The sequence below is a fragment of the Callospermophilus lateralis genome, chromosome 13, assembly GCF_048772815.1.
Source record: "Callospermophilus lateralis isolate mCalLat2 chromosome 13, mCalLat2.hap1, whole genome shotgun sequence".
NCBI lineage: Eukaryota > Metazoa > Chordata > Mammalia > Rodentia > Sciuridae > Callospermophilus > Callospermophilus lateralis.
In genome coordinates this window covers 21,726,354-21,870,532 of record NC_135317.1, presented here as the reverse complement: position 1 = coordinate 21,870,532, position 144,179 = coordinate 21,726,354, and positions in this window count along the sequence as shown.

Below are 144,179 nucleotides of genomic sequence, written 5' to 3'. Positions count from 1 at the left end.
AGCACCATTTGTTGAAAAGGCTATCTTTTCTCCAATGTATGTTTTGGCACCTTTGTCTACTATAATTGTAATTTTGTGGGTTAGTTTTTGTGTCCTCTATTCTGTACCATTGGTATATCAGTCTGTTCTTATGCCAATACCATGCTATTTTTAATACTATTGCTCCATAGTATAGTTTAAGTTCTGATATAGTGATGCTACCTGCTTCACTCTTCCTACTAAGGATTGCTTATGTATTCAGGGTTTCTGATTTTTCCTGATTTATTTCATGATTGTTTTTTCCTATTTCTATGAGGAATGCCATTGGGATTTTGATCAGAATTGCATTAAATCTGTATAGTGCTTTTGGAAGTATGGTCATTTTGATAATATTAATTCTGCCTATCCAAGAGCAAGGTAGATCTTTCCATCTTCTAAGGTCTTCTTTGATTTCTTTCTTTAGGGTTCTGTAGTTTTCATTGTATAAATATTTTACCTCTTTATTAAGTTGATTCCCATTTTTTATGGCTATTGTAAATGGTGTACTTTTCTTTGTATCCATTTTAGAGGATTTGTTACTGATATATAGAAATGCATTTGATTTATGGATGTTGACTTTATATCCTGCTATTTTGCTGAATACATTTACTAGTTCTAGAAATTTCCTGGTGAAATATTTTGGGTCCTCTAGGTATGGAATCATATAATCAGCAAATGGTACTAATTTAAGTTCTTTTTCTATGCCCATCCCTTTAATTTCTTTCGTCTAATTGCTCTGGCCAATGTTTCAAGAACTATGTTAAATAGAAGTGGTGAAAGAGGACATCCCTCTCTTGTTTCAGTTTTTAGAGGGAATGCCTTCAATTTTTCTCTATTTATAATGATGTTGGCCTGAGGCTTAGTGTAAATATTTTTTATGATGTTTAGATATGTTCCTGTTATCCCTAATTTTTCTAGTGTTTTGAACATACTCTATTTTGTCAAGTGCTTTTTCTGTATCTATTGAAATGATCATATGATTCTTATATTTAAGTTTATTGAGGGGATGAATTACATTTATTGATTTCCTTATGTTGAACCAACCTTGCATACCTGGGATGAATCCCACTTGATCATGATACATGATCTTTTTGATATGTTTTTGTATTCGATTTGCCAGAATTTTATTGAGAATTTTTGTGTCTATGTTCATTAGAGATATTGGTCTGAAGTTTTCTTTCTTTGATATCTTTGCCTGGTTTTGGAATCAGGGAGATGTTGGCCTCATAGAATGAGTTTCGAAGTGCTGCCTCTTTTCCTATTTCCTTAAATAAATTGGAGTATTGGTATTAGTTCTTCTTTAAATTCTGGTAGAATTGGGCTGCGTTTCCATCCAGTTCTGGGCTTTTCTTGATTGGTAGATTTCTAATGGAGTCTTATATTTCATCCTTGATATTGATTGGTATGTTTAAATTGTGTATATCATCTTGATTCAATTTGGGCAAATCAAATGGCTTAAAAAATTTGTTGATGCCTTTAATATCTTCTATTTTATTGAAGTACAAGTTTTCAAAATAATTTCTAATTATCCTCTGTATTTCTGTAATGTCTATTGTGATATTACCTTTTTCATCACATACGTTAGTAATTTGAGTTTTTCTCTCTCCTTCTCTTCGTTAGCATTTAATATTCTCTCCTTATTCTGTATCTCAATAATTCTTAAATTTGGTCTTTTTGTGCTGTCCTATATTTCTTGAATGTTCTACTCATGGTTTCTTACCATTTGCACTGTGTGGTCTACATTCTTTTCAAGATTACATATTTTGTCTTTGTTGTCTGATGTTCTATCTTCCAAATGGTGATGCTTTCAATTGAACTTTTAATTTGGTTTATTATTTCTTTCATTTCAAGTTTTTCTGTTTTTTTTTAAGAAACTCTATCCCTGTTGAAGTAATCTTTTGCTTCCTGTATTTATTTATGTATCTCCTTGTCAAAATGATCTGTTGCTGCCTGTATTTGCTCTCTTATATCATGCTTCAATTCACAGACCATTTTAATCATGTACATCCTGAAATCCTACTCTATAATTTCTTCTGCTGTGCTTGCCATGTTCTAATAATGTGGTATCTTGATTTGTTTGGGGCACTTTCTTCCCTTGCTTTTCATGTTGCTTGTGTGTCTTCCCTTCTAGCGCTGTGGGTCCAGGGTATTATTGTTTTTATCCTATAGCCTTATAGTGCTCCTATATGGTTTCAATACCTCTCCTTTGTGGCTAAGGACAATGTTATCAGGTCCCAATATCAATAATATACTACATGTGAACAATTTATTGCTATTAAGATTTTTACAATTTGGTCACAATGTACAGAAATGTTGAATTCAGGTTATTATCTATAATATAATGAGTAGGTTTGTAAAAGGTTTTACAGTTTCTGATGGTGGAAAATGAACTGGAGATGAGACATAGGTTGGTATGCCAAGGAGGTAGGTAGGATGTGAGCATATAGAGTTAACATATCTTAGGAAGTGTGAAAGAGAAATCTAGTGAAGAGGGTTAGTAGCAAGAGAATAGATAGGAAGTAATTTTGGGTAGACAATTACATGGAAAGACAGTAGAGTACATAAAACAAGCACACATATGTATTCAGAAAAATAAAGGATGTTAAAATAGTAAAAATTGGATAGGAAAATGAAAGAAGAAAAAAGGCATATACAACACACCTATAATGTATTGTTCAAATGCCCCAGTCCTCAAAATCCTAATTCATGCAAAGTTCTTGGTTTTACATATGTTGGGGATGTGAGGGCAGGAGGATAGAAGGAGAGAAGAAAAAGGGAAAAATAAAAACGTCTTGAAGGAAAAAAACCAGGATTGTTGCTAGTTTTAGAGATCTGTCTCTTTCCTGCTTCCCTTCTCATCCAATAGGTGGGGTTGTCTGTTTTTATCTGGTATCTCCACCCTCAGGATGGTGGAGGTAACTAGGGTGAGAAAGATGGTCCTGGTGCAGGGTGCCTGGAAGCGAAGAGTGCCACCCGCCAGTCCCTGCAGGCAGGCTGCACCTCAAAGTTCTCTTTTTTGGGTCTGCTCATGTGTGACTTGAGCCCCTGGTCCTCTCTCGCTATCTTGCCTGAAGATTTTCCAGTTCCTAGTCTCTCTGTTAGTCTCTAAACTTTTGCACCATCTCTCTTTCCCTTTGCAATTCCCAATTGAGGGACCTCTCTCACCAGGGCTCCTGTAAGGGGCGCTCTGGTCGCACTGCACACCCATTACTGGTGATTATTTTGTGTTGGGCAGCTACTGTATGGGGTTACCATCACTGGGGAAGGGGGGTTGGAAACTGGGTACCTGGCCAGCTGGAGTTCCAATCTGGGAGCTGCTCCCACCAAATATGGTAAGGAAAGTGAGCCAAGATGGAGGCAGTCTGCTTCCAGTGCTGGGGTGTCAAGTGGGGTGGGGGGATCCAAGACATGGCATTGTGCAACATGTTCAGAGATGAGCTCTGTGACATTCAGTATTGCGGTTTTGGCTATCTTCAGAGCTGTGAGATGCCCCCGGGTGCAGGTAGATTTCAGCGTCGGGGACTATGGCTGAAGCTGCCAAGTGGAGTAGCAAGAGAGAGGCCACCAGGGGAGCCCCTCGTTGGTACATGGGGGTCCACAGGAGAGTGGTGGCCAGAGTTCCTGTGGTAGGTAGCAGCTGAGTGTCCTGTATGTGAGTGGAGCAGAGTCTGGAGGTTCTGCAGAGGTGCTAATAGGTGATCCTGCTAAGGTGCTCCTGAGCCCTGCGTGGGCTAGAACTTTGGGTGTTGGGTGTCAAGAGTCAGGAGTCCTGTTAGAATGTTATACTTCAAGGTTCTTAAGAATTATGTCTGACATTAAGTAAAATCCAATAAATCTCATTTATAATTGCTGACTTCTTAAATATAACATTTACTATCCCTTGAATTCATACTCCTTTAAGGAATGTATCATGTGAAAAACTACCAAAAGAGAAAAAAAAATGTGCATGGTCTTAGTTTAGATTTCCTAATAAGCAGTCCTGAGAGGGAGGTTGGCATATAACCCAAGAGATGGGCTGTTCTTCATTTATTTGGTTCACTCCTTGCTTTGAAAGTAAAGTTAATAAACCACTTAATTTTTTATTGTTTTCCATTCTAGATCATGGTAAAGTTGGAAAAGGGATTTAATAATAAACAAGGACAGTACGATTATCTGTAAATCACTTCATTAGACAGAGAAAGTGAGTGTGTTGTTGAAAGGTTTAAACTGCAATTTGTCTGGACCGTGTAAAACTCATATAACAGAAACCTAAATGTAATTCTTAAAACAGTAATAGATCCCATAAAAGTAATCATAGATTAAATGTGTAATTCTATCATGTGCCAGGTACACAGTGTGAACACATTGAATCCTCATTCAGCTTTGTCAGGGAGGTACCGGAATCCTTGAGTTCACACATGGGGAAACTTAAACTGAGAGATCTCTGCATTCTGCACAAGATCATTCCCTGTCAATGTCGGAATCAGAATGGGGAGGTACGCTTCTGACATCACATTCTACACATTCAGCCACAATTTCACACTGTCCCCCACTTCTCTTTTGGAGCAGTTCCTGGTGATTGGTTTTATTCCTTCCTGTCCTCTAAACAATGGCTCAGAGATAGAGGAGCCTTGACCCTCTGACTCACCCCTGCATGGCAGGTCTCACACAAGGCTGCATACAAGTGAGACAGACAGACACACGTTGACTGATCTGTCCTGTCACAGAGCTTTCATTCCCCTGTGTTTATAGTAAAAGGAAGAAAAGCAGGGGCTGTGAGTGAGTGATAGAGAACTAGGATCGCATGTGCGAGGGAGGCCCTGGCTTTAATGCCCAGCTGCAAAAAGAAAAGAGAGAGAGAGAGAGAGAGAGAGAGAGAACCAGAGGAAGGAAGAAAGAGTTCATGTTGGATCACTTTTACTGGCCATTAAATGTTGAATCTTCCTTGCAAAACTGACTCAGCCCCTAGGCAGACTGAATTATGTAATGCCATGTTTTTTTCAATGCAAGCTGGGTTTACACGTTAAATTATAACCCATTCTAATCACAAGAAATATATTTCCAGTTCTAAGTCAATAATTAGTTTTTTTATTTGAGATTTACATTCCAATTTGAAGCACATTTTCTTATCCCAAGGAGCTTGGTATTTGAGCTGATACAGTTTTCCTTTGTTTAGAGTAAAAGGCACTTTAAATAATTTTTGAACACCTATAAAAACTAATGATTTCATAGGAAGTTGAAGGTAATTTTAAGTGAAGTAAATGTGAGGTACAGATTTATGCTGTCCACAGTCTGATAATCCTGCCTCGATCAGCTATGGTGTTTGTGTTATTTTCCATCTTTTTCACTGAAACGGATCAGAGGCCAGGACCCAGCAATGGGTATGTCATGTTGTCCAGGTGACAAAGTGTTTTCCAGACTGTTGGTCCTGAAGATGCTAGGTTTGAAAGCAAATGTCCTTTGAATAAATTATGTGTAACTTTGAGAACAATAAATAAATAAATAAATAAATAAATAAATAAATAAATAAAATTCCTAAGAACAAAAAAGGAGAAGGAAAGAAAAGAAAAAGGAGAGAGATGGGGGTGCCAATGGGATATATAGAAGTTTATTTATAATATATAGTAAGTAACAGAAGTATATCAGCTTGACAGGATTTTTTTTATTTTATTTTCTTTGATATCTCTGACTAGGTTTGGTGATTAAGAGTCACTACACAGATAATAAAAGAAATGAGATTTTAAAGTAAGGATTAATATTGAAAAAAATTGGGAAGGGGATTATGAAGAATTTGCTTGTATATAACAACAAAGGAAATGGGATCCCTTTATAGACTTTAAAGCAGAGTGCTTTCTATTAATACCTTCAGAGAAATCTGCAGCCATTACTTAACAGATTAACTATTATTTTTTTTCCAACTGTAGTTCGTAAGTTTGGTCATGTATTTAATGTCTTCTGGAGGAGTGTGATACAAATCCAAACCATCATAATGGTCGATGGGATGTTTAACAAATACAGTGTGATGCTGGTGATGTCCTATCTCACCAAACACTAGAAAACATCTTTTCATGTTTCTCTACCAGTTGGCTTTCATTTAGAAAAAGAATCAACTATTTCCCATATCCTCCCACCTCTATCTAACAACATCAGCCAGGCTAGGGCTGCTAGTTGAAGTCGTTTCCTTTCTTTGCAGTGTTAGAAGGTGACATTGTGAAGTCCTTTTGCAGATAAGACAGGAGAGGAGACAGGAGAGCCACCTGCGCGGTGGTGGCACTGAGGAAGACTGGCCAATGCTGAAGTCTCTGCTGGGCCTCGTCATCTAAGATATGAACCTCACAGCAGCCAGGATGCTCCCAGTGAGAAAGGAATTTGATCATAATGTATAAAAGGGTTTTATCTTTCTCTTCCAGATACTTTTCTCCTCCTGGTGGGAGCAAAGATGAGAAAAATAAGGAAAAGGGTAGCAGGAAGGAAAAGGGAGCTGAAAACTTTTTCTTAAAGGTAAGGGGTGCAGGCAGGTACCCAGAACACAGAGACAATCTGGGCTATTACAAAGGACGGGGATGATTCTCTGTTGGATTCTATTCTTCCCTCTGTTTTTTTCCCTCTTCTCTTTTCTCCCTCTTCTCATGGCCTCTCTCTTTTTGAGCACCATTTAGGGCCTGGAATAAAACAGGCAGGTACCACCATCAGCACTGTTGGGGAGGATCCCATTCTGTGGGCAATAGGAGAGAATGCATTTGGTAGGAACTCAGGGCATTTTATAATTGTCCAGCTGTCAGACATTTGTCAACAGCTTAGAGACTCAGAATCTCCCCTCTGCAAAAGGGTGTTCCAATAGAGAGAGAGGACCAAGACTTCTCTGAAGTTGACTCACCTACATCTTAATTTGTTCTCTAGAAAATTTCCTTTAATTTCATTTTCTCTTTCTGGTACTGGCGATTGAACCCAGGGCTACATTACTGAGCTGCATCCCCAGCCCCTTTTTTAAATTTTCATTTTGAGCCAGGGTCTTGCTGAGTTTCTCAGACTAGCCTTGACCTTGCCATCTTTCTGCCTCAGCTTCCTGGGTTGCTGGGATTGCGGTCCTGCACCACCACCCCTGACTAGAAAAATGGCTCCATGTTTAGTGAATATCTGTGACAGGAAGAGTCTTGGGAGTATTTCCCATCAGTAGTCAGATGGGGCAGGGAACAGGATCTCTGTTGTGAGCTCTGATCCCACCCTGTTGGCCTGAACCCTATATAGCTGCACTGTCTACCAAGATTTATATAAAGATAAGTCCAGGTCCTCCCCAGATGGCTACTGGGAATGCTACCATCATTTTGGATGTGCCTATGTACCTCTTTTCTCTTGCTCTTATCTCTGGGTCTCAGTAGACACTCACTAAATACAGGGATCCTGTCTGCCTTGTCCGGTTCTCTAAATCTAGGATCTGCACAGTGCCTGGAACAGAGCATGTGCTTAGTGAATACTCTCTGCATGTATAGATCCATGACTACAAGAATTAAAAATGACCCATTCAGTCTTACAGAATTGGTATCTATGGTAGGCAGAATAATGAGCCTTCATCCACAGATGTTGTAGGGGAGGAAAGTATTTATTTGTCCTCCACTGATCTTAGTTTTGTTGGTTGGAACGCTATAAATTAGAGTGACAAAAGGTAGATAACACATTAACAAAAGAAGACAGAGAGAGAGAGAGAGAGAGAGAGAGAGAGAAGAAGAAGAAGAAGAAGAAGAAGAAGAAGAAGAAGAAGAAGGAGGAGGAGGAGGAAGGAAGGAAGGAAGAAGAAAGGAAGGAAGGAAGGAAGGAAGGGAGGGAGGGAGGGAGGGAGAGAAGGAAGGAAGAAATTTGTTAACCTGTCCATTGCACATACACATGGGAGAACTGAGAGGTGAGTAACTATAAAGGACTGTTAAAAGTAAGGCTTATACAGCATCTTAGCAAAGAACAACAGAGTCTAAGTGAAGTGGCAAGATAAAGGACATGCACTTTGAGGTTCTGGAGGAGGCAAATTGTGGAAAGGTAAATATATGGGGAAAACTAATAGTGGGATAAGGACTAGTTAACAAGGTGTGTTATGTAGAATCTGTCTCTGATGCTGTCTCCAGGTGATAAGGGTCTACAGTTGATTAACTTCTGGCTAGATGTGTGTGTGTGTGTGTGTGTGTGTGTGTGTGTGTGTGTGTGTTTCAGGGGAGAGAGGGTTTATAAATTTACGCCTGGCATATGTAAGAGGACAGAGAGGTGCATCTGCTTCTTCTCAATTGTCTTTAGTTCAAAACAGTACCCATGCCACAGTAGAATATTTGGGGTGGCATATTCTGCAGCCCTTCAGTGTCCAAATCCTGGTTCTAATCAGAGTCCATGAAAGATTAGGTTCCATGAAAAAGAGTGTTAAACTTGTAGATGAAATTAATCTTTCCAGTCAGTTGACCCTGAGATGAAAAATGATCGTGGATTACTCAGGTGAATCTAGTGTAATCAGGGAAGCTCTGAGAGTGACAGCCAGGGAAGCAAAAAGTTCCGAGTGATGGGGAGATTTGAAGATATTAAGCTGCTGGCTTTGAGGATAGAGGAAGTGACCATGAGCCAAGGATGTAGGCAGATTCCAGGAGCTGGGAAAGATGCAGAGGAAGAAAAAGTAATTTTCTGCTTCATCTTTTATAAATTCTTAGCTGGGATTATATGTAAGAAAAGATTAAGAAGAAAAAAACTAAGAGAAGTTTACTAACATGCACACATTCTGTGTGCATGGGAACAACTCAGAGACTTGAGTAGATGTTCTAGAGAAGATCTCAAGAATTGTCTTCAAGATGTCAAGAATTGTCTTTGAAGTTGGTTGAAACCATTGTTTGTTAAAACAAAGAAGGAAGGTTTTGGAAAGAGTATGGAAAAAGCCCAGGGAAGAATACCTGAAACAAAGGTAGACTTTGCTCTGCAAATTTAAGTTGACACCTTCTCCATTGATAGGAACCTCTAGAAATTTGGTTGTTGTCCTCCACTTCCTGGTACAAAGACAATCACCCTCAAAAGAAGATTTCCTTTATAGATATTAATGTCTCTTACAAAAAGGGTAACTTTTCAAAGCTTCTCCTGGGACGGCAGTTTCTCTAAATAACCCTCTTAAAATAAAGCTCATGCCAAAAAGTCTATTTTGGGGTGAGATAGTCTGGTCTCCTACAGTTTGAAGTGGCATGTCGCCAACTCCACCAGAAACAAGAAAACTGTTGCAAAAAAAAAAAAAAATCAAACATGGGTTAAAGTTGGTAAAACAGACTTTGTTCATGGTGACCTTGAAAATGGACTCTTGCAATGAGCAGAGAGGGAATGGAGTGGAGTTTGAATTCAACAAGGACAAGCAGGGATTTATAAGCATGGAGCAGAGTGAATGCAAATTAGTAAGAGGAACCATCCAGGAGGGGGCATTCTGGCTAACCCGATGGGAAAAGATTATTGCTTAAGGCACACCAGAGCGATAAGATAACCACAGTGGTCAGAATCCAAGGTGGGGGTTGGGGGGATTTTTGTTATACTGATGTAGCAGAATTATTGCTGGAACTGGACTCAATGAGGACACAAAGGGAAACCAATGTTTCTGCCCAGTCATAAAGGACTCAGAGGGGCCTTAACCAAACTTTTGGGGAAAGGAGTGAATCTTTGTCAAAGTGTATGCTCCCTTGGAGACTCCAGGAGGAACACAGCTCTGCTGAACCTAGATTTCAGCTAAATGAAACTCATTTTGGACTTCTCACCTTCAGAACTCCAAGATAAACCTGTGTTATTTAAAGGTGTACTATGTTATGGTCATTTTTTTTTCAGGAGCAATAGGAAACTCATGCAGTATCCTTATGTCCCAAATTGACCTCATGAGAAATTGAACAGCTAAAGCATACTTTGAAATACCTTCCATTTCCCTTCTCATTGTTCCTTTTCTTCTTCCTAAGACACTGTTCTTTTCCACTGGTAATTTATTTATACTGTTCAAGAAGTAACTTATAAAATCTATTTTCCATAAGAGGAAATTGTTCAATTTTAATATAAAATTATAGCATTTCAAAACCTTTAATAATCAAATAAATTAATTCTCTGCCCCCCTGCCCAGGGTCCTTCCTATTACATACTGCCATTGAGGCCAATGGATGGGTTTCCTGAAAGACTGACTCAATGAAATATTGACTAAATTGCATTATTCAATTTCTTTTGGTTCGATAATTCAGTTATCCAAGTAATGACCCAAGTAGCTTGGTGAGTATTTTTTCTTAAAGGAAACTTTATTTCAGATGAGTAATATCAGTCCAGGAATTTAGAACTATGAAGGCAAATGTGCTCAACAAACAAGTTCAGTTGACGTTAACTCAGTTGGTTTGATGATCATTGGTACCATGGGGAAAAGTCCTCACAACTCGTTTATCACAAAGCACTTGTTCTGCGGATATGGAAAACATGGCCCAGCATGGAGCCCTGGTCTGAAGGCAGAGGCAGAGTTGGAAACAGCAAAGTGAATTCTAGATCTCAAGTTAAGGAATCAACAGGTGGCTGTCCCCTGGTCCACGTTGTATACTTCAATCTTGCAATTAGATCTTAGTCCCCTCCAGAGACTTGGACATCTAAACAATTTCTTCTTTAACCCAAGAAAGTAAACACTTTAGAAATATCACCCAGGAGGAGGTATCCACTCTCCACTTTGATTCACCTAGATTTCTCTGCTCTTCTGTGAACTCATTTGTACAGCAAACACTTAGAGAAACTTAGTCTTCAAATATTCAAGGGCTCATGAAAATCTCATTTCCCACTGAGACATTATAAAACTTTCATTGGCTGAAGCAGAAAGTAGCGATTTAGTAGGAAAGATATGAAGAAATGGGAACATAATACTGTGGGTCAGTCTACACCAACCTATGCAGAGGAGAAAACCCTTTAGCTTTTGCCTTTTTTCTCCTTTTCATGATTTGTGATCACACCCTGTGGTAGAGAACCTGAAGATGCACTTACTCATCAGAGCGCCAGTGTCAAAATGCCTGTGTTCCGTATGCCCTTTCTACTTTGAAATTCCATATATCCTGCCAGCAAGAAACATGAGCAGGTTCAGAGAGTCAGACAGCCAGCGTGGTGTGACGTCGACTCAGGGACTCTCAATCTCAGCTTTTCGGCAAAGAGAGGACCACATGTTCTTGACTCCATTCTCGTTCTTCTGTCTGGCCAGGCATCGCCACAGAAATGGGAGGTATAAATCAACACCCCTGTCTCTAAGACATAGGCCCATCTGAATAATGAACTGAGGAAATACGTGCATTTAAAATTAGTAGAACAAATTGGCATACAAATGTATGTTTGAAGATAATATACATTGTGTTTCAATGACAAGCCCAGGATATTGCATGAGATTCAAATAGAGATTTATTTCAGGTTTGACCTGAAACAAGGCTTAACAAGGTTTCACTCCAATGAGGCTAAAACTGCAAAACAAGTTGGGCAGCATTGTCTGAATCTCACATAGATTTCTATGCTTGTTGGCTACTAACTAATTTGAAGACATATAAATTTATTTATTTATTGCAGTGCTGGGAATCATACCTAGGACCTTAAGCATGCTAGGCAAATGCTCTCCCACTGAGCCACACACCAGCCTCTGCAGTCATTTTTATATGTATCAAGCCTTATCCATGCATGCCTTTGGAAAGAGAATGTAATGGCAAGGGTAAAGCTAGCTGTCACTTGCGTAAGCAAATATATAACCATAAGAAAGCTCAGAAGCAATTGAGATGTATTTCTTGCTCCAAAGCAACAAAGGACTCTTTTGCAAGAAAAAAATAGATGTATCTAGATTCTCTTCCAGAAGTGACTCAGAGACCCAGCATCCTACATCTTTGGCTCCACAAACTTCAATACTTCCCAGGCTACCATGATTATCTGCATTGAAGTGATGAAGAAGATTGTATTGGGTATTTTGCATTAAAGATTTCCATACCTACAAGTGGTCTGCATCGCTTCAGGTCACATTCTATTGGCTGTGTATTTGTCACATGCCCACTTGACTGCAAGAAAGCCATAGAAACTAGGATTCCAACTTTTTTCTAGAAAGAGAAGAAAAGATATGACTAGCTATCAAGTGTTGAGCACCAGAAACATTGACTTGGTCAATCAAAGAAATATTCTGTCACATCTCCCCAGAGCTCGTGGTTTTACCACATCTCACAACTGACCTTAGTGTTGGGCAGTTGAGAATCATGGATATCCACAGCAAAAAATAATCATCAGAATTTGCCTTGTCCAAACTTTACGTTGCAAATAAAAGCAAAGTCTGGGAAAGCTGAATTAGTTCAGACAAGTTAGCTAGTGACAAAGCCAAAACAGTTTTCAGTTTATTGATTATAACTTTCTTTTGCCCATAATTCAAATTCATATTCCAGTATTTGATTTTTATTGCAAGTTCTCTCTTGGAATTATTAAAATGAGCAATCATGAATCACCAGAAGTTTGGGAAAAATAATAAAAACTTAGGAAAGGTGTCTATTAAGAATGCATTGCTGGGCACCATGGTGCATGCCTGGAATCACAGTGATTTGGGAGGCTCAGACAGGAAGATTGAAAGTTCAAAGCAAGTTTCAGCAATATATAGAGGTCCTAAACAATTTAGCAAGACCCTGTCTCAAAATAAAAAATAAAAAGGGCCAGTAGTTAAAATAAAAATGTGGCTCAGTAGTTAAGAGTACCTGGGTTCAATTCTTGGTACCCCCCCACCCAAAAAAAAAAAACAACAAAGAATACATTGCTGGAAATCATTGAGATCAGTGAGTGGTTAATACTGTTATTCAAGTTTCTGGAAGGAGTCTACAGGTAAGTACAGCAATATTCTTGGAGCAGTCACATTTTCAATACTACATTTACCTGGCAGAAGTGCCATTTATAAATGTATGAGAAGCTAAGTACCTTCCTTTATGCAGATAATGTGATTATTTGATTCCATAGAAAGGAGTGACTTTGAGAAGTAAATGAAGTCAATGACCACTTACTGTCAGCAGGAGGTGTTCAATACCAATCACGTTAAAATAACATTGTCATTTTGGGGGAAGACACATTTTTTTAATATGGAAACAAAAAACATTGAGTTATATTCACCAGGTTAAGTCATTTAGTTAGCTTAATTAAATTTTACAGCTACCATCCTATTAGATTCATCAGAATTTACTACTATTTGTTTATTGGTTAAAACTAGTTACTGAGACCCAATAGAATGTCCGGGAACACTTAGACACAACATTTATATCTAATAGACTTGTGCTGCTTCAGAAAAGGTCTTTTCTATCTATTTACTTTCATGTTGCATATTACAGGTGAAGAATTGATAATTCTTTTTTTTTCTAATTAATTCAGAGCCAACCAAGATTTCAATATTTAATGATCCATATTAATGACACTCTCGTGGCTTATGTTGGGATATTTAAATGAACAAGGAGCATTTCCTTGAAAACAGAGGTCTTGTCTGGTGGCTGGAGGACTGGCAGCCCACTGGATACAAAGCAGTGGTGCCTCTCCATGGAAACAAATACACAAATACAGAGATGTTCCTGTTTACCACAAATCCTCATGCTACCACGATTTTGCAAGAATTGCCTAATCATGCTTCATTTTGGCCTGACCATAGATACCATCAAGAGAAACTGCTATTCTTGCTTTTCACCCTGACTGAAACATAAAAACCAGGTCAATGTCTCAATCTAGGAATCCTATATAGTGTTTTTATTCTCTCTTTTTTAGCAAGCAGTACTTTCTAGTGGTTTGAATTTAGGATAAAATTTGAGATCTGGTTTTCTTTCTCAACTGAGCTGGGTCAGCTCTGCTTTACTTAAAGGCAAATATCAACTTTCCAATTTACTCTCTAAAAATGTTTGTTGTAGCTCCCTACTGGACTGGAAAGGCACCATCTGCTTTCCTAATAGTGGTGGTGAAGGGGAAAGGTTGGGACACACACACAGGGAGGGTTCTGAGCCCTCATGGCTCTGCTGGGAAAAGAATCTCCTCTCAAGTTCCCGAATGAGGGCTGAACCCAGGCCAAGGCAGGTACAGGACTAGTCCACACGGACTCACATGCCCTGGCAAGCAGACCTAGAGAGCATGTAATTCAGGCATTCAACAATGAGAAGTCATTCAAATATTAGGCAGGGCCTGGGAATGAAGGCTTGATGGCGAGAAGCAGCAATGGGAAAGAAAGGGTGTTCCAGTCCTCGGAAATTGGTTTTCTTTCTGTCTCTGTCTCTGTCTCCATCTACTTATCCCTCCCCCTCTATCCTTCCCTGGCATGTCTCTTTTCCTTCCTTTTTTTAACATTAACTTGTTTGTTTTATTTGGCTTTGGATCATTACCGGAAGATGAGAAATTCTTACCACCTAGGCCAAACCATACTAGACCATTACTCTCTGGGCATTTGATGTCAGATTTATTTATTTTTCCTGCCACTGAAACAGATTCTATTTCTCAGGTTTGAAAACTCTGCACACTGTTCACTTACTTACTGGCTGGTGGTAGAATTATTAGTGCTTAACTAGAACTAATACTTAGTTTGCTACACACAAATGCACAAAAATACACATGTACACAAATGAAAGCATACACACAAATATACATAAGATTAAAAACACATACACATATACACACAGACACATATACAAAAATATACATATATGCACACAAATAAACACATGCATTGCACATACATACACACAGCACATTCATACACATATGCACATACATGTGAACACACATTCAGACAAACACACATAAACACATTTGGGAGATTCTAGGATGAAAGTGCCCCATGTTGCTTTCCCAGGCAGCATCTGCTGCTCCCATCTGCCCCTTTCTCCAAGGTCTGAAAGGTGAGATGCAAGTCTTTGAATACTCTCCCTCGTCTTCCTTGTTAAAGAGACATTTTAACTTATTTGACTCTGTTTCTAATACCAGTGCTGATATTTTAAAAGGACCCTAAAATAGGTCCAGGAGTGACTATGCAAATTGTAACCACACATTGCAACATGAGCTTTGAACCAGCAGGTGCTCCCCTATAAAGATAAATATGACGCTGGCTGTTACTGGCTTTGATTTCTTAAACATCTTATCAAATGCTCTGTTGTAGCAACAGCTTTTTCTGTTTTCTTCTTCTGCTTAACTAGAAGATGACTCAATCCACAGACCAAGATACCGTGGTACAATTACAACATTCAAAACAGCTTGTGTGTAACGGCTCAGAGCTCCTCTTGAATTGGATCTTGCATTTCTAAGCTAAATGTGAGTTAACAGATTCCTAAAAATACCCCTGGACGTGAGTCATGCTCTTCCAAAGAGCTCTGGAGAATGTTTTCCACAGAAGTGGCAAGGCACAGCCCCAGGGGGTGCCGAGCTTTCTTCTGAGAGAGTAACTTGCGTCAGCTGCACACTATGTTATAGTCTCCATATTCCCTGGCACTGAGCTTGGATAGCTCAAATGATTTGTTGAAATCCGAACCTCTGCGGCAGTATCAACTATGCTCCTATGCCAATTCCTGAAACAAGATGAACCCATGCCCAAGGAGCGGTGCCTTAGGGTGCATAGAGTACAGATCACTCAAGATGTGCACTCTCCAAAATGAGAGAGAAAGAAAATCCAGAGCTAAACACACCATAGCTCTGGGCTTTAAACAAGAACACTGCCCTTCTTAAAACTGTCCTTTTTTTTTTCAAACGATAGCATTAATAGTGAAGTAACAGACATGCCTTGCGGAGGGGAAGGGAGTGAGCTAGGAAACAGGCATGTTCAAGCACTTCAGATTGGCTATTGGATTAATGAGTGGAGAGGTGCTGAGGTTGTCACATCCACATCCATCCTGTTATGCGTTCAACCCTTAAAAGTGAGCAGGGTCAGCCTGGCACCTAGGCTGCAGAGCTCTGATCTCACCTGGACTTTTCTAGCTCATTTTTGTGGGGCTTCAGGCTCTGCCATCTCCAGCAAGAGCTGCACTTCATTAGTGGATTGTAGAAGATTGTGAGAAATCAAATGAATTTTCTAATGGTGAGATATCAGGTATGCCAGTATATCCTGGGTGTGGACACCCCAACAACCCCAAATTGCACAGCATGGAAGGTGGCTGCTCTGTGGGCTCAAAAAGATGCCTCTGCTCTTTTCAAAATGCTCAGAATGTAAATTTACACATGAAAAACATGTGAATGCTGCTCCTGATCAGGAGCTTGAACAGTCTTTGCTTTCAATTTGGAAATATAATATTCAGAGGTACATGGCCTCACTGATTCTCTAATATCAGGGCCTTTAGCCTCTGGTTCTTACAACAACATTAAGAACAAAAAGCAAAAAAAAAAAAAAAATAAACAACAACAACAACAAAAAACCCCTAGAATCTTGCTTTTCTGATTTAATAGCCAATATTCCTTGTTTCCAAATAAGAGCTTGCCAACTAAATAATATTTTTGAAAAGCAATTTAGAAATCGTGTAGGTGATTTATAAATTTGTCAGATCAACATCTCTTACTCCAATAGAGACAGTTTACAAATCTGTATTCATTTTTTAAGCCAGACTAAAAAGCATGTCCTTTATTAGGTAATCTCAAAACATTAATGCTCAAAATAACTTTAAAAAATCAACAAAGTGGTTTTTTTTTAGAACATTCACATAGCAATTCACTATTCGAACTATTTAAAGTGAACCATCCAGTAGCATTTGTTACATTCACAGTACTGCTCAACCACCCCCACCCTTTAGTTCCAGAGCATCTTCCTCACTCCAGAAGGATGCCTGGTACCCAGTTGGAGTACCCCCGTGTCCCTCCCCATAGACCCTGACAGCTGGGACTGGCTTTGTGTCTCTGTAGGTTTGCCCATTCTGAAACTTCCATTTCAAGAGAATCATGTGTGGCTCAAATTGTCCTGGATTCTTTCATTTCGCATGGTGCTTTCAGTGTTTATCCATGCTGTAGCAAGGACAAAGTGCTTTATCCCATTATATGGCTGAGCAATATATCATTGCAAGGATATAATGCATTTTATTTTTCCACTCATCTGCTAATGGGTATTTGGGTGGAGTCACTATCACACATCTCATCAGCAGTGTGTGAGAGTTTCACTCTCTCCTCATTTTCTACAATACTTACCATGTTTGATTCTTTTTAAAGTTATTATAGCCTTCCTAGTGGTGTGCGGTGGTTTCTCCTGTGATGACATGTTATTAAGATGCAATTTGAAACAGCACCAAAAATTACTGTGCAGTGAGCAAGGCAGGCAGGCATCCAGCCCATTATCTTTTTGAATTTTATCATCAGAATATTTAGGATTATCTTAACAAAATGGGCCAACTCCTGGCTCTCTGCAGACGTGAGTAGCATTGTTTGCAGAACTTCTTTAGCCATGCCACTTTAACTAAACAAACCATCCCCCACTCCAACCTGCGGCACAGCTCTTTGAAAAAATATTAATATGCATTCTTATCCTTTGGAGACCTTTCCCCCTCCTATCGATAAACTAACTCCAATCTTCTTTTTTTCTAGGCCAAGGAAGCTTCTTGCTAATGCTCTCAGTACTCTCTTGCTTTCCAAATCTTGTATTTTGAGGCCTTGGATTCTCACTGGGGTAGACTCAGTCTACTCACCTACTTCTTATAACATGCACCTAGCGTCCATTCTGTGTCACTCTCCAGATTCTGATTCTGTTTTTTTTTTTTTCATCCTCTGATTCCTGGGGGGCCACCTTGACCATGTGCCAGTTGTCTCTGAGCCCAATTTAAGTTTTATTTTTTTTCTCCATTTCTATGTATAGGGGAGTTCTTCTCCTTTAAATAATCTTTCCTTAAATAATCTTGCACAATTCCTTACTTGTTGCTTTGATCAGATGAGTGTATACAAGTACAGATGTGGGGGTGATGTGTGTTTATTTGAGTACGTGACAAAAGGTCCATTTCCTCTCAATATTGGAAACTAGTGACATTTCATCCCCCAAATCTAATCAGCTGCCAGATTTTGTCAGTTGTATTGTAGAAACAGCTCTCAAATCCTGGGAATAGAGGGACTATCAATCAAGTGATGGGAGAAAGAATAAGGACACACTGAAAAAGATTGTAGGAAATAACATTTAAATTCCATGACCCTTACTGTAGCCAGTAATCAGTATTTCTATTCAGTCTCAGTGAGTATTGATACAAATGGTGGAAAATACATCTAGAATTTTAAAAAGCAAGGCTCTTCATACAGTATTCACAGTAAACATTGTTCTATCTTATAAAATAGCTCACTCACCCCAGAAATTATTGATTCTGAAGTTGATTTGTGACTTGGGTTTGTCTAAATAGAAGGAACATGGATTTGAAATCACTAGATCATCAGATCCAGAGTAAGTTCTGGAAAATGGATAGTTTCCTAAACTTCTATACCCGCCTCATATTTTATAAAATGAGAGATAACTGGATAGAAGTTCTCTAAGATGTCCAAAAAAAGTATATTGGTCAGATTCTTGGATGCAAGCACAACAGGAATTAATTAATTTTTTTCACTTTGGTTGGGTGATATCCGATAGTTTACAGAAAGTATAGGGAGTCTGAAGAATGGGCTAGGAAAGGAGTGAAGAAAGAGAGGTCCAGGCCTTTGGGGAATGAGGGAGGTATAGGCCACCAAGTGCCAGTCTATTCAGCCTTGAGCTAACCCTGCAGCCCTGCAGCACCACCCATCTCAGCCCACCTCTGCCTACTGCTATTGGACTCTGAGTCTCAATCACCCTTAGGAATGAGCCTCCCCTTTCCCCAGGTCTTTGTTACTTCTTCAAAAATCTATTGTTTAAAAGACTTTACTTTCAAGCACCCAACTGACATTTATAGGTCATATGCTCCTACCCTAGTGAATATGGGGGAGAGGGAAATATTTGACCTTTTGCCTTTCAAGCAGTGGATTGAGTGGCTCTGAAGCCCACAAAGATCCCTTCACATCCTGAGAGTTTCCATGAAGCTGGGAAAATAAGGATGGATATTCTCTGCATCCTGAATATGATGTTTGTGGAAAGGAGGGTTTCCTCTTGGATTGCTGTAGGTTGGGCTGAAGTCTCCTTGTCAACATTGTCAAAAAGGTGGAAGACAGGAAAAGGGTGAGGTCAGGAACGTGCACAGGGGAAGCAGAAAGAGAGAGAATACAGTAGTACCCAGTGCAGAGCCTCCAGACAATCATTAACCTGCCTCAACTGGGCGCTGAGTCAGGCTAGACAGAGAAGAAAACGTCCAAAAACGTTTTTAAAATCATGAATACAAAAGTTAAAATTTCTTTAGAGAAAATGGAGATACCCTAACATTACTGTAGCTTTGGAGATTCAGGACTCTTTTTGAGGTCTAAGTAATTTGCTAGAAAATCTAACATGAAAAGTCTCCCTTATTTTCATCTTTCGTTCCACCAACAGCACCCCAGCGCTGCCAGCAATACCTCGTCTCACAGGTCCTTGAAGCTTCACTAAAATGCTCAGGGAATGAGTTTTGACCAAAGGCTCCAGCTGGTCCTGTGTTTGTCCCGCATTCATTCACAACAGGGATCACTGGGCTCCGGCATGTGTCGGACCCTGTGCTGGGGATAGGTTCACAAATGAGGGAGACAGGGCCACCTCCCTTATGGTAACTGACACACCAGCAAAGAGACATAAGAGGCCTGAAGTCATAAGCATTCCTCCATCCCTGCAGAAAACAAACATGTCTTTACAGGCTTCCCTAGAAAAGGGCGTGGAACTATATAGGAGCCATGTATGCTATGCAGGTGTGAACTGTTTGCACATAATACTTATTCTATTTCATAAACAAAGAAAATTTATAAGTCATCAACTAAATTATTGGATTCCTGGTGTGTGTGTGTAAACAGAGGAAGGGAGTGGAAGGAAGAAAAGGGTGTGAGTGGGTAAGGGGCAGCTGCCTGAGAATGGTGTCAAAGGTCAGAGTGCTGTCACAGAGAGAGTGGTGTGCCAGGGACAGCTGGGAATCCTGAGATGCCAGAGTCCCAGATCCACTGGATCAGCTGGAAAATCCCTAAGAGGGACATTGCGTTCCAGTACAGCACAGCCAAAGAGCTCTCTTCAGTTAACATCTGAGATAGGACATGTGGCTTAGAAATCAATTCAGAAATCAAAGTCATGAACCTACAGCAAAGGGCATCCATGGGCACGTGCCACGGGACTTGAGTGGCTTCTCCCCAGACAACATAATCTCTTCTTTTCTCCCATAGATAGAACATCTCTCAAAAAATACAAGAATATGAGTTTCTTTTGTGGAATTTTTTTGAGGGGTGGTGGGACATCCACCCACATACCCATACACAAATCTGTATGTGTGAATTATGAACAAATAACTAATCATTAAAACAAAACATGTTAATTCTAATTTCTAATGTCATTTTTTAACTCAACTTCCGTATCAAGTGTTGTTTTGTGTAGCATCTCAAATAATCTCATGTTCTCCAATCTTCTGAAATGAGAAGCTTCTTACCATTTGTTTATTGAGCATCACAGATAACTGCTTCCAAATGGATCATGAGCATCACTGCCCACTTAGCTGAGAAACTCAGAAGAAAGAGGAAATTGTGTAGCACCATCCTTCCTGCGTATTTTTAAAACTTGAGCATGGTGGCAATCACAGTAACTTAAAATTAGTCTATTATGCAAGTTTAAATCAGCTAATTAAAAAAGGACAGAATAAAAATTGCTTAACCAAACGGGAACTGGATCAGACTTCTAAAAAGTAAATCTGCACAGAACCTACCCTGCCCAAGTTCACACAGAAATATGCAAATTCATATGTGTACACACATGCACAAAATACTTCTATACTAAACACTCATTCTGTTTTTTTTTTTAATTTGATCCTTATGGATATACATAGTAGTTGGGTTCATCCCGACAAACTCAGACATGGTGGAAATCAATTTCAGTTCATGATCATCCTGTTTCCCTCCCAACACTCATTCTTAATAAGCTTAGTACATCCTTGCTAAGGCTGGCATCTTCGACAACTCTTTTGGTCTGTTATGCTGCCAAGAGCATTTCAACCCTCCTCAAATGTCCCTAAAGCCAATATGTAATTCTAGGAATGCAAAATGATCAGTGGTTTCTGCAGCAGTCTGTTGGCAAAGCTTTCATTGCAGGCATTGCCACAGCGGGGCCAGAGTCTTCAGAGCATCCGGAGAAATAGCTTGCATCTGCATTTCAGATCTTGGCAAAAAAAAAAAAAAAAAAAATGTGTTTAAAGCTTTTCCATCTTTTGACCTTGTATGTCCATTTTGACCATTCTGGACCTGGTTCCAGTTCATGCTTCATCTACCTGAGCCAGTTCTTCATGGTGTCTGGCTATTTTCCCCGTGCTTCTTCAAATCTCTAGCTACATCATCACCTTATCCAGGTGATCAATGTGTACAGTGTATTCATGCTGCCCTGTCCTGGCCACTGACCATTTCAAGAGTGGAAAATGTCTCAAGATGATTCCACTATTTCAAACATCATCTGCCTGTGAAGGTTATCTTTAAGATGCAGCAGTAGTCAGGTGTGGTGGCCCATATCTATATTTCCAGTGGATACAAAGGCTGTGACAGGAGGATCATGGGTTCAGAGCCAGCCTCAGCAACAGCAAGGTGCTAAGCAACTCAGTGAGAACTTGTCTCTAAATAAAATACAAAATAGGAGTGGGGATGTGGCTCAGTGGCTGAGTGCCCCTGAGTTCAATCCCTGGTACCCAAAAGGCATTAAAAAAAAAAAAAAAAAGATGTGGCAGTTTTAGTTTTGCCATCAACAGAAAAGGAGCAACCAGAAGTATTTGTGGACAGCATTTGGTACATATGGTGCTTCTGAACCTGACATGGTAAATTTACAGCACGCTGCTTGGTAATATGATATTCCTGCCGGTGTTGGGGGTCTTAAATGAGGAGAGAGGGAAATGCTCTATTTTTAGTGGTCCAGCTACACAAACACTGCAAGGAAACAAGTTACATACAAGGAATCCAGACATTGCCAGGCCTGGCTGTCCCTGTCCTTTTTCATCTCCAGTCACCACTGTCTGGCCATATTGCCAGCAGGTCTTAAAAGGCAAATCAATTTATTTAATTACAATTAAGATGAATGGAAAGCAATATTTTCACTTCATTCAAAAAGTCAACATGTCACAAAATACATTACTCTGCATAAAGTCATGTCATATTTATGATTTGTTGGAGAATGAGCTATGTAATTCACTTCCTGGAATCTTCTAGAGAAATGAAACTCTCCATTAATATACTAAAACTTCTTTTTTAAAGACAACTTTTATTTTCCTGGTAGCCTTTTAAGAATTATGTTAAACCTCCTTGTCTTCTCTCTTAATCACATCATTATTGCTTAGGTTCTACCATGATCACTGTCCCTACATTTAACAGTGAAAAGTCAATAGACTAAAGAGTCATAAAAATTAAAAATCAATCTATATTTTATACAAAATGATAAAGTCAAATAATGTTTATGCCAGTAAAATCTAATTTTTAGAAAATGAATGTGGATATATATATATATATATATATATATATATATATATATATATATATACCATTCCACCCATACTCCATACTTCAGTCTCTTACAGGAATCTTTGAACCTGCCCTGTTTCTGTTTCAACATACTACTTCATTCTATGTCATTTGACATCTGAGTGCTCAACCCAGGTACTATAAGACTTCTGTATACTCTTTGCTATCCTGGTTTGCTCTTCCCTTTAGTGTGAGATCAAAGATTCTGAGAACTTCCTTACCACTGTCCTTGCCAAATCCAAGCTGCAAAACTATCTCAAATGGTTAGAATTGTAATGCAAGCTTCAGTGCTTCCTCCCCGCACTTCCTTCCTTCATTCTAGTGAAGGAAATGGAGAATACTTAAATTTTCAAAAACTGGGAGAAGAGTCGTGGTGCTGAGTACCAAGACTCTATTTACAGATTTTATGATTTATTCATAATTGGATATGTTGCTATGTACATTAATTATGTGCTCTTGGAGGTGCTGGCATATAAGGGGGGGTGGTTTTATTCTCCCATGGATGGCAGAGAATTTTATAGTCTGGCAACTCCCATCTAATGGCAGTGCCTGCCTGGAGTCCTGTGTTGAGAAGGATTCTGGCTGTGTCTAGGTTCATAAAGACTGCAACTGGGGTGCACAGAATGGGATGTGTAGTGGATGTGGCATGAACGAACTATTCTTGTTTAAATACAAAAGCTTCGACACTCTGATTGTTGAACTTCCCTCTCCTCTGTGCTTGTCACTTCAGTGACATGTCTATCTTCCTATCCAAGGTTTCAAGGTAGAATCTTCAGGGTTCCTTTCTGTACTTTTTCCTTCTCTGAATACATTGCTTCCTAACTTCTGTGGGTGGTGGAAAACTAGATGATTCAATGCATTAGAAGTATATTTGTAGTGGATGGAATTGTGGATACAGGAATGAATAAAGTAGATATAGAAAAAAATAGTTAAAAAATGCTAATGTCTCATCACCTCCCCATAGCACCGGGTTGGAGAATGAGCCTTTGTACACATGGACCTTCCAGGACCATCCCATGTCAGAATTACAGCAGCTGCATAATAATTTTCTTTCCTTTTTTTTTTTTTTTTGAGGGGGTACTGAGGATTGAACTCAGGGGCATTTGACCACTGAGCCACATCCCCAGCCCTATTTTGTATTTTATTTAGAGACAAGGTCTCATTTAGTTGCTTGGTGCCTCGCTTTTGCTGAGGCTGACTTTGAACTCATGATCCTCTTGCCTCAGCCTCCCGAGCCACTGGGATAACACCATACTATTTTTCAAAGGCCCTTTAAAATGTTTAACTATGAGCCACTTAACTGTGTATTCATATGACTGTTGTCACATTAAGAAAACAAAAATGTGAACATGAGCAAAGGTGAGAGCTTATAAATCAAGAGAGTGCCTTAAATTGCTCTGACGAAAGTACATTCACTACATTTTTAAGCAATGCTCTTATGCACTTAATCTGGTAATTGTACCATAAACCCATTTTTCTCCCTAAATTTTGTTGAAAAAAAATTTTCTCACATAAAATTCTTCAAAGTATTCGGTAGTGAACAAGTGCATGCTCACCACCCTGATTTCACAATTAACATTGATTATGTCTGTTTTGTCCCACCAATCTCCTTGCCATTGACCCTATCTAGACAGCCGTGGTGGGTTCGACCACAATATATTACTGTAAAAAGCAAACTAACCTAATTAATTTTGTATAAACCTAGGAGAAATTGCAAAATCGATGGAAGGCAGCTGGCAGATATTTGAAGGGCTAGCCTATCTCTAATGGTTGAATCATATTTTAAAAATGAGCACACTGTAACAAAGCTAGGGTTATAATAGGTTCAGAAAAGCTCATGAAAGACATAGCAAATACATAATCAGGAAAAAAAAGATATGGGTGTGTTTTTTTCCTCTCTTTGAAGGATTGTATATGTTTATCTAACTTTTCTTTATGTGTGTATTTTTTGGAAGTGAAGGAAATAATATCACTGAATTTAAATGATTCATACTTTATAAAAATATTCATCTTTTGTTGAAATGGAAGAAGCAATGCAAGTCATTTGCTGCCTTAATTTTGGGCTCTGGAAGCTTCTCGCTTGTGTCAAAGAAGGAAAACAAAGAGAACATCTACATCAGCATGAGAGAGTGGATTAAAAATTGGCCACTGATAGAAAAGGCAAGGAGAGTTTGGCATGAGCTATCACAACAGCTTACACCCAACAATGCCCAGAGTCTTGGCAACATTGACAGTGTGAAAAAAAATGCCAGAATTATAGGCCTTGACTTCTTAAAATAACAGAATTCTATTTAGTAGATTGTTCTGCACAGTTCGGCAGACAATGGCCACAGGCTGTCTTCAGTGGTTAGTGTTTAGACCACAGAATAAATTGAGGATGCGACTAACATTAGTAAGAACCCAGATGAGAGATTCACTGAAAAGAAAACAAACACCCGTGGACAGTAAAGGGCTTGAAGAGACTCCCAGGCCCTGGCTCCCAGCTTACAGCATAAAGGCGAATTACTCAAAGCGTGCTGTTGGCTTCTATGGTTCCTGAACTACGGTAATGAAGATCTAGTTTCTTGAGATCCAAAGATAAATCACTGCAAAGTGTCTCTATTCTGCACTGCAGAAAGCACTGTGCCCATGAAAACAATAAGGGTCAGTCACTTGGCCGTAGGAGGTCAAAGAGCAGATGTTTGCCTGCTCATTTGGAATCTGTCACCCAAACTTCAACTCTAGTCATGTAAAACTGACAAAATTTGTGACTTTACACATGACCCCCAAAGGCAGCTGCTCTCTGAGAACAGGGGTAGAGATGAGGACAAGACCAACCATTCTGTTTTTATCTGACAATAATAGGAGAACAGGCACTCAGTTATTAAGCCAGAGAGTGCAACCATTACAAGGACCGAGCCCTTGGGTGTGCCTGGGACAATTTCCTGGGGACAGATTATCCTGTAGAGAAGGGTGGTAATGAGCACCTCACTTGGCATTGGCAGAAGGGTTAATGAAGAGGGACTATGAAGTGCACTGATGGTGTCTGATCCACCAGGAGGGTTCTGCAAGTTTCCATGGTTTCTCTCACTGGGTTCCACGACCTATGAAATGTCCTTTACATCATCTCTAGACTTTGAAATCCCAAGGACAGTTATTATAATCACCCCCTTTACAGATAAGATAACTAAGGCTCTGAAGAGTTGACCTGCCAAAGGCCTCCAGGCTAGTAAAATGTGGAGCTAGTATTTGAACCAAGCATGACTGCCAGCTGGGGTAACCAGGTGTCCTGGTGTCATCAACATCTGTGTTTCAGGGAATTTTTTAGTCTCAAGTAGACGAGGTGGTTGCCCATTGTGTTCTGGATCCAAATCTTTTTGCTTTCAAATATACTTTGAATATTTTTTCCCCATTTCTATTTTGGTTTATGTATAGGACCCATGATAGAAAATGCTTTGGGGTAAAGCTATATTAAAACTTATGCATTTATGCTTTTGATAGACTGACTCCAATATGTAGATTTAGTAAAGATAATCTAAGGCAGGAAGAATGACTATGTACTCTTGTTTGGGTCTCTGTTTTTTTAAAGATGAAGTTGTTTTTACTTACATAATGGGAAAATGGATACCTACTGGTATACAGATTTATAATGAACAGTTCTAAGTAGTAAAAAAAAAAATGTTTTTAAAAGGTTATGTTACTAAAAGTTGAATTTGTGTGTAATTCAAAAGCTGCCACCAGGGTGATGAATCATTAGAAGACACAAAGTATATCTAAACCACCTGTGATTATTTAAAAGAGACCATTGCTTTGTCCCCACCCTCAGGGTACAGGAAATAGAGGCTACGCATTCAGTTTGTCCTAAAAGTCCCATCAGGAGATCAGCAGGGCCATTCAACACAGACTCGTTCCAAATATTTACAGGTGGGAAAAAATTACTTAATATAAAAATTTTAGCAGCTGAAAATTTCAGTAGCCATAATATATTCTCCCTGGTTTCTATTTTCAACCTGAACCTACACAGAGCTCCAAAATATGGTTTGGAGAGTTCATATTCAGGCAAAAGGAGAATAACATCTGTGAAAACACAAGAGCCTGATGACATTGTGCTTCCATTCCATGGGGGGAAAATAAATGTGGCATTGGTTCATTCTCAAGCTGGAATATATTTCCACATTAAAATAAAATTTGCCTTCAGTTTTAGAGGAAGCTTTGATTATGAGAAAAACAAATCCAAAAGGAAAAAATAAAATTTGTTCACTAAGCATATGAAATGTCATCAAACAGCATAAGAGATACTGGGCAAAATGCCATAACATCTCATGAAAATAGCTCTCTTAGAAATAAAGTGACTGAGGCCAGGGAAACCAAAGGACAACCTCTGCCTGTCAATGATTTAGTATATTAATGAGCGAACAGAGAATCTGGCTAATGCTTGGGAAATGTAATGTGTTTCCTGTCCATTATTATAGGAAAAATAAAGACATATATGAGTAAATAATGTGATATTATTTCCAACATCCTTTCTTGATAGTAAATCAGGTTTTTTTTTTCCAAAGCAAAAGAAGGATTTTAGAGTAGATTAATGCCTCCTTGTTTTCAAAGTCTAAGATTTCACATCCTATCTCACTGATTCTCAAAACAATATTTGAGTTGTGAGCAATACTGTTATATGCAGGTGAAAAACTCAGGATTAGAACATCCAATCAGTCTATGCAGTATGTCCCAAGTTAGCCCTCTACCCCAGGGAGGTAGGTCAGTTAGACTGTCAACTTTTATGAAGTGATACTTGCTACTCAAATTGTGGTCTCTGGACAAGTGGCATTAACAGCCCCTGGGCTTGTTAAAGGCTCCATTAAGGGCTCCATTTTGACCTGTATTTAACAGGATCCCAGATAATGCACACGGGAAAGCTGGACGCTCTCTGCCCTTTGCCACATAGCTGTGGGAATCCACCTCTCATACATGTTTTCTCTGATATTCAAGAGACCCTGTATCCAATCTTCTAGAATTTGTCAGAGTCCTTGTAAACCAGCAGGTATATGAGAACTTTCATTTTAAGGCAATGAGTAATTCACTATTCTGCTTCTGCATCTAATCAAATATATAGATCAGCCAAAGTCTCAGCTAAATTCAAAGGTTGGTTAAAGTCACTACAAATCCAGTTCTTTTTCACATTTTTTTAAAATGTCATTTGTGTATTATAGTTGTACATAATAGTGGGGTTTTGACACATTTATACATGTTTGGGACATAATTTACTCTATTGCAATCTCGGTATTCCCTCTTTCTCTCCTCTTGATCTCTCTACTGGTCTTCCTTTTATTTATTTATTTCATGTGGCTGTATAACTAAAGTATATTTCAAATGATATAAATAAATGCCAAGAAGTTGGATATCTAGGTCATGTGGTGGCTCCATTCCTTGTCATTTGAGGACTCTCCATAACTGCTTTCCAAAGTGGTTGTTCTAGAATTTGCAGTCCCATTAAAAAATGTGTGTGTGCACCTTTTTTTCCCACATTCTAACCACTGTTTATTGTTATCTGTATTGTTTTATTATTTTCATTTGTTCTTTTTAGATATACATGACAGAAGAGCATGTTTTGACGTATTATTCATATACAGAGTATAACTTATTCTATTATTTGCATTCTTAACAATTGCCATTCTGAGTGAAGTGAAAAAAAATATCAACATAGTTTTGATTTGTATTTCTCTGATCATTGGGGATTTTTTTTCCCATTACTTGTTGGCCATTTTTATTTCTTCTATTCAGAAAAGTCTCTTTAATTCTTTTGCCCATTTACTGATTGGGGTATTATTTGAGGTGATAAGTTTTTCTTAGTTCTTTATATATTCTGGATATTAACCCTCTGTCAGAGGATTAGATGGCAAAGATTCTCTCCCTTTCAGTGGGTTCTCTCCACATTCTAAATTGTTTCTCTTCCTGTGCAAAAGCTTTTTAATTCCTGCACTTTTTAATTCCTTTATATCTGATCATGTTGCTTATCACCACTCCCCAAATGATATCTGACACCCTGGTCTGTCTTCAGCAAGAATTCTTTTATATCAGTTTGGACACAGGTCCCATTACCCCAAATGTTTCATCTTAATAAGTTTTCATCCACTGACTCCCACTCTATGCTTTGACTATAATCCCCACATGCTGATGGTGAATTCAAAGCTCACTCCAATCTCCCTACTCTACTTTAAGACCCCATGCTCAAATTTTTATCTGAACTATCCTCAGTAAATTCTCCCTTACTGTATTTTCCACAAGTATATTGGTTAACGTGTTTCTTTTTTGTATTTTTGTTTAACCCAAGAGCTTTTGACATATGGAGAGTCTACTAGCCCTTTCATCTTGCTACACTAAAAAGAAAAAATATATAAAAATTAACATCTTTCCTAGATTATATCATTATAGGAAGTATGAATTATATAAATTTCTGACAAAGTTACTTTCTGCATATTTATTTGATTTGCAGGGATGACCTCTCCCTTTTTGACCTGAGAAATAATTATCCTTCAGATTAGAGTTTGTTTTTTAATAAAGAGCTGTTGAGCACAAATGAAGGCTTAAAGATCCAGAAATAACTAAGTCCATCTATGAGTATTTATACTGTTACTTTAATCTCAAAAAATTGTTTTAATACCATATAACTTATCTACAATGCATATTCACAGAATAAATTTTCATTATCAAAACTGGCATGGGTGGAGTTTGCTCTTTATCGATTCTTTACTTTCTAAACTGTCTATAATTTTATTTCTAGTCAAAATAACCAAGTAAAAAAACTCCAAAAACTCTGAGGATTATTTCTATCCTTTTATCAATTATTATAATGATAGCTAAATTATGCTGAGGAATGGCCCCTGGCAATCTAAATCCATAGGACATAAAAGGATAAGCAATCATCAAATCTGTATATATATGATATGTTATTGTCATATAATATATGACAATAACATATAAGCTTTTTAATATTTTTCTAGGAATGCAATATTATCCATTTCTCTCTCTATAGAAGATCTGACATATTAATGTTTAGAATCCACTAGATCATGGTATGAAAATGCCAAACTGTGCTGTCGTCTACTCCCTGAAAGATTCACAAGAAACGAACGGAGCACTTGTGGTCAATTACCACACTTAATCCTGGAGCTGCAGGACGTCTATTCCCTTTCTTTCTGCTGGACATACATTGCTACATTGGGAAACATCTGGAGATGTGACAACAGAATCTGTAATTTTCTTTCCTTCTTCTTCTTTTTTTTTTTTTTTTTTTTGTTAAAAGATATTTGAGCTAAAACATGTTCAAAAGAGACAACATGTGTCTGAGAGGTCCAGCTGGTATGGGAGAAATCTAATGGACAGTGACTTCAGATTTCCTTATTTTCTATGTTATCAAACAACATTTATTTCACATGACTTCAGAGAACTTTTAACAACATGCCAATTAATAGCTGAAAAATCTACTATCATTCTTAACTTTTGTGGAGACACTAGGTATTCAGTTATCATAAAGAACAAAATTTAATGGATCCAAGAGCAAAGTCCAAGTGGGAGTGTTACTTATCTTCCCACCCTAGAGTCTCTATGAGAGTAGACGGAAAGAAAATCATTTTGGCAAACTGTGGCCTTGCTTTCCCTAACTGACCATTGCTTCCCAGGCGTGGGAATTCACCGTGGACTTCAAAGCCCTGCAGGTCCTCAGAGAAGGACGGTCACAGCCCCAGGAGCTCAGGATGTCTTTGAGGCCACAGCATAGTCACAAGTGCTTTGAAGTAGGAGAGGGAATGAATTAGAAAGGGTCCCTTTGTCTTCCTGGCTTGGTCATCTTCTGGGGGTCATCCCCTGGCGGCTCCTCAGTGACTCTCACCCTGGCTGCGCTTCCTAATTGCCTGGGCAGATTTTAAAGCACACTGGCCTCCACTGATTCTGATGTAACTGGGTTTAGGGTGTGACAATTTAGGAAAAGCCCTCAGCTGATGCTGAGGAGCAGTGAAGGTTTAGAATTGTGGGGCTGGAGCTTCCCCTTTGGAGTCACAAGCATCTTCAAGAGAATGATACACAATCCTTCCCATGTTGAGGAGAAATGAAGGGAAGAATTTACTCCTGTCTTTGATGTGACACAAAACAAAACTTCAAAATCAGAGGTGGGGAAACTTATCAAGGCCCTGTTCCCTCCATCTTGGGCTTCAGGGAATCATCTTAGCTATGAACAGGAGGAGTGGATGCCAAGGAGAGAGTTCAGTGTATTATCCCAACAATGGCATTTACTTCTTAGCCTCACTGTTTTCCTGATTTCCTATTTTTCCCTTCGGTCTTCCATATTAAAATCTTTTGATGCTGTAGGATATCTTGGGGGTGCTTGTTAATCAGGACCATTGATGAAAGCTTCCCTGTATGCAGTTATAATTCTAACTAGTTCAGTAAAATGTTTTGGGTCAGAGTCAAAATAAATATCATTTGATCTTGAATTTTTGTGCAGGGCCAAATTCCTCACAAACTCGAAATATACAGATGACAAATGCGCATAGGTGCCAATCTACTTCTAAATATGGAGGCAATGTACCTTAGTCTTTGGCAGAAAGTTCTCCTGTTCTTGTTTGTTTTCAGATTTTGTCTGCGGCTTATGTCCCTGGCTCAATGTCTTATCACTTTTTCACTAGCCAGAGTGCTGGCTTATGGGAAGTCCTATCTGCCGGAAACCTTTCACTAACTTGGACATTCCAACTGAGGCCTTCTTCAGTGTTCTCCTCGACTCATTTTCTTCCATAATCATATATAATTTGCATTACAAAATACAAAATTATTCAAACAAATCTCAGGGGTATATTTTGTAATTTGCTAGGTGACAACATTCTATCATACTTCATCTAACACAGCATGGGACACATACAAATCACTTAATAAACATATGTTAAATAAATTCAGACTTGCAATTAACATTTGTGTGTGTGTGACATTGCAAAATAAAAACAAATCTAAACTTCAGCAAAGAGCTATTTATTTGACAAGGGTATTGCAATAGGGAGATCTCTCCCACCTCAACATCTGTCAGCATTTCCAAATCAAACAGGAAAAGCATTTCTATTTTAGGGAAGGATAAGTAGGGCTGTTGGGATTTTATGGGGCAGTTTGATAAGATTCCATGGAAACAACCACTTCATTTTAAAATGAAATGGTTAAGTGTCTGGATGAACAGATAGCATATGCTTATAAATATATACCCACTCATTACTAAGCCAAAGCCTATCACAAGTTTATTTTAAAATCCTTAATAAGAGCATGTGGATGATTTTCAATATGCTTTGTGTATACTTAAATTATTATAAATATTTGTGATGATCTATTTTATATATGTATAAAATATAGTCTATTTTAGTAGTTAGTTATACTTAATATTTCTGAATCATTAGTAAATGTTTTCAATGTTAAATTATGGCTAAGTAGCTCTTCTAACAAAGTAATCCTATCTCTATAAAAGATCATTTGAGTCATTATTAAGTTCCAATGCAACAAAATTAGTGCCAATGAAGACTCATGCTGATGTCATTTGTGTTCCCAGCAACCCGCTACCTTCCTGTGAGAAGCAGCTGAACTTATGTCTGAAGAACAGATTTTTTCCGTTAATGTTACTCAATGTTTTGAAATACAATTTTGCCTGTTTATGCAGACGTTATAATATGTTAAACTACGCATTAATGCATTTATACATTTGCCTCAAGAAAAAGAATATTATAAAGCCTGCGATGGCAATTATCTTAAAAAGTATTACAATGTGCTCAGCAAACATTATATTTTCTGTATTTTCAAATATGAATTATCTTTACTATATAGTCAGAATGTAGTTGATGGGAATGTTCCGTAAACTGTTTTCTGTTAACTAAATGTTTAAAGTAATTTAAATGAGGTAATCGTGGGTGTGTGTGTGTGTGTGTGTGTGTTGCTTTCTAATTTCAAAAATTAGAAAGTCTGTGGTCAAATATGTTGTGGGTTCTAAACTTCTATGATTTTCAGGGGCTCATTTGTGCTGAGGCACACAGAGAAGTTCTAGTGTGAAAATAGAATATACAGGTGTTTGTGAAAGAATGTAAATAGGACAACGTATGTTTTATAAGACGTCTAAAGTCTTATATTTATAATTTTTAAGAATCCAAAGCTCTACTAAAAGTAAATTTAGAAGACTATTTTAAAACATTTTATCTGTAGATAAGCAAAAGTTTAGGTTAAGTTTGAAATACTCCTTCAGGAAATACTCCTTTATCAATAATGTTCATATTAGAGTAAGGACATTGTTGTATGGTTTGATTATGGAAAAAATCACCCAAAAGTCTGAGGGTTAGAGGCTTGGTCCCCAGCAGGTGGGTGGGGGAGGTGCTGTGCTCTTGCAAAAAGAGGTGGAACCTTTGAGAGATGGGGGTCTAGTGAGAGATCTTTCCATTATCAGGGATGCACCCTGTTAAAGGGATTGTGGGACCCTAGTGGCTTAGTCTCCCTCTGCTTCCTGAGTCATGTTGGGAGAATTTGCTTCTACACCTGCTCCTGCCATAAGGCACCATCTTTATCAGAGGCCCAAATTAAAGGGACAGCCGGATCTTGGACTTAAAGCTCTCAAAACATGAGCTAAATAAACTCCTCAGTTTGTACATTAACTGGCTGGAGTATTTCACTCTAGTAATAACAAGAGTAACAAATACCGCTACAAGACAGGAACAAAGAATTTTTGTAGAATGGAAATTATTCAAGTAAGGGAACCTAGCTAGCTGCCCCCACAATCCTAAGGGGAAAAACTCTGCATTTTTCTTTCTGTGTTTCTGGATGCTACTCAGTTCCATGTAGTTTCCAAGTTGGTACTCTCAGGACTTCCACTTTGTCCCCCAAACAGAAGTCAATTTGAAAGACAAAGATTCATGATAATTCAATCTGTTAACTCTTTTTCAATTCCCTCAATCATAGAACTTTGTTTTAATAAGAGAAGCTAGTGATTTGTTGAAAACACAAAACTGTGCAGTGTGTTCCTAACCTAAATCCGAGAAAGCCCTTTAGGATATTTTGCAAACACCCTTTGTGACATGGTCCTGAGTGGAACTTCAAGTACAGGGACTTTCGTTTGTCCTCCTTTAAACCTCTTCAAAGTTTCAACATTAGTGTTGGGCCACACACACACCAAACGGGGGGATGGTAGAGCTGTGGTTTGGAAAAAGCAGTGCAGTTCGTGGGCACAATTGTGTCCCCCAAAATTCATATTGAAATCCTGGCTCCCTGGACTTCAGAACTTGACTGTATATGGAGATAAGATCTTTATAGAGATAAGCAAGTTAAAATGAGATCATCCAATCAGGCTCAGATGCACTTGGCAGGTATCCTTAGAAAAAGAGGAGATTAGGATAAAGATGGAGATGATGTGAGGCATCAGGAGAAGAAGTCCACCTACAAGCCCCCCCGGAGAGAGGCCTCCTGACCTTGGACTTCCACCCTCCAGAGCTGTGAGGATAGATTTCTGTTGTTAAAAAACGACACAGGCTGTACTTGGTGTGACAGTTCTATCCTACTGCGATCACTTGGATCTGGAATGTTCTCCAAGGCCCATGTGTCCCCGAGTCCACGGTGTTATTGGGAGGTGGTGGGAATTTTAAGAGGTAAAGCCTTCTGGGAGAAAGTCAGGTGTCTGGGGTTGTGCTCTTGAAGGGAACTTTGGGACTTTGGCCCCTTCCTGCTTCTCTCAATGGTTCCTGGCTGCCCAGAGGTGAGAAGTTTCCTCGACCACATCCTCTCAAGATGTTGCCACAGACCCACAGCCAAGCAACGCAGACAGAAACCTCTGAAGTGCCAGCCAAAGTCAGCCTCTACCCGCTTAAATTGCTGATTTTCAATGTCTTGTCAGTGACGGAAGCTGACTGACAAGAGACAGATACACCCGGCCCTGTTCTCCTTGGTGTCAAGGCGACTGCAGGGTGGAGCAGCAGAGCAGCAAGCCCTCCTTCCCTGTGCTATGGGAAGGTGGTGGATGGCAACGAGAGGAATGCGAAAACAATTTATGATGGGATCTTGGGAATGAATCCATCTTAAAATGACAAGAAAACTGCTAATGTATGATGAAAAGGATTAGCAAAATATAGTGGGAAACCATCACCAGAAAATCATGTCCATATCTTCTCTGATCTGACACTGCAAAATAAACCATTGTAATAGGCTGTTTTAACACATCACAGGCCAGCTGGTGTTCTGAGAGGAGGATCAAGGTGTGTAAGTAAACACAACCCTAATCCTAATCCTGGGACCTATCAAGAGGATCCCACTGGATTTCTTGGTTTTGTTCTGTTTCGTGATTTAGTGCGTGTTGAGATTTGGTTTGCTTTGTTTTTGTTTTTAATGTGCACAGAGTGTGGCTGACTTTTTCCTTCAGTCTGTCCTCAGAATCCTACTATGCTCAGCAGTTCTGAAAGGAAAATACGGCAGCTTGTGTTGGGGGGCATGGATGTCTGTATTGGGGCTGAAACTTGCTTTATTCTGCCCTCCTCCCTTCTCTTCCCTGGCTCTCCTATGCCCCTTCCTTCTCATAGGCCACTTGCTCTCTGCTGTGTGTATACACGTTGGTTGTCCTGTCTTTGGGATTGCATTCAACCACAAAGCCTCTGCTCAGCAAAGGATGCCATTAACAGAGGGAAAAGAACCATGGATTGGAAGAAAACATTTGCAAATATTTTATATGATCAGGTACTAATATCCACATATATAAGGAACTCGAGCTGTTCAACAGCCAGAAAACAACACACTTTAAACTATGGACAAAGGACTTGAACAGAAATTTCTCAAAAGAGGACATATCAATGGTCAACAGATATAGGAGAAAATACTCCAGGTTTCTAATCAGTACAGAAATAACAGAGTAAAATATCAATGACGTATCATTCCTCAGCTTCTAGGATGGTGTTATCAAAAAATGAATAACGACATGTTGAAACTAATGTGGAGAAAAGACAACTTGCTTCATTGTTGGTGGGAATTCAAATCCATAAAACCATTGTGGAAAACAATGGAAGTTCCTCAAAAAATTAAAAAACAGAATTATCATTTGATACAGCCATCCCACTTTGCACTATATGTTCAAAGGAACTGGAACTGATATGTTTAATAGTTACACACACTCCTATGTTCATTTCAGCAGTATTCACAATAACCCAGATGGATGAATAAATTGATAGTGGAATATTACACAACCTTTAAAAAGAAAGAAATACTATCATTGCAGCAACATGGATGGAGCTGGAGGACACTATGCTCAGTGAGCTCAAGTCAGGAACAAAAAGACAAACATTGCATGATTTCACTTGCCTGGGAAAATGGAAAAAAAATGTCAAACTTTTCAAAATAGCAGAAAAGTGGTTACCGGATCCTAAAGGGGGCAAAGGGAAGGATGGAGAAAGAAACATATTAATCAAAAGATTCTGAATCTAAATTTGATTAGAGGAATAAGGTGAAGTGATCAATTGCCCTGAATGGTTTTTATATTGCTGAAAAGAATAAATTTTCAAAACTTTTATCCCAAAATAGGATAAGTTGTTGAGGTGTGAAAGAGGGTAATTAGTGTGATTTAATTTTTCTACAATATAGATTTGGCCAAAACTTCACACTGTACACTAATACTACACACACTTATTGTTTATCACTTAAATAAATAAAGCTTGAAAAGTTTATTTCAGAGCTACTTTGTATAATGAATTGACCTTGGATTCACTTGTTTCTGCTTTCTGTTTGTTTGTTTCATCTTCTCTATACAATTCCAGTCAACAGCCTTTTTCTATCTCATTATTAGTGTTTGGAACTTAAAATTGAGTTCTTATCAGTTCAGTCTGGGGTTTTGTTCTCCACATTCTATGTGTTGCCATGTTCCTTGGAATGTACGGTGATGGCTGCTAGGTGACCCACAGACATTGCTAATACCTAGCCAGGAGACTTAGAGTGTACCATGATGGCTGCTTGGTCATCAACAGACATCACTAATATCTACCAAGAAGACCCTGTCCTCCACTGACTACTCTCCCCGGGAGAGCTGACGGGACAATGCATATTCTTTCAAGGAGAAATACCCATATCCCTTTTTTGTTTGTGTTTCTGAGAAAAGATCTCTGACCTAACAGTTTCATGAAATTTATGCCAAATTCCACTTGCTAGAGACAGTCATTTGCTATTTTCAAAAAAAAAAAAAATGTTAGCAAATTGTGGGTTAAAATACACTTTCATGACATTTTCCAAGAACATGTTTATAACATGTTTTTGTCTTCATCTCCACCCAGGAAAGGCCTCCAGGGAAATGCTACAGTTTATATCTGGAACCAATTTAGGATTAAACGTGGGACTGGAACTCATATCTCTTAGTTTAGCCAATTAGTTGTTCTTTCTAATCACATAAATCCATTTTTATCCTAATTTAAGAGCAAAATGAATTCTCCAGTGGTATCTCATGACTTCTAGTCTCCTAAACACATAATTATATTTTAGCCAAATTTTAGGCTCAATAAATTAGTTAGCTGTTATAAAATGAAAAGCTGCAAAGCAGGGGAAGTCTGAAATGGGATTGGGTTCAATGATTTTTTTTTTTTAAACTGGTTCATGTTTCTAGAGAAAAGTTACATTGTACCAGGGAAATGTATCAAGTTCAGGGCAATCGTTCAATTTTGTTGATAATAGAGAAAGAAAAATACTTTCTGTGAACAAATGCATTTTAAAAGAATCTGATATTCGAAGTCTTTTACTTAGTGTTTCTTATAGAAAAGAGATTTAGGATACAAATGGCAAGAAGCAAATATTTTACATTGTTTTCTTTCTGTATTCTGATGAATTTCCTCAGATATACAGTCAGATAAGTGCTCTTTCTTCTGCCTTCCCATTTTATATTTTTATCTGGCTTTTGATTCTCCCACTGCACAACTTTATTATGTGTCATAGAATAAAATACTGTTATTTCACCATGGTCTTCCCACCACAGTATCAAACTTAGCTCATGTCCTTTTATAAACATAAACGTGGAATCTTGAGAACACTGATTTGGAAGGGAAAATACAATGAAAGTAACTATGTTATTATTATTCAAACACAATATAAATTATCAAATTTGTACATGCATATCTAATACTTTCCTTCTCAGAGACCAACTTCTCTTATTCAATTATGTGTTCACAATTACTTGAATATGAAAACAGAATTATAAGTTACACTTGAGTCCAACACTCTGAATTGTTCCCAGATTGCATCTTGCTGGATCTATCAAGGTTGAGATACTTGATGGGGTCATCCAAAGGCTTCACATTTGGGGCTGGCCTGAGAGAGAAAGACTTTCTCTAAGTTTCTGATCATAGTGAATGACTGAAGGTGATCGTACAGTGAGCCAGAATTTGTTGAAAAAATTTGCTGTCATATTATATTTATTACTTTAAAATGAAATAATTGTATTTAGTTTATGATATTTCTTGAAGTAATCACACTAAATTATTATTATTATTTTAGAAAATCACTAGTAAGAGCAAATGCTAGTAATAGTGGACTAGGTAATTTACTGCCACACACCTGTAAACCCAGCGGCTCAGGAAGCTGAGGCAGGAGGATCATGAGTTGAAAGCCAGCCTCAGCTAAAGTGAGGCGCTAAGAAACTTAGTGAGACCCTGTCTCTAAATAAAATACAAAACAGTGCTGGGGTGTTACTCAGAGGTTAAGTGTCCCTGAGTTCAATCCCCTGGTACACCTCCGGAAAAATATTTACTATCAGGGATTTATTTTAGACAAGATATTAGGAGGTAAGTTACTATTGACTCAAGAATGGCCAAAAAAGAAAAGGTAGCTAATACTAAATGTTGGCAAAGATGTGGATTTCCTTGTACTTTATGGAAGGAAGGCCTGTAGAAAACTATTTAGTGGTATCTGTCAATGTTGAATTAGCATCATCTTTCATACCTGCATTTACTCATCAGAAGACATATAAAAGAATGTTCTCATCAGTACTATTAATAATAACCTAAAACAGGAAACAGTCTGCATGTATTTTATTCACAGGATAGAACACTATAATTATGAGAACAAATAATTCACATTGCAAACAAATCCTACAAACATCCTGTTAAGAAAAGGAAGGCAGACTGCAAAGAGGGAACAGATAGAATCCATTTTTTCTGGGGGGATACCTGGGATTGAACTCAGGGGCACTGGACCACTGAGCCACATCCCAGTCCTATTTTGTATTTTATTTAGAGATAGGGTCTCACTGAGTTGCTTAGTACCTCACTTTTGCTGAGACGAGCTTTGAACTTGCAATCCTCCTGCCTCAGCCTCCCAATCATAGAACTTTGTTTTAATAAGAGAAGCTAGTACATTCGCTCCCAGCCAGAATTCATTCTCATTAAGTTCAGAAAGTAACCAGTACCAACTCACAGTAACTAAGAAAGGAAAAGGCTTATAGTTAATGACCCAAAAGGGAGGAAGGGGCTTCCAGAAGAGTGCTAACGTTCTGTATGCTGGTGTGTGTGCTGTGTGTTTACTTCATGTAGATGTGTCCTATGTAGTGATCTTTTTAAAATGGTTCTTATGATCTCAATGAAAAAAAAATTGAAATTAAAAAATTTGAGTAGGGGGAATATGTATTAATGGAGTTTGTATCGTTTAGAAGAATGACTATGAAGGCCTTGAAGATTTGATATATAAACCAGGAAAGCTTTGAAATATGGGAAGAATAGGCCAAGTGTAGACCATGGAAATATTCTCCAAAGTAAAGTGAGGACTGAGATGTACCCTCAGTTGCCCTCCTGGACTTCGCTGGGTGTCTGAAGGGAGGAGACTGTTCAGGGGGTGAAGGGAAAGCAGCCAAGAGAAATGGAATTCCCATTCGGAAGCTCCTTCTCCAGGCACCTGCAGTTTTCCCAGTTAGACTCTGTGCTGCCTTACACTGTGCACAGCAAAAGGGTGACACTCTCCATTTCCATTCACTCTCTAGGCTAACGTCAACAGCCAAGAAAAACAAAGGGAAGCTTTCTTAGAGTCATTTACAAAAAAAACCATAGTGCACTCCAAATTGCTGCCCAACTCCTGCTTATTGTCTTGATGCCATTCTTTTGAAGTCTCGGGAAAAAAAAAAAAAAAAAAAAAAAAAAAAACACCTGTTTTGAGGCTCCCATTGGAAATTACGTGAATCCTTTGGCTGCCCCTTCCTGAACCCCTTCCTTTCCTTCAGGTCTGCTGAGGGTGATGTCAGGAGGACATGTGGACACTTACGATTTCAATAAGACGCTGAAGTGCCCTTTGTGCAGACACTCATGCCCTGACTCTGGAGTCGAGGGTGTCAGGTGGCAATGGCTTCTCATTCTGTCCTTGAACCTCTTGCCCCTCATTGAATGTGGTCGAAAAAAAGCATCCCCAGGTCGCTGCTCTACAGGAACCTGTAGAGCACTTCATCACTAACTTTTGTTTAATTCTGTTTCTAGAAAGATCATACAAACCAAAGTTATGACAAGTATCGTTTATTTTTTTCTCCATTGCCCACTCACCCTCCCCACCTTGCCACATACTGGTCACAAGGCTGAACATTCTAGTCCTCCAAGAACCAAGAGAGTCTGGGCACAGGGGTTGCAGAAATCCCTCCCCCCACAAGCAGCCTTCAGGTGCCTGAAGTTCCTGTCCTCTCCCAGATCTATCCAGCTGCTTGCAAAATTTTGGAAGACTCTCTGTCTCTCAGAATTCTTCTTGGTTTGAGGAAGATAATTTTTTAAAAGTCACCTTTTTATTAGAACCATAGGAAAGATAGGAATCAATAAATTTCAAGTATGATAATTGCAAATGGAAAATATTTTGTATTTCCATTGAAATAACGGTAGACCCTGGAAACCAGGTGCTACTATCCCTCAATAAGGTACAAGCAAATGAGGTGGCCCACAGAGATTACAGTTTACCCCCCAGGTAATGTGTCTCTTAAAACACCAAAATGATAACATGATGAGGAAAAGAATCTTCCGATGTAATATGGGATTTTCATTGTTTCTCATTATTATTGTTTTTGTTTTTTATTTTTTCAACCGGAAAGTTATTCTCATGAAAATTTTCAACCATTGCACATAAAAAGAGATGTTTAGCAAGGAGTGTTCAGTGGTTGGAAGCTGTGAACATCTATTTATGCTCTCAAAACATCTGTAACCCCCAGTGGAGTTTTGGCTCTCCTTTCTATATTTGCCTTCCAGTAAAAACACAGGAGAGCAGCAATTTCCCATCGACGCTGCAGTGCAAAGCTATAATCTTGGGAAGAAATGAGTAAACACATTACTGAACAGCAGCATGCAAGACAAGGCACAATTGTCTGGTTGTTTCAGTAAAAGGCGCAGGGAATTAGTTGACCGTGCATGCGTGTGTAGATTTGGATTAACACATCCTTTACTGGCTCTTGCTATTTAGCCCCAAGCTAAAGATAGACTCAAACTACGTGATCAATAGACACAAACAGACCCAACAAAAACATACTTCAAACTTCATAATAATCATGGTCAGTGCATCCATTATAAAGTTCTTATGGCTTTGTTAGGACTATTGGAGCTAAACAGAAAGAAATAAAGTAATATGTATTGAGCCTGTGATATACAAAGCGCAGAGTCTGTCTTTTTAAATCTTTTAGTCTGCACATGTGTACACACACACATACGCAAATATATTCAAAAATAACACACGCATTTCCATTTTATGAAGGATAATATTAAGTGTAAAAAAGTGAATATCTTTTACAAAGTGACATATATATATTTCTATATGTATATATATATGCACATATACATATATTAGATGCAGATATATGCATATTAATGAAAATATTATTTTATGCTGACAGTTTAATATAGTCCATATTGATGGGCTAAAAGCACAAAAAGTTTCTATTTTTTTTCTTTTATGTTTTGTTGTTGTTGTTTGGTACAGAAAATTAAACCCTGAGGTGATTTATCATTGAGCCACATCCCCAAACCTTTTAATTTTTTGTTTAGAGACAGGGTCTTGCTAAGTTGCTGAAGCTGGCGGCAACTTTTTTAGCCTCCTGCCTCAGCCTAGTTAGTTGCTGGGTTATAGATGTGCACCACCATGCCCAACCAGAGATTTAGTTCCTACTTTTAAATTTGTTTTACATGCTGCAGCCCTGAAGATATTTTTCTCTAATATGGTGACTGGCTAACCCTCCAGTCTTTCTATTTTACCAAACAGTACACTAGACAATTTAAAAGGATTTATGTAACCAAACATTTAATTAAAAAAGTTAAATTTCTAAAGCCTAAGTCATATTTAGAATGCTGCACAACCTAGATGTTTTATTATAACCATGTATTTGTTATATAATTTTAACATAACTTGAAACGTCACATTGTTAGGCAATGGGTATTAATTTTATGCCAATAAATTTATACTTTTCACTTAAAGAGGGTGCTTTTGCAGTTAGCTCATTTTATGAATCTCAAAGTTTGGAAAATATGATTTTTATCATGTGTCTGAGACATTTCTGTCCTTCTTTTAAAAACAAAATCAAAACCACTTCCATTGAGGCAATTTATGATGAACAAATAATTCTGGAAGTTGGAAGTTCAAGTCCTAAGTGCTGGAGGTGACCAGGGCCTTCTTGCAGTTTTATCCTATGGTAGAAAGTGGAAGGTCAAGAGTATATAAGAGAAAGTGCGTGGGCTGTGGTGGTGGTAGGGGTTTGAATTCCCTTTTATGACAAAATTACTTTCACAATATGCACTCTAATCCATTCATGAGGAAAGGTTAAGAAAGGGTGGTTAGTGAGTACTGTGCTGTGGTTGGAAAGAAGCAGTCTATAACCAGCTAAGGGTCTATAACCAGCTCTCGAGTAACTATAGTTGACACCAATTGATTGTATAATTCAGAATAGCTACTAGACAGGAACAGGGATGTTCCCAACACAAAGAAATTGTGTTTGAGTTGATGGTTATGCCAATTTCTCTGATCTGATTATTATACTTTGTAGACATGTATTGAAATATCACATTGAGTCTCATAAACATGAATGATGATGATATCTGAATACAAATTTTTTAAATATATTTTTAAAAAGTCACACCTCCAGATATTGTGCTGGGGATGAAACTTGTAACATATGAACTTTGGAAGACACATTTATATCATGGCACCATCTAATGAAGTTGAAGCTAATATGTCACTATCCTTGTGCAAAAATGACTAACACAATGGTTACATATTCCCAGTGGAGGTGGAGATCACATGTGTTTGATTACCCTTTCAATAATCCAACTAAACAAAGATTTAATATCGGCTTCATCCAACAGTTTTATATGCTTTACCAAAGTCATTTAACACTTCAGAATGTCAACAAACAATAAAATTGTTGGCTGAACAACATTCAGAGAAAGAACTGTCAATGTCTCAGATACTAGTATGTTAACAGATTCAATGATTAAAAAGGAAATTGCATAAAGGACAATTGTATTATGTATTAGGTTAAATTGGAAATCCATTGAAAAATATTTCATAAAATGATATATCGAATTGCAAAAAACTAAATGGTTAATAAAGAGAAGGAAGAAAGAGCTGGGGTATACTTTGTGGAAAAAAAAAAAAACTGTCCCCTAGTCTAGGATTGCCTAAAAGTTGGAAATGATGTTGGTATAAAAGACATTGTTCTTACTCCGTAGCTTCTCTGTCAACTGTCTTTCTCATTGTCCTTCTTTGGGGTCATCATTCTGCAACCTAATAGTTCTCATTCATCTCCTAGTGTCACAGGAGATGATGCACCCATTAATTGAGGGTATCTTCATGGCAGAGTTTTATAAATAGTTTCCCATTTGAGATGCTCTAATGGTCTCCCCATTTACAAAGGAAGCAGCTAAGGCAGATGCCCTCTAAGAGAAGTCCTTGAATTATCATCATGAAAGCTCTAGAAAAAGTATGGAACAGGTTCTATTTATTTCTTCAATATTTAATGCTCTTTCTACCTTAGTGCCCAATTCAGCATTATGAATTTAATACATAATTGTCTAGTGTGTCACCTGGAGAGAGCAATAGTTAGCCAGATGAAAAGCACTTTTCTAAAGGAAATTTTAGTCTTTATGAAAATCAGTTGGTTTAAGAACTCCTTAGACAGTCAGATTTCAAAACAGTTCTCATGTAAACTATATGGGCATCATCTTTTTGGTATACTTCAACAGTCCTCAAAATATGTGAACTTGAAATTTCTTTATGCTCTTTAAATTTGTCGAGAATCCCAAAGTATTTTTATTAATATGAGTTATGACTATCAGAATGTACTCTATTAAAATTAAAACAGACAATTTAAAAGGATTTCTGTAACCAAACATTTAAAAATAGCATTAATAAAACAATTGCAGGTTTTTTAATAAAATTATAATTTTCTAAAATACCTACATAAATTATTAAAAAGAACAACATTTTCTAATGCTTGCATATCTCTTGATTAGTATGAGGAAACTGAAATTTCATGTCTGTTTAGGCAATGCTGTTTTTGTTGAAGTACCAAATTTTAACAGCTAACTCATTTAATTGAGGGTACTCCCTGATACTACTCCAAAAGTCAACAATTGATCATTTCTTAAGACGAGTTGTAATGTGGACCCTCAAATCTTATCAGTGGATCAATAAACTCTTTATATTTTCTTACATGAAAATTCATGAAATGTTGATTGTGAGATATCATTCTTGGGTCCTCTGTGAAATATGTCCGTATCTGACATAACAAATCCCAAGTGATGGAATGTTTAATACTGCAGTTTCAAAAAGATAATATTCATTAATACAAATATGGATCTCATCAGAAACTCTTTTGTTAAGTATTAGGACACTCTAGAGCTCATAGCAGCAGGCACAAGTTTTCCAACTTTTTAACTTTCATTTAAACACTATAATTTTCACTTGAAAGCACCGATATTATCATCATCAATGTTGTTTTTCTGGAAATGACAGGCTCACATCCTGTAAAGAAATGCATTCCAAACAGCCCAGTCTTAGCACCCGTGCGTTGGTCCAGGGAAAGGGGCTGGAGGAGCCTAACTCTGCCACAGAGAGCTTTCCCCACAATTGCTGTCATTTTCTGGAAAAACTGAAGTGCTTTGTGTGTACTTTCTGTTTTGTATCCCCAAATAATGAAATGACAGACATATACTCAAGGGTCCAGATCTAATAAAATTAATCTATTTTTACTGCTTTGTCAAGAACTTTCTGAAATGTAAGTGACATTTTTTTTTTTTTTTTGGTCTCTCTGCAAGGGCACACCCAGGGAAATACAGTGACCAACAATCTACCAAAACAGCTTGGTTGCCACTCTCTTGATCTACATTAAGATGCCAGCAGGTTCACCCACCATTGTTTTTGAATTTTGATCAAAATCACAAAAAACACTGTGCCAGGTGCTTGACAGCTCTGATTTTCTTTTGCTGAATATGTGAAGGGATCGATATGATATACTAATACATGCGCCTCTTCCAATTGTGTCACAAATTTTCTATATGAAATTGGGTAAAAAAAAACACCCATGATTTATAAATAACAAAAAAATGCAAAAATGTAAAATGCTTGAAGGTATCTAGTCCCTTCACTTTTCTTTCAGTGTTATTCAGGAAACACCTTAAACCAAAAGTCGTATGTGCAATGCCTTCCAAGTGTTTTCAATTCTCTTCCTGACCTCTTCTGCTTGCCCTTGAAAATTAAGGAGCTGGGGAGAAGGACTTAGAAAAGACAAGGCATTTGAACCCTTGGAAAAGACAAGGCATTTGAACCCAGACTCACAAAGGCCAAGAGGCTGATTAGGTGGCCCGCACAGCAGCACACAGAGGTAACACAAATGGACACCTAGGTGGCCTTACTCATCAGTCCTGGGACGATCTAAGCTGAGGCATCACCAGTAGATTTTATTTGACATTTGATGTGGAACAGTCACAGAGGAGTGACAAAATGATCCAGCCTCTCTTTCCTGATACTCTGGGAACAGTGTGGATGACAGATCTGAGGCATTTGACAAGATGCAATTAGAGAAAATATATTCCTTATGTGAGAGGGTAAGGACCTGTGTAAATGAAAGATACTTTAACTTCAGTAGGAGAACAATTATTGTGAAACACTGGAAGAAGAAATGTTACTATAATATTCTTGGTGACAGATATAACTAGTACCTTTAGGGTATTGGACCTATGCTTTTGAACACAGCCATGGTGGCTTCCTTTAAGGGAGGGAAACACAACACACAGAAGCAAAGTTGGACACATTCTCCCAGAAGTCAACCGGTCTGGAAATCCTAAGTCTCTTTCAGCAGACACCTCGATATTATTCACCAATAATAAGTGAGAAGGGCTTTCTGTCCCTGTCCTAAACTCCCTCAAATAACAGCAATAATTTCAAAATGGGAAGTTTGGTACTGCGGGAGCTTAATTCATGCTTGTTGTTAGCCTAATGTGATACTTCCCTGGATTGAGAGTTCTCCTGATTAGCATAACCCTTCACAGCTTGTCTTCAGAGTACTGTCAGCCTCAGAATAATTGTGGCAGCTATTTTTAAAGAGCTGTAATTAAAAATAGTCCTGCAACAGGACTGCTGATTGTCCTAATGCATTTGCTTTTAGTCATACATCAACACTGCTCTTTAGATCAGTCGTACAGGGCATTTCTGATTCTAATATTTGAAAGAGCTAATATTTATTACTTGATAAGTGTTGAACACTAGAGAAAGTCTTTAAAACCATTATATTATAAAAGTTTGATTTTCACCAGAACCCCAGGAAACTGCAGAGGTGGAAAATTGGTATGTGGTGGTTAGGCAAATTACCTGACAGGACACACAGTCAATAACTGTGCTGAAATTATACTTGAGTTTCTTAAAATCCAGGGCTCACACTTGCCCTTCTTGAGAATATATTTTTACTACTTATAGCTAGGCATGTGTGCAAAAAGATGCTTAAATCTCAAGAACAGGGCACATATATTCTAGCATAATTTTATTATAAATAAAGTTGAATAATCACACTTTCAGTTATTCTGTGGGTTAGGTCAGTACTGGTGACAGCAAAGACAGTTGTGACGATTTAAACAGTTGTGAGGGAATGCCATGTGCCTGACACTGCAGGAAATGACTTTTGCCTGGCTCATTTCTGTCAATACATATGCCATGGAAACTGTCATCAATACTTTGTAAATAAAAAAATCTATGCAACCCTAGTTAGTCAATAAGACATTCCACCCCAGCAATCTGACCCATACCCAGTGTGAAGGGAAGAGTGAGACATGCTAGAGACCCCACTGATGGGGAATGATAATGGCCCATGCTCCTGCCATGAGGCTCACTGGCACTTCCTGGCTCCCTCTTATTTGCACTGCCTGGTTATAGACTTTCAACCAAATCTCAGGGCTCCCCCAGACCCCTCCAACCAAGTGTCCCTTTGTGGAAGTTAACTAGTACAGCACGCAGGATTCAAAAAATGTTCTACCTACACTAAAAAGTTCTGTTTGTTGGCCATTCAATCAAATGTGAATCCAGGTCCTGAAGAGAGAGGGTCAAGAAGATGTAGCAAAGTCCCAAGTCAGAAGACCTTGGCTATAGGAGAAGAGGAGGGTGGGCATGGCCTAGTCACATGACCCTTTTGAAAGCAGAAAACTTCCTTTGCATAGCAGCAGATGGGCAAGGAAGACATTCCAAGCAAAGAAGTAGTCTTAGTGCCAAGAATAGGGGTGGAGGGTACCAGGAGCCAAGTAGAGCCTGCAACTGGGAGTCAGCAAAGAAACAGGAGTTTAGTCCAACAAACACAAGGCACTGAATTCTGCCAACATTCCAAGGAGTTTGGAAGTGGAGTCTTTTCTAGAGTTTCCCAGGAAAGAGTTGGTCTGGCTGACACCCTTCATATTGGCTTAAAAAAATTCAATGCAGACTATCCAGCTGAGCCCCCTGGATTTCTGAACGCCATAAATGGGCAATAACAAAAGGAAATCATTTTCAGCTGCCATATTTGTGGTCATTTGTTACACAGCAATAGAAATTTTAATACAACCCTAATTGGTGTCACAATAGTGTTCAATTCTGCTATAATTCATTTTTAATCCAACAATTTAAACATTGATTTTAGAGGTAATTTTTAAAAAGTTAACATTATGATTAAGTATAATGAGAATGAATAGCCAGTGGCCTTTATTTGTAGTTTCTTTAATATCCCAAGGTTTCAGTCCAATGTGATGTGTGTGGTGTCTGTTTTGATCACTTGTTATACTGATTTCTCAAAGATGTAAATTCAAAGAGTGACTCAGTGAACACAGGCCACTATTTGACCTCTGCATGAACTGGGATCTTTTTATGCTCTCTGCTATTCATAGGACTGGAGAACAAATAAGGAGCTGGAGGCTCACATCAGCCTCATTAAGTATTCCTGTTATAAATTCGACCTTGTAATTCATTAAATCCTTGTACTGTACATTTCTTTTTCTGATACTTATTAATGTGATTCCTTTTTACAATAAAAACAATTATTTTCCCAAATGTTTGAGTAAAATTGATGGCAGAGAACAAGGTTCCTTTTTATTTTGTGGTTTATCATATCCCCACCACACTAATTCCTTTCGTACCTCTTTTTGTCACCAAGGAGAGTATTGTCCCCATTGGGGGTGCATAGCCAGGTTCTTACTGTTCTCAGGTTCTGGCATGAGCTGTAGCATGGAGACCCTGCTCTTCCCCTGAATTCACTGGGTTGCAGGTGTTTTTAGCTCTGCTTCATGGAAGAAGAAAGCACCCAAGGAAGAATCACCAGATTTGCTGAAGGTCACAGCTGATACAAAATCAAGAAATAGTGGATAGGGGTGAGGAGACTGTTTTTCCTCTGATAGCTGAGGTCTTTCAGGATTAGTCGCAGAGAATTTTCAGAGGAAATTCCCCTGTATTTTCCCCCAAAGAGAAAAGAGGAGGTCAGGAATTCTACAAGACATCTGTTCTCATTCTCAGAGACAAGCAATTGGCTTAATTCATATTTTCAAAGACACTTATAATTATAAAAAATATCATGCATTACAAAGCCATGCTCCTGGGTTTTTCTTTTAACACCTTCAAGGTAAATTAGAACTTTGTCATTACAAATACAGTTGAATGGACACAATTCCTTTTCTATGGACAAGCTCACAGCAGCCACGTTCTGCTGTTCCTGTGCAGGCCGTAGATTCCATCCTCATTTCTGGAACTGTCTTAATCACCCTTAAGTTACAGCCATGTAGAGTTGGCTACATATACTATCAAAATTGAATAACTCACTCCCTAAATATTAAAGAGTTTACTGATGATAAAGCCAACTCGGTAAATCAGAATCTTCTTAAGATCAGGACAGGGACACAGTAAAGATTGTTGTCTGGAGTTGTACAGTTGACCTTGGCCAATATGGTGTAAACGACCTGAGATCTTTGTTGTGGGGAAGAGAGCGATCAATAGCTAAATTTAATAGTCACTGCATGCCTGGAGAAAGCATTCCTCACCATAGCCTTGTGAAGTGAAAAAAATAATTTCACCCAATTTGTAATTTGTAAGGAAAAGCAAACAAATCAAGGTTAAATAAATCATTGGCTATCTACCAGTAGAAGGCATTTAAACTGGTGAGACTCAAGAGAATACCATGATTTTTCATGAGATATGCTTTTCATTTGATTTACTAAAATATAAAAAATAATCAGGCCTGGAGTGGTGGCACATGCCTGTAATCCCAGCAGGTTGGGAGACTGAGCCAGGAGAATCACAAGTTCAAAGCCAGCCTCAGCAACCTATATTTTATTCTAAATAAAATATTAAAAAAAGGGCCGGGAACATGACTTAGCGGTTAAGCTCCCCTGATTTAAATCCCTGGTACCACAAAAAAATTAAATATTACAAATAGGTGATACGCACACTGAGGTTTTCAGAAAGAAGGCAAAATAAGAAATCTTCCATTCCTTGAAAACTACAAGTTGTAATTTAGTTATAGAGGTTGGTCTCTATCTCTCTACTTCATGGGCACTTTCCTCTTCTCTAAGAGGAATGGGGAAGTTGAGGAATTAGAGAAAGTGTCATCTTGCCATGGTTTTGATGGCATCAGCAAATGTCCAAGAAAGTAATCAATGTAATTGGGCAGATGCTTTGGCAAAGACTCACCAGAACCTTGGGGGAGGGGGGAACATTTGTTCTTCTGATGCTCTTTTTATATCACACATTAATCCTAGTGTTAACAGTTCTGAATTCCAAGTAGATTAGAGATGGATATTAAATACAGTTTTGTTTCATATACTCAATGTACTTGCTTATAATTCCATTTGGGGAACGTAAATTGTTTGTCTATTGCAAAACTCTTTCACCTACACTAAAAATAACTCTCCAACTCAAGTGTCCTCAGAGTATAAGCAGCGAAGGGGCTCGTTCAACATATAAAGGACCTTCGGGGATCACTCCACCCCATCCTGGACATCCGCTCAGGTATCTTCTCCAACCTCCCATTGATTGAGAAAACAGCTACTATTGCTCTCCGTGTTTGGATCCTTGAGATTATGAATTTCTTAAACCCTCTTTCAATCCTGTGTTGTTGACAACTCAACATAAAATCCACACTGGTGAACATGATTTTATGGAAATCATGGGAGAAATAATTACATTTTAATTGTTCAAGTTCACTCAATATGTGCTGGAAAAGATTAGACCCTAGATATGGGGAAATAAGGAAGCAAATCAGACCCTGAGTCCCCTGGAACTTACAGTCAGTGAAGACAAGTATCAAACAGAAAATTACACATTTACTTTCTCATAACTTCTGTAAACTTTATAAGATAAAATATCCTCTACGAATCATCAACTGGGAAGGCAGGAATTAGAGTGCAGAGTCCTCGACATTGTGTCCAAAAAGTGCCTACTGATGTGAAATATGATATTTTTACTAAGGAGAAGGGAAAATGTGGGAGAATGGGAAGGGTGTGCTTCTGTTGGAGAAGAAGCTTGGATGAGGGGTGCAATTATTAATTGCCCATCCCCTCCAAAATTTAAATGCTTAATCTTGATCTTTAATGAAATAGTATAAGGAGGTGGAGCCTTCCGGATACGATTAGGTCATGAGGATGGAACCTTCATAATGAGAGTAATCCCCTTGTAGAGCACACTAGAGACCTTGTTTCCTCTCTCTTCTGCTCTCTATCACGTGAAAGTACAAGAGAAGGCGGTGTTTTCATAAATCAGGGAATGAGCCTTCACCAGCCACAGATCCTGGGTTTCCCAGCCTCTGGAACTGTGAGAAATAAATAATTTATTGTTTAAATCATCTGGTCAGTGATATATTGGTTACACCAATTCAAGTCAGAAATAGAGAAGAAACAACCGACATAGGTAAGACTGACTTGGAACCTCAGTTGGATTTTTGTTTTTAGTGAAAAATGCATAGTATGCATCTTGTTTTCTCAGAGAACAACATGATTTGAATATTTAAACAACTCAACCAGAGAAGAAGTTAGTGGGAGGTGAGAACAAATGTAGGAATACAGGTTATGGAGCAATTATCAAGGTAGTGAATATGAAAGAGATGATTTGAAGGATGGTGGACAGGCTTGGAAATTATCAAGTGAAGTTGTCAAATTCATATGGGTGGGGACAGATACAGAGGGGTGGGAGTGAGGGACATTTCAACTATGACTATCAAAACTTTGACTTGGGAACTGACTGGATATTGGTGCTATTCATTAGAGAAGCACAGGGAGATGTTTGTCAAGAAAGTGGAGGAAAAAACTAATGAAAATGTAAAAGGGGGAAAAAATGAATCCAGAACAGTAGAGTTAGGGTGTTCAGTGTTGTGTTTTCAACAGCAAGGTGCAATTAGATTGGAATGTCAGCCAAATGGAGGATATTTCATAGATCTGCAAACTTATATTAATGAAACACTCTATTAAACTAAAATCCCTTGTAGCATTAACAAGGTCTTTATTAGTCTCCATGGCTAATATCCATTCACTGATAGCCTGAGCTATCAGTGAATCAATTTGGATATAGGGTCTGGAAAAAAACTCATATGATAGAAAATACAAGAATGTTCAGAGGTGAAAGATAAGATTTTGAGAATTGTAACCTAATCAGTGGCTTAACTATTCAAATGGATTAACTAGGTGGCAACTCTAGACAGGTAGGGTATGGCTGGAGAAGATAGTTCACTGGGGATGTACCTTTGGGGTTTATATTTTGTTCCTAGGGAGAAGAGCTCTCTCGGCTTCCTGGTTGCTATGTTCTGAGCTTCTTTCCCTTCCAGACCCTTCTGCCACGATGTCCTACTTCATCTTAGGTCCAGAACAATGGGATTGGCCAACTATAGACTGAAACCATGAGCCAAATTAAACTTTTCTTCCTCTATGTTTTTCTTGTCAGGTCTTTTGGTTACAGTGATTAAAAAAAAAAAAAAAAAAAAAAAAAGCTGACTATACAATGAAAGATAAAAATAAGCCTGGAGACAAACCAGTAGTTTTTAAATATTTCTTTCTCATCAAATAAGTCTGGATGGTCAAACAATTTTGTTTTTAACTTCTCTCCTAACACAAAACTCTTCTTTTTAAGTAAATTAGAAAAATGTATCCATTTCCTAAATTGTCATTTGAGGGAGTAGAAGCCTGATATAGATTGAATTGTGTTCTTCAAAACCATATGTTGAAGTCCTCCTAGCCCCTTGTAAATGTGGTCTTAATTGGAAATTGGATTTTTACAAATGTAACCTATTTAAGATGAGGCCATGGGGTGTAACAAGGGTTTGTGTAAAGAGAAGATAAAGATACATCAGGAGAATATGGTGTGATATCAAATGCAGACTGGATGATGAACAGCCTATAGAGGGTTGACGTCATCACCAGGTGATGCTACCCAGAGTCATAGAAGGCATGCACCTACTTACATGTTGAGTTTGCATTTCTAGTTTCCAGAATTTAGAGAATAGATTTCTGTTGCTGCAAGCAACTCAGTTTGTGGTACTTTGCTCCAAGAATAATGGAGACTAATAAAGACCTTGTTAATGCCACAAGGGATTTTAGTTTCTGGCCCTTTACTTAAGAGTGCTCAAAAAGAATCATGGAAGAAAAGAAAAATAAAAGTCAAGCTGGGTGCAGACAGCATCTTGGGAGGCTGAAGCAGGAGGATCATGATTTCAAAACCAGCCTCAGCCAAAGTAAGACTCTATGCAACTCAGTGAGACCCTGTCTCTAAATAAAATACAAAAGAAAAAAAAATAGGACTAGCAATGTGGCACAGTGGTTATGAGTTCAATCCCCGGTACCCAAAATTCATAGTTCAGTAAAGTCTCAAACAAGAACGATTAAAAAAAAAAATCCAAAATCTTTAAAGCACATTTCCTAAAATTTTGTAATCAAACCAGTTTGAAAATTATTGATATAACCTGCCCTCTGTAAAAGTTTTAATATCCCACAGAGGGGAATTGAAAATATTGAATTTCTCCCTCTTATTTCCTCTTCTAGTCAGGGAAATCCTTGGGGAAAAAAAAAGGAGATACTTCAAATATTCTGAAAGTCTAATTGGCATCCTTTGAAAGTATCCTCTGAAGGTTTCAGAGAACAGGATGATTGAAGATGGAGCTATATATTTGACTTCAGTGACTGCCCTTCCATATAGAAATATCACTGGTTATGGAATTACCCCAATTCAGTGACATATCCAAGTATATTTTTTTGAGTAAAATGCATATTAAAATAACAAAGTGTCATTTATAGGATATTTTCTGTATTTAAAACACATTTTTTATTCTAAAGAACATCTACAATAAAGCTGATCTTTGAAGAATGATGTCCTTTTCCCCCTTAAAATGCTCACATTTATAACTGTTAAATAAGAGATGATGTTTAAATTGCTAATCATTTCTCTTAAACTAAAAGCTAGTAAATTAATAATAATTAAAACAATCATGGGAACACTGATCTGTCTCCAAAGGCATCAAACAGTGTAACATTAGGTGTTAAATCAGCCCATTCAAATAAAAAAAAAATATATAGCTGCTACTAGAAAGGAAAATGGCACAGGGCACATTTATTATATAAACCCCTTTCTAAACGAGTCGTGAAGGTTGCTATTGTTGTATTTTAGATTTCCAGCTACCTGCATATCAGGGAGCACAGTTCTTCCAACAGAAAGCTTTACCTAGGAGCAAAGTGTTTCCTGAGCACTTATTCTTTCTGGTATATTCATTTATTATTTACTAAGTGTAAAATTTAGTTGGGCAACCTGGGCTAAAATGGGTGGTTCATTTGTATAAGTGTAGGCTCCTTTTTAACTTGATTCCTTTCGAGAAAATTACAGGAAGGAAAAAAAAAAAACCTCTTAGAAATGAAGTAGCTGACACATCACATTTTTTGAAGCTGTGAAGCCGTCAAAGTAGATGACATATGATTTTTCATCCTCAACAATGGTATTGCCAGAATGCTGCTTGAGCGGAAAAGATGATTAACAGAACAGATACTCATGTTTAATGACAGCATGTTACTAATTCACTCCAAAATAAGTTCACCTTCAATAGCAAGAGGAAAGAATACAATGAGACATTTTCTTACAAGTTTGTTTCTAAAATGATCCATTTTCAAAGTAAGTCCAAAGCTCATATGACTATTAAATAATTGCCCAAAGATATCTAAGTGTTAAAGCTGCCACATTATAATAGACTCATAAATATTTCCCCTGGAGTCTAAAACACTTTAAAGCACAGGATTCTGCAGTCTCATCTACATTGACACAATATGTAATCTAAAGCAAGTAAAAAAGAAAGAAAGAAAGAAAGAAAAACCAAACTTCCAATATGTGTAATTACTTCTCATTTTAATAGGATGTTTTTTAAGTTGTATTTAAAAAGAGAGACAGAAGAAAATAATTAAATCTGCACCAATTGTGTTAATATGAAACCAATGAAACACTATCACTGCTAGAGAGCTGATACCCTTTTCTCAAACACAGATCAAGATTAATAGGACAAATTATGTTAATGATAATGCTGAAATTGGCTTTATTGACCCTGGGGGCGGGGAAACACTTAATGACAATGTTTGCAAGTGAGGTTGCTCTAAGATCAATTCTAGAGGAAGCAAGTCAGCAACTAAATTGTTGGTGGAAGGTCTTTCCATGTAAATACAGTCTATTTCTAAACCAGTCTACTTCTCCTTTAGATGCCTAGCTGGCAGGAACAATACATGGTTTAAAAACTCATAGATGAAGGCAATACCATCAAAATGATAGGCTTTACTTATATATGGGAAATTAATAATCTGAGAATCAATTTAATTTAATATTAAAATAGTTAAATGATTCCTTTGTTGGCAAAGATGGAATAATAATGACCAGATTTACCCTAGTTACCTGAAAAAAAAATTAAAATCTGAACATGAGTAAAGGACGTTAGAAAAATCAATGACAATGATCCCTGAGAAATGGAAGTGAATCAGAAGAGTTCTATGGTTAGTTGCCCATCAGTAGGAAAAATTTTCAAAAATGGGGAAAGGACTAGAATAGACATTTCTTCAAAGAAGACAATGATATGAATGGTCAATAAACACTGAAAAGCTAATCACACACAAATGCAAATGAGAACCACATGAGATACCCATTTCACATCCATTCTGGATGGCCATATTGAAAAAAAAAAGAAGAAGAAGAAGAAGAAGAAGAAGAAGAAGAAGAAGAAGAAGCAGCCCAGAAAATAACAAGTGTTGATGTGGACATGGAGAAATCAGAAGCTTTGGACAATAAGAAACCTACTTGATTGATGCCTTCAAGCTACATGTAATGATTCTTACATTAGTACATTTTCATGTGAATATTATCACAGTAAAATAAATTGGAAAGTTTCATTTTATTTCTGGATATTAGAATAAACTATTAGAAATTGAAATTTAAAGACAAATTTATTAGGGTAAAATAAAAAATATGAAACTCTTAGAGATATATGGTCAATTACACTTTGACAAAATTATAAAGACAATTAGTGAGGAAAAGGGTAGTCTCTTCAATTAATGAATGTTGGACCAATTTGCTATCCGTAGGAAGGAAGAATATTTTAAAAAGTCAAATTTGAATTTAAAATGTGTCATAGGCCTAAATGTAAACATAAAAGTATAAGATTTACAGACTACAAAATAGGAGAAAATATGTTTCCTTAGGTTCTGTTGAGCAGAACTCTTTCTTTGCTTTCCTCCACCATCTCCTTCCACCATGATACTGTGCCTCACTTTGGGCTCAGAACTGTGGAACTGGTAGACCATGGACTAAACCTTAGAAACCATGAGCTAAAATAAATTTTTCCTTCTCTACACTGTTCTTGTCGGGTCTTTTGTTCACAGTGATGAAAAAACTGACTAAAAGAGATATGGAACAATAGAAACTTGCATATACTATGAGAGGATTGCAAATAAGCACAATCACTTGGAAAAATGATTGAGCATTATCTAGAACTGTCAAAGCTATCCCATTCTTTGCATTTACTCTAGGGAGACTATTGACCCTGTGCAGCTTTAACAGAGAAGATTGTTTATACCAGCAAGGTTTACAGTAAGCAAAAAGAAAAGACAACTTCATAGTATACAAATTGTGGAAATAAATTAAGAAACGGCCAAGCAATGGAATGTCACTCTTCAATGAGGATTACACAGACAGCAACATGGTTGAATATGACAATTGTAATATTGATTGAAAGAAAAATCAAGATCTTATGGGGGATATGCAGTATAATTCTGTCCAAAAACAGGCAGAAGTAAGGAATGCTCTGATAAATAGAAGAAAGGTGAAGCCAAGGTATTATGATTCCAAGGTAATGAGATGTACTTGTAATCAGGAAGGAGGCTGAGGCTGGGGTCCTGGTACAGGAGTCTACTTGGCAGCTGTTACAATATCCCAGTTGTGCACATTTCTATATATTTGACAAACAAAAAGTTGTAGCTAGAATATAAGCTCATCTAGTATGTGAGACAGGCTACATACTCATTCAACACCTGATTGATTTAATTAAACAGAAATTAATAACGATGAATGGTTAAGCACAGAGGCAAAGCCAATAGTGATATAAAAACTGCAATTTCAGAATCCTAGACTTGAAGGGGAACTTTATATTTCCTAGAGAGACCCAATTCTCTGCTTTATTATGATTCCCCTCTACAATATCTTCTCCCAGAAATCACACAACATAGATGAAAAAGTGGCAAATTAATTTGGTAGGTCAAGCTTCACTCAGGAACACAGCTAATATTTAGAGGATATTCTTCCTTATGTTAAATTAATTAATTTTCTGTACATTAAACATTAATATAAAATCTTGCTTTGATACAGAAAAACTAAACTCTTAAGTACATAATGAAATTTTACTTAGACATTAATTTCTTCCTTCAAATTTGGACAAGAAGAAAAATTAAAAGTGTTGTATTGCAAAACACTGAAATTAGATCCTGATTTTATATTTTTAAGAGAGAAAAATTAAATATATATTTTGGTCTAAAACTGTTCTATGGATTGATGTTTATGTCTACCCCAAATTTGTAGTTTGCAGCTCTAATCGCTAAAGTAACAGTGTAAGAGGTAGGGCAATTGGTATACAGGACATAAGGTGCCGGCAGTCCTCATGAGTACGATTAGTGTCCTCATAAGGAGAAAAATGAAAGCTATGACCTCTTCATGTGAGCTCACAGCAAGAAAGTGGTCATCAGCAAACTGGAAAGAGAGTTCTCACCAGGATTCAAATAAGACTGTACCTTGAACTTGGAAACCCAGCCTCCAGAACTGTGAGAATTAGATGTTTGCTGTTTAAGTCCTCCAGTTTATCCTGAGGAGACTCAGACTCAACGAGAGGCACAATGTTCAAAGAATATACAACTGGTAACAAGGTTGGAGTGGACTCTCACTATGCAGAAGGAATCTCTTGTGCACATGTATGCATCTGAAATTGCGTCATCCCAAATTAATTACCATTATAATTTCAAACCCCATTTTTTGGAGACTTTAGTTGAAAAACAGTTATTCCCCAGCCCTGTCAGCTGAGGAATTGCTCCTGCTGACTCGTTATCCACATTTGCAACATCAAATAGAGGTGCAATTCCAACTGGCACGTTGATTGATGTTAGGAGCCTTTTGGTGCACAGCTGAATATAATTCAGGAAAAACATTTTCACAGGCATTATGTTCTAGAGGGGGCTTTGTTCTAAACTTTTACTATTTGAACAATTATGAAAAGTACTTTACTGAAAATGACCCAAAGTAATAATTTATAAGTTATTTCATAAACTCAAAATAATAAAATAATTATTAAAGTGAAGTAAATACTATCATTAGAGAGGAATGATTGTGAGAATTTAAAATTTTTCTTTTTATTCTACCATTTTACTTATACTTTTTATAAATTAAACATTTTTAAACTCTTACTTTGTATTCCTTGAGACTTATTTATATAATGGATGGTATATATAATTCTGTTATTTTTCCTTAATGAGAAAATTTGATGCATAGAACTTGATGTATTTTAAATTTATCCTCATAAACTGTGAGAAATTGTATCAAGTAAGCTTTTTTCCTTAAGGTTCATACCTTAATCAGTAAAACTTAGCATGATGTTAAAGTTTATTTAATTTTCTGCTAAAAAGTCCAACACACTAAATATTTTTGAGAGATTATAATTAAACCAAATATTAATTTTCAATAGTTTGCTATTATTTTAATTTAAATACTTTATGTAACCTTTGCAACTGAGCAAGTTAAAATAATGATCTAACTAAAGGAATATACCACACGTACTGTTTCTTAATATTTAGATTATTTTTAATTTACTTTCCTCTTGAACTATGTAAAAGTTTTTAAAATTGTATATACATACATTTAGCAATTTTCACGTACATTATTGCATGATTTTATTTAACAATAATAAATGCATGTTTCTACTTCAAGTATGTGAGATAGTCGCATCTAAAGCACATAGAAGGTATACTCCAGAGGTTACAAATACATCTGATATTAGCAAGGAGTTATAATAGCATGCCTTATCCATTGACTCTTTAGACCCATGGACACCTGGAGACTCACAGGCTTACTTGTGGTCACCTTAAAGATGCCAGAAATGACCAACTGGACACTTGGCCTCTTAGAACAGCCAAGGAAAAACAGATCTTGGTAAAATCTTGAGGCTGACACTAAACACCAGATGCTTCCATACTTTCAAATATTTAAAAATAGATACAGTCCTAGGAGAAAAAGTTTCTGAAAATTTACATACGATGTAGACCTTGCTTTTAATAAAAAACAAAGAAAAAAAACTTACATCAAAAAAAAAGGCAAAATGACCTATGCCTAACTTCAAATTTCTACCAAGAATAGACTGCCTCTCAACTTAAATAGAAAGACTCATTTTATAAAGAATTATTTATAATGATCATTTATAATGATTTTATTTTTCATAGAATCAGTTCTTTCTAATCCATCATACGCAGATACTGCATTAGTCTCCAGAATGCAGATCATCAAAACTCAGACCCTCCATTCAGGGAACTTTCAGGATGGCAAATAAAATTTTCTTAAAGATTGGCACGGTGGCACATGCCTATAATCTCAGTAACTAGGAAGTTTGAGACAGGACAATCACAAGTTCAAAGCCAGTCTCAGCAAAAGCAAAGTACTAAGCAACTCAGTGTCTCTAAATAAACAAATAGGGCTGGGGATGTGGCTCAGTGGTCGAGTGCCTCTGAGTTCAATCCCTGTACCAAAAAGAAAAAAAAAAAAAAAAAGAAAAGAAATCTTTCTTCATGTGTTGAGACAGTAAACCATAACTTTAGTGTTATATTAGTTCTATAAACATTTTATTTATAGTCAATACTGAGTATTTCTATTTTATGTACATGCACATAAGGCAAACATTTATTCAATTCCCTTGAGGCCCATCTAACCTCCCCTGCTGTTTCAGTGACCTTTGACAGGACTGTTTTGAAAACTGATTTCTCTGTCTACCAGTTGTTAAGCATTTTAATAGAACCCCACATAAGTGTATGTACACTCCTGAAAAAGTATGAACTGCTTTATGGATTGTATTTGAAAATGCAAATAAAATCTTTTGTTTGCATCAATAGCTACAAAAATTTGTTATAAAAATGAAAAAAAAATTACCCTTGACTTTGAATTCATTGTGTAAAATGATTTAAAATTGTGACATTTCATTCCATGAGACTTTGGAAGCAAAAGGTCATAAGAAGGAAGAAAGAATGGGATGAATAAGATGTGAGCACTCATTACATCTTTTAATCTACCCTCAAATTGTGTTTTTTATTTTGTTTCCTTTCTCTTTTGTTCTGTTTTATTTTACCTGGTTTGGAGAGAAGGTAAAACTTCCTGAAGTCCGCTGTATTAAAGATATGCTCTAAAGTCTTTGGTAGAATGAGTTTGCACATGCACAAAAGAACGAGTAAGGCAGAGACACAAAGAGCAAGACTCAGACACTCAGTGATCTTACTTGGATTTCAAGAACCATTTCTTTTTTGGAACCTTATTGTTTTGTGTATTAATTTTAGGTAGAAAAAAATCCATTCAATCTTGCATGTAGTGGTTCCTAAGGCAGCCATAATGAAGGACCACAAATGAGTGTGTTAGAACAGTGGAAATGTGTTCTCCCTCAGTTTAGAGGCCAGAAGTCCAAAATCACACTGTCAACAAGGTAGGCTTCTGCTTGGGGACTTCAAGAGAGAGTCTGTTCCACTTGTCTTCCAGAATTTGATGTTTCTTCTGCAATGCTTGGCCTTTCTTAACTTATAGATAGATTGCTCCAACTTCTGAGTCTTTTTTTGAACTTCCCCTCTGTACCCTTGTGTCTCTTTTGCTCTTACAAGGATATTAGTCACACTGAATTAGAGGCCCATTCTACTCCAGAATGATATCATCTTAACTTGAGTATACCTGCAATGATACATTTCCAAATATAGTCATATTTCTAGCTCCTGAGAGTTAGGAATTCAACATATTTTTAGGGTGAAACAATTCAGCTAATTACATCGCTACAATGCCACCACATCACGTACAATTTGAAAATGTGTGTTGTTAAAGGAAAGTATCCATTGAAACTCAAATAAGTTATTCAAGACCAAAGTCTAGCTGGCCAACCAAGCCACAACCAGCAACACCACTGGTCAGCCATGAAACTGGGTGTCGCAAACACTCTACAGGAATACCCCTACCAAACATAAGCTATGTGGCATGATTTTCACTCATTCAAAAACAAAGCCATACTTCATGGACAAACTAAAGTCACCTTGTTTTGTTTTCACTATGTTTCTACTTCAGAATTTATAAGATTAATTCTTTGAGTACTGCTGATAAGAAAATGATAAATAGCCTGAAGCACTTCAATAACCTGCCATAATCCTGGTGTTATACACAAGGAATTATGAATGAATCCTTTGCAATACCACTTAACATGTGAAAACAATGATATTGAAGAATCAATTTCTCTTTGTTCAAGGAGGTGGTAGTGAAGCTGGGTGCATGATTTGTCAGGTAAATTAAATGTTGAGCTCATTCAGAACCCAGCTGTGGAGCAGCTTGGAAACCCTTTGTTAAAGGTAGGCATTAAATGTCAGAGGAAAATTGTTTTAGTTAGCCAATTGTTCATTCTATATATTTCCAGGGAATGTATTCTTCTTCTTCTTCCTATTGGGCTCTATGTTTTCTTGTCAAAATTTGCAAGAAATCTATGCCAAGAACTTTGAAAGGGAACAAATATATTAGAATTACTGTTGATATTTTAGTAATCTCCATTCCAGAAAAAAAAATGATCATACAGGAAATTCATAACTCCCTTAAGAAAATAATGGCTAGTGGTACTTTCAAAAGTCAACTATTCCATTTTGTTAGTATTTCAGCTTTCATGACTGATGTCCTCTTTTCTCTATAGCCTCAGATAAAATTGCTGAGACAAAAAAAAAAGAAAAGAAAAAAAAAAAAAAACTACTAGTCTTGGGTATCTTTATGCCCTAAATGTTGAAGTTTTAGGCTAGGCTCTAGGTTGCTGACCTCAGGTCAGCGGACCACCCCAGTGTTGGACCATCTTGTTACATACAGCAAATGTGAACCACATGCTGGCACTTTGATGGGCACATATGGGACAACATTTTTGTTGCTTCATTCAATACCTAAGTGTCTGGGATAGAATATGGATTCTTGCTTGCTTCTTTCATGCCAAGAGAACATGCTAAGTGCTCTAGAAATGTTAGATGTTTCCATTCATGGATGTCAGCGAGGGCAGAGGGCCTATTCAAGGAAGGACTTCAATTTCCCTTGTACTTGTTGTAGATGGATACAATAACTTTATTTAATTTATTTATTTTTATGTGGTACTGAGGAACAAACCTAGTGAATCACATGTGTCAGCAAGCACTCTGCCACTGAGCTATAAACCAGCCTTCCCACATACGTGGGATAAGCCCCAGGAATGGAGTCATCCTAGCATGGCCTTTTTATTCTGGGGACTATAATAGGAAATGACATTTTTTCTCAATAAATTTAGGGAGAAAAAGTAGAATGGGAAAAAAATATTTGTATACAAAAAAAGGCAATAAATATACTCTATTATTAGATATGCCTATAGTCTAACTATAACAGCAAAGCATTACACTATAATTGGAGGAAAAAGTTTCACAGAGCTGGAATACTATGTAAGGAGACCCTAGCTCATGGTCAATACTATGTAATGATCATTTTTGTCTCCTTTGTCATGGTTGAAACAAAGGAGAATGTAGTCATGCCACTCAAATCCTCTCCCATCAGAGGAGGGGGCAGAGACATTTCCCTAGTAAATACAGTGGAGTATTGAAAACAGAAGGTTTTAAGGAAAGTGAGGGAATAGCATCTTGGGACTGGAGGGTACAAAGTGAGACAGCACCTGCTGGGAAACTGTGACTCAGATTCAAGTGAAGAGTGAGTGAGAACCAGGGCTAGTCATTTCCTTGAGGTATTAAAAATAAAAGGAACTGCAGTGATTAAACCAGGGGCCACTCCTCAGGGTCCTGAACAATTCTGAATGATGAATCAAACCTATTTCCCTTGAAGCCAAATCTCACTAATAACAAAGAAAAGAAGGCAGACTTGCTTTCCAGGCAGTCCCAAGACATCTTGCAGGGCCAAAAGGCAAGGATCCCAGGCCCCACCAGCTGTTCCCAAGCTGATGGAGAGGGTGAATAGAAGGGAGGGGGAAACCCTTGTTAGGTGTCCAGGGTTTCTTTTCATTTCTTTTTTTTTTTTTCCTGCATTTAGCATTGCAACTACTCTTTGCCACAGGTGAGTTCTCCTCCTGATGCATTCTGAGTAGCCAACATCTAGGAAGAGCCTGTCTTCACTGAGGTGGGCAGGAGAAAACCCTGTCCTAGGTTTATGAAAAAAGAGTTCAAGTTTCAAGGTGGCACAAATGAAAGTATAGGCTTGTCTGATTGTCAAAGTTCTGACCCAGCCAATTTTGAACAAGGTTTAGTTTGCAAGTTAAAAGGGAATGCAAGGTAGTTAAACATGTCGTTTAGAGATTCCTAAAGAGCTGAAAAATCATCTAAAAACAATTGAAGGATAAGATTCCTACCTATAAAAGTGTGAGACCAAATATGTGCAATCATTGAGTTAAAGACAATTAATTAGAAGCAGATGCTGGAAAGTTCTCTGCCTGCCTTCTATTTGCCTCAGATCAGAGAACATATACAAAGACAGAGGGTATGGAGCCTCTGTCCCCTTCTTCCATGGTCAGCAAAGGATAACTGAGAAGATGACCTTAGACCATGAGCTTAGAAATGGTACCAAAAGCATCTACACTAACAAGGCATCCATCTACCTTTCTAAAGTGGCTTCTAGAGATTCAGACCTTCTCCTTTGTTTTGTCACTTTTCCAAAACAAATTGTCATTTGTTGTCGAAGATGCTATATAAGTTGGATTCAAAGCCGCCTCTTTGAGAAGAACTCATCTTTGGTGTCTTTTCTGTATATTTGTGAAAGTTACATGTGAACAAACTTCTGTTCATATTTCTTGCTACTATTTTTTTGTTATGGGGATAATTCTCCACTAAGAACTTTTGATATATATATATTTCTTAATACCAAAAAGGGCCACATAATTAATGACATTAGCATCTCAAAGCCCTTCTTTCTTTGTAGTCATAAACACAGCACCTATGAGTCAATAATGTTTATTCATGGGTATTCAAAGTAAAGGTTCACAATAAATTAGTGAAGATATAATATAGAAAGAAGTATACATTAGCATATATTTAAATTAGGAGACATTTGAATAGTAAGCTGACCATGTATAATAGAACCCAGCTGTCAAGTTAATGTAAGAAAAAGACTGAAGTCCTATGGCAAAATTATTCAAGACCTCAGGTAACCTTATTTTTTATCATGTTAGTGGCAAGGTCATTGCTGGGTGTTTAGTTGCTCATGTCAAAGAAATAGGAATTGTTTAGATGTTTTCTAAGAAGTTGACAGTTACTACCAAAGGGGCTTGGAGAAGAAAGCACAGAAAATAGAATGCCAATACTAAAGGCTGGTGATTTTGCATTGTGCAGTGGGCAAAACCTTGATTAGAAGGAGAAGAGGAGAACAGAAAGTATTATCTAGATTTTTAGGAAATTTATGTTTATTTTGAGCTTGTACTTTGAGAAGCCAAAATATTTTGCTACCATTGGGGACCTTTCTGCATTCTGAGCCAATATACCCAAGAATTAAGAAATGCCTGACCTCGGAGAATACACTAGCACTTTGTGTGAATGCGTGTTGGGAAAGACAACTTTATAGAGACACTTGCTAGTTTTTAATAGTTTAGTTTGGTGATGAATGCTGCTTTCTTGTGGACAGTTTTATACTGGTTGATAGGCTATTTTGGTCAACATCAGTTTCCCTATTGTGTAACATGAGGAACCCTAGAATTCCCTCAGACAAAATGTTGCAATAGAGCTAAACTCTGACAGTGGCTCAATGCTTAATTGCTGACCTGCTGAAAGAGGCAGGAATGGCCATGCTAGGGTGTGTTGGTTATGGGTCACTAGTAGATTACAGTGATTGCAAACACTTATTCCCTTGGTGCCATAGGGTCACGGGCAGAGCTCTTGAAACTATTTATGTTACTGTAGGAATTCTCTGTTCTCAACATTTCCAAGATTTATATAAATGGTCATTAGGAAAAATTGACTTCATGGAGAAAAGTACATTCTGTACTTAGAAATGTTTTTTCATGTATTCCAAGAGGCTTTGGGAGCAATGGGGAACAAGGCGAGGGAGATTCTCACACTTTGGAAAATAGCAATACATAAGGCTTCCATTAAGGTTTAAAAAAATGTGATTAGTATTTCAGAGTTGTACACATCCATACATTACACTGAGATTCCTATTTTCCCCCAAATTAAAGTACCTCATATTAAGGTCTCAAATGTGAGAATGGGAACACATTTATTTCACAGTAAAAATCTTGCCTAATCTGGAATTTTAAAGAAAGGATTCCTTTTTATTTTTTTTAAGAAAGGATTATTTTTATCCACATTCCTTTTAGTGATGACTTTCTAGTTGTTTGTTTGTTTGTTTATGATCTTCCATGAAGTTTTAATAATATTTAAACAAAATGTAGTAAAAATTCATTCTATCGTCTAAGGTGTGTATTAAAGCATAAAGTTAATAAAGGGATGACTTCAGTTCAGTTAAGTGAATATTCTCATATAGTTGACCAATTAAATTTTATTTTCTGTTCAAACTCCTTAGAAGTACCTCAGTGGACATGTTATTAACACCTTGCAGATTTTCACTGGAAATTTTGTTATAAAACACCCTTGGATAGCACTTTAAAGAATTCTTATTCTTTATACTAAATTCTAAATCTAACTTAAAATATTTGGTATATGTATGAGTTTTAATGAGTTTAATAATTTTAAAACACTACTTAATAATCACTTGCTTCCCTAGAAACTAACAAGAAAACAGATTGTAGATTTGCAATAATAAACTAAAAGAATTTTAGTAGAGTTATTGTGACACATGTTGAAATACCATTTTTTATTATTGCATAAGCATGTATCTGTGTCCAGGGCCTCTAGGGGCTCAAGGCCAGAATGGCCTTGCTTTGGAGGTTCAAGTCACTGTAACTGCCACTTATGTCATGGTCATTGTAATGTCCTTCTCCTGCTCCTTGTCTCCTCCTGCTACTCTGTCTCTTCCACCTCCTCCTTCTTCTCCTCCTCCTCTGTGTCCTCCTCTCCTTCTTCCTTCTCCTTCTTCTTTTGGGAGTGCTGGACATTGAAGCCAGGGCACCTTACTTGCTCAGCAAGCACTTGAAGTTGCCCTTTTGAAATCCTACTCATTGTACATTTGAAATCTATGCCTGGCCCCTCCTTGCCCAGTCCCTCTTTGCCCTTGATGCTCTCTGCCTGGCCTTTCCCTGCTCTGGACCCACACAATGTAAAGAGGTAACACACCCACACACTCAAGATTCATGGCACCTCACGATACCATTTCTTAGGGGTTGAGGTGACTAAAGAAGAAGGCATCCAGTCCTAAGAGATGAAGTTGAATTTTAAGGCCAGGAAGGTGAGTGGGGTGTTAGAAATTTAGTCAGTACAGACCCAGTGAAAGTTTCAGGAAGATAACTGAGAATTCAGAGCATCCAGCCAGCCCCAAGTCAGATAGCTGGCATGCCAGGACCAGGGGAGAGAGCGTCATTATCAGGACTAAGTGGGGACGGTAGCGGTTTTAAGTAAGGGAATAACAGTGAAAAAAAAATGTACATTTTAAAAAGAACATTTCTTGTGGAAATAATACATCTAACAGGGCAATGCAACTAAAGAGGGTAAATTTTTTAACAGGGAGAACCAACGTGAGGCTGTGGGGAGATCCGGGAAATCTATGATGGGAAGATTAACTACAGCAGCAGCATAGACGCCCATAAAAAAGGATAAAGAAATGTGCAATCAGAATTGAGAGAAATGTAAATATTAAATATGGAAAGGAGGGATTGGGGTCAGCCAGATATGGGGAGTCCGTGTTTCCTTCCTAAGGGAGGGAGGGAAGAAAACAGGTGTGAGATTGGCAGGGAAGTGGCCTGTGCCCAGGAGGATGGCCTCTGGTGTAAATCCAGGGAAGTTCCAGACAGAGGTGGACACCCCACTGAGTCAGGAGCATGGGCTGACAGAAGCAGAAGACAGGGCAGGCCCTCAGGCAAAATGACAGGGAGAAGCAGCGACTTTAAAAGAAGAGAGAGGAGACAAACTTGAGGGGAAAGGAAAAAGCCCAGGAGGGAAAGTCCAAAATAAGCCAAAAGCAATGGCGAATGAGGCCAAGAAGCCTTCTTTAGGTATTCAGGGTGTGGGAGCCACCAAGAGGATCCAGGCTAATGCTGACCCCAGGAGCTCACAGCAAAATGTGGAAGACTGAAGGCCAACAGAATATAACGTTCCCAAATATGCCACTTTGGCATAAGGATTATTTTGGACTGAAGTCAATTGGGAGGAAGCAGATACAAGAAAAGCTCTCTGCCTTCCCCATTTGGCTAAGTCAGGGTATATATTTGTGAAGGTGTCCTCTGCCTTTCTCTACCATGAAGAACAGAAGTTGATCCCCTGAGACAACTTTAGACTCTTATAACTGTGGATACAGTGCAAGAGGAATCTGTGTAACACACCTTACTATTGGCTGTGTGCACCATTAGTACTTTCAGAACTTGCATACCCTAAGCACTTAAAGTCTCTTTCCTTTATCTTGTTGCTTCACTAAAACTTTATTGTTCTTTTGCCAATATGCCATATAAGTGCAAGCTCTAACCATATCTACCCCTTAGAGTTATCATTTCTGAATTCTCTGTATATGGACCATGTATGTGTTAACAAACTTCTGTTTTTATTTATTTTTTCTCTTGTTTATCTTTTTTTTCAGTCTAATTTACAGGACCCCAGCTGGAGAAGCTAGGAGATTAGAATGAGAATATTTTCTTCCTCTTCTACATCTTCTACAGATGTGATTTGGAGAGGTGAATGTTAGAGCAGAGCACAGTGCAGGGTCCCTGGTCAGCTGGATGGAGCACTGGGATGATGGATGGGACACAGCTGCTCAGAGAATCCTTCTGGATCCTAAAAGGATGCTGGTGTTGAATGAGTTAATGAGTTAATATTGGTAAGGGGACAAAGTGTCTATTCAGAAAGAGCATGTGCAATATTACCATTATTGTTATTATTAAAGTATTTTCAGAATTGTCTCATTTAAAAGCATGGTTTTCAAATAGGGAAACAGAGCTGGAATACAATGTACAAGTCTTGATGGGTCAAGCCATAAAATGTGTTATTGTTCTTACTTATGCTACTATTGCTTAAATATCTTGCATGCCACTGTTACAAGCAAAAGAGAAAAATCAGCATCAGCACACTTATAAGAACTTCTAAGCAGTGTTTATTGGAGGGACTTCATGGAGTTGGGTATGGCTATACTTTAGGGGCACATGTGAGGCAAGACCTTCCAGTTTTGCAGTACTAGAGACTCAAGCTGACTGATGAGTAAGAACTAGCTTATTCCCAGAAATTCTCCCAAACTACAATCTCAGCAGTGGCCCATGTAGAACGATGGTTCCATCCCCTATAATTCAGTGTGCATCAGTTGGGGAACCCTGCTCCCTTCTCTGGGATGAGCAGAGTTCAGAGTCCAAGACTTGAATTTTCAGCTGTATAAGTAGCAGATCAGTGGCTTCCAGTATCCCCCATTAACTCAGATTGACTGCCTAAACCATCTTTAACGCTCATCTTAAATTAAAAAGTAGAATTTACTTTCTTTTCAATTTCATAAGTGATGGTGTTGAAGCATAAAGATATTAAAAGGGGTCCTGGCAGTCCAAGCACTAGTTACAGCAGAACCAGGGTCAGAGACAGAATCACTTAGCATCACTGTCTAAAAATCTAGGTAGGAGCAGAGTGGTGAAGACATTGAGTTTTATCCTGAAAGCAAAGGAGAGCCAAATAGTTTTAAGTCATGGAAGATCCTGTTTGTGTTTTAGAACTATCACTCTGGTTAGGTTCCGAGGAACTGTGGGGAGATCAGTTAATTGAAGTAATCGAGGAAAAGATTGAAGCAGATGAAAGGGGTGAGAGGTGAACCTTCAAGGACAGCAAGATAAGCACAGAGCCAGGAAACAGTAATTCAGAGCACCAGCAAGTCTCACAGAGTAGGTGGCCATAAATGTGCAGACTTAGTATGTAAAAGAGTAGCTTATAAAAATACCCCAGCATCACAGCTGCTCTGATTGCTCATGGCCAACCCAAAATCTTGTTCTTATTTGCATTTTAAGCCTTCCTACCACCCTCATTTTCCTGCTGTGCCTAATAATGGTCCTGCCATTGAGAAGTACTTAGAGGAAATGCTTTTACAAGTCCAAGCTCCTCATTAGTGTTTAAACACCATGGACATTTATGGCTTTGACCATTCTTTGGTCATGAACATTATCCCATTATGTTGAAATGCTTTATAGCCTTGGTAGAAAGACACTACAGACTGAAAATCCAAATTACAATTATTGTCATTATTGTTATTATTAAAGTATTTGCAGAATTGTCTCATTAAGAGGCAATTTATTAGACGTCTACTGTCTTGCATTTCTCTTTGCTGGTCTTTTCAATGCTTTTGATTTTTTCTTATAATCTTTTAGTTGTTCTCCTTAATGAAAAAGTAACTTGTTATAAGCATACTCATAGAATATAAAGATATAATTTTTTTTTCAGCAATCTCATTTTAACAAGCTTATTTCTTATTACAATGAACAAAAACATTGAAGTGATTTTATATCTCTCCCTAAGCATCTAAGTCACATATGTGATTATAAAGGGTGAGGACTCCCACACCTACCCCATGTAAGCTAGAGATCATGAGTCTAAAGTCGTGTAAATCAGGAGAGATGATATTGCACAATCCAGTCCAGACCAATGTTTTAGCTCAGCAGCCAGGGAGAGATTTGCCCTCCTGTGGTTTGTCCTTTTCAGATCCTCCATGGATTGCATGATACCCACCTACAATGAGGAGGGCCATCTGCCCTGATGAGCCCATTGATACAAATGCTGATCTCATCTGGAAACATCCTCACATATACACTTAGCAATAATGTTTACCCAGATATCAGCACCCGAGATGAATTAAGTTGACACATAAAATTAACCATGGCAACTTTGCACAAAGTCTATTCAGGCAGCCAAACACAAGTATGTAGCACTGTTAAGGGAATATTTTCTTCATCATAAATTTACCAGAAAGCATGCTTTTCTCATTAGAAAAGATTATTGTTTTAGTATAAATATTCTATGAAAAGAAAACATGTCTTTAGAAGTAAACATTCTGGAAGAAACTTATCACTAGTTTCATAGCAACACAGATTACTGTTAAATATGCAAACATTTGGGATTTTATGGTAGTGAACAAAACACGTCTTTAATAAGCGCCAAACAAAAGACAAAACTGATAAAACGCCAGTTTTGCTTCTGTAATTTTCCATAATAATTATCACATATAATTTCTTCTACTTCTCAAGTTGAAGTTTAATAGATATTAATATAGATAAGAAAAATGGAGATCTTTTTTAATAGCAATCATGCATGATGAAAATGCTACTCTACTGAGTAATTAAGTGTTAGCATCCGACGGAATAGTTTTGGCATATACATATTTATGTATGACTCAAAGCAGGAGAATAATGATAGATGTTTCTGATCCAGTGTGACTGAAAATCTAGATTAAAAATCATTAAACTTTTTTATTTTAAAATAACACAAATCCTTCCATCATCTTTTAATAAAAATTGCCAATAAAGACTTTTCCTCCAGGAATTCCAATTTTATTCATCTTACTAATTAGTTCTAGTCACTCAAGTAAATGTGCTATTCCTATAAAGTTATTCATTTATAAAATTATCCTTTGTAAACATTTCTACTTTCCCATCACAATATATCCTAAAATATATCTCACATCTTACAAGGACAGAAAGCCATAAGCACATATAGGTTGAAATAATTCCATTGTGTCCCTGGGACATGTTCATTTACATTATTGGATATGTGGATCCAGCCAGTGAATAAGTCGGAGGAGAACACAAGCTCTTTTGCTGAATCACACAGATACATTTGCTTTCAAAAGATCTAAAGAGGAAGGATTCTGCAAACTAAAGCAAAAGGAGTTGAAATAACCCAACACCCTGCTAATGTTTGCTAGATTAATATCTATCTATCTATCTATATCTATATAGATATAGATATATAACATAATTTGAAAAAATTCTGTGTAAAAAAGAAACAAGAAAACAGAATGGGCTGATTATTCATCTGAGATCAAATGTATGTATTACAGATAAGCAGTTAAAGAAGAGAGTTTTAGTGATAAAATACATCAGTCAAGAACCATATAAAACACAGAATGATTTAAGAGGGGTGTTATGAAGGACATTAAATTTCCCAGGTTTGTCCCCCGGGACCTGAGAAAGTTAGAACAAATGGCAAGTGATATTGTTTTATTTCCTGGTTACTGCCGATTGAAAACCCGGTGGGTGAGAATGTGGTCACAGGAGCATGCACTCTCTGCTGGTGACACTAAATTCCTTGGAGAATGATTTGGCAGCATCCAATAAAATTGAAACAGACACATAGTTTCACCATGTAATCTTATTTGCAGATATTTGAGCAAAGCCTTGAGCTTAACTTTAAAAAGAGAAAAATTAGATGAAATGTAAAAAACAAAAAGAAAGAAAAAAAAGAGAATAAAAAAGAAACATTCCTGAGAAAAGACTTAGAAGAACGGAATAAAAAAAAAAGTTCTACCAACTCTAAAATATGGTGAAATGTTGCCTTCTTGAAATAAGAACAGAATACAAGCAAAGATAAAAGGAACAATCCAATAGCAAGCAAAGAGCTGTTTGATGTAAAATATAAGAGCAGAACTTTTGGGGTTTTTACAGTGTTGAAGGATTAGACAATGATGAGGAAGAAATTACCCACAAACCAGAAAGCAGAACAAAAGAAATGGGGGTTTAAGTCAAGGAAGAGAAGGACAGGACGGGCAGGGGATTGGGAAATTGGGAGGCAGCACACAGAGGGTGATGGAGAGAAGGCTCAGACTGGCTGCAGGCACCCAGGTCTAGGTCTCCATCCCAGAGCAAGTTGCAGAGCACAGGGTGCAGGATGTCTCCAGTCTATGCAACTCTGATGGCCCTCCCTATTGTAGAGCTCTCTGCTTCTTCACTTTAGGAGCATTTAATTCCTCCCTAAATATTACACAGTAAATAGCACCAGGTCATCTAATACAGTGGCTTTTAAAAACCTAATGGAATGCAAAGATTGAAAAGATAACCTTGGAATGGTGACACATTTGGAGATCTCATGCATAAAGCTGTCAACTGTCTGCTAGCTTTTTGAGGATTTAATTGGCAGATGCAGCAACAAATCAAGCAACCATTCCAGGATGCATGCGGCCCCACATCCTGGCAGCAGGTTGGCTCTTTCCCTTTGTCTTTTTCCGGAACCCAGGCTGAAAAAGCCACCATTATTCTGAGGGTGTGGGGCTCTTTGTGGATGGTGGCAGATAAGTCTCAACATCTATTTGCCAGATTTGTACATAACTACCCACAAACCAGTGAGTCCCAAGCATAGGTTCTAAAGATGTCCAGCACAAAAAGACCTTCTACTCTAATCTCTAGTGGGAACCTCTTTAAATACGTGTAATAGAAGAACGGGGTGGGGGTGGGGAAGCTACCATAGTCTTACAACAAAAAACTATGAAACTGTTAAATTCTTTGCTCTTGCAATAGAAATAAATTCTCTAAATTTTCGTGAATAAAAGTGTTTTACAGAAAGAATGGGATGTAGAGTGTAGTACACTTAAATTTTTTAAAAAGGCAATATAACTCCCAGAAAAATTCATGCATACGTATCTATAAAGGCTGTATCAAATATGAATGGGGCAACTGAGAACAAAATTCAGGGTATTGCTAACTTCTAACACGGAAGTTTAAGTCTAACAAGGAAGTATTTCAGGGCTCTAAAAAGTATTTTCTTTAAAAAGCCTGAAGTATATGTGTCAAAATGCAGAGATTTGAAAAAGCTAGCAGTTTTTTACACTGTTTCCTATACTTATTTAATCCTTCACAATCAGTACTGAAAATTCCAACGTCTTGGAAAACGTAAAATGACCACATTCTTATTACCATCAGCGCTGTCTGTACTTCCCAAGGCAGGTACCTTCTGACCGTCTAATTGCCTTCTTCACTTCTTGGCAGAAAACATTTTTCTAATTGAATGGGAATCAGCAAAACTGGACAGTAAAATATGATTCCTTCCCAAAACTCACCACGTCATCTTACAACAATGTGGCAAGCCATGGCTCCTACGTGTTTATATACATTCTTGCTGACAACTTCTCAAATAAAACTTCTTTGCCTGCTGCCCATCATCTGCTTTGTAACTCTCATGCTTCCCTGAACATCCTCGAGGCTCAGGAAGATGTGGAGATACACACAGTAGCCTGGCTCACTCCACAGCCCCAGGCTCACTCCTCCTGACGGGCTGTGTGCTCTAACTGTGACAGTCATTGGCAGGGTGCACACAGGTCCCTCCCGACCCATGGCCCTAGATACAAAATGACAGGTCTAAAATCCAGGAATTCAGCAAACATACAACAAAGGTGCTTAGGGAAAATTAAGAAAAAAAAATCACCTACTCTCTGTATAGTTTCCTACACGTTTTTTTAAACATTTCTAACAATTTTTTAAAATGTCACTGAAATTGGGAAAAATTAAGTACTTTCACCAAAGCTAGGGTGAGGTACTTTAAAATTCTCCAAACCCAAGAACAAGAAATACATAATATTCACTTGTTTGGGATGATTTCAGAGTCATCACTGATTAATTTATGTGTTTTTTTCACGTGTGTGTGTGTATACATATACATATATATATACACATAAATACACACATAATCTCATTGCAAAGAAAACTCACACTCATTTAAATCAGGGATCATTAGCAATAGTGGTTAAAACTCAAATCTCGGTTTGTTATTTAGACATTTTGTTGACTGAAAGAGAAATATTAAGTGAGATGTTTCAAAAGAATTTGTAGGTGTTCATCTTAAGTCCTTGACCATCAATATCACATCATTTCTGGCTTCTTGTGGTTGGCACTCAGAGGAAAGTTTGTGGCTCATGTAGACACAAGGTGAAAATTATGTGAAGTTTCTTTCTTTTTTTCAGTGTGGAGGATTGAGCCCAGGCCTCATCCGTGCTAGGCAAACACTTTACCACTGAGCGCCATCCCCAGCCAAAGTGTATGGGATTTCTGATGCAGTCGCATGTATAATCTGAGATCTGATGATCTCACTGTAAATCTTGGGCCGTCTTTGATCTGATCTTTGCCTTATTCTCTTTTTGTCCCTGGGAGCGAGCTTAATGTTATGGACTTATGATCCTTACAACATTTGTATGTAAGATTTTCATGCTATAAAATGATATGGGTTGTTTTAAAGCAAAGGCATATAAAATAATTTATCCTTCATAAAATTTTCTATATCCAAATGTTCAAGCATAAATTAGAATCTTATTCAACAATGAAAGTGGGATTTTCTATACACTGTGCCATAGAAGAAGGGTTCATTAGGCATTTCTAAACGTCCTTTGAATCCATCTCCTCAAGCAGTGAACACGGCTCCTCACTTCACTTCTCCAAGTGGACAACTGGTTCTGAACCACCCTGATTTTCCTCTCCCCTCCTAGTTTGTACTCTTTTTCCATGCCCAGGCCCTTTGCAAGGCTGGTGACAAAGGCAGGTAGGTAGAAATAAATAATGCCGAGACCTCTAGCAGGATCAGGTAAAATAGCAGATTTCTGTTTGGTCAAGGTTCCAGGTACTATTTTGATGGGCAGTATGTCATCGTGAGGTTGAGAACTCAATTTGCCACCTTAACCTGAGCAACCGGAGATGCTCTTGCCCCATCTCCCTCTTAGCCTAGGCTTGGATCCGTGGAGCAAGCTGCCTGTCTCACCTGGGTTTCCCTGCCTTAGGAATTGCTCTGAAATTCCTCATGCAATCAGTAAGGCCAGATCCTTCCACAGCATAAAAACTAGAACCTAAATCTTTAAGCTTTATTTACAGTTCTTTAAGTCTTGCACATACAGCTTGATCATTTCAATAAAGTGGGATAAAATATTTCTGTCTATTCTAATAAAGGCTTTCCATTGGAAACTTTAATAAAACTTTGGAGCTTTTGATCCTGAATATTTAGCTTTCATTTTATTTTCCCAATGTCTCACTTTATCACTTTACTTTGTTTCAGTTAGCTTTTTCTTTTCTTTCCTTTTTTTTTCCCAGTAAAATATTTATTCATCTAAAAACCAACCCAGCTGGTTGATAGGAAAACCTTCTCCAAAAATGAAATTCTACTGGAACATTTGCATTGATTTCCATCACAGGTCCTGACGCCTATAATCTATTTGACAACACTAAAACTCTTTTTAACCCTTATACTTTCCAGGAAGATCTGTAAAGACCATACCGTCTTACACTTTTCTTTCGCAAATTCCTTTTCATTTGAGGAGCACAGATAACAGAACACAAATCATCATCACCAGAGCTGCCATCGTAAACAAAGGGTGTAAAAGGAGACAGAGCCTTGGAAATGTTTCCAGCACTCAGTACATAACAGAGACCTGGAACAAAAGTGAGCCTAGTGCTCCAATTCACACACAGCTCTCCCATGTTGCTTACACAGGACTCTGGGTTCTCTCAAATCATTAACCTTCATATGCATCATGGAGAGATTTGAGGAGAGGGATCCACATCACAGGGGCTGTGTCAAGCACAGATGTATGTTTTTCTGAGGCTTGGGATTAAGAGGTTTCAGAGTGTCCCTGAAACACAGAAGAGCCCTGTCTGTGGGAAACACCTGGAAGCTTCTCCCAGGGCCTCTGTGCCCTGCCCCATCCAGGACACAGGTGAAGGTGAGGCAGAAGTACCAGTGTTCGAAGTCTGCCCTGGAGACAGAATGGCATGTCCCAGAAAGAAGACAAGGTGTTCATTTTAATGCAGTGCCCATAGTTCAACTAAATAGATGACAGAACCCGCTAATCAGAAAAAGACAAAAAAGCAAAGCTCCATTTGTTTAAAACTGGGCAACAATTCCAGAAACTAATCAGTCAGCTCTTTCTACTCAATACACAAATTTGTCATCAACCTAATCATCGTCCTAAGCACACAATTAGTCAGTGGCCGCATCTGCAGGATGCTGCGCCAAACACTCTGGAAAGCAAGTTACTCTGTTTCTGTAGGATTTGGGTTTTGAATATAGATGCACAAAGAATATTTGAATTGCACAATATGAGTGCACACACACAAATGCCCACATACCATATAGACTTTCACTCACCAAATGCACACACACACACACACACACACACACACACACACACATAACAATACTGGTACATACACAAACTCATGCACAAGCTGTTGTAGTCCAAATCTGGGGTGTCTCCCAAAGTGCCATGTATTCAAGGCTTGGTCTCCAACTTGGTGGACTAAGCCTTAAAGTCCTCTTACTGTAAGAGGTGCCTCTCTTTCTCGCTTTTGAGTCCTGGCCATGAGATGAGTGTTAGTTTCTCTGTCATGTGCTCCCTACCATGATATGCTGCCTCACCAAAGAGCCAAAGATAGTGAGGCCAAATGAACATGGACTGCAACCTTTAAGGTTGTTAGCTCAAATAAACCTTTTGTCTTTATAAATTGATTATTCAGGTATTTGTTATAGTAATGCAAAGGTGACTAACACATAATCTAATTATTAAATATGTAATTTGTAACTAACTGAGGTTACCCTCAATCCTATTGTATAGATGAAAGAATTTTGTTGTATGCTACTATCATGTGTATCTTTTATAAATTAAGGTTTCCAATATGAAGGGCAGTGAATGCAGATGTAAACATCCTGGTTTCCCGCACAGAGGAGCAAATCTTACAAATAATCTTTCTGTTATTTATGTTGGTCAAATATAAATGATTTCTGTCTAAATTGTCTGTTGAGGATGAATTTTTCCTCTGTTTCTGTATTTGATTTTGTTAAGCAGGATCATGCATAATGTCTATTTTACTGTTAATCCCTAGAACGCAACACTCTGATGTTCCCCCAGATGAATGTAAAACTTAACGAAAAGCTCATAAATTCTATTACGGGGTTTCCATTTACTACTCTACTACAAGAATTTGACAGAAACTTGGGTCTTACAGTTCCACCATGAAAGCATTCATCAATGTATGTAGTTTTATACTTTTTTATTCTGTCAGGTGCTAAGAGAAAGTACTTGGATGGTTTAACTGAAATTTGACTAGTGCTGCTGGAATAAACAGATTCTTGGTGTTTCTTCTCTTCTGACTTCTGTTGCAGCCTCAGGACCTTTGCATCTCCTATTGTCTTTGTCTAAAACACAGTTCTGGAAGGTACATGCCAGGAGTTGCTCCTTCATTAGACCTAAACCCCTGCTCCCAAAATGTATTATTCCCACTGCCAACAGCCTCCCCCGACCAGGCGGAGTCACCCCATCATGTTTGCTACCTCACAAACATTTAGGAAATCTGTTTCCCTCAGCCAAGTTAACTACAAACTAACTGGAAGCAAGAAAAAAAAAACATGCCTGCCTTGGTTCCTTCTTTATCTCCAACACCCAGACTTGTGTCTGGTTCATAGAAAGGACTTAACAGATATTTATTATGTTCATAAATCATTGAGATCAATGCTTCTCCAGTAAAAGAGATTTACAAAATTAAATGGGTCTTCCATTCTCCTACATCTTCTATCACAAACCTTTGCCAGATAGTGAGAAGTAGTGAGGAATGTGCTCCATTTGCTTTTCCTCCCTGAGAAATTTAGGCAACAGACATTCTGGTGCCTAACCATCAGGCGAAATGCCTTCCTCACATATCACTCCCCCTCACAATGATCTGAGTTCTTCCAGTCTATCTGAGGTCTCCTGTGCTTTCTCCATCTCCACCAGGGAGGGATAAATCTCCTCTTTGAGTTGGAACAGAGCTACCCACTTAATAAGGAATGATGCATTCATAATGGCGATCTCTGGACACCCTGCAAAGGCTTTTTGGCCTGACTTACATCTGGCCAGTGGACATTACATCTGGCACATTCTTTCCCTGATGAATCTCTGCCACTGCTACCCAGCCCCAAGCCTGGAGCCAGGGCCACAGAGACAGGTTGAGAAGCCAAGAGTCAGTAAAGCAATGACCCCTCCTGTCCAAACGGAAACACGAGACACGCGTGGGGGAAGGCATAGTCCTCTTCCTCTCATCAGACATCATCCTCATGTATCCTGCAGCGGATGAGAGTCTGGCATTCTGTGGCACCTTGTCGGCATCAAAGGCCAAGCAGGGAGGTGGCCAGGCAAAGCCTCTGTTTTCAGAGAGTAAAACATAGTGTGGGAAACCCATGCTGGGTAGAGAATGTAAAGTTTTAAATAGTAATAGGTGTCATAAAGTAATAAAGCAAGGCACTACAAAACAGGTAGCTCAGACTGGAGGTTCAGTCACCATCCTAAGGAAACCATTCCCTGAATCTCTGGGGCTCCCTGGACTTGTGAGACAAAGGCCAAGTTCCTCAATAGGCCATCTCGATAGTAAGGAGAAAAGAGGAGGCCCTTTTCTGACAAGAGAATTTATGTGCAAATTTTCTATTAAAAAATTGCTTCCAGGAGAGGTCAATCCACCCACGGGGAAAGGAAGAGGGATGGCGAATGTGCTGGGTGGGGGGTAGGATTCAGGGGAGTCCCAGTTTTCGCTTATTTTCCAGGGTAGTCTGGAGGTGACCTGACCCCATAGTTGATTTCATGCAGCGACAGAAACTGAACCTTCGAACATTTACCTGGTATGCACAGGTTGCTCTCCACCTCGGGCGCTTCTGGCTACTAGAGCTCTCAGGGCAGACCAGACCCAAGGACAAGGCCCTGAGCCAGGCTGTGGCTCTAGCCAAAAGAAGCAAAAGCCCCATCTGCTGATCAGAGCTGCAGAAGCTGTCAAGGGGTCAGAAGTGGTCTGCACAGAACATTGGCAGTGGAGAAAGAGTGGCCAACAACCTTAAGAAAGGTCCTTAGGACAGTGATGTGTGCCCTCAGAGGACACGGTGGGGCCCTGGTCTCTCTTCACCACCTGATTCCTGATGTGAGCCCTTTGCTCAGACATGCTCTTCCCGCGGAGCCCCAAAGCAAAGAGGGTCCCTAATTTGGAGGGGACCGTCCAGCATTGTTGGGTATGGAAAACTTTTTGTAAGTTAATGACTTCAGGTACTTGAAATCATTAACTTACAAATGTGATACTGACTAACACAGGCTCTGAGCATGGTGTTGGGCCTTTGGAGGGCCTGAATTTTTGAATCCTTTTGGCAACTAAGGAGAAAATGGCTTTCAACTTGGGAAATATCATAGATAGTGTACATTCACAGAATATGAAATGTTTCAAATCTTTTATTTTATGTACTCTGGATTTGATGAAAATCAAGACTTGAAATCATATGAAAATTGAGATATTTTTAAAGTATACCTACATAGCTTCTATCAATCTGTCTACTTATCTGTGGATCAACTATTTACCAATCTGTATGAGTCAAGTCCCACAAATATATTTTATTTATTTGTTATTTTATTTATATAGGTTATTTATTTATATAGGTTATTTTATTCTGATAATTGCTTTTGGAATCTTACCTTATACCAAGCTAGATTTATATGTCAAATCACGGGAAATGAATAGGACAACCTTCTTGAGTCTTAAGCATCTTAGACATACTCTTCAAAAAATATATAAATGTTTTATGAATGTTTTGATTTAATATTTCTTGCAATACAAATGTCCAAGAGATTACATAATCTGACTCATGAACCTCAAATAACATCTCTTTAAAAATTTGTGGAAAAGATCTCACTAAAGCTCTTTAAAGATTAGGCTAAATTACATTATTAAACCAGGATGAATTCCATTAGAGCTTAATTTTGGAAATAATTATGTAACTATCTGTGTTCCCCCTAAAATAAATTTGTTTTTGTAATTATTTTTTTTTCCATGGAAGTGTGGATACTCTTGGGTTAAATGCTGCTCTTTCATGTCTGTCACATACCAGATCATTTTGACATGAACCTTTGTAGTTCTCCAGATCTGCTGCTACCATTGAGAAAGGTCAGAAGGCGTTTCCATGACAATTACTCTACAATGGCCATCTGTGAGGGACTGGAAGTCACTACTGCTTTGTGACATATCTCCATTAAAAACAATATGTCACATCAAATATGCACAGCATAATTTTATATGCACAAAATTACTAATATTAAATTAGTACCAAATTATATACAGACATTGTTCTAAAAATGACTGAAAATAAAACTTTCTCATGCTATTTGTCTTTCTCAACAGGTTTTATAATTAAAATTCAGTTTATACATTTAAAACATATTTAAATATTTTAAAACCAGCTTTGTACTAGCTTATTTCCTTAAAGATTACACCAAGGAGTTGATTTTCTTAAAGTGTTATGGTAAAAATGTGTCACTTTCTCTCCCACGATTTCCAATAGGGTTAATCAAAACTATATTTTAGAATGCTTATGTCTTTCATTCAAGCTAAAATAAAGATACTAAAGATAAAAACAAAACAAAACAAAAGAATCATACTAGTAGTTGTCTTATAAGCAACAGACCTTTATTTTATCCTGTACATTTAAAGTTGTATTTTGATTTTGTTGATTTCAACCTTGTTTTGAACTTGAATCATTCCTGTTGTATATGAAAATAAAATGCATGCAAATAAAAATTTGAAAGTCACTAAAATGGCTCTCTTCAGTTGGATACTGCTAGATTGTTCTTTCCCCATAAAGACAAAAATAGGTATGGGGATCACAGACCAAAAATGAAGATGTAGAGAACTCAGTCCTACATTCCATTATAGCAACCCTTCCAATCCTTTTTTGCCAGCAAATTTTTAAAAATATATATATTTTAAAGATATAGTAAGTTTTAAATTTCTATTTTTATTTCCTTAATTACCTTTTTTTTACATTTGGCATTTAAAAAATCTAGATCTGTCAAAAAATGTTTAATTGAAACTTTTTAGAAAGCATACTTGTTACTGAAAAATTAATCAGCAAAAATCAGTGAGCTAATTTTAATGATGATTACTATTTTAATGGGGGAATATTTTTAGACCTATCTGGAATGCAAAAATGCTTTCCGACTTGGTGCGATTTAAAGTGAGTACAAACTGCGCTACGCCGTATCCAACAAGCACAGCACATTATCTTAATTCAAGTTAGAAAGATATTTATGGAATAGACTAAATGCTGCTGCAGTACAGGTAATGAATAAATGATACAGGAGACCAAATTCTGGTAAGTGGGTAATGAGACTGTCCCTGCAGTGGCTGCAGCCAGTCACTGTCCTGCTGAGAATTGCGATGATTTCAGTCTAGCCCATTTTTCTTATTTTATGAATAAAAAAATATATCTGTCAATTTAGGTTAGGGCTGTAAACTACTGTATTATACCTGGTGGGGTATGTTTATGACTCTCGTTAATCAAAAATGAGTGCTGTGCGTCCACTATTTAGTCAGAGCAGAGAATGGAATTTTCCATAGAACATCACGTTATGAATTGCTATGACTCATAATATGTTCCCATAAATAAGCCCTCTATGAAAAGTGTATTGTAATAGTCGCTGTGTGGAATATCCTTCCCGATAGTTTTTGACCTCGGTATCTGTTATGTGAACTACATTTTCTGTCATTTGTTTTCACAGTTGAAGCATTAGATGAAACCATAATATTTACTGCTGCACATTTGTCCACTGTCTGTAAAATATATTGCAAGACAGCATCCTGCTATGACAGTGAGGGGCACAGAGAACTCAGGAAAGGAGAGTGTCCAGGTCTATCCAGAGTGTTGGCTAAATAGCCAACGTGTAACTTGCTTGTTTTTAGAGCTCCCTTGTAAGTAAAATTAATTTTTTTTCTTTTTCTTTTTTTTATTGGTTGTTCAAAACATTACAAAGCTCTTGACATATCATATTTCATATATTAGATTCAAGTGGGTTATGAACTACGATTTTTACCCCAAATACAGATTGCAGAATCACATCGGTTACACATCCACATTTTTACATAATGCCCTATTAGTGACTGTTGTATTCTGCTACCTTTCCTATCCTCTATTATCCCCCCTCCCCTCCCCTCCCATCTTCTCTCTCTACCCCATCTACTGTAATTCATTTCTCTCCTTGTTTATTTTCCCATTCCCTTCACAACCTCTTATATGTAATTTTGTATAACAATGAGGGTCTCCCTCCATTTCCATGCAATCTCCTTTTTCTCTCCCAGTAAAATTAATTGTACGGAAATATGTTCAAAGGAAACTACCATGTTTTAGATTAGCCCTTGTGATATTGGAGAATAATGATGATGATGATGATGATGATGATGATGATAATCAATCACATAGCTGTGCTTTTTCAGTACCCAGATAACTAACAGCAGTGACAGTTCCTTCTCTCCTTGGTGTCTACGGGTGGTCAAGGATGGTGACTCCCAGATAGAGGACATCTCTGTCCTATTTCTCCCCAGAACACTGTGGATAAGTTAACACATAGAGCTTTTGATTCCAGTGGCAACTGGCCTGAAACTGAAAGTGTTTCCTCTTGGCAACTAGCATTCATCATACCACAAAGAAATGTATCCATGATGACCAATGTACCATCAGCCCAGAGATGGTCCCTGAGAAAGACTCTGTGGATCCCAGATTTGCATCCTGCGGCAAAACCAGGATGGAATTAAACTGGAAATAATGATTGTCCTTACTCTGACAGACATTTTTGTTAACCATGGCCCCTCCTGAAAATATTTATTTAACCTTTTATAATATATGAAAGTGCCCCTTTATTAGATAAATGCTCAATTCCATTTTCAGTGCTGTGATTTTAAATGTTTCAAAGCATCTCATGCAGAAAATATCATACGGTCACTGCTTTGAAGGGCATCCTTTTAATATGCAATGAACATAGCCACTGTATTTACTGGATGTCATGTATACTATACATGAGAGAGTACTCAAATCTACCTGCCTGGACCCACCTTTCCTCATCTGAGAGATACAAATCACTCTGATACACCATAAGAGGGGAAAAAAATTATTTTTGTAAACATGTACCTACTAACAAGTGGTAATATATATCAGAATGAGACCTGGATTTGGAATAAGAGGGTAGATTTCAGCCCTTGTGAAAATACAAAATGGAATGAACAACTTTTCTCCCCATCTCACCTCCTGTATAAAGACATTGTTTTCACAGCACAACAGGAAGAAATTAATGTAAGATACAGATTCTGAGAACATTATTATTGAACTCTCACATATTGGACTCCTCTTTAGGCACAGGTGTGCTGAACACAAAGAATCATAAATGTTTATATAATAAAACAGCTTAGAGAAGTCTATTGCTGAAAGTACAGGTAGCCAGCCACTCACTAGTCACCCTACAGTCTTTGACAATAATCAACATTTGTACATTTAATTCCCTCCATTCCATTTTTTTTTTGTTGTTCTCTCAAGAAATTTCATGAGCCTCATTACCCACTTACCACTTAAGAACCTCATAGCTTGTCTCAGCCCACCTGTGACTACGGAGATCATCCCCAAAGGTCATTTACTCTGATCTCCTCTGAAACTGGTCATAAAATCAACTCATCAGAATAGAGCCTATTTTCCATGGTTGTCATGGCACATACCTGTAATCCCAGCAACTCAAGAGGCTGAGGCAGGAGGATCTTGAGTTCAAAGTCAGCCTCAGCAAAAACAAGACACTAAGCAACTCAGTGAGATACTGTCTCTAAGTAAAATACCAAATAGGACTGGGGATGTGGGTGAGTGCTCGAGTGCCCCTGAATTAAATCCCTGGTAACCCCCCAAAATAAAAAAGAATAAAACCTGTCTCCATCCCATCTCCACAGCCAATCTACTGAGCAGGATACAACATAGAAGATTCCATTATTAAGTCTAGTCTTTTATCTAGACTTCTTTTTTTTTTAAATTTTTTTGTTTTAATTAGTTACACATGACAGTACAATGATCTTGACATATCATGCATTTGAATCAGATGGGGTATAATTTCTCAATTTTCTGAGTGTACAGGTTGCAGAATCACATTGGTCATGAAGTCACAAATATACACACATCAATAAGAATGTCTATTTTATTCTGCTCTCCTTCCTTTCCCCGCTTCCCCTCCCCTCCTCTCCCATCACTTCTCTCTACCCAATCTAATGTGACTTTATCTAGACTTCTAGTCATTTATCTTCTTTCTTTTTTTAATCCCCTACATTTCCTCTTTCTTTCAGTTGGGTCAATTTTATCTTCCTGCATCTCTTTCTGTTCTTATAGTTCATTGGTACACTCCATCTTAGTTTCAATTCCCCCAGAAGCCGACCTTGAGACAGGATTTGAGTACCAAGATTTGGGAAAGAAAATCTTCCAGGACAAGCCCATGGGAGAGGGAGAGGAGAACACACCCTGCATCCAGCCTGGGAGACCTGGAGTCTGTTCCTCCTGGAGACAGGCGGGGAGCTTTTGTGCTTTGCACCTAGTCAGTCCTGGGGGAAACCAGTTGGAGGAGAATGTGGGACTTCTTGGCTCTTCCAGAGTTATCTTCACAGCAGAACAGAGAGAGGTGGAGAAATGTACAAATTGCTGGCAGAATAGACTGGGAGAATGGGATGGGGCAAACCCTGAGTCTGCTACGTCTCTGCTCTTACAGTTCTTAAAGAGATCAATACATTCATCCCACCTGCTGCTCCTCCATCAGTTAAGTATAGGTAATCACAATGCTTTATTTTACTATGTGTATCAAGGATGCAATAGAATTTTCTGGAGCTCCTCTTATTTAATGTATATTGTCCATCAGTGGTACTTGAGTTTAAGGCACTTTTCAGATGAAGATTTGCCTCCTGGGAAGTGAAGTGAAACAATAATTAAAAATGAAGGAAGAAGACATTTCCAGTTACAGTATTCTATCCCTCATAGCATAATAGACTAATGGCATAAATCAAAGGTTAGATTGTGTCTTGTTTATACCGAAAGGAAAAAAAAAAAGAAAGAAAGAAAGAAGAAAATGAACAGAAATAGCAAGTCATGGGTTTTGTAATTGGGCACTAAGGATAATCTCAAGAACTCCTAAGTAGGAAGTACAAGAAAATGAACAAGATCTTAACATGTATTGAGACTACTCTTGTACGTGAGTTAGTTTGTAGAAGGGACCTCGTTCCATTTACAGGACTGTCATTATGGTTGAATTATGCTCTTTACATCAAGAAAACTATAGCTTAAGTGAAAGTACTTGTCCAAATTCACATAACTTGCAAAGAACAAAGCTGGATTTCAAACTTGGGGCTTTTCTCCTTCTAAAAAGTAGACACAGCTTTTAACTTATGCTATTTACATCGTAAATAACAAAAGGGAGGAAGACAGAAAAATTCAATTACAGAAAAATGTTACTTAGAACCAAGTCTTTGAAACATCTGTTATTTTTCCTTTAGTTTACTAAAATACTTAACCAGAGTCCTAGGATCACACCTATAACTGTCAAATATTTAAATCACGTCAGAATACATTTAAGCTATGTGTCTTTGCCATACGATATAATAAACATCAGTTTTTCAATGTGACTGAAAAATTATATTACACAGTCATGTACACTTTCATTCACACATTTATACATTCATTTAACAAAGAATTATTAAGCATTGATGGTGTTTTCTGGCAACTGGGAATGGAAAGATGATTAAGCAGAAACTCCACCATCAAAAGAGCTTCTTGTGTAGTAATTGGAGTCAAATGAGTTCAATAAAATGCTCTAGGACTAGACAGAAGATGTGTTTGTGCCATGGAGCATAAACAATGGAGTGGTCAGTTCCACGTGGCACCCAGGAAAGGCTGCAAAAAGAGACCTGTGTTTAATCAAAGTATTTAAAATTAACAGATACATCTCAGCCCTAGAGATTAAAAGTGGGCATCTAGGGGTAGGGAACAGAGGTAAACCAACAAGAACCAAGCGCATGAATCAGCATGGTTTGAATCAAAACGTAACTGGGACTCAGGTACCCTGGGATATCTGTGATGCACAGTCACAAAAATAACAGTTCAACTAAATATATAATTTAAATAATTTAACTCTTCATCAAACATTTGAGAAAATGTAGAAAGTTAAGGAGACCCTATTACATTTTTCTTTAGCATTTTATTGATGCAAAAATGCCTACAAAAAAAGAGAAAAAAATATCTGGGAACAACTTGATGAATTGTCACAGAGGGAAGACCCTTGCATAGCCGCCACCCAGGCCAAGGGGAAGGTGTGAGTAGCATGTGCAGAATCCCACTCCCCCAAGTCCAGGTGCTGGACCTTGCACCACTGCACTGTTGGATCATCCCCCTCTGCCTCCTAGTGTCCTCCCTCACTGTGGCCCCCTCAACTCTGCTCTGCCTCCCTCCATCCATTTCTGATTAATTAGAACAGGCTCGTCTTTGTTTTCTTTAGTTTATGCACTTAAAATGCCCCATATTCACTGAAGCAGAGACGGAAAGCCAGCCGCACAAAATCTGGGGCTGGCCTCTCTTTTCAGGTCATGAAGTCACACTAAATCTCCCTGCTTCCTGTAAGGTAGAGGTGGCCATGTGACAGAGTTCCTACTATGGTAATATGAGCTCACATGATATGTGTCACTTGACCCTATCATTACACAATTAGACTTTGGGCCAGTTTTATTGAATTGGGTTTGTCTTTTAATGCTTCTTAATTGATGTCACCAAGAATAGGTAGATGACAGGCAGAGCCATAAGGAACAAAAAGATGTCCCTGAATCACATTACCATATGGAAGGAAACTCCCTGACAGGATGCCAACTCAAACATTTCCATCAGGATAAAACTGTCCTGTATTAAGTGATTGGAATGATGGTGTTTATTTGTTACAGCAGCTAGCATTACTCATATACCAGCCAGCAGTTGAACTAACAACCGGGATGTGTTGTTCATCCTGTCAAGTAGGAAATGCCTTACTGTGAGCAATCTTAATCTGCTACATCACCCAGATATAGATTGTTGTGAGCAGGGTGAGAAGATTAAGGATCTAGGCTCCAGGACACAGAGAACATTAAAGTTATTTGCAGAAATCGCATACCCCTCCTTTGTCACTGTTAAGGTTTTAGCTTATTATTTGGGCAAGAATGACAATTGATGTGTGTGTAGGGAAAAAAAAAATGATAGTATTTTTGTTTCTAAGACAAAACTAGATATGCAACCTAGACCAAAAGATGAAGGCAATGAAATTGACCTCAAGTCTCTCATAAATCTAGGCCCAGTGCAGTGCTAGTACGAGCTAAACCAAATAGCAAAAAAGGAGGAGAGGATGTGGGTGGGTTGGTAAGAGAGACATTATGGAAATAAAATTAACAAGATCTGGTTGTAATTGGAAAGAGCAAGGAAGGCAAAACTGTGGGGACCGAAAAAAGCTACCGCATCAGTGGAAGATATTAATAGGGGAGAATGGGCAGGGAGGGAATGTTTGGGACTCAAAGCACTTTCACTCAAGTTTCTGTAAATCTAAAACTAATTTAATAAATAAAAAAGAAGATGATGCTTTCATGTTATAATCAGCACATATGCTTAAGTTATAGTCATCAATTTACAACTTAATTTATGTTTCCATTTATAGAGACCTATGTTTGTACTCATCAGCTGCTATAGGAGAGATGAAATGGGGTGAGGTGGTTGTATAATATTACTTTGTTGTGATATCACTTACAATACTATCACACACCATCACTGTCTTTAAGCCCTACAAGTTGAATCAAAAAAAAAAAAAAAAAGAAAAAGGAACAACCTGAATACAAGTTTTTCAAATGTTCTTTTTTACAGTACTGAGACAAAGAAAAAGAAAGTCCAAGTGACTTAACCATGATCTCCTTCCAAGTGTGAGGAGAAGTTGGCAGTGAAATAATTCCTAGACTCCAGAACATTCCTTGCTCTGGGTTGGGGATGAGGCCTGGGGCCAAGCAGAAGAACTCATGATTAGAATTTATGTGTGTCCCACTCAACTGTTGGTCCTCGGGAAGACCAGCCAGTAGGCCTACGAGACAAACCGCCTGCTGTTTTCCTCCTTAGGAGGGGAATTTACGTCTGCAGCAACACCTCCCAACTATACCAGTCGAGTGAGCCACTCCAGACCACAGCTTGGATCCAATTTCAGACAAATATTTCCCCTGTGCAATCGCTACTGCTGACCCTAGAGCTGTGGAGATGAAAAACAGAAACGTGAATGGCGGCCAAAGAGACACATGGAGGAATAGCTTTCCTTGGTATTTTATTCCCCAAATGTGTGTGACCCTCAGCTGTTCACAGGTCGGGGAGGTACCCTGGACATCATCAAACCCAAGAAGTAACACTGACGGCTCACAGAGGACCCACCCTTCCTATGTACCGGGGTCACCGTGTTCCTGTTCCCTAGGTGGGATTTCACCAGAGTTGGGGAAGGTCTTTACCACAGGACAGTGGTCCCAACCAAATCAAAAGCAGGATATCAAAAGATTCTTCTTGGTGAGCATTCAGAAAACATGTTGACATGTACAACAGGGTTCCTCAACCTCTATGTTGTAGGTAACTTTGGGTCCAGTAATTCTCTGTCTGGGGCCTGTGCTGTGAATTGTAGGATATTTACGTCTCCTAGTGCCCTTTATCCACCAGGTGTCAATAACAATTTCTGCATTGGGATAAACAAATATGTCTTCAGGTATTGCCATACATACCCTAGTGCCAGTGGAGGGTGACACAAAAATGACCCTTAGTTGATGATCATTTCTATAGACAACCTTCTTAATGCAATGAAGATTTATTTTGTACAGGTCTTTTCTGACCTTCTTTTTTCATTTTTAATTAGTTGCTGTCATGCACAGCCCAAAGATATAATTGATTGGATTCTTAATTCTGTGATTTCTCCCTCCATTTGCAAAGTAAATGAGGGCGGATATTCATTCATTCAACACAGAGCTGTTGAGGCTGTGTTTTACCAAGTGATTCCCCTGAAGGAGCCTTCCATGTTCCTAAATCCAACCCCTGGGATGGGGATGCTAACATAAGCTCCATCGATGTGAGGAAAATTGCAGCAGAATAGTTCAAATAAAAAGGCCAAACTACATGATTCATTTTGGAAGTGAATTTCAAAAAGTGAGCCCTATTTTATAAATTCACATTTTTATTTTTATCCAGGACTCTGATGGTTCCACTAGAGATAAATGATTCTTTCTCAGAGGGGAAATAAGAAGCAGTTTAATCTTGGCCTTCTATTGCTTGAAACTATTCCACCTCTGTGAACTTGTTTCATATTTTAAGCTACTAAAAAAGGACTAAAGAATTTAACAAATCCCCATGTGACCACATATCGCTGATAGAAGAACTTGTAATTTTAAAAATCTTCCCCTTTCTGAACAGACATTCAGTATCATCTACCATAAGATATATTTCGGTGTCATTCTGTCTCAGTTTTGTCCAAAAACATTCATATTTATGTATTAGTTTTTCTAAAACACTTTTTTGTTGAGAAAAATTTTTTTCTAGAACATGAGGGATACCGGAGTCCACATAAGGCTGACAATATTGTGGAAGGTAGTTTCAATTAAGTGGTGACTGAAATGTCCCAGTACAAGGGCCAGCATGGAAAACACAGGTACTTCCATGAGAAGAGAATAAAACCGATGAAAGATTAAGCAACTCTACTTATGAGTACATATCCTGAAACACTGAAAGAGGAAAATGAAGGAGCTGTGCATACGCCCAGGTTTAGAGCAGCATTATTATAATAACTAAAAGGTCGACGCAAACTCAGGTACCTGTCGGTTCAATCCACATAGCTGGCAACTCCTGTTATTTCTTTTTTGTTTGTTTTATTTTTGGTTTTGATAGTAACTATCCCAATGGGTGTGAGATGACATCTCACTGGGGTTTAGAATGGAGTAGGGGAGTCAGGTAATGACTTTCCTTTTGGAAAAGCTGTCAGACAACAGCGAGGGGAAGTTCTTAAAGAACTGTTAGAATGGACATAAGGACAATAGATAATAGCTGTCTCGGGACAAGAGATAATGGCAGGCTGGGCCAGGGTTTAGTAGCAGAGATTAAAATGACCCAAAGTGAAACATCACGAGGAGATTTGAAGTGTGCAGTAGAATAGGAGTTTTTCTATCCCAGAAGAGCTGTTTGAACTATTTTGATTCATTAGAGAGGCACTGATGTTCCATTGACAATTGAAATGATGTGAGTGAACAGGAGGAAAACTTAGGATGAGAAGGAAGAAGATTTGGACTCCATCACTCCAATATGGATTCCATTGATGTTGCAAAGTAAGGCTGAAAGGGAGGTTAAATCAATAATGTAAAAAGAGAATTGGACCAAGTGGTCCACCTGCACCCAAGGAAAGCCAGGACCTTATAAAGTGAGGACTGATCTGGAATAATAAATGCCCTTGCGTGGTCAAATAAGATGCATAAAAATTGTTATAGGGTTTATATTCAGGGGAGTCATTGGTGACCTTAGACCAGGATATATTAGTGCAGCTAAGTGGGAGGAAATCAGCATAAAGTGATATAAGATGTGAGAAATGGTAACAAAATGGAAACAAAATATAGAGCCTATGTTTTTGAGAGACACACCTGGGTCAGGGGAAAGTGAGTCAGTAAGTCAGGAGGGGATTCGTTTGTTGTTTCTTCAAATGACATAATAAAGATGTATTTTGAACATATAAAGAAGTATGTTTTCTCAGAGAAGAAGGTAAGAGTTCAGGAAAGATCTGGATAGAAAAATAAAAGACCTGATTGAGTCATTTTAGGCAAAGAAATGCAGACAGAAGGAGGTAATATTGAGACATAGATTTTCTAAGCCACTTTCAGAAGAGGAAATATTTGGAGGGGAAGGAGAAAAGGAAAGAGACTTTCACTTGACTGTCTCTTTAACACCAAGAAGAAGATACCAGGGTGCTTGCTCACCCTCTTCCAGTGCTGATGTCATATCAGAGTACCAGCAGAGCTTGGTGAGGTGGAGAGACCCAGTCTTTCCTGAGACATCCTTGACTCTTCTGCAATACGAGAGCAATGTGGCTCTTGCCCAACGAGTGAGACAGAGCTGAAGAGCAAGCCAAGGAGCTGATCTCTACTAGGTTTTGTCCAAAATGACTGAGATCCACAGGGAGGTCTGCTACTGAGGACTGATCTATACTCTGGGTGTACGCACTGATCGTGAGGACCAAGATGAGACAGAGAGTCCAGGGAGACCATCAAGTCATGAGAATAGACCAATTTCTTCAGTTATAGAATCAAATGTTACTAGGGCATCCAACAAGAAAGACAATTATCATTTTCATGGATACCAAAGGCAAGAGAGCTATGCGTCAATATACAAGTCTCACTTTCTTCTCACCCAAGGTCCCAAGTAAGATTCAATTGATGAATAAGACCAGGTGTTAAAGCAACTTTAAAATTTAGAAATAGTCTCAACTTTCCAGATTATGTCTTAGGGAGGAGTCTGGATCCATTTTAAATTAATAAATAGGTTTCTGTTCTTTGCATTTCTGAATGTGATATGCTTAACATTGGGACCTCAGTACAATGGGTCAGACAAGCACATCTCATTAGTGAGGATGATCCTAGTAAAGGGAAACTGATGAACATAATGGAAAAAACATCAACCATCATAGGACAATGCCAACTACGGTCAAGTGTAAATGTTTCATTGTAGGTCCTCCTCCTTCTCCCCCCAAATAGTCTTCTAAACAATCTGAGAATTCCTGACTGGTCTCTGTTTTCATCTCAGCTACAATGCTGTTTTTCTTTTCCTAAACAAACACTATAAAGTACCTTTGGCATAATCTGCTCCTGCAGAAGATATTCTGCTTTCTGTCTCCACATCTTAGAATGTTTCTTTCAAGTAAACTTTGGCAACATCAATCTGCAAGAGTCACATCTTCTTAGTAGCAGATTTTAAAAATTCTCTCCTTCATCAAAATGCTGGCAGTGATCCTAATCCCACCATGTTTACTTGTGGATAGTGAGTAAGCAACTCTGCACTCCTACCCCCCTACCACCTAGGTTGCTGAGCTATGACTTCTCATAAGTCATAATCCTTTGGGTGTTCAACCTCCAAGACCAGCACAGAATAAAAACCAAAGAATTCCAAGCTTTTTTTGCTCAGCTTCTCCCTCTCCGAGATTTTGCTTTGTTCTATGCTCTCGGGGAGAAGCCTTCACTCCCTCATCTTCAAATCCCATAATTTCAGTGATCTCCCAACTACAGGCCAGTAAAGAACTACATTTGTGGGATTCATCCCATCCTTTTGCATGACTCATCACAGGTGAATCCCCCTGAAATTAGAACAAAAGTGGACAGGGTACTCAATCTCTGCATGTGATGCTGCCTTCCTATTCATTATAGTCAGTGGAGACACTGACACAGGAAGCTCTTGGCCCATGGTACAGGGGTATATTCCTATAATCCCAGCAACTTGGGAGGCTGGGGCGGAAGGATCTTGAGTTCAAAGGCAACTTAGGCCCTAAGCAACTTAGTGAGATCCTGTCTCTAAATAAAATATAAAAAGGGCTGGAGATGTGGCTCAGTGTTAAATCCTCAGTATCAAAAAAGAAAAAGAAAAAAAAATCCCTCATGGAAGAGGAACTAAAATTTAATAACATTGTAATGTTTTAAAATAATACTTCCAGACGACTTAAAAATATCCATTAAGTAGTACTGCTGAAGCAATTAGAACACCTTAGGAGAAAATCCTCAGACATTCAATCAACATTCTATATCACTAGATCCTAAAAATAAATATGAAGAAAAACAAGAATCTACTTTGCATTGCAGTCAGAAAACGTGAAATGTGTAGAGGTTCCCAAAGTTGCAAAGGAAAATTGATAGCATGGGTAGCTCACATTTAAGTTCTCACCTGGGCTGGGAAGAATTGTATTTTTGGGAATTCTCTTTTTTAAGTTTCCAGTGATGTTGGGCCACAGGTGATTTCAAGCAGGGAAATGAGGAGCATCCATTAAAAAAATACACATATGTTGCATACTTTTTCAATCCCCTGCTGCTCTTGATGTTGAGGCTGCAACTCCATTAGTCTCTTTGATTTTTGGACCAGGTGCGTGTGTGTGTCCCAGCTGCTGCAGAGCACCCTCCTAAGCAAGGACCACAGTGACAATATCTGATGTGGGCTGCAGTCTATCCTTAAAGACCTTGGCTCATGCTTTGGTTCTAGTTTACGTTTGCTTTCCTGCACTCTGTGCTCATTTTTATTTCCCAACTGCCTGTTCTGAGGATAGCATCACACACAGAAATCACAGGTTTACAAGAGATGGCCCAAACAGCAACCATGACTGCCTAAGATCCCATGCCCAAACACCAGTTCATAGAGTTGTTATGTTTCTCTAATTCAATCTAACACAGAATTACATACTGAGAAGGGTTCTGGATCAACAGAATCTCTGATTCTGAGCTTCTCAAATTATTTCTGAGTTTTCTTGAACTGTTTTCCTGATTAAATTTAAAGACTAAAAATTCCATTTTCAGTAGTGAAAGGACTAATTGTCCCCAGCTGTAGTGATAAAACCATTGCTTAAATTAACACATTTAACTATTGGGCAGGCTGAGGTAGGAGTTCAAGGCCAGGCTAGGCAACATTCCAAGACCCTGTCTCAAAAAAAAAAAAAAAAAAAGAAAAAAAAAAAAGAAAGAAAGAAAGAAAGAAAGAGAAAATAAAAATATATCACATTTAAATACTTGTTCCTAATACTTATTAGACTAGAGTTGTACGTGACTAACATTTATGAAATCTGACCATTTTAATGAAAACAGTGTTATCAGGTTGTTTGGTTACTTCTAAGTGTGCTGGAGACTTTAGGAATGAAAATAATGAACTCAGGGCTTTGGATTCTTAGATCAAAGTCCATATAAGAAACCCAAGCCAGACACAGTGGCGTACACCTGGAACCCCAGCTACTTAGGAGTCTGAGGCAAGAGGATGCATGTTCAAGGCCAGCCTAAGCAATTTAGTGAGAACCTATCTCAATATTTAAAAAAACATGGAAAGAGCTGGGGATGTAGTTCAATGGTAAAACACTCCTGGGTTCAATTACCAGTACTACCAAAGGAGGAAGGAAGGAAGGAAGGGAGAGAGGAAGGGAGGGAGGAAGAAAGGGAGGTTGGCCTAAAAGGCTGTAGATTGGCATTGAAAGAAATCCTATCTCCTATAGACAATGTATTGAGATTTCTAAAATATTACCCATTTTTGTTGGGAGTAGCAGAATTATAGTTGACATTGAAACCCGCAACTTTATAAGTTCTCATTCATTAAAATTGGGACACTTACTGGGAAGGAGTGAGATCTGGAAAGAATGGAATCCTGACATTTGGGATGGAGGCATCTGAGAAAATTCTGATGAATTTTAGGACCAGAGTGCTTAATCCTGACAGCCTCTTCAGCTACTTTGCCAGTAGAAGCAGCCATCATTCCTGCCCAGGGAGGTTAGTCTCCTTTCCTAATGTGAACCAGATGGGATCGTGCTTGCCAGGAAGCCCTGTTAATCCCTGTTAAGGTCTACTCTCACTAATCTCCTTCCATCTAGACCTATAATTAGATTCAAGTCCCAAACTTGTGGTGGAGAAGAGTACACACCCAAAGAGTTTTGCATGATCTGTCAAGTAATATCAACAAAAGTCAGGGATGGGGGTGTAAGAATGGCAATATATCTATAGGGAAGAGGATTAACTTGGAAAGAATAGAAAGTTGGATCATGCTCAATATATGGAGTGGAGTTTACTGATTCACTGTTGCAGCTTGAGGTCCAAGAATGGCTATAACATTTGTTTGGTTGGTTGCCTGAGTCATGGATCCAGAATGAACTTGAAACATCATCACATTCTTGTTACATAGAGAAAGACACTCAAAAGCTTAAGGAGGTTGAAATGTGGGGGTGGATTGGACATAGCATACTACTCACCCACCTGGACATGTCCTTCACCTCAGCCTTGGTCTTCCCTTTCGGCTTTGTACTTTATTATGATCCACTAAATTACCAAGCAACCTGAGAGTCCATCAAGAACCAAGTGTTGTCTTACCCACCAAGCCATACTGTTTACTTAGTTTTCCAATGACTTTCTTATATTATTATAATTTTGGAAAAGGGACAGGAGTGACTCTGCTCCTAATTTTCTGAGTTGAGAAAGGTGAAGTTCATTTAAGATTATGTGTTTTTTGAATTGATAAAATCATCAATCCTCTCTATGGAACTATTCCATCAGATACTTAAACAATCAAAATAATAGTAGATCAATAGTAAATTTATTTAGTGATAAGCAATGCGTTTAACAGTCTCTAAGGATAAATATTAAGCAAAACCAGCTCAAGTTACAAACTTCAATAATAAAATCATGAAAGATCTGCCTGGTGTAAAAATCCATCAAAGCCTATGCTCTATAGGGTGAGTGAGATGTGTGGGAAATGACTTCTACTGAAGGTAGAAGTTTTTTGTGAGAAAAGATAGTTCAATTTCCTCTCTCCAAGCCGTCTTTTTAAAATAACACAACCTAACACACTCTCTGACACAGCACCACATGACTCAGAGGCCCTTCTTAGAGGGACTGAATCACCTCTAACCTCTGGACTTGGTGAGGATTACTAATCAGGACATGTTTTCATTCCTAAGATAGTATGGGAAAGTTCTCATTTGGACACTTAACCTAACGTTCAGTCAATTATACCACTGTTCCCCCTGCAAACGAGTTTGTTTTTCTTCATTTCTCATTGCCTCACCCAGGATGAAAGATGACCCACCTAAAAATTACATGTCTTCCAGTGTAAATACAAATCCTCAATTCTAGAAAATAAACAACAATTCCTGAAATGATTTTTTAAAATGAGCAAGTCATTCATAACAGTATGTAAGGTTTGCCCACGTTAGGGATTTCAGCTCTCAGGGATATGATATCCTGTGAGTTAATTAGGCCAGGAAAACATTTCCTCTTCCAAGTCCAGGAGGGGAAAAAAATTGTTAAAAGTCAAACAAAATTCAGCATTTCTCTTCTGATTAAAAACTGAGAAATGAAAGTATATTCCTAATCTCTACTGCATTGTACATCCTGGGATTGTGATACTTAGGTTTTCACGATTTTGTATGAAACCTTAAGAACGTGTGTTATTTAAAAATAACTCTAACATAGTAGAAAGACAATGAAATGTGAGCTGTCAGAAGTCCAGGATCAAATTGTTTCCTTTTCTGTTCTAACTGTAGCTGACAATTTCTTTACTTGAAAAGTGAAGATGGATAATGTTTTTCTCAAAAGTGAATAAGACAGGCTCGTGCATATGGATATTTTTTAGGTCTTGAGAACTTTTTAAGTGTGATGGCTGTGAATCACAGCAAATATGGAGCTGTCATGGCCGGCCTCAACTCCAAAGGACAGATTTCTGTAGCTCACCAAGTGTTTCCTTAGTGACAGGGACCAGATGATAAGAAATCGGGATCACTTCCTATGAGTGAAGTTTTTTCCCCTCAATTGTATGCTAAGCAGCACATTAAGTTTTAAGAAAAGGCCTTGTTTGGAGCCACATCTTCCCCTGGGAATTTGGTTAATCAGCCCAAGAACACGGATCATTTTGGTGGCTGTGTTGATGCTCCAAGTCTCAGCCTCCTTTGTCTTCCATCCCAATCGCACTACAAATCAGTGAAGCTTTTAATTTATTATCTCTAAGCCCCTGCCAGACATTGATGGATTAAGTCATAGAGTAGAGGAAAAAATTCTTGCCTGCAATAGTCATCTTCCAGGTGTGTCCATGTGTAGATTCAGAAGGATGCAACCTGGTAGGAAGTGACTGCATGTTTTGTTCATATTCCTGTTGACAAAAGCGAATGCTGCAGCTGTAACCCTGAAATCATCACTGAGGTGACCTTCAGTAGACAAAAAATAAAATTAAAAATTAAAAAATAGATACAAAAAAAAATAGATACATAAGATTGTGACTGTCATCTCCCGGGCTCCTCTGAAAATATCTATTTTGGGGGCAAATCCAGCACTTCATTTCATTTACAGATTTTTTTAACTAATCCGCAGTGGCAAAAATTAATAGTAACAATAATAATAGCAATTCTTTTTCTAATTTCCCCAAATTTCCAGTCTCATTTTTGTGTTTTTTCAATAGGGGAGTTTAATATCTGACCATCCTAGATATAAATTGATTTCTATTCTCTTCTTCTCCAGCGCCTGCCCCCCACCACCAACCCCTGTTGCCTCTAATATATACAAGTAATCAGTGGACAGTTTGGCTGTCTTTCCCTGGATGCAAATTTCTTTTTCACAATTTTAACTTAGAAAAAAAAAAAAACGAATAAAATCCAAAAAATTTCCAACCAAAGCATGGCAAATATGTAAATAAATAAATGCACAAAGCCTCCCTGGGGTTGCCTGACTGAGATATTAGAGAATAGCCTTGAACAGCAAATGTCTGGTTGTTGACCCTGGTGAATCGGGAGAGAGACGGGAATAAACCCGTGGGGCCACATCTGGGAGTGCAAGTGTGTGAATGGAGCTTAGTTGGCCTCCCACACAACAGGAATTCCACCTAAAGTATGCACTCTGCATGGGAGGACTAAAAAAAAAAAATGTGTTTAGAATATCACTAAGGAAACCCAGATACATTATCTCAGCCAGAAGACAGCAGAGTTAGTGACGGTCTCCAAATGACTAACACAGAGTGCATGCTGTAATAAGGTTGTTGATGCCGGGAAATCGAAACACCAAAGTAGGGAGTGGGGGGTGGAAATATTTAGTAAAAAGAACAGGGTCCCTTCCTTTACACAGCACCGGGAAACTTTTTTTTTTTTTTTTTTTTTTTTTCATGTCTGTGGGGTTTCACAGGCAAAGAACGATTAAAATAAAATAAAACACGGAGTCTTTCTACTTTGAGTCTCTGTCAAAAATTTATCTTACAAATACCAAGGTGGTTTTTCCTGCTTTGACACCTGGGAAACAGTTTGTTTCAGTATCGAGTACACAATTTTAAGAGTATGTTTGGATCTCAGAAACATGTTTGACTTTACAATTTTGAAAGTATGTTTGGCTGTCCAAACTTCTACTCCAAGAAGACATATTGGGTGTGTGTGTGTGCCTTGAATTTTATTCAGTATTAGTTCTATTTTAATGCCAGTTAAATTGTAGCTTTGCAATGAATTACCCTCTAAAAATAAGTTGAAGTATATTTACATTTGTCAAGTTTAGGCAAAAGACAACATCTGTAGCATCCTTGAACAGCTCACCCACTACACAGAGGTAACAGGCGAAGTGGCTTATTGCAGCCTAATCTCTCTTCACTGTTCCTCATCCTGCCTCCCTCTGGAGGAGCCTGACCTCCGTTCATCTATGCTCCTCAGTTCTGCCTTCATGGCTCCTGGGTACTGACTCTACTGATGCTCTACTGATGCTCTGTTTTGGTCATTCATGTTAAACATTCAGACTCTTAAAATGTTAAGTCTTGTAATCTCTGCAAGGAAAAGCCTGTCATTCGCTTTTTAATCTAGTGGCAAAATGGCTTCAGAGTAGAAGTGAGGGTCCCCACTGCTCAGAAGGAGTTTACTATTGCTGAACAGTGAATATGTTTAAAGTCGTGGTGACTCGGTCTCTTGTCTCATGAGAAATCAAGGTGATTTTTACATACACATGTAAAAATTGCACACATTTTTTGGATTTTTTAAAAATTTTCATTTGTTTATTGGATTGGTTTCTTTTTCTTTCTTTCTTTTTTTTTTTTTCCTGACTGCTTATAAAAGATTTGTTCTAGGAAAACAATATATAAACCCCGAGACTCAAAAATCAGTATGGAACAAAAAGTTCTAAACCTTCTTCAGTAGAAATATTTGGCCAGTGCTGCTCAGACATCTGGAATTGAGTTTACATCATGAGATAAATTATCTATTGATTGCAAGCAAAAGACACCCTTGTTCAAAAGCTTGTAAACATACATATCAGTTAATTCAAACCATTTAATGTGAAGGCTAAGGAAAAAAAAATAGTAACTTTTAAGAAGAAAAAAAAAACTTTGAAGATAATAATTATTACAATATGGTTTTCCAAGGTGTAAACTCCTACTAAAAACTGAAATTTACAAAAGAAGGAAAAAGAAAGCCCTTTCAAGTTTTAACCAAAGAAATTAGATTCATTAACTCATTCATTTTAAACCATTTATTAAGAATCTAAATTGTAACTTCTACAATACTAACTGAAGACAAACACAAATACACATTGTTTAGTGGCAGAGATTGTAATAGATAATTCTGACAATTCTGTTAAAGATCTAAATCCAATCCAGCTAGAATTTCAGAAAATATTTCAAAAATGACAAATTTTGCTTTTAATTATAACCTATGTTGTAATTTAAATATAGTATCTACATAATCTAAAGAAAGATTCACATTTTACATTGCTAGATAAATAGAAAGTATAGTTTGACCTGGATAAAATCTGAATATTATAATCACTTGTTAATGGGCCTTTGGATATTGAGTAAGTATTATCCAAATATATTTGAAATAAGTTTCAAACACATTTTAAATACCATATAGATTAGAACATTTTACTACCAATAAGTATCTATTTATAAACCATAAGATTGCATGATTAGAATGAATTTGTACCAAAGCATTTGATATAGAAAATCATAAGTTGTATATTTCTATCCATTCTGTGAAATTAATTTTATATTCTTATAACATTTGTATCATAACACTAAAAAAATGCCACTGATTGAAACCATGCTTTCTATGAAAATATTAGGCACAGATTCTTAAGGATCCTAACAAAAATGTTATAGTATAAGCATCCATTCTTTTCTAAACAGTCATACATTGATTCTATTATTCTATTTAAGACAAAATGAGCTCTCAAGATAAATTAATATTGCAGATAACTCTGAGAATTAACTAGGCTTCATTAGTCCTATCCTCCTACCTCTCACCTTGATTTTGGAGATTTTAAGTCTATTTAATTTTATATCTGGGATAGGTAATTTTTTTTGATGTGTATATATTCTAGTTATAAGGTAATATAATTTGCAAGTTAATTTTGCTTTTATGACATTAAACTATATAACAACTTAAACCAATACAAAAGTGTGCATCCTAATTGACATTAGCAATAGTGATATTTTTCTACTAACTGTAGAGAAGTGAGTTTCTACTCTTGAGAGTTCATTTTTTCTAGTCAGCTTGTGTGAGGATGAAAGGAAAAAGCACATGTACTCTTTTACAGAAAAATAAGAACATAAAGTACTTTGGGGAATGAATCTTGAGTATGATGAAAACCTTGAGACACATTTTATATAGTGTAAGAATATAAAATTAGGGGAGTGGCAGGGAATTAAAGGATGTAATGGAAGTGAAGAAATGATTAAAGTATGTTAATGTATGTGCGAATATGTCACAATGAAACCAGTTATTCACTATAATTAATATGCACCAATTAAAATATCTTCTTTGGGCATATTGCCATCTTAAAAAAAATGCTATTGTTTCTACACTCCACTTGTAAGCTCATTCACTTTTCCAATTGAATTTGAAAATAAATAATAAAAATTAATTTTTGAAGAATGGATAAAGTGCAGATTCAACTCATGATTTTCTACATCAAACCCTGTGACACTTTCTTTATGTATAAAATAATTTTAAAAATAACTTGAGACTATTTCTCTCCATCTTAAGAAACACATTGGAGAATATATGCAATATGAATTCTCACTTAATTTGTATCACATTTTGATTTCCAATTTAAAAACTAGGCAACACCTCCAAGAATTATATCAAATGGATTCAATAGCTGTGATGGTGCAGGCTACGGACAGACAGAGCACACAGGAGGGAGGTGGCTGACTTACTAGTCAGGCTGACTTGCTTATCAGCAAATTAGCCCTCCAGCAACAATCGCTGTGCTCCACTGCCCTCTTTGGGGAGGGTGGTTAGGAAAAGCCAAGTAGCACAGTCAGGAGGCCTGTATGGAGACCTAGTGCAATTGTTCCCTCACTCTATCTCTGGACAAATCTCTAAGACTCACCTGAGTAGATATTTTCATTTAAAAATGTTAGTAATAGAAAATAAATCACACCTCATATAAAAAGATGCATGAATGTAAGATCAATAATTAAATTATGCATAGAATATGTTTACCTCTACTGAGTAGCAAGATGGTTAAGTCAGCAGAAACAAAATCAAAACTTAAAATAGCTCTCAGCACCAGGTTTGGAGTCCTTTGCTCTCTCATCACTGAAATGATCCTACCCTCACCACAAATATCTCAGCCAGCTACCCACAATATATTCAGTGTGTTCACTGACAGGATGGGTGTGGAGATAGCCCAGTCCAAGCCCCTGAACACTCATCACCATGCCTGTGGCCAGGATGCAGCGCACATTTGGTATGGGATGGTTCACAGGAGGGCTGTACTGCTCTAAGGGACAAGGAAGACCGGGGTCAGTATCACACAGACATAGTGCAGGGCTGTTTCAGAGTTCCAGGAGTTAATTGTGTTCAAATGTCATTCAGGAAGGGAAAAGGGACTCTAAATTCTGAGAATGCTATAATAACTCTAGTTCATACTCAGAGTGGACCAAGAGGATGGACTGTATCTCAAGTTTATAAATTCTACCCCATGACTGATAAGGGGCATGTGTGCACCCCACTGTAACACATGCTGAGTGATATGTGTTAGCTGCTCCCTCCTGTGTCCCCTCAAAGATAATTGTGAGACAATGCAAGAAGTTTTAGAAGTGAAATGATTGGGTTATAAGAGGTTTAACCTAATCAGTTCATTAATCCCCCGATAGGGATTAACTTGGTGGTAACTGTGGGCAAATAGGGCGTAGCTGGAGGAGGTGGGTCCTTGGGGGCATGCCTTTGTCTTTGTTGAGCAAAGTTCTTTCTCTGCTTCTTGCTGTGAAGTCTTGAGCCTCTTCCCTCCACCACACTCTTCTACCATGATGTTCTGCCTCACCTCAGAACCCTGAGGAATGGAGCCAGCTGTCTACGGACTGATAACCTCTGAATCTCTGAACCCCAGATACACTTTTCCTTCTCTAATTTTCTTGTTAGGGTTTTTGGTCACAACAACAAAAAAGCTGCACTGAGCAAGGCTCCTATCTGCATGACTACTACCAGCCTAGTCAATAGACAGTGCTAACCAGGAAGGGCCTCCTGGGAGTATGTACATCAAGGGTGAAGTTTACATACTACAGTAAGACAAGGAGTACCCTCTGTCCTCTGATAAGGATGCTGTGCCAATGGTCCTACAAGCAGTGAAAGCAATCCCAACAGTAGAAAAGATAATATTGATTGATATTTTCCTAAATTTTTAAGATAGTTACAACCAATTTTGTAAAAATAGTCATCTTTCAATCTCCAATTTCAAACTACAATAAATCTGTATTCTCAAGACAATATCAAAATAAGTTCCAAAGGGAAACCAGTATTTCTTTCACTGAAGAGTCATTGCCATTGTAGTTTTCTATAGTACAGAAAATGGGGGGATTGCTTGCATTTGTTCAATATTATAGCTCTATAAATTAAATGTTGGTTAAATTTTTTAGTAAGTTTATTTCAGTATTGATTGCCTTAGCTGTATTTGCCTTGAATAGCATAAGACTTTTACACTTGATATTAAAACCAAAAAGGCTATAAACACCCACACACATAGCATTAGTGCAAACATAAACTGCCCACCACCCCAAAACCACGTCCCTTCCTGCAAATGATAATTGCATCCATCTATCTGATTTATATTCTGCCAAGAAATTTATATTCAGATACATGTGCATGCATTTATGTTTATATGTTACAAACATGGGAGCATAATACAAAAAAATCTATTTCTTGTTCTCTTCAAAATATAAGCCTAACAATTCTGATGCCAATGTATAAAGATCCAATCCAAATTTCAGTGGCTACATACTATTCCTTTGTGCAGCCACAGTTCAGTTTATTTGATTAAATACCTATAGATAAATTTTAGATGGTACATTTTAATATTAAGCTAAAACTTTAAAAGATGCTAGTAGCTATTCATGTTTTATAGGTCTGAGGTCACCAAACAAAACTATACTTTTGCTAAATTTTTATATCTGTGTTTCTCCATCAATTCAAATTTACACATATTTTTACCTTGCAATGTAATTGAAATTGAGATGCATTTTATAATTTACGGCAACCTGTGTTCAATGAATGTGCTCTCTCCCCTTAAACCATTAGTAAACATCCTGATTTGTCAACACGAGGGTCTTCTAGAGAGACACAAATATACATATGCTTACAGAAGACTAAGGTTCTGGGCCTTGCTTTATGTTGAGGGTCTTTGGTGTTGTGTCACCTCTCAGCGGTCCGGATATATACAAGCCTACTGTACAACAAAGCACATTAGTTATTACCTTGGAAGTATATGGGACAGATGGAAGGAAAATTTATATAGTATAACACTAAAGAAAATCCAGAGACAAGAGTCAGTGAACTAGAATTCCAGTATGCTATTTAATGAAAGTAAATGAATTTCCATGTTTTGTTGCTTGTTTCTTTGTTTCCAATGGATTTAGCACAATTATCTTGTACGAAGTATCTACCCTGCAAACCATTTTTGACCTATTTCTTCTTGGAGGGCTTGGGGTTTAATTGGCATCTTATGGCAAACACAATTGTTCAAGCTGAACAAACAATTACTTTTTTTTTCTACTCTGAGATAATATTTATCAAACTGTAGGGCCAGGTCCAAATAATACATCAAGACCAAGATTATTTAAAATTAAATAGATACAGTAACAAGTAGTTTGCATTTGTGAAGAGTAACATTGAATCTTAATTTCTGAAATTATTTTCAGTTATTGTATTGAAGTGGTACTGTAGCTTACTATTAAAAGATGTTTTTTTTTAAGGAGGGTTATAGTTTAAAAAAAGAAAAGAAAAAATTTTTCTGAACTATTGGTCTTTGCTGACCATACTCCACATTAAGGTTCTGAAATTTCCTCTCTGACTCCAGCTTTCTTGTTTCCACTGGTCTATGCTGAGCTAGGTGAGGGGGACTGGTCAACCTCTCTCATTTTCTGTGGGCTGGAATAATTCTGGGTTCAGGGTGACATAAGAAAGATTGCCTTTGTATCTGTTGTGAGTTCCTCCTTTTCTTACGCTTTTCAAAATAGCCCTTTTGCTCTCTTTTCAGAGCAAGGTGAATAAAAATTGGAATATTTGAAAATATCTGGTAATAAAAAGAAAATCTCTCTTCCACACCCCTAAATCTCTTCACTTTGATTTCCCTAATACTTATGTCAATGGCTCTTAAACCCCTCATGGATAAAACTCCTGGAAGACTAGTGAAATCTGGGACCTGAAAAATGCAAAAATCAGAAAATACCACTTTCAATTACATATTGCATAGGGTTTGCGACTCTTTGAAGCTGGATTATCAGCACATCTGTTGGAATTCATGAAAATCCAGCATAAGGGTATCAGACTATTAAATGAACCAGGTGTCAAATACGTGAAGATAGGAAGTAGCACATTAAAAAAAAAATGTGCTCTAAGGGCATAGCTTCCTTTTCAGCTTACTCTGAACATTACTGCTCTATGTGCCAATTTCAGCTTTAATTCTTCCTGATCCAAAGCACAGTAGAAGGAACTTCTTATTTGATACCAAAGTGACATCGAGAGAAGATTTGCTCAAGTTTCCTAAATTCACAATACAAAAAATTTTTACTGAACACTTTTTAGTCATGCTTTCTTATGACTGTCATGATTTTGTTCATATATGACAAATGTCCAACATCACCTTCTGCCTCTTTCTACTAAAAAAACTGAGACAAATATAAGTGTGATTAAGTAACATGTCTTTGATTGTATTTAGTCTTGTTCTTTGAATATTTTGTTTCTATGTCATTTGAGGGTTAGAATTTTTTAGTCTAAGAAACACTTTTATATGGGCTATTCTGGCATTGATTTCATAGTATCATAAGTCTTACTGTCTGCAATGGTTTAAAATTTGGACTCACACAAAATATATCATTCTCATGAGCCTGATCTATTTCAATTAATTCAGCTCAGTAACATAATATGCCTCTTCTCCTTCAATTAACTTCTGAAACATTATATTTATGCTATTTTCCCTGGACTTTTTTTTAAACCTGGTCACCCATTTCTATATAGATAATATATTGATATACATATAAATCAAACAATAAGGCTGGGCGCAGTGGTGCATGTCTGTAATCCCAGCAGGTTGGGAGGCTGAGGCAGGAGGATTGCGAGTTCAAAGCCAGCCTCAGCAAAAGCAAGATGCTCAGCAACTCACTAAATCCTGTCTGTAAATAAAAATTCAAAATAGGGCTGGGGATGTGGCTCTGTGGTGAAGTGCCCCTGAGTTCAATCTCTGGTACATACACAGGGAAAACAAACTAACAATGAAAGTTCATGACTTTTGAGTAACAGGATTTCAGGTAAGTTCAGTTCAGTCTTGCAGTGAAGGGTTGCATGTGGACTCTGCAGTTAAAGATTTTGACAAGTGCTTCAGGACAAATCTCAGAAGGCCTGTACACACTATATAGTCGGCTCTTTTGATACATCTAGAAAACTAGATAACTGTGATAATTTTTTTGTTGCATAAAAGGGATACCTTAAAACATTATGATGAAAATTTGCAAATAGAGCAGAATTTTCCAACGGGTTTGCCTTCTAGTATCTTTGATGTGATTATTGAAATTCTGTGCATCCCAGGAGGGCAGATCAGTCTATCAGAGATTTTGACAAGTTTTTAGTACATCAAAAGAAGTCGGGGTGATTGACATATGCAGAGCAGGTTCTTATAGAGCACAGAAACTGGAGAAGGAGGGATAAATAGTCAACCAAGTGTCTTCCACTTTAGGAGAAAGAAGGTGCAGAAATATCTCAAAAGTTGGGGGAGAAATAATTAGTAACTTAAAATTCTACCCCGAACCAAAATACCACTCAAGTATGAGGAGAAAAAAGTAAAAACGTTTCCAGAAATGCAGTACTCAGACAATGAAGCTGTTACGTTCTGCCTTTGAGAGTTTTGTTAAGAAATAAATAACAAATGGAACCCAAGAATGAACAATATTTGGACTTAATTAACATAAAAACCAACAAGGACGTGCGTTGAGAATGAACACCATGTTACAGGAAATCTAGTCATCAATGGGCAGAAATTCTAGAAGGATGAAGATTCTGTACAGCAAATAGTATAACCAAGAAACTAGATCTCATGATCATAATAACAAAACAGACATTGATCTTGTCTGTATATGTTTCATTTATTTTTACTTGCATTACCTTTGAGATGGTTTGTTTTTAGTAATGTGGGATTCATGTTCTCTATGGCTCAACTCTAATTTTGATTCTAGAGTGAACCAGTTGTCCATGAGTACATAACTGATTGCCATTATTTTAATTTTTGAAAATATGATAAAGAAAGAATAGAAGAAAATTATAATTGTAGTGCATGTAAATAAATGCTAATGTCAAAGTGGAGGTTCTTTGACTCGGCAGAGAGAAGTTAGAGTGAGCAATGAGTGAGGAGAAGTGGTAAGTGGGAAGGGGCGGTGATCAGTTCCCACCTACTGAAACCAAAATAGAGTAGCTCAACTCCTGAATTGGGGAGAAGGGTCAGAGTGTGTCAGTTCATAAGGCAACTGTAACCAATCAATATTTACACATGAAAACAGGTCTGGCAGGAATCAGCAATCAGGAGGAGCAGAGGGGAACAACGAAGGGCAGTTTAGATCTGTTCCTTATTCATGAAGAGGAGACAAAAGTCCCTGTTGGAAGTTCATAAACCAAGAAAAAAAAAAGATGTCAAGACACTGATATGTCAAAATATACTCCTTAAAATAATCACAGATGTATTTAAATGCCCCACTTGAGAGAAGTTCTGGTTTTTAGTGGCCAGATAAAGAGGCCAGCTCTCTACCTTTTGAACGACACCTGAGATGATGCCAAGGCAGGGAACCCAACTTTACAAATACCTTTCAAGGGTAACATCCTTCCCATGTCTTGAAGAAGATCGTAAAATAAGTTCTTTTACTATACTGTCTCAAAAAAACAAGCTCTAATGTTCTAGCTCTTAGTGTGATAATAGACAGCCCTCAGGTAAATTTTCTGAAACATGATTTTCTTTTCAGTTATGGCTCCATAGATTTTCATTCAGAGACATATAATTCTGAAGAGTAATCATCATTTTTAGATTGGGAATCTTCAAGATCCCCACTCTTTAGAGACTGCTGTTGCATGCAATTTCATGTGAAAACTTATTTTATTATCACACTTTGAATGGCTTCTTGGTTCTAATGTTCAAAAATGACTTTGAAGTCCTCACATTATTCCCCTTGAAGAACCACTTGGCATAGCTGATGCCCCCTTTCTCCAGAAAGTTCAATTCTGCTTTGCAGCACCCACAGCCCTCTTCTCCTGCTTGTCTGTGAGCCATGCTGCCCTTCGCCCCTTGCCATCTTTGCTGTCCAACGCTTTATTGTAACCAGGTGGATTTTATTCTCACACACATCTGCAGTATAATTAACACACTAATATCTCCATGATGCTATCTCCAGCCCATGGCCAAGCTCCACTTTCATGCCTCTTGCTCTATCATCTTCAGTTGACGTCCCAATAGTTTTTGAATAGAGCTTATCCAAAATTGCATTTATCCTCCCCTTCCACAGAGACATCCTGAATTTCAATACCTACAAGGTACACTTTCCATCCTCTTGCTCAAATCAGAGAAGCTGGAGTCCTTCTTAATATTGCCCTACTTATTCTTCTTCACTTGCCATCAAATCCTTTCTTGTGTGTCCCTCAGACCTTGTCACTTCTCATTGCCGCTCTTCCCCAGCCATTGTCCACATGACCACATCTCTCACTGGCCTACTGTAATCATCCATAAGTGGTCTCTGGATGTCTGCTCTGAGCAACTTTCCTGTCTGTTTCTCATTAGTGCTTAAAAGTAAATGTTACAAAACTCAGTTCTGGTCAATTTCTTTCTGCTTCTCTTCATTACTTTCTGGGATGCATCATTGAAGGCCACATCCTTAGCCAGTGCCTCTCCAGCCATGTGATCTGGCTACTGGGGTCCACTCTCCTTCCACTTGCTCCTTCATTCTCTACATTTGAATCACAACAAGCATGATGTGCTTCTTCCCATCTCAGGACTCCTGTTTGGGAAAAGCTCAGGTGTCTCTCACTTCATTTTATTCTTTCATTCTCTTCCCTGCATTCTTCAGATCTTAATTCAAATGTCAAATATTCAAGAAGGCAGAATGGTACATATCCCTATCACAACATCTAGTCATTTTTCTTTATTTTAGTAATCAGATTTCCAATTATATATGAAATTGGTTGGTTGTTTTTCATCAATCCTCTCTTAAATGCATTGTAACATTTACACTAAAATTTTACCTCCCTGAGAGTAGGGCTAATATAATTTATTCATCATTAGATACCTGGCAAAGAGACCAGCAAATCAAAATATATGATTATATATCAATTTGACACATAGGTTTTACAAATTCCATCATCAGCACCATATCCATAGTTATCCTTTTGTTAGAGTTGAAGAAATTAAGATTTGGCAGTATTTAGTAGCTTGGCAAGTTCACTGATATATATTCATTGTGTAACTCAAGAGACCTATCGAAGTAGCCCATTTTATCTCTGATTGTTCAATATTTTTATGGTATATTATGCAGAAGGTGTTTCTCTTTTCTTAATTGTAAGGTACATAGGATGAGTTTCATCACAAGGTATACTTAATGGCAAGTCCAGAGTGGAGAAGATTTCTCCACCTAGGGGTCCCCATCCTTCATAACCATCTCATATGGATTGCTTTCAGTCACAACTCAACCTTGCTTCTGTGGGCAGTGAATTCCAGAGTTAGATAGAAGTGAGTGAGAAAAATACACCATTCCCTAGTTAGATCATCAGAGATTTTCTTTGATACCTCTAAGCTTTAATGTCTTCCATTTTATTAAGCGTGACCTACCAGGTAGACCAGAGGTAGGAACCATACTCATTGCCAATCTTCTTGGCATCTAGAAAATTTTTAGAATATTCCCTCCGTTGGTGTGACCTGTGGTCCACTGTTACCATTTCAGAAGCTTACCACAAGAAATAGCGAGTCTGTATTTATGAATCAAGCATGAATACTAAAAATATCATATACTTGAAATTTAAAAGAACTATGTAAACAATTAGTAGCCCCCCCAAAAAACACAGCAATGCACTAATTACAACCTTTAACATTTCCTCAGCTAGAATTACTTTTTAAAAAAAGTTCAAAATAAAAAAAATATATATAAGCTGTCCAAAAATACTGAAACTAGATATGTATTGGCCTTCTGTACATTTAAAAATAGATTTTTCTTAGTAAAGATTCCTCGAGTTTTTCTTTAGTGGACAGATAAAAATAATTGGTAATCAGTACATGAAATACTTCTTAAAATATTATATCTAAGTTAGATTTTTCTTTAAATAGTATTGCAATATTTTCTCTCAGTTCTATTTTCAATGTTGAGCAATTGTCTTACGTAATAAAGAAAAAGTGAGAGCACATTTAAATTTAACATGGATTAATATTATGCTTATATTGTGTGCTAAGAACATATCGAAATGCATGGAAATTTAGTCTTAAATCCAATATCATTTTTAGTAGAATATATATCTAGTCTAAGTGAGTTTGAATCATTGTTCATGATTTCACATCAAGCTGTGTATTTTATTTTTTGGTTAAATATTTTGGAAGCTTTATTTTGCAACTATGTGTATTTTCTGGCTTTGAGGCTCTAATGCATCTCTCTCTCTCTCTCTCTCTCTCTCTCTCACACACACACACACACACACACGCACACACACACACACACACACACACGCACACACACATGCTGTTTTAGATGGTTCTGGGATGCCATCTCAGAACTTAATATTTAAGCACTCACTAACATGCATCATGACTCTAAAGGTCATTCATTGCAGACCATGTAGATTCACAGAGAATCAGGTTTTCCATGACATATTTCAAAACTTCTTAGCAGATGTTGTTCTGCCCCTGTCTCATAGTCATTTAGAACTATTTAATTGTTGAGAATCAATCTAACCACCCTCTCTGGGACTCTAATCTGTCCACATTGGTACTGATACTTTCTTTAATGCTCATTGACACAATAAACTCTTCCACACCCTACCAATCACGTATTTTATCTATATAGGCTTTGGTAATCCCTGTCACTTTTCTTTCCCTCAAGAAATCAGTCATTTACACTTGTTATTTTTATTCAGGCTTTTGGAAAGCGAATGTCTACAGAAATAAAGGCAGGATGTTTAAAAGTTGTATTTTAAAGCCCATGCTTGACTTGAAGATGAACACGGTTTCTAATTCACTAGCAATGCTGCCATATTGCATAAATCTCCCTGGGTTGATCTGAAGCCTCGAATCTATTGTTAACTTCTAGCCTGATGACTCCAAATGAAGGGTTAAATGCTTTCTGTTTATCATTATTATTATTCAGAGTGTTTTTATGCCTGATTAGCAATGTTGCCTGGTAGTATTTTGACGTGACATGCTGTCAGGAAAGGGAAAAACAGATGCTCCCAAGCTGTGTTACAGGTTCGCTGAGGCAATTTGGAAGAATAAGGACTGTCAAAAGCAATCAAACCAACACCTAGGTCTCTATTAACTGGGAGTGAAGACATTTTGGCAGATTGGATGTGGAAAGTTCTAGTGACACTGCTCTCGCAGGTGACAATAGTGGGAATTCAGCTGTCATAAATACTAACTGTCCTGGTCACGAAGTGGGTTATAACTGTTTACTCAATTAGAAAGATTCCAAGATTCACATCCTAATGAAGTGGCACTGATTCAGGCAGAACTAAGAGCCCCATCAGCTTGGCAGCTCATATAGGAACTTCTAAGTCAGAGGTAGCAGAAGACAAAAGAGACCCTTTCAAATTATGATTAACTTTGAAAATCCCTATATAGAAAACTTTTCCCTAAAACACTTTTTTCTTTCTTCATTCCTTTGCGTGGAACATTCCCACATGTCAAGATGTGACCATTATAGGACCACAGTTGGAGCATAGCTCTCTTAGACTGATGTAAAACCCTCCCCAGGGTTAAGAGGGTGGCAGTCTGCAAAACAACCCAGCATTTAAGAACAAACAGTACCAGGCCATGGCTTATAACCTCGTCAGATGCACTCAAATGCTAGGAATGTGGCGACAATGATGTCCATTTGTTTGAATCAAGAGAAAAGAATTTATTGAGCTCTCTGAAGGAGATGCTGCCCTGCTCGTATCATAACCTTTGCTCCTAACTCCTCTAATTCACTTGGCAGTCTGAGCTGAGAGGAGGTCACGTGAACATAAGTTTATGGTTATAGACAACTGAGTTTCTAACATGTTATTAAACTTATATGACTGTAGAACTCCAACAGGGAACAATAATACCATCATTCTGAAGAGTATTATACCTTAAAACAATCTTTAAAACATTCCTTCAAGAAATAAAATTATATTTCATACTTGCTAATGCAATTCCAACACCTAATTTACTTTATCATAAATATAAGCTGTCTATGCCAAGGGTTTTCTATTTGCAATAATTCATATACTATTTATATTTTATTCTAGATATGGCTCTCTTTGTGTAAAATTTAAATGCTTTATTTTAAGCTAAGAGACATAAAACCTTTTATTGATATTTACCTCTACCCCTCCTTTAAAAATATATCGATTTCAACTGCTGCTCTGTTTCACATAGGAATGAATGATTTTGTTAGCCATAGTGAACTGGAAAAAGACAAACTCAAAAAGCTTTTCCTTTTTACCCACAGTTGATAAAATACTGGGAAAGGGCAAGCAATCCCAGTTCCTGTTGTTTGTTTGCATTCATTGAGATAGAATTGGTGGCTTGTTCACTTTAAGAACAGGAGCACCACTACCATCTGATAGTGCTCCTGGCAAAGTTTCCTTGGGAAATTGAGTTTGGAGCATCCAGGACTTGGTGCCCAGGACTTCAGGACTCTACAAGTCTATTTATCTTCTCATGAGGATGCATTATCCTCAGTCCCCTTTGACAGATCTGGAGACCCCTTCTCCTGCTGGACAGAGTCCCCAAGGTTGATCATGTCCAGCATTCACAGGCCTGACTGACCTGCTCCTTCCAGGTATAATGGCAATCCCATCCAAGGGAAAGGTGGATTCCTCCATCCCTTGGGGAGAGCCAGTCTAAGTCTACCGATGTCAAAAGTCAAACAATTGATAATACTGGAATGGATGTTTTTGTTAGCTTTGAGATGTGTATTTTTAAAAAGGAAAAGAAAATTTGAGATGGCAAAAAAAAAAAAAAAAAAAAACTAATATCAACTCCATACTATGTCAGGGACAATGCTATCTGTTCCTGTCATATATTTTATGTTTGTAAGCAATAAGAGAAAAAGACAAACTCAAAACGCTTTTCCTTGCTATCCACACTACATGTGCATCTCTTTTTATAATAAAAATATTTCTGGAAGAAGCACAGTGTTTTAATAAAACAGCATTTAAACCTATATTCCAATGTTTTCCCCCCTTTTTATTTCATTTGGTAACATTTTTAAAAAATGCTAATGGCTCCTACTTTCCTGAACTTCAAATTAGTTTTTCTCTGTTTCTCTTAACAATTTGAATAAAGTTGAAGGAGCTGATTATTTAAAACAAAATCTTTATTTTCATGAAAATTATTATTTTTTCAGTAAAAATGATGCTATCTTTACCAAATTTTTGTTTTATTTTGAATACATAAAGCATTTGGTGAAATTCTTATTTAAATGTCTTTACTAACCCTTTGATGATGATTATTGAAGGATTGAAGTTATTGTTTTATAGTTTCAGCAATTTGTAAAGTGGGTTTATGGCACAAACCCTATAGGTAGACCATCGTCTTGGGAAACAGACAGAATAATTGGATTGTAGGAACAAAGAATAGAAGCTTTCTTGTTAAAAAGAAAAAAAAATACAGGAGAAATTGTGATGCATAGCCTCATTCCTAATGAATCAACATGTTCCAATATGAAAGCCGCCTGTGTCTCATTAGGGCATCTTCTGCAGCCACAGTCTTATCATCCTTGCTAGGAGGGAAGCAGAGTTTTCACAGTAGACATGCAATTAAAAGCAAAACTCATCTGTAATGGAAGAATTTTTAATTAAAAAAATATTCATTCAGAAATATTGCCATGCATAGTGGCACACACTTATAACCCCAGAAACAGGGAGGCTGAAGCATAAGGATTGCTAGTTTGAGGTCAGTCTCAGAGATTTAGCAAGACCCTAAGCAGCTTAGTGAAATCCTGTTACAAAATAAAACATAAAAAAGAACTGACGATGTAGTTCAGTGATAAAGCACCCTGGATTCAATTCCCACTACAAACAAAAAACAAAAACACAAAGAAACAGTCAGGCCACGTGAGGGGGCACACACCTGTATTCCAGCGGTTCAGGAGGCTGAGGCAGGAGGACCCTGAGTTCAAAGCCAGCCTCAGCAACTTAGCAAGGCTCTAAAGGCAACTTAGTGAGAGCCTGTCTCTAATAAAGTACAAAAGGGGCTGAGGATGTGAGTCAGTGGTTATGTACCTCTAGGTTCAATTCCTTGTGCCATCAGTCCCCTTGTATAACTGGAGAACATCGCTGTGACTCTAAGGGAAACTTCTTAGGGTAATGTAATATGGGCAGTTTCTGAAATGCAACATGACAGCAACTAATTGTGTAATTAGTCTCTGCTCATTATACATCTGTGATATAATCAGATTTAGGGATAATATGAAACTATGGAAGGGCAGGTTTTGTCACATCAAATTGATGAGAAAAATTATTGCTTTAAGAGACCTTATGACATATTAATAAATGGGTATATTCTGTAAGAAATATTAACAAAACCTGTCTGTCTACACTAGATTATAAATCTCCAATGTGCTTTAGATTACTCATGCCTTCAGGACACAGAAACACAAAATACTGGATTGTAGCCATGCCAGATTTGCAGCTACAAGGCTTAAAAATAAAATGGCAAGATAAAAGGCGGTGCTTAATTAAATGTGTCTTTAGATAAGTTTCCATTTTAATTGTGTCCATGTAATGTGTGTGCACCTCAAAACATGTCTCAGTGGGGTTGGCTTAACCTCAAACTAAGGAAATGCTGATATGTCTGTAGATAACTGCATCATAGGTACAAACACATAGAGGAGCAATTGCTTAATACCTTATAAGAGTAAACTTCCTTGGATAACATATAATTTAGGTTAGAAACAAGTTTTCCAAGGCACTTTGTTGATTCTTCAAATAACAGTTATGGTAAACATACTGTTAGGGTTTAGATGTAAAATGGCTCCAAAAGAGCTCATGTGTGAGAAAATGCAAGAAAGTTTAGAGATAAAATGATGGTGCATTAATCCACTTGGAAAGGATTAACTAGGTGGTAACTATAGGCTGGTAGAATGTGGCTGGAGGACTTGGGGGTAACTGGGGGAATGACTTTGGGTTTATATTTTCTCCCTAAAGGGTGGAGCCATCTCTCTGCTTCCTGATTGCTGAGACCTGAGCTGCTTTCCTCCTCCATGCCCTTTTGCCATGATGGTCTGCCTCACTTTGGGCCCAGAGCAATTGGGTTGGGCCACCATAGACTGAGACCTCTGAAACCATGAGTGCAAAATAAGCATTTTCTCTCTAAAATTGTTCTTGTCAGGTCTTTTGATCACAGCTGTGAAAAAGCTGACTTAAACACATGTGTAGAGCAGATACCACTTGCCAGTCCTGTCCACAGAGCCTGAGATTTACTGTTTAGTCTTCACAAAATAATGATACTAATGCTTATGATGGTCAGTCCCTGCTACGGAGTCACATAGATAGCTAAGACCTCTTGGATCACAGGTTTGAACACAGGAAGGTTTAATCTCCGTTTATGAGATAAACTACTCTGGCCTCTTTAGCCTTCCACAGTTTTTTAAGAAAACCAGCTCCATTGATGAGTGAGCAATGGAAGTAACCTAAAGTTACCCAGAGAAACTAAGCAAATCATCTGATAGTGTGAGTGGTCATATAAGATGCATTTATTTCAAATATTTTCCCATATTATTTTCCTTGGATCTACTGAGAAATAATACATCTACATTCACATGTGTGAACCTTCCTGAGTATCCTGCTGTTTTTCTCTACTTCCTTTACCTAAGGGAGATATGAGGGAGACGTGTGAATGGCAAACAGGTAGAGGAAAAAAGCTGACAGCAGTTTAGAGTGATTTTAAGCAGTCTTGCTGGTCCCTATGAATCCATTCTCTCTTTGAAAGGCAACACTGCCTTGCCTTTCATCCATGTTCTGGTTTGGGTGTTAGAACAGGTGTTTTCAATGACCTTCAATGGTGTTTCATAAAGGTGATCTTTGAGGAAAAGAGTCTGCAACTCAGCTCTTGTCTCCTAGGAGAAAGCTTTAAATTTTCCTGGGGGAAGATATGCTTGTGCCCTAGAAGTGTCCTGCAGGAGGCTCATGAGGATCAATCCAGGCTGCAAACCTTGCTGTTGACCTCTGACTTGCAAAGTATTCTTGGAAGCTTGTGAAATTAGGTTCAAAAACACCATTAAAGTTCAAATATTCTCTTGTATGGATTATTTTTAAGGTATGTACGTACACAAAAATACCAACAAGGCCCCATTCATTCGTTCATTCACTCTTATTTGCAGTATTTGGAAAAAGCTCTCATTTTTTTAAATGTGAAACTGATTTGAGGCAGTTCATATAATTACAATTTATTAAGTGGCCAGGGTTCTCAATCTCCCATTTCCATGGTAACTAGTAATTCATATGACACTATTGCTTAGGATGAAAAGATACGATGCCTTTTTGTATCTGCTTTTTAAGCAACTAACCTCAATTCTTCCAAATTTATATCCAGGTTTAAGCACCACAATACAAAATCGGCACATGTGTCACAGTACATAATTGGCAAAAGTTTAAGTACACACCAATGTTATTAAATGTGTTAGCAGAAAATATTGTTTATAGCATATTATTTTGAGTGTTACTTAGAATTATTTGCTTTTGCTTTCTTTCCCTGGGAATTCAATGGTGCTTTATCTTGTCAATCTATTGATTGATTGATTGATTGTGGAGCTGGGGGTCCCACGTAGGGTGGTGTGTGTGCTAGCTGAGCACTGTACCACTGAGCTACACCTCCTGCACTTTTGCCTATGTTCTTAATTAAAAATATAATAGCCCAAAGTGGAAATAATTAAGATAATTTAAAGTCACTAAGTTTTATTATTAGAGAACTAGTATTTTTCTCCAGGAAATTTTGAGTAAAGAGGGGAAGAATTGATAAAGAATCTGAGTGCAGTAGTAAAGAGTTGGATGGTGTTTGAAAAAAGCAAGAAGAAAGAATTACTTCATGCTTCAAAAATAATTAAACTAGAAAAGAATGTCTTGCACTAATTAGAATCAAACTAGTTAGAAGTACTTATCTCTTTGATTCATTAAATATTTAAAATTCTATCTGTCATGTTATTTTGAGCTCCTTACTCAATTTAACACTACCCATATCCATCCCATATTGCTTCTTCATTTCAAATATTTTCTTTAGAGACCAGCTAAATAAATCAGGAATATCATGGAGGTCCCTCAGCCAAGAGTAAGGGTGTGGGAGTGAGTTAGCTAGATGAGCTATGGAAACAAATAAAAATGAAGTTCAAGTTATTTAGATTTTGTTTTTTTTTTCTGTTCTGAATGTTTTTTTAAGCACGTCACTGTTCTTTCCTTAATGAAGTCATCTGCAGAGTTTTCTGAATATTCTTGGTAACATAATTTTGACCCTCTTTCATGCCTCCCCATGTTATTATTATACAGGCAGTGTCTATACTTCAGTTGTAAAGGGATTTCTGAGTAGGACAGTGAGGAATTCACTTATCCAGTCAGATTTCTTAGCTCAAGAAGCTTATTTACCAAAATCACTGCCCATTGTCTTTTGTAACCAAACAGGTATATGTGCCTTTATTTGTATATTTGTCTATTCCCTATTTTTCTTCATTAGCCTATAATACCCATGATAGCAGTGATTTTGCTGCCCTGTGTACTACATATCCCCAGAATGTAGAACAGTGTCTGGCACAGAGTACGTACTCAATAAATATAGAATGGAAGTAAGGGTGGATGGAGGGAGGCAAGAATACAGAGAGAGATGGATGGATGGATGGATAATGGATAAGGTACATGGAAAATCAATGAGGATAGTGGATTTGGCATAGATAAATGGGAGAGTGAACAGATGAATGGGTAGGTGGATGGTTGGGTGGATAGGAGGGTAGTTGTTTGGGATATCCATTAATACTCTCTCTGGATCTCAGTTTGATAAATTCAATTAGCTGTCTTTGCAGAAGTTTTATTTTGAAGCAAGATCCACTTGGTAGGAAAAAAATAGAAGTAAATCTTCTAAAACTTAGCTCATTTTAATTTAGAAAGAAAGATGCTTCCATATATTGATCCTAAAATGATCTTAAATGATCTAAAATGTTTCAATTAAACACTTTGTATTAATTTTTGATGTAATAAAAAGAAATTGTAATCTATATAACAGCAGAGATAGACTTTTTGAGCTAAAGTTGCCCAATGTGATTGTCATTATCTCTTCAGATCTTTTAAAATCAATATTCAGCCTACCAATCTATCAATCAGGTCTCAAGGCTGTACTTGTAAAACCTTAATGATTTTACTTTCCAAATGTCTTCCTGGAAGTCATCCTAAGTTGGTAGAGCTCTTCATAATGCTGACTTGAAAATCACCGTCTAATCAACTTAGTGCTTGCCTCAACTTGGTAACATAATTACAAATGTTCTTACAGATGCCTTTGGACAATTGTGTTCTGAAAATAACTGTCCAGAACCACTGCAAAAGAGATTGACTTTTGCCTTTGGATTGTGACAAAGATGTATTCAAGTTACAGGAAGTGATGATGTTACTCTGGAATAAATTACTGTACATTGGAAAAAAGTAAGAGAAAAAGTGAAAAAGAAAATGAAAGAAAAAGCAAGTCTTGATGTGAAAAAGTGAATCTATACACTACGCGGAAATCTTAGCTGCTCCACAATTAACTGAAAAATGTGTATTAAAATCTTCTATAATAATTGTCTTTTAATCTTTCACTATTATTCTTTAAGTTTTTGCTTTATGTTTATAATTATATGGATACACTTTCAGAATTTTGATATCTACCTGATGAATTATGTCTTTTATCAATGAGAAAACAAAAATTTTCAACTTTTTTTTTGCCATAACATACACTTTTGTTGATAATATGTCTTCTTTTATTGGTATTTTCAAAATATATATTTTAATTTCAAATTTCTATATCAGAGCATTTTGAAAATTTTTATTGAAATGATGTATAAATTTTATTAGAGTTCTTCAGATGCACATAGTTTTACTATAGGCATTTGGATCATGATATTATGGATAATGATGGTGAGTCCTGTCTGCAGGGTGGACTAGAAGATCCATCAGAAGAAAACATTGCAGTTCAAAGGTCATGTGCTGGGGAACTCTGTCCTATCTGAGGACTGTCATTCTTTTTGCTCTATCCAAACCCTCAACTAATTGAATGAGGTTCACCTAGTTTATACAAGGCAGTCTGTTATACTCTACTGGTTAAGTTTTAATCTCATCTAAACAAAAATCACTCACAAATAATGTTTGACCAAATACATGGGCATCTTGTGCTCTGTCAAGATGACATGTAAAATTGATTACCACAGTTTTTTCAAATCCATTCTAAAGAATTTCTCCCTTTTAAGGAATGATTTTGATTTTTACATTATAATTAATAACATATCTATGATCCATATATTAATTGTTAATCTCTCTCATCTGTCACTACTATACCTTATTTATTTTTATGTTCCTTCACTTTCTCTTTCCTTGCCTCCCTTTCAAGTGTTCAGATTTCATTATCTGCCTTCTTAGTGTAATCACTTTTCCATTTTTCTTGCCTCCAATGAATTTTGATATCTCTCATTTAAAAAGATTCCTTCTGATTTGCCCTCATATATCACTATTCATGCTTATCTAAATAGTACCTTCGATTATATAACATATGCATCATTTTCCTGAGAAGTTATTCAGATCTCTCATATCCATCATTTCAGGTTATTTTGATAGCCAGCTATTTTAGATCCATGCCATTTGAAGCATGCTGAATTACTCTCATTACTATTATTATTGAACTTCAGTCAATGCTAATTTGGAGTGATTAACATATATATTAATTAATTTGTTCTCATTTACTCCTCAGTGATGTATTTGAGACTTACATTTTATCTTTTATTACATCTTTTATTTCTTGATTTTTGGTCTCTTTGAATCTCTGTGCTATATTTTAGACAATGGTGAGTAAACTCTTTTTCTATAAAGAACTAAATATTTCAGGCTTCGTAGCCTGTATGGATATCTGTCAAAATTATTCAACTCTGCCATTAGAGAATGAAAATAACCATAGACAAAACATAAATGAAAAGAAGTGACTGTGTACCAATAAAACTTTAATTCCCACGCCCCCAAAAAAAAGGAAAGAAAGAAAGAAAACTGGCTGCATTGACCTGTGCACTGTAGTTTCTCACAGGTATTTCAATGGCAGTGTTTTCTTCTAACTTAATGATTCTCTTTGACCATGTCCCTTGATAGGATCTAGAGTTCATCTCAAAAATAGTTTTTAATATTTTTTATATCCAAATCTTTCCATTAAAACTTATAAAAAAGGGCTGGGAATGTGGCTCAAGCGGTAGTGCGCTCGCCTGGCATGCGTGCGGCCCGGGTTCGATCCTCAGCACCACATACAAACAAAGATGTTGTGTCTGCCGAAAACTAAAAAATAGATATTAAAAATTCTCTCTCTCTCTCTCTCTCTCTCTCTCTCTCTCTCTCTCTCTCTCTCACTCTTTCTTTAAAAAAAAAGAAACTTATAAAAAACATTGAGTTCCCTCCTGTTAATTAAATGGCCTTGTGTTTATGGTGTATATATACCATACACATAAACCATGAATAGTTGACACATTTGTGGAATTGTTGATAGACTTCTTTTGTTTGTTTGTTTTAAATTTAGGGTGGGCTAGGCGCAGTAGTGCTCGCCTGTAATCCCAGTAGCTTGGGATGCTGAGACAGGAGGATCTCGATTTCAAAGCCTGCCTCAACAAAAGCAAGGTACTAAGCAACTCAGTGAGACCTTGTCTATAAATAAAATACAAAATAGGGCTGGGGATGTGGTTCAGTGGTCGAGTGTCCGTGAGTTCAATCACCGGGTACCAAGTAAATAAATACATACATAAATTTGGGGTAGGCTGATTTCATAATTTAGTTTTTATTTATAAAAGTATATTGGATTTTGAACAAAATCAAGAAATTTAATGTATTGTAAATTTTTCCTGATTTATTTTCTGGTAAAGTCTAATAGTGAGTCGAGGTTTAGGTGTTGATTAAAAACAAATGTGGGTGTGTGATAAATGATTATGCATTTAAAAATATAGGCCATAATGATAAATTAGTTTCATTTTTTATCCATCGGAATTCTAATCAATGCACAGACACTGAAGCAAACAACTAGGTGTTATAACTTTTTACACTATTAAGAATATGAGAAAAGTCTGTGGGGTTGAAACCAGTACCAAAACAACCCCTTATTTTCCTTATGCTGTGGCTCTGTTGATATTTGTCCTCCCATCAACTATTCAGAGCCAACTAGAGTCCTTGATTCTCCAAAGCTTCTCCAAATATCACCCTGTCCCTCAGACATGTTTGAGCTTGTGTATATAGCAAATCTCCACCATTCTACAATAATAATCCCAATTTCCCAAAACCCGTTTAGAGAATGGAGCTCACTAATGGCACAAAGCCTTCAGTCATGACAGTACTTCTAGCATTTCTGTTTTGTAGTTTGGTGAATGATCTTAGCTCCGTTCTTTGTAGCCTAGCAAATTATTAAAGGGTTAATTAAATGTTTAGCCCATCATGATAGATGTTATATATGGACATATGCTTAACTAGAAAGCAGACAGTCAACTAGTATGTCATGGTATTTGTTCATACATTAGTTCTTTGAAAAATAATTATTTAGCACCAACTGCATAACAGACACTGTTTGGACACTGAGACTAGATGAGTCAACAGATTATACAAGCTTCCTGTTTTCCTAGAATGTTAGATTATTATTATTTATTTTCAGCACTAAGTCTACTATAATTCTATATCTTGGGCAAGTAACTATCATGTTGGTCTTTTTCTAAGTGTCTTATTTTTCCAAGAAGTAATATACCTATTAGAAGAAAATGGGTCAGAATAAAGTGAATATTTTTACTCATTTCAAGCATAGATTACGTGTGATTTCTTCAAGTGCATATTAGATGAATTGATATCTGATCATAAATGAATGCATAAAATGTTCTCAATACTTTCTGGAATCTGAATAAAAACAAAGACATAGTTACATAAAAAAGGCAGACATTCTCAATATTTTAGAATAAATGAATAATATCTGCTTGACAAAGGCTCATTTGTAAAAATAGAACAAACATTATTTTCTAGGAGAAGGGAAACCTTTTCTAAGGGTTGTTAATAAAATTTCATTTTCTTTTGAGTTTTTCAGCCTTGCCATATTTCTTTTGAAGTACATTTTAAACTTATGATTGTATTTCAATATTACAGATAAGTAATACTTTGCAAATATATTTGCATCAATGTGCTCATATTTTCTAGCTGTGATAAGAAAGTCTGTATCTGAACTAGGTTTAAAACAACAACAACAAAACCTTTCTTTTTATTTAGGTTTCCCATAGAGTACTCTTCATGGGTAAAGCTATGGATCCAACATCACCAGAGTTTAAATGAGTGTCTTTATTAGTTATGACAGATTTATGTCTGTCCCTTCTCCTAATCTGTTTCTAAACAAGTTATAGGATGTTTCTGGGGTCTGACCAAAGGAGCCTGTGATGAAGAAGTAGCACTGATTGTCGTCCCAGGGAACTACTAAATACCATGTTAGATCCAGGATAAGAGTTTTTAACCTTATTAATCAGCCAGAATGGTTATTTCAAAAATAACTACAACTTTCAGATGTAGAAACAGTGTTTGAAGGCAAATATGCCTGGTTACTTTTTTGGATAGGGAGGAGATACAAAGCATAATTATTAATGCAATGTATATACAGCATCTCTATGTGTGTGTGTGTGTGTGTGTGTGTGCAGCTGGGAATTGGAGCCAGGGCCTCATGCATTATAGCTTGGTATGTTACCACTAAGTGACATGCCCAGCCCTACACAGTGGATTTACTGATCACACTTAAAGCAACACTTTTCTAATAGCTTTAGCTTTACAGCTTCTTCACTTGGAGAGACTACACATGCATTTGCTTCAGTTCTCTTTTGAGTAAGATTTTTAATTCTTACCATCAATCCATACCTGAGTTTTAACACATTTTAGTATCAGTTTGATATCTCTGTAAAAATGTCCCACTTTCACTTCCTGTACTTTTAAATCCTGCAAAACATTTTCTCAACCAAGTCAGAGACTCATTCTAGTGCCAAATTGTTTTTCAGTAGCTTTCTAAGAAGTTTTCTTCCCTCCCTCCTTCCTTCCTTCACTCTTTCCTTTCTTCCTTTCTTTGTTATTCTGTTTACTTGCTATATTTATTGGGAGTATTCAGATAAATAGAAGTGATCTGATAAACATACATAGGAAAAGTTTTAATATGAGGAGTTGGGGGTTGAGAAGTTCTGTGATTCCTCATCTGCCATTTGCAAACTGGAGACCCAGTGAAGCCATGGGATAATTCCAACCCCAATGCAGGAGAAGACTGGTGTTGATATTGCCTGCCAATATTGAGGAATGCAGTCTCCTACTGAGTCCTCCAACTCAAATGCTAACCTCATCCAAAAATGTCCTTACATATGTACCCAGAGGTAATGTTTTCCTGGGTAATCCAGGGCCCAGTGAATTTCATACATAGAATTGGCCATCAGTGATGTGTGTCTAATCCTGTATCATTTTGGCTAAATCAATTGTTTTGTGTTGTCTTCTCCAATGGGAAGAATATGTACTCCTTAATGACAGAGACTTATTTCTCATTTTTGTTTTTAAGACAAAACACAGTGCAAGAAAAACAGTGAGCACTCAAAAGTTATTTCTTGAATTTATGACAGGTAAAGGAAGAAATAAAATATCCAGTCAACTTTGTTAGCCCTTCCTGTATGTCTCTCTCTCTCTCTCTCTCTCTCTCTCTCTCTCTCTCTCTCCCTCCCTCCCTCTCTCTCTCTCTCTCTCTCTCTCACACACACACACACACACACACACACGTGTATAAATTTAGCTTTATTTCTTGTTCTTATTTTTTTTTCTTCTTTAACCATATGCTCTAAAACAACTCCTTTTTGGATGATTAGAAATTACATAATTTTATGTCTTCTCTCTGCCAAAATCAACATTTTGCAGTCCCTTCTGGAATTCCCTATCTATATTTTATTGCCAGTGGTGCCGACTTGTGTCTAGAGACCTCAGAGCAATAGAAGACCTAGAGTTATTTATGTTATTAAAATGTATGTTTGTAAATAGGCAATGCATTACCCATCCACTCACCAATCCAGTGCTATGTTAATACATTTAACAGGGAGAAGAGGAGGAAGAGCAGAAGAAGATTCTGTCATGAAAGAAGGACCTTTTCATTTTGAATTTCTTTCTGGAAAGCTCACAGCTTCTCTAAGTTCCTCCCTTCTTTAGGAATCCTAGAAAGCTGCCTTTCTAAAGGAGAGACAGGGATGAAGTTTAATTTTAATCCTTCCAGCAAGCAAGTATGTTAGTTTATCAATTTCATTGTATTTAATATATATATATATATATATATATATATATATATATATATATATATATCTCAAGAGAATTGCCTTCAGAATGCAAACATGTGTAGTTACAAAGACCTCTATCTATAAGCCATAAATTGAAAACACATTAAAGATAATCATATATAATAATTAAAGCATGCTTAGCACTTAGATGGATTAATTTACCTTTAAAGATCTTTACAAATATTAACTAATTAATTCTTAAAATATCACTCCCATGATCAAACATAATAAACTCTGCACTGTGTTCCAGGGCAGAGGGGATCAATATAAGAACAAATCCTCTCATAGAGAGAGAAAGAGAGGGGGAAAATAATTTTGGAGAATAATTTAAAACAGAAACTTGTAGTAAAGGTAGATTCGAAGGCTTAAAGAGATTAACTAATGGTCCCAGTTCCTCTGAGGGTTATCAAGATGGAAACAAAGCTGGTTTCTTTGTATCTGATAAAATTTAGTTTCAGTCTCTTTAAAAACACAAAGCTCCTTTCAATAGTAACCAAATAGACAATGGCCTTCGGGTTGAAGTTATATCTTGAATGGAAGAACAGTTATTGGTTTGGCTCCTCCTTGCCACAGGGAAGATAAAATCTCTCATTTAAAAGCCTCAGTTTGCCCTACAAATTATGGTAAGAACTACTTTGAGGTGACTGCTCAGTCCATGGATCCTGGCAGCCTGGATTGTGGTATACAGGTGCAGGATTTTTGCTCAGTGAAATGGATTTTCTAGCAATAGAAGAGAAAAATAAGGCTGATCAAAGACCAAGTCTGCCTTTGCTGTGTTTCTTCTTACCTGTGGTACTGATGGCTTTTCAGGGACTCTCAGGCATTTCCTTTCTCAGGCATGCCTTTTGGCTAACAGAGCACCCATCAGAAGGAAGGAAACTCAGGCCCCCTGCACAACTAAGAATTATCAAGCACATGCAAGTTCTTGCATCCTCCTAAGGTTGGGAGATCCCGATATTTATCCTGGATTCCAGGATGAAGTTCCAGGCACAGCCAGCACCAGCTTCTGGTAGTCTGACCATGTGAATCCTAGCATCAAGCTCCAAGCCTGCAGGCTTGGATTCACAGATGCAGGTAGGGTGAAGCCCGAGAAAGGATGCAGCTCAAGGGCTCAAGTGCACAAACCAAAACATCAGGCAAATCAGATTCTTAAAAAAAGAAAGGTTAACAAGGAAGCAATCATTTCTCTCTTGACCCAGAGGACAATGCAAATACATCATTTGGTGTTAGTAACAGAGTTCCTATCAATCACAATCACATAGATTCTCGGGTCAAGGGTTAGAAAATAATGACAGTAAGAAAAGAGTAATGATATAGCACAATTGAAAGGGACCAATCTCTGTGGACCAAGGTGCATCAAAGTCAATGAGATGGGTTTGACCTCTAAAAAGATAATATCTTCGAGAAAGTCACACTGGCAACATCTAAGAGACATTTTTAATTGCTTATAAAATGAACCCACATTTTGTACATGAAAACCACTTATAATGATAATGTGGTATTGTGTACCAAGAAAAAATTGCAGTTGCCTGAGTATCAGAAAGAAACACATACATGTGAACCTGAATAATCTCTTGAAGACATTGTTTGAAAAATGTTTGAGTAAAGGAAGATCAATCATACATTTACTGTCAGTTCACAACAAATCAAAGAGAACCACTTCTGCTGAATTCAATCATTCCCACACTCAGAAGAAAAGGGGAAAATTCTAGGAAATGATGATTCTTAATGAAACTTCTTTTTTGAAGTTTGAAGAAGTCAGGCATTGCACTATTTTACTATGTTAATATCATTCATGTTTGGAAGAAAAAAATTTTTTGTAGAAAATATGTTACCCTGTAATTTAGAATGAAAATATGTCTTATGCATATTGAGTTCTTTTTTCCTATGTATTTATCTATCTATCTATTTATTTATTTTGTCAAAATACAAAGCCATAGAAAGATTGATTTAGGGAGAAAAAACACCTGGGATTTTTATTTTATCTCTTTATTTTTTGGCAGGCATTGGCCCTTTTATGGATGTGAAACAAATACAAATTCATAGTCAAAGACCAGGAGATAAGGCAAAACAGTTAAATTAATGAAGGACAACACTGTGTCTCTCCTTTCTCTGTCCTTCCTCCCCTTCTTGTGTCATTCCATCAACCATCAGCCAGAAAAGGGTATTGGGAGTGACCTTAACCTATACCAGTCACTGGGGACACATAGCCATGCAGAGCCTCTTGTTTGCCCCAGTTAGACTGAGAAGGGATAAGTGGTAAAAGTTTCCTTAAATCCCAAGTGTAGAATGAATTGGTTTTACAGCTTTTCCAGGCATTTTCTCCTGGAATAGCTCTTCTGTGTTGTGTTCTTGGCTATCAAGATGGGGGTTCCTGATTCTGTCTAGGGGCAAGGGAGCTCACCCGTGTGTATTTGCATATCTAAAGTGGGATTCATTAAAGAATGTATGTTAATGAATATCATTAGTACTCAATTTTACATTCTAATTGATGCTATTCAGGGGCCTCCCAGTCAGCAGAGGACACAGACACAGTTTATATCTTATTTGAGAGTAAAGAACATTAGATTATTAATATGTAACCATCCTGCCTGTTACTTTAGAGGGCAGCATTAGAATAACCAGGTCTAACAAAATCATTACTTAGGGATGTGAAATTAGATCTATTTTGTATCCAGTGGAGTAATATTATATATTTTAATATTAAATACACTATTATGATAATGCCTTAAAATATATTTATTCACATGTATATGAAGTTCCCATTTTGGTGAGTCACTGCAATTAGATTCCCTAATTTGAATAAGATGGTTGCTCATTGTAAAGAGAATATATATTAGAATGCATCAATTTCCTCTCATGTGCTGCAAGAAGTATATGATAGACTTTGCTCTTTGAGCTCTACTCAGTATGAGCAATGAAGACATTCATGGTGAATTCTATTGAGTAATTCAATTGCACATAATCAGATAAGAAATGATTATGAAAAAAAATGGTAGGGAAAATAGGAAATGACCAGGGTGAATATGTGATGTGGCTGCATGGGGTGGGCAGGATAAAAGCCAAAATGGCAATGAACTAAAGGATGGTGGGAAACTAGGCTATCTTTTTAGTTCAGGATCACCTCCATGAGACCACTTCATAGATTCTTAAAGCACAGGATCTAACTTAGAAAACTAGCCTCACAGCCCAAACAAAAACAGCAGATTTGCACGAGTCTACCATGTAGGTGTCTGCCTCTTGATGTAAGAATTACAAATTAGAGAAACAGTTCAAACAGGAGAAAGATCTCATGTCTCCTTGTAGCTCATGAGGAAGCTCTACCCTATGTAGCACATGCTCACACTCAGATTTGATGTCCATACTTTCTTTCATGCACAGAGCTCTGACTTCCTCTTAGGCTGACCTCTGGGACTGTCTTGCATCCTTCAAAACAACTCTTATCATTTGACCCTGGCATCTAATAGAGACTGAGTTGAGTAGCTTTTAAGGCAGGGTGTAAAAATAGACTCTCCATTGCAGGAAAAATATAAAGTTATGCAAGCAACAGGTTTTTCTGGTTTATTTACAAAACAAAGCTTTCTTCCTCCACAAAGCTTCATGTCATTTCCAAAGAACAGTTCAGAATAAGATGTCATTGAAATAAGCTAAAAGATATGAAAAGCTCAAAAAGAGGTAAAATGGAAATCATGCCCAAGACCTGGAGCTTCAGCTTCTTTAACCTGAGGACCAACAGTGGATACTGCATATTTAGAACAATATTTTACAAAACAAAAAATAACTTAGAGTTTTTTGTTCTTCTTTGGAATTATAGCCATCAGGAGAATTTTGCTGAGTGTTACTAACATAAATTGTTAAACACAGGAAAAAGCTTTTCATACATTGACTTTAAAAAAACAAATTCTAGGTTTCTTATTATTTTATTTTATTTTATTTTGTGTGTGATTACCCTAAGTTGGCACAGATGAATTAATAAAACATTCTGTAAATTTGTTTAGCTGTTAATTATGTCTAAGTCCCAGCACTAGGATATGAAATTGGCCTTGACCCTTGTATTTTAAGACTCCTGGAAAGAACAAAGAGAGAAGGAAGGGAGGGATAGAGGAAGTCATGAAATTAATATTGAGACAATGTTCAATTATGTAAGAAAACCCATGTCCTACACAAACCCAGAATAAAAATCTATACTCAGATTTAATGATTTTTAAGGGCGTAACCATGGAGTATGGGAACATTTAAATTCTATTAAATGAAACCAAGTTTTCATTAACCTCTAAAAGAGTCTCAACTTATTTCCTGTAACTTTGATCTCAAAAGGCTAAAAATTCACCTAGAATAAACCTTCCCTCTCTGGGCCAGTTCCCTACCATTGCAATCAGCACAGACAGTAGGATCAAGTGTGTGTGTTCCACCCACTTATGAGGATTGGCTTCAGCTTTTGCCACTTGATGATTTGTGTGAGCCTGAGTAAGCTGCATTACTGCTCTGTGCCTCAGTTTCAAAGTCTGCAAACTTGAAACAACCTTTTAACCTACTTCATAAGGTTCATTGTGGGTTGACTTATCCTGCAAACATTCATATGCTGGATTCCTCAGACTGTGACTGAACTTGGAGATGGGGTCTTTTCAGAGGTGAACAAGTTAAACCAAGATGATTTGAGTGAGCCCTATCCAATGTGATTGGTGAGCTTACAGAGAGAGGGAATTTGGATACATGCAGAGAGAACCACATATGAAAATGAAGACCAAAATCTAAGTGATGCTTCAGCAAATCAAGGAACACCAGGGATTTTGACAGCAAGCCACCAGAAGCAGGAGTGAGGTCTGGAACAGTCTTTCTGAAAGCCTTAAAGGAACCAAGCTGCTGACCTCTTGATCCTGGACTTCCAGACTCCAGGACAATGACGTGATGAATTTCTGTGTTTTGTCTTACAGTTTGTGGTATTTTGTTACAGCAGTCCAGGCAAACTAATACAAGGTGATGGTGGGATTTATGCACTGATAAATGCAAAAACAAAACAATAACAAAATCTGAGGCACGCCAGGTTAGTACTATGTCTCAGATTATTTTAATTTTTAATGATGTACGTTCTGTGTCTATTTCTTCCAAATAACGTACTTACCTTAGGTCAAGGGAATTTCAGTGGCTCTTTATCAATGTGTTCGAGTGCTGATTTGACATAACTGGCAAGGAGACTTAGAAGGGAAAGTTACAGAAGTATCTCTCCATCCTTGTTGGCCTGGATCCTCCTTTTCTGATCCTTAATCCTGGGGCTTTCCCCGATCATGTGGTACTCAGGAAGGCACCAAGAAGACCATTCTTCGACACACAAATTCGAATGCTTGCATACAATGAGTATGCACACTACTGTATACAAAGCTGGCATGATGTATGCTCTTCCTTAGTAAGAAAATATTGTCAAATGGGGTTAAAAAAAAAAAAAAGACAACAGAAAATTCTCTGCCCTCATTACACAAGGGTCATGAAATTTTAGAGTTACAATAGATAATACAGCCCATTTTTTTTTAACATCAACTAACCCTTACATCAACTACATAGCTTGAGTGTTGAAGCTCATTTCTAAACTTACCCAAGAACAGAGAGTGCTTTAGAAAGGCTGCTCAGTGCACCGAGTCCCAGCGGCCCATCCCTGCTCAGTCATTGAATATTCTATGGCTTCCTGTCTCCATTAACAGTACAGAGCTATCATTAATGGGTACAGACCATTATCTCTGAGCCACTTCTTAGTACTCCACTGTACATCTCTTACATGCCAAACACTGGTCTCCAAGTCCTGGGACTTATTGTTTTGTCTTTGGGATTTGCTTTTTTCACCTCTCCTCTATGTAAACATGCAGATAAGCTAATTCTGCCACACACAGTTGACACGTGGCAAATGTCTTCCTTATGAGTGAGCAGAAGCTAAGTGCTAGCTAGAGCAAAGGGGAATTCTGCCCAGCAAGAACTTCCCTTCCTCCTCCCACCCCCAAACAAATGTGAGAATGACATTTTTTTTTTAGTTGTCGATAAACATTTATTTTATTTATTTATGTGTGGTGCTGAGAATCAAACCCAGTGCCTCACACATGCCAGGCAAGTGTGCTACCACTGAGTCCGAGCCCTAGCCCCAAGAATGACAGTTCTTAAAAGGGCTGGAACAGGCACTCAGCAGAGTGGGACATCATCTTTCCTGCATGGTCCTCTATGGTGGTTGGGAAAAGTGTTTAATTACCCCAATTCTGCAATACCTTATTTAAAGTTTCCCATAGTATCTTTCCTTTAAAACCCCTTCTTTAGGTAAAATGCAGTCTGATCATTCCTTAGGTGGTTTCCTTTAGCTAATCTAATAATCTGATGGCTTTTGGGTCTTTTTAACTTAACATAGCAACATCGTGTTAGTCTCTGTTTACATGTGTTACTAGAAATTTGAAATTTGCAGTTATTGTGATGAGTATATAGAGTCCCCTCATAGACACTTGTGTTACTCCACTCTTTCTTACTAGGAAAGCTTATTGTCACAGAAGGCTGTTACATCTGTATGTTTTAAAGAGGAAGCCACCATATAATCTTTTCATTATTGATACCAATATTAAATAAGTTGTATAGACAGATAGAGATATATACTATGAGTCTATACTATATAATACTTTTAGGACACTATAAATAGTGTTTTTGTTTTTACATTTCTTTTTTTTATTAGTTTGAATCAAATGTATAAATAGTGTTTAATGGATTTCATCTCAATGACAACCCAATGATACCAGGTCAAAGTGAATTCTCTGTTGTTTAAAGGTTCCTCAGGTTTTGGTTATACATGTCAGTCACATATTGGGCTCTCATTGTATGCCATGCCTTGTGAAGGTATAAAGTAAGTGAAGCAGGCTTTGTTCTTCTACAGTTTGGAAAATGTAGAAAGGATAGCATCAAATTATAATTATTTAATAAATATTCATTAAATGATTTAAAAACACATGACACTAGATCTCTTTCAGGACCATTTATATAAAGGAACTTATGGAGTAAGAGTGGGTACTATTACAAATGCACATGTACAAATTGATCAATTACTTCATGAATTTCACCTAGTATGTAGTTAAATTAATAGTATGTTCTATTCATGTTAGGTCTCCTAGAGAAATAAAATTTAGTCTATAGCCATAAGTCAATATCATTACTATGACAGAAATACTTGCAAAATATTAAAGAAGGAGAAAAAAATTTCTTTCAGTTAGAGTAGCATACTTTTCAGATAAGCTGACTTTTTTAGTTGAATCTCAAATAATAAGGAGATGGTAGTATGGAAAATTCAGGAACTCTGTAGAAGGATGTTCATTTTTCTTTCTCTCTTTTGTTCATTTTAGGTACACAGTAGAGTATATTTTGACATATTAGGCATTCATGGAATATAATTTATTCTAATTAGTATCCCATTCTTGAGGTTGTATATGATGTGGAGTTTCACTGGTCATGTATTCATGTAGGAACTTAGGAAAGTTATGTCTGATTCATTCTACCCTCTTTCCTATCCTAATACCATTTCCTTTACCTTCATTCCATTTTGTCTAATCCAATGAAGTTCTACTCTCTGTCCTCACTTATTGTGTGTTAGCATCTGCATATCAGAGAGAACTTTTGGCCTTTGGGTTTTGGGGATTGACTTATTTCACTTAGTATGATAGTCTCCAGTTCCATCCATTTACCTGGGAATACCATAATTTTATTTTTCTTTATTGCTGAGTAATATTCCATTGTGTATATGTACCACATTTTCTTTATCCACTCACCTGTTGAAGGGCACCTAGGTTGGTTCCATAGCTCAGCTATTATGAATTGAACTGCTATAAATATTAATGTGCCCGTTTCACTATAATATGCTGATTTTAAGTCCTTTGGGTATAATTATAGGAGTAAGATAGCCAGGTCAAATGGTGGTTGCACTCCAAGTTTTCTGTGGAATCTCTATACTGCTTTCCACAGAGATTGTACCAGTTTGTAGTCTCACCAGCAATATATGAATGTGCCTTTTCCCTAACATCCTTGCCAACATTTTTTGTTACTTGTATTCTTGATAATTACCATTCTGATTAGAATGAGATGAAATCTCAATGTAGTTTTAATTTGATTTCTCTAATTGCTAGAGATATTGAACATTTTTTTCATACTTATCTTCTGTGACATGTCTGTTCAGTTTCTTTGCCCATTTATCGATAAGGTTATTTGTTTTGTTTTGTTTTGTTTGTGTTAAGTTTTTTGAGTTCTATATTATATCCTGAAGATTAATGCTGTATCTGTGGTGCAGGTGACAAAGGTTTGCTCCCATTTAAAGGCTCTCTCTCTTCATGTTCTTGATTATTTCCTTTGCTGTAAAGAAGGTTTTTTGTTTTTTTTGTTTTTTTTTTGTTTTTTTTTTTTTTTAGTTTGATACCATACCATTTATTGATTACTGGTTCTATTTCTTGGGCTTTAGGAGTCTTATTCATAAATTTGGTTCCTAAGCCTACATGATGGAAAATTGGGACTACTTTTTCTTCTCATAGGCAAAAGGTTTCTAGAATAATGCCTAAGTTCCTGACCCACTTTGAGTTGAGTTTTGTGCAGGGTGAGAGATAGGGGTTTAATTTCATTTTGCTGCATACATATTTCCAGTTTAGAAGGGTATTCTGGGAAAAGGAAGGATAATGCTCAGACCTGGAAATGTAGTTGTACATGACATACTGAAGGAAAAGCGAGGGTTGTCATGTAGCTGGTTTTAGTACAGGTGAGCTTCAAAGTTTTTCCTCCCTCTGACAGGTGAATGTGGTTTTATTCTCTATTTATTTGTTACTTAATGAAGAGGATCTAACAAACATGAAGGCTGGTGGTGCTGGCTATGATGATGATACATTCAAAGACATTCGCTAAGTAATTTGGGGGAGCACTACTCTGCGTTGGGCCTGTGGATACAGAGATGAACCAGACATTAGACCTGCCCTTAAGCAGAGGGTGACTAATGGCCATCAGAGAGGAAGAGAACTTGGATATACTGAGGCACACAGACTTTATTCTAAGAAAGTGAAAAAGAAGGAAAGGTATATCCTTAGTAGATGTCTGTCCCTTCTTTTCCCAGTGACCTATTAAAACGAAGGTAAATTAAAACCACAGTGTCTTGGATATAAGGAATAAAAATATTTTTAACATATAAACCCAATATCAGACTTCTCTGGCTTGGGGCCAGGTTCAGTGTTTAAAAGACAACTACATCCCTCTAGGGTAGCATCCTCTGTCTTCCCACAGAAATCCCAGGCATGGTCAAGGCCGCTCAGCCTTCATGGGGCCTGAACTCTTAAATTCACATCTTGAGAAAGTAAAACAATCTGTCTGAGTTTACAGCTGCTTCCTGTGGAGATACTCAGCATCTAATGTGTGCAAAAATTGGCAAAGGCCTTGAGAAAAGCACTGGTTCAGAAAGCACGGTCTTCCAAAACTCTGACAATCTCAGCTGGTCCAAATCCTGGTTTTATTTTTTTGTTTGTTTATTTTTGTTTGTTTATTTTCTCCAAAGTCCTGTGAGATGTTCAGAATCTCTGCTTTTGAGTTCCTGCTTTGTGTCATTCGAGTTCTTAGGCTCTAGTTCTGAGCCACTTAATCGGCCAATCCCTTTAGGGAAACAGAGTGGATAGAATGAGAAGCTTATCTCCCTAAAACAGCCTCCTCCCTCCCTCTCTCTCTTTTATCCTTCTTTCTTCCCTCTCTTTCTGGGGTCTCTGTCTCTTAAGTTCTGACTGCTTTGGAATTTTCTAATGCCTTCAAGTAGATCATTGATGGATTGATTGATTCATTTATTTTGAGGTTGTCCCAGCTTTTGATTGGGAGTATTGATCTTGCTACTGTACCATATTCTAATATGGTGTTCTTCTTTCCATATAATTTAGCAGAACAAAAGAAAACTGCCTGCTAAGGCCTAGAGGTACAAAATGCAACACACTCCAACTCTTCCTTTCCTGAAATCCCTGGGATGCTTGTGGATAAAGGGTAGACAAAGGATTTTTATTAGTCCATAATTCCTGAAAGCCTCTCCAAATTTGTGTAATATTTTAAGGATACAGTTCATTGGTAAACTCATAGCTATGTTGGAATACTAAATCAGAACTGATATGAGGGATATAGCTTAAAAACTTTCTAAAGATCCATAATTTTGCTAGGCGTGGTGTTGCACACCTGTGATCCCGGCAGCTCGGGAGGCTGAGGCGGGAGAATCTTGAGTTCAAATTCAGCCTCAGCAAAAGAGAGGTGCTAAGCAACTCAGTGAGACCCTGTCTCTAAATAAAATACAAAATAGGGCTGGGAATATGGCTTAGTGGTCAAGTGCCCATGAGTTCAATTCTTGATATAAAAAAAAAAAAAAGTCGGTATTTCTGAATTAGTTCACCTTCTTTTGCATTCAAATTATCTAATACAGATAATCTTATTTTGTACAGCTGCATTAAGGTCACGGCATTGCAGGTAGCCAATAGTACGATCCTGACATTATGTCTTTTTTGTTCAAATTGTGGCTAGACACACCAATTCATTACCAAATTAAGTACTATGGCATCTTGAAAAGTTGAATTAAGCTGAGAACTTAAATTCTGTCCTTTGAGCTATAATATGTCAAGTGAAGATGGATTGGAACCTGATAGGGTTATTAGATTTGATTTGTGCTGGTACAGCTTGGGATGGTGATGTGGCCTCTGGTGATGGGAAGTCTGGTGAATGGAGGACAGAGGAGTAAACACATCTGTCTGCACCAAAGCCACGAGGCTCAAGGGATGTGGAAGATGTGTCCTTCTCTGCAGTGCTGTTCTATTCCTTTGACTTAATATGCAACACCCTGTGATTCTGTTCTGTGGTATCCCCATCACTATCTCTTTAGTGGGCTGCTATGACATCAAGGGTCACAGCTGAAAGGACATTCCTGTTTATAGCCAGGCAGTATTCAATCTCTTTCTTTCCCTGTAGAAGAACTAATCTTCTGGAGTCCTGTAAGATGCCATAGTTGTCCTTTTGTGACAGGGCAGGTTTTATTAAACTTCTACTTTTTATGTATTAAAGACAGTATGGCTGCAGCTTGAAAAATGCACCCATTCCCTGAGGAGCAGTCTACAATCCTGGAGGGGGAGAGGAATGTGTACTTGGTCATCCCCTCTGCTCATGGGCAAGCCTGCAGCAGGCGGGTTCAGTGGAAGCAGAGAAACACCCCTGCATCTCAGCGGTGTGTGGGCAGAAGCTTTCTGAAGTGTCCCCAGTGTGCACATTGACGCCTGGAATTTCATTTAAAAAGTCATAGAATCAGTGTTAACTTCTTAGGTATATGGCATGTGGACTTCTTTTTTGCTTTTCTGTAATAGGCTTCATGATATTTTTAATCCAGAGTTTTCTAAAGAATGCTTGGATTGATCATCATGCTGAATCATTAAGTATTCTGTAGCCAGGCCCTGTGGTATAATAGTCTACTCTAATAGTACCTTGGTTTAATAATAGATGAACTTTGTTAATCTAATCCTGGGTAATTCAGGAAACAGCGTCTCCCTCTTAATGCTTTTTTTTTTCCCCTGATAATGATGGAGATTTATATTGATAAAATTGCTTCCATGGAAGATGAAGTGCTCCTGATGGCTGCTTTCAATCACTGGAAGGGTAGCAGGAGTGCATGATAGTCCTCCTGGTGAAGTGAGCAGGCACACCACTGCCCAGAGTAAGGGCTGTGCTCCCCTGTGACTTCTCACCCGAGAACTGAGGGTAAGCGGCAGGAATTGAAGGGTTGGCATGCAGGGAAAAGGGCAGAGACTCTGGGCTTTTCTTGATGCATTCAGCCAGCCAAGTGATAAATATCTAGTGAATGCCTACTGTGTGTTGTATACTTCCCTAGCCCATGGTAGAGATGTTCAGATGGGGTCAGATTATGAGACAGAATTTGCCTTTGCCTATGAGTTAGATGTGGAGGGAGGGAGGGAGGGAGGGAGAGAGAGAGAGAGAGAGAGAGAGAGAGAGAGAGAGAGAGAGAGAGAGAGAGAGAGTATCTAACAAGGAATAACCATTTGGTGAAGACCAGGTTGGAAAGGAGGTGAAGGGAAATGAGAGTGAGACCCTCCTGTTGGAATTTAATTCTCCCAGGGATTCGCCCTATAACAGTTACTGCCAACAGAATCACAAAAAGTTTTATACTTATTCAGTTATAGGCAATGCGATATCAAGAAAATAAGCTACTGTGAGTTGGAAGCCAAACCTTTCTTTGCCGAGGAATTGGGGGAAAGGGCTCAACCCTGGCTGCTTTGACCACAGCTGGTGAAGAACTGGGCCCTTCCATGGGTGTTGCTAGGAACCATGAGTCACTGTGACCTGGAATGCTGTGCAGAGAAGGGCGGAGGGGTGGGAAGTCAGTTACATAGATTTACTCCACAAAGTTCTTGATGATTTGAGCACACATCTCTCTTACCCACCACTTGGGACAATGAAGTGCCTTTGGGAAAAGACTTGTGGAAGCTGGCTGCTTATCTTCAAATCTGTTTTCCCTTTCCTAAAAGATAGTCTCAGTGAGCAAAATTCTTTTGAGTCTGAAAGGATTTATCATTGAGGGAAATTTCTTATAATAACGAAAATTATTTTGAGAAGAGGAACTCATTAACCGTTTCTCAACTAGCTGCTCAATTGGAATTGATTAACAACACATCTGTGAAGTCTATTTAGAATTGGACAAAGGGTTTGTACCTGCTTGGGACAGGACTATCAGGGACAGAGAAAATGGGTGGCTGATGGGGCTGGGAGTAAGGGCCCACAAATGTGATAGAAGGACTTTGTCTTGGCAACACTGCTTGTTCTTACTGGGAGGTGGGAAGAGGCCTAGCTCTCTCTAGCCCTGTGTTGTTTACTTGTCTCTCAAAATCGAACCGAAGAAACATCTTAAAAATCGAATTTATTCTCTCTTAGATTTTAAATTACACCACAAGGGATAAAAGTACCCTATAACACAGAGAATTGAAAGGAGAAATGCTCAGAAAGGCAAAGAAAAATGTCAGCCCTTCCACATCTGCAGCTGTGCCTATAGGAGTTCAACACTTGAAGCAAAACATTTCTGTTAGGAACACAGAGCTCTCTCTCTCTGTGTGTTTCATAATATGCCCCTGGCTACCTATTAACATCTGGGGCCAATTAAAGCTGTTGATTTTATTCTAAAATCCTCATGCAAAATGTAGTTTCTGATTATCTTGGAGTTCACCTCTCCAGTTCCTCTCCATGATTCCTTTGCTTCTCACTGGAACTCTTTCGAGTAGTTTTATTTTTCTTTAAATAGGTCAGAGTAGAATTTTACATCATATTTCATTCCAATTTTTTACTGAACTTTGAATTTTGATTTTTTCCCGACAGCTATTGTAAACTAGTAAATGATAGTATTAACCACTTCCTGTAGTAGGTCTACTAGTTGTCCTGGCAAAGAGGGCCATGATTCACCTTTCAGTTGAACAGATGAGAATGATAGTAGCTGTCTCTCTCAGAGCATCAATAGTAATCACCAGATGATTTTGCTAGCAGATAAATGCTTAGCACATTAAACTTTTTTCTTTTACGAGAAGCTCAAGAAAGCTGGAAAAGTGACTCATGGAAACCAGACTGAGTTTATACACCTGTGACTGACTTTCTATCCTAGTATTGGACTGAGACCATTTAATTGAAATATCCTACTTCACAAAGAGCTGGCTGTGTGACCTGAAAGAATTCAAGCAGCCTTTCTGAACCTCAGTTTCCTTATCTAAAAAGTGTAGCTTTGGAGAAAAGGCAGTAATTGTCACATGAATTTGTTCTGTAGACACTTTTCTTATCATCTCTGTGTGAATGCCATTCTGTCATTCTGTAAGGTGCAGCTTAAAAACCATAGGACTAGGCAATTTCTGAGATCGACACTTTCTCCCCATTTTCAGAATCCCCTGGGTACACTGGCATTTCCCAGCAATAAAGGGCACAGTGCCTGTGGTTGTCCTAACAGCAGTCTGTTTCCCCTAGAGAATAGGTCTTCTCTAAGGGAATGACCTTAGAGAATGTGCTGAATGACCAGGAGTACACTGGCTCACATTTTGGAACCCCCATTTTCTCAACCATAAAATGGGAATATTGCAGGGTAGTTGGGGGAATTTGATAAAGTCTAGTGTGGAAAACATTCAGTGCACATTCTGGAGGGGACGCAAAGTAAGCAGAGAACTCACTGAAGTTTCCAACCTGGTTTTTGAAGGGATATTATGTCACATACAAAATTCTTCTAGGCCAGTTCCTTTAGTCATCGGTAGGTTGAAACCTGATGGAGTTTTTTCTCCTTAGGATTTTCCCTGTTTCAGTATCTTTCTGCAACAAATGTATTAAAATGTACTGTTTTGAATGTAATGATTTTGAAAATTTCTTACTTGGAAAGTTTTCTACAAGTAAAAGGATTAAAGGAAAAAGAAAAAAAATGGTGATCCCCCAGCATCATATATTGTATACACTTTCTAGAAATACTTTCCTAAGAAGACAGAGAGTTCTAAGCCATGGGACAAATTTAAATTTGCAGCATTCATTAAGCTGCTCCGTCCACCAGGAGAGAGGTTTGAATTGTGTCCAAATCAGGCATCGGAATTCTCAGGAAAGTAGATGAGAGATTAGAAAAGGTGCAAGAAACAGCAGAAAGAGCTTGTAAAAGGTTATAGCTTTTAAATTGAGAAGGCTTTGGGTCACATGACAGGCCCTAGACCTGGAGGTATGAATTCAGGCATGAAGAGAGAGGAAGTGGCAGGAAGCATAAGGGAATAGCGGGTCAGTACCCCGAGATGTAGCCCTTTGGGAGTTGTTCAATAATTCTAGCTTAGGATGAGGGTTAGAAATCATAAAGACATCAGCACAGCATTTAGGGGGCATCAGGAGAGTCCTGGATGGTGAGCCCTTAGGCCAGCAGCATAATTAAGGATGCGGGTTCTGGGCTCCTCTCTTCTCTGAAGGACAGCTCAGGATCCCAGGATTATGTTTTTGGAATCCTCGGAAACTTCCATTAAGTGTGACAAAGGGTCTCCTTGATCAACCATTGTTAGGCTCCCTGGACCTCTCTTCCTGATGAGGCCTTGACCTTATTCCTGGTCCTTACTGGGCCTATAGAGCTTGGTTGGCAGAGAGAACCTTGCAAAAATAGCAAAAATCCCCACCCTTGCTATTTAATCCCCCTAAATATCTGGTCAAATTCCCTATCCCGTACCCTTGACTCCTGATTGTCTTTTCCTACCTTCTGCAACTTTTGTTGTTGTTGCTGCTGCTGATTTATTTGTATTTATTATAATGTAACCAATGCTAGGCTTCATGATAGACTATGAAATTTATTACACAGACTTGGGCCCAAACCTTCATCAGAAACCATGAGCTCATCTGACTTTAGTTACATTGTACAAATATCTGTGGCTGTTCAAGACATTGTTACATTGAATTTTGACTAAAAAGCAGATAAAATAAAAACAAATGTAACTTTGAGGAGTGCTTTTTTAAGACTTTCCCTTTTCCTGTCATGACATTCATCATTTAATCATTCTCCCACCAACTCAAGGAAAATCTATATCTATGCTATTTAAAAGAGTATAACATGCCACAGTTTGTAAAACGCATCCAGATTGTATTCCATTGTATCATTGCATAATCTGTTAGATTAAAGATATTGCTTCCTAAACTTTCCAACTATCATTGCACTCTCTCCAGGAGCAGTTAAACTGCTTTGAGAACTCTACCACTGCATCCCTGGATGGTACTTCCTTCTTCCAAAATAGGCCAAACCTCCTTGATCATCTGCTTTCAACTCCCAGTGCTGAGGTTGTTAATAATTAATGACATCTGTAACTTTCCCCATGTCCTATAATGTTTCAACTCAGGGTAAAATGATCCATCACACCGGAGGCATTTCAAAAGACTGCAGTCAGTTAGTCTAACAGAGACATTTATGTCAAGAGGATGATCATGCACTGGTACAACGTGGGGCCTCTTTGTAAGACTGCCCTGGGTCTTAGGAAACCTAGATTTCAAAGAACATGGGAAAAGAACCCATTTTCCACCATCTGTGTGAGCAGACCCAATGCCATCAAATGAAAATCAATCAACCAAACAAAACCCTCAAAGACCAAATTTTCAAATATGAACTATAAGCATATTCTAAGGTGAATTAAACCCATCAGTGAGAAGAATGCAAGTCAGAAGGTTTGGCTCTCTCTTTGGCCTTGCCATTGTGGAGGCAATGGTGAGGAACACCAGTTAAACCAAAATCAAAGATCACATTTACATGGAACAACCAAGTAACCCATCTGTCTGATAGCACTGGATTGGGTACTACATTGATTGCCTTTCATCTTCAAAATACGGAACTGGGATTAACCCATCTTTGTAGTTTCCTTCAGCTCAAAGCATAGAAGGTTGTATGAGCTCTGATGATAATTTTGGCCATGTTTACTAAAAGTCAAAGGAATTATTATTCCCAAGAGCATGTAATGCCATATGAAAAATAGGATTTCTTGGTTAAATAATCTAGAGAAACAATGGACACTTTTTTAATCCTTTCAGGGAATCAGGATGGAATTAGCATATGATGAACTCTGAAAAATGTTGCTAAAAAATGGTTTACTAATTAGAACAAATAAAAAAGTAAAGAATAATAAAATGGACAATAATTTTTAAAAATGTCCCAACTTGTTTTATCCAGCAATTCCTAAGCAGTTAGTAATAGAATTTTTAAGATAATTTGTTAATTATTTTGAATGGATAGTCTACTGAACACATTTTCAAAAACTGGATCCAACTCTAATTTCATGTCATAATATGAAACAAGTGATTTAGACACAAAGGTGAAGAAATCTACCCTAAATGTATTTGCTCTGTCATTGTGTTTCCTCTGTTGATCATGGTAGTCTGGTTATGGTTGAGATATGGCTTTAGGGCTCAGTGGTCCATGTTCACATATTTCTTGGTTTGGAGTAGACTTGTAGCCTGTGGCATTCTCGGTGGTCACTAAGGAAGAGATATAATTGTGGTTATTATTTTTCACTGCTCCAAATTCAATATTCTCTCTCGGAACTCTCTTGAGCTTACCCAGTATTTGGTTACTGAGTTGCTACTCTCCTGCACTGTTTCCATTGTCTTTTAATATGTGTTTTGTGTTTGGCTGTTCAGATTGATTACAAGTGTTATCCATGACTCACTAGCTTTTCCTGCAAAGTGTACTTGTGGATCACCTCAATGAATATGATATGAGCCCCCCTGTAAGTTGACATAATCCATTTGAATACATGATCCAGAGAGTGTAGTTTAAGAAGCACACATGTAACTCTTTTGGTACCAACCAAGGACTGTGACATAATCTCCCCATGAGGAATGGCTTCAAGGGGCATAGACAGAGTCCTCTGAGTCTTTCCTGCAACTGAGAAGAAGAATGAGACAATAGATCTAAATTGAAGTGAATAGCTACCATTCCAGAGAAAATTCCAGAGTCTTTGTCACCTTCACTTTACACTTTTGGGGATTAAACCCAGGTGCTCTCTATAACTGACCTGCATCCCTAACCATTATTGTTTATTATTTTGATACAGGGTCTTGCTAGGTTGATGAGACTGACCTACAACTTTGATTCTCCTGCCTCAGCTTCCCAAGTTGCTGGAATTACAGGCATGCACCATGGTGCCTGGCCATCCTCACTATTCTTAATGTAGTTTCCACTTTACGATGGGGAATCCATCAAAGTGATACAGCCTGGAACCTTAAAACATCATATTTTATTATTTGTTGATTATCTAAAATATGTTTTCAAATAAAAACATATACTAATATCTATGCAGTGTGCTTTGGAAGATATGTAAAGCACAGTTGGAGACATATAAGATCTTCTCGTTTTTTTTTCATTTTGAATTAAGCCTCAAATATTTTGTTTTCCTCCAATTACAGTATACCTGAGAACACAGGTGTGCACATATGTGTAGGATTTTGAAATTGGGAGCATTTGCTGTATTCTGACACGTGGAATAGACATGAAAGGATAACAATATATAATATGATAATAGTGTATAACCTGCCTATGATATTATATCTATCTAATCATCTATATCCAGCCACCCATCCAACTGTCATCTATTTTTTTCTTCTGTCAATGTCTTCTTTCTGTCTGTCTTTCTTTGCAAATGGAAGGTGAGGCAAGTAGAAGTTGGTTATAATGCTTACCTATGACCTTGCATGCATGGATAAGAGCAACACACAGATCTCTAAACCTTCCCTTCAATAACAGTGTGGGGTATGAAATGTGAGGATGTAGACCCAAGAAAACTAAATATTTTCTCCCACAAATTATGATTCACCTTCTTGTATGACTGACCAAAGGTCATTGCATGCTATAATGTAGAAAGAGGAAAGAAAAGTTTAAAGGAGGAAAGAAGAGGTAATGCTGAGAAACCAGCCTCTACCTCAGAGCAAAGCCTGTCCAAGGAAGGGGGTGTGACCCTTGTCCTTGGAAAGAACCACAGAGCACTCCTAGGCATATACCCACCCTGCTGAGTCATTTATCTACAAATAACAGGAGAGATCTGCAGAGCCAGGTGTCCCTGACTCAGTCAGGTTAGGTGAGGACCCATAGCAACCCCCTAGCAACCACCAATCAGCATGAGACAGGGAAAATACCAGGGATTCCAGATGACCCTCCCAGTAGTTTATGGTGGTTGATAACAACCCTGTAGTTCAGCAATACACCCCTCGTGGTTTAAACCAATCAGTTCAAACGAATCCCCCTCTGGTACTAACCAATCACCCTTACTCAACTTGTTCCCGCCAGTGAATGTGCTAATCATGTTTTAGAGTTGTTTTATGATTTTCCCTCAGTGTGTGATGATTTGCTAAGAGATGCTATGATGTATGTGAAGTCCCTGCCTTCCCCAAAGAGTGTATAAAACTGCTGCAAACCCTAGGCTTGGGGCCTCTCAGCCTCACCAGTTGCATGTGGAAGACCAAGCTAGCTCGCAATAAACACCTCTTTGCTGCTTACATCCATCTTGGTCTCTGGTGGTCTTTTGGGGGTCCCAAATTTGACCATAACAATGGAAGGGAAAGGCATATGGAATTGAAATACTAAGAAGTATGAAGATGGCCAAAGATGGTGACAAGGGCCTGAGAATGAGGACAGAATCTACCAGGTAAAGTAGTCAAGGCCACTTTTTCTGTCTTTCACCACCATGATCGCATTTCACTGCCTGTTTGTGACAGTGTTTGAGAGTTAACTAAAACTTGGGGTTTTGTTTTGCTATTTCTTTAGCTACAAAGACAAGACCAGTGCATTTGAGAAGCTCCTGTTGAGACACTCTGTCCACAGCACTGGTGATTAGAAAGCACACATTCCCTCACATGCCTTCCTGCCGGGAGGACCCTGGGCCACTTCAGTACAAAGGGCTGTCTCCCTTGCACCTGGGAAAAGACAATCCTGAGATTTTATTTCCTTGAAATCTGACATTGTATTTTTCCACCTGATTTGGAATTTAAAGTTTCTTTAAATTGAGTAGAAATTAAGCACAGTAATTAAGTAGAATCTTAGAAAAAATGTTAAAAAGACCTGAGAACCTTTGCCATTTTCAAATGTTAAGTCATTTTATTTTATCTGTGATTTTTTGGGGGATTTTGAGGGTGTTATATAGTGGATGAATAATAACTACAAAGAGATAGTCATATGGTCAGTATGATCAATTGTTTCACTCAATCATTTATGTGTCTAAAGAAAAATGGGCTCATAATTTATTTCAATTTCATTTCAATGGTAAAAGTCATTCTACATAGCCAATATGGCAGTGTTGTGTTTATAATATCAGGTATCATATATATTTTTATTTTAATTAATTTATATTTTAAAACAATATGGAATTCTGATAAAACAAAATAAATATAAGAAACAAAAAGTAATATTAATAGATATATGGCTTGCAATAAAATATTGATTCCATATTTTACTCATTATATAGTATTTAACCACTTATATTTCATTGTATTCATTTATAAATAACTGTTAAAAGTATGTGCATCATGGAAGATGCTATTTATTTTTTTTGTGGATAGTGATATTTGGGCAATGAAAAATAAGGTTTGGAGAGATAGTACTGCAGTAAGCACACTAATGCATTCTATAACTCACAGACATATACTAGAAGACAAAAATTTGACTCAAACTTTCTAGTAAAAGCCAGTAAGAAACATGATTAAATGACTGAGAGATTCCACCAGGGAAAAGAAAATTGCTCACTTAGGAGAGACACAGCTATTTCCAGCTCATTGGAACATTTTCCCTATGGGTTTCCCTACAGAGGATAGTGTGCAGTATAGTAAACGTCATTTGCAACCACATTGTCCCCCAGAACCCAGTGGTGATTTCCACGGGGCCTCTCAAGGCAAGACAATGGCATGATGCCAAAGTTCAATTTTAAAGGGAAAGTTCAAGTTCGTTGGTAGAGGCAGGCTTAGGAGAGGCACCAAGTTGCTGGCAGGCTGAAGGGTGCTGTCCAGCAATGC